We start from the raw sequence: 121896 nt of genomic DNA on the forward strand, positions 1-121896 counted from the left end.
AAGGTCCGATTATCGAATGTCTCTCAAACTCAACTCAACTCCACTCAATTTTATTTCAAGAGACTTTCAAAAAGAACCAGAGGTGTCGTACATGAATACAAATTCAAACATAAAACAAAAGACAATTGAATTCACAAAACAAAACAGTCACGAAGTTCAAAACAATACAAACAAACAAGACCCTGGCTGTGTTGAATGCCAAGGAATACAAATGGCTTTTAAGGTGGGTTTGAAAAATGTACAGCAAAAGGGAGAGGACCACCGATTGTCCTGAGCGGTTATCCTGTGGTGTTCGATGTGTTAAGAGGGATTTTCAGTTGGCTAAGAGGTTAAAAACGTGTCACGTCTATTACGCGTTACACAACAATTGGTATGTGCTCGGAACACCAAATCCCTCCTCAAAGAATTCATTTGAGGCTTTTAAGTGTGGCTTTTGCCAACAGATTTGTGTTTTCATATGAGACGGTAAATTAAGGGTCTGGAAAAAAACAAGCGCATATGTTGAACAATAGCTGATCTTTTCCAATAGCAAAGAACGCAAATAGCAAATCTACTCCCATACGTGCCGATAAATTGCACCAAAGGACCATCAGAAAACGACTGAGTTCTTTTCAACAGCAAGGATGATCGTACCCTGGTATCCAGGTGTTCAAGCAGGAAGAAAAATAAACGCGCAGAGTTCATTGCTGATATGTTCCTAATGTGCCCCCTCCCCCTGACCTCAAACGCCTCCTCTGCGCCTCCCGCTGATAGGCCACCCGTGATGGCTGTCACACATGGCGTTGAAGATGCTGCGGGTGTATTTTATCTGCTCAGGGCCACCGGGGGGGCTATTCGTCTTCCTGGAGAGCGGCGTCGGGAGGTCAGGGACGGTCCCTCTGTTTCGCCCCCACGTCAGTCAACGCGCTGCACATCCTCGGAACATCTCCCACGTGAAAGTGAAGCGCACGCATTTGCACTGTGGGGACGTAATGTTAAAGCAGGTTGCTGAGATGTTGGACATGAAGAAGTCATTATGCTCTAATCCTTTTTAGCGTACCAATGACAGCCATGTTTCAATGCAATTTGAGCATGCAGAAGAGTGTAGACTTCCACCAAAACATCTGTGGCCTGTAGGTGGTGCTAATATCCAGTCTCAGGTGGATCTGAGATGTCACAAATAGAAAATGATGTCACACCAGAAATGAGCATTCGGCAACATTTCCTGATACACTTTGAGAATTGATCCTTCAAAAACGTCTTCGTCAACGGGGCTCAGGTGATGATCCTTCATTCCAAAAATGATTCGTCAATGAGGGGATGAACGGGGCCCCTTGCCGGACATCCAAGGGCCCACCCACCAAATCCTCAGGTCCCCTTTTTCCCTTTTTCACGCTCGCATCTTCACCGAAGTCAGACGAGCGAACCGCTACACCGTCAGCAACTCAGACAGCGAACGAGTTGAGATTGAATCGAGAGCCTCCATCGCTTCTTGCCATTAAAGATAACATCGTCGTGACAACAAAGCTCAGCACACAATTTTATTACGTTTCACCAACTAAATGCAGAGAGGATGTATTGGCACCGTGTCACGTCGATTTGAATGCGTCAAAGAAGTCAATGTTGCTTGTTTCTCGCCCATAGACAGCGCTCTGATTTGCATGTTGGTTACACCACTAAATAGATGAAATGTAGTCTTCATGGGCAAAAGTCAAATCTGAAAATGAACAAAGACATTCAGCGTTGCTTATTGTTTGAATAATAATAACTGGTGACACTGTTCAACACTTTTGAAGTGGACTGTAGTCCCCTTTTAAGTGTTGTTTTCAGTGGACAATGTGTGTGAATCTTTACGTGCGACGCCACTGCTGTACGACTTTTGAATGTAATCGCTGCTAACTTTGGCTTCACTGGGCATTGTTGAGATGGGGAGTGTGTGCAGTGGCCAGTCAGAGCTGTGTTTACCTACTCGGAATTGCACTACTGCTTCTGCCTGCACACGTGTGTCTGGGATTGTGAGATGGCTCCCCTGGGCCGCTGGACCACACATGTGGATAAGTTGGAGCAGTTTTTTGGTTTTCTTTTTAATGTCAATAATGGGGGAGAACATACTTGCCTGAAACATAGATTTAAATGATTGTTTTGGACGAGCAATGCCGCATAAAGAACCCTGTGACGTTGACGTTCTCCTGTATCATTAATATTGAACCGAAATTGCACAGAGGTGAAGTCACATCTTGCTTCATCTGTACATCTTCACTTAATACTCTCCCACAGAACAGCCAAAGAAATAAATCCATCAATTACTGGCTTTAATTGATTATAGCGTGGTGTAGAAAATAATCAAAGAGTAAAAAGTCTCAAAAGAAGGCAGGCTGGGCAGGAAAGGCGTAAAGGAGAAAAACGGGGCGGGGAGGACCGTGGGCGAGCGTCGAAGTTGAAATCTGACTCACAAGCTTGCACTCTTGTCGCTCTCTCTGGGACTCTTCTACTTGGCTTCGACTTAATTGCGTCCCACATATAAACAAGGGGGTTAGTGTGAGAGCAGACCAGCAGCTGAGGGGCTCAAGCACAGGGCCAGACCGGGGATTGAGTTCAGAGGGGAAGGACTTAACGCAGAAACTGATAGAAAACATAGAAGAAGGAGAATCCGCACCGACAGGAGAAACGAGATGACGATACGGCAGCGATGGTACAAACAGCAACCACGGGTGGGATGTCCAAGTGTAAAATGTTTCACGTGTCACCATCGTTCCGCATCAAAGCCATCTCGGGCGCTGTATCGGGTGGTAATGCTGCGCTGCGGTACCAGAACGGGGCCATCAGACAGTAGCCCCGCTGGCTCCAGCCTCCCTGAACATTTCTTTCACAGATGCTCCCCTCTCATCGATTAGTTCCAGACCCCTCAAACAGACAGCTCGGAGTTGGATTCCACTTGAACTGATCCCAGCTCAGTGTCTTAAGCCCACCGGTTCCAGGGCAGACGCTACTAAGGTGCGCCTCGGGATTAAACTCCTAAACTAACTAAATAACTAAGGTAAGGGCCGCATATTATGTACTTTACAGTAGCTGATCCATCAACCTGAGGCTGATATCGTGAAATCACACACTACATACATGCTGTCGGAACCGGCATAGGGAAATGGCCTAACAATACAGATGCACTCAAGTTCGATACTATTTGGTGACAGCTCTAATGCTTCCTCTCAAGCGGAAAAGACGCCTTTTTCTCTGGCTGGCGTTCGAAAGTCACTCAGGATTCCTTTACCTCAGTCGGCGTGTATTAGTCCATTCCATTCTGGCCTGTGTTGCTGTTCAAGTCCCACGTTCTAGCATGATCTGCCGTCATGAGGCATCATTGGAAATATTAAGATTACTCATTACTACAGTTTACATGCTGAAGGTAAAATAGGGTCCGGTGAAAACAAGTTTTTTTCAGGGATGAATGTGAATAAAGATCATTTAACTTGTGATTGGATCAAATAGAAGTGGACTATTGCAAAGCACAGCAGGCGACCATCCACGTATAACAGTGAAATCAATGTCTTACCGTTTAAGGGCGTGCCATGAACTAATTTGTTTTTGTTTTTTTTTTAAGAATATGCGGTTATGCGGCTCAAAAAGGTATACTCTCTCTTTCTGCCGTATTTCCTTTTTCCTTTGATTGTTTTATGTATATGGACTAGAACTGAAGTGGTTTTCATCCAATCATTATGACTTCACTACTGTTTTAGAAGAGGTAAACAATGTGTTCAGACTCACAAAGTCGGGTTACGTAGTTGCCATGAGAACAGAACGACACCATTAACCAAGGGACCCGATGTGTTACTATAATAAACAGTGGGGGGAAAACGGAGTTGTCTTTCTCGTTTATTTCGAGCAAGAAAGAACAGAGTGTTTGATAATGAGCCACATGCTGCTTCACCATGTCGAAATACAAAGTCAGCGCTATATATCGCAACCCGTTCTTGTAAATATCCATTATACCCTCGACGAGCCAACACTAAATCAAGATATAGCGTGAGCCTTTTCTCGTGTGGCTGCAAATCAGTTTCCAGTATGTTCAGGCTTGCACGAAGAATGGTGCTATATGCTAGGAGACAACGCAAGGTATTACATGGCCAAACATACCACATGCCATCGTTGCTGCAGTGCAGCTAGCAAATTTAAAACACATTCTACAAATAGTCGCATACTTTGCTTTCAATACGAACTGTGTATCGTGAGGGCAGCCTGACTGCTTAATCATTCAGAACTTCCACTGCTGATCCAAAGCGAATTTTGACAAATACTGCACTGTACTGCGCTCAAGGTCCTATGTAAAAGGGGATTGGAGAGAGCCCAGGAAATTGCTATTTGACGTGGCATGCTACTCCAGCCATGCTGTCCTCCATACTGGGACAAATTGCGTCTTGGGCAGCCGCCAGGGTGTAAAATGCCCAATTTCAGTCTCGGCTATTTAGGAGGCAATCATGCACAAGGTCAGGCCGGTCCCAACACTTCATTCCTCATCTATTTTGTTTCCACCTCTGACAGCTAAATGATGGTGGACGTCCACTCTGCTGATTGGAACGCCGGTCTGCAAAACACGTGCGTTACTGTGTGTGCGCATGTACAACGTTCACGTGTGGTTGACCTGCTCGTGTTCTGTCAAGGAGAACAAATGTGTGACATCATTCTGAAACCACGGTTGTCGTACTGACCACCCTGTTGGTTCTCACTTGGAGCGATAATGGAAACTTGCCAATGTATATCTTGGATTATAATTACATTTCCCATAAATCGTTCTGTCTTGAGTTGTATGGCTGGACGCCATACAATCTAAAATGATATCTTAACGTACATGGAATGAAATCCCACGTAACTTCCCATTAAATAAGTCATTTTGGTGGCGTGCCTGCCCACTCATCAAAAGTGTGGAAGTAAACAACCAAGTCATTTTTGAAGCAAGCCGATCAGATTTTTGATCGATCGTTTATGTGACTGCGCACGTAATTCAGCGGCTTGGTGATGAAGTGCTGCCTCCGTGAGCGAAAATGCAATTGATCCTTGTGTCTACACATCACACTCAAATTCTAATATGACGCTCCAAACATCTTGAGCCTAAATAGTAAACACCTCCTACCGCTGTCCCGGTTGCCGTGGTAACGCAAACATTGGAGCGTCGTGGTCATTAGCATGAGACAGGAGAGCCCTCCAAAACCACCTGATCTCCAGAGAGGGGGCGGAGAGTGCTCTAATTCTTGTTCTTGGGGATATTTTGATGAAAGAATGTCACATGCATTTTATGAAATTCAGAAACCACTTTAGATTAGAGGGGGATCATTGCATAATATGTCGCTTTTAAAGTGGTGGCAAGTTGCAATGGGTGCTCTTGATGTGCGTAGTCTCAGTAGTACATACTGTAAGTGAAAAAAAGAAAATAATAATAACTGTTTTCCTCTACATATCTCCAGCAGCAATTTCCAATGGGAGGCAATTTTTGCGACGTTAACATTGTGACATTGCAGTCATTTCCATATCTGCTCCTTCTGACCACTTTGCTGGGAAACTCTATATGATTTCGTCACTGCCCCGATGGGAAATGACAGTGCTATTAAAGGTGACAGGCATCTTTTTTTCCACAAACCCCCGTCCCTCCTCCCGAATTCTTCTTGGGTGGGTCTGCAGGGGCCACAAAAAACAGCAAAGGGGCTCGCCTTTGGTGCCGGAAGGGGCTCCAATTTGGCGGGGTCAGAGGTATAGCCAGTGCACTTGCTATTGTTTTATTGCTAGTTTAGGACATTTGTTTCATAAAAGTCATAAAACAATCCGCTTATTGACTCATAAAGTAGGTGCAGGTGTTCATTTACTCACCTGCAGATGGGAGATTTGGTTTAAGAACTGTTTGAACCAACACAAAACATGGTTGCATACAACACTGTGAACGCGCTATAATTCAACGTACTTATTACTGAAATATATATTTGAAAAAAATAAATTGTGGATGACACACTCATTGAGAAATAGTGTAAGTGTAATCTGGTAAGTGGCCTTCGGGGGCAGTGTTCCCCATATTCTGTCACGGTCCCTTAATTCTCACACACGTGTGTATGCTATATTAGTTACTGTTCCCTTTAACTCTGTTCCTGTTGTCTGTTCCCTTTTAACAATTGATTCCACTGTGCTCTGAACCAACTTCTACAGTTCATCCAAAACATGCCACTGTTTCAGGAAATAGTAAAAACGCCTCTTCCTGTGCTTCAGGGCACTTTTTCAGACACATTTGCAGTCCAGAGCACAAGTGTGCTTCCATGTTTTAGACACATGCAAACTGTATAGTATAATTGGACTCTTTCAAGAAATTTCATGCAGATACACCGTGTTCTGCCTTCACATACAAGTCACACACACATTGTGCGTGTGCGTGTGCGTGTCTGGTCTTCATTAGTGGACACGGGTTAAAATGAGGTCACTCTCTAAAAACATAAAACCTGTGTGGAGCCAGCGAGGGACTCACCTGCCTGCTTGTCTCACTTTCGGCGAGCACAGCTTATTAGCGAGTCGTACTCGACAAAAGGACATTTCAAAGCATTCGCGGCTTTTATAAACTGCGATTTCAGTTGGAAAGTGCAACGGTGATAGAAGAAATCCCACACCGTTGCTGGAGATGGAGATGTTGAATGACAGCTCTTACAATTGACATAGTGCCGCCTACCCGTCTAGGATTCCTGCTTCCGATTCGGGCTCATTTGGACGAATTCCTTCATAGGTGTAATATGCGAATAAAATACGAGTCGAAAATGGCTTTTTGTCACGTGTCATGTTATGATAGACATGTCCACCCAACTAGCGATTTGTTTGCTAACCCTAAAAGAAATACATTTTCACCAGGATATGTGGGCTTTTGTATTTGTCCGAATAGCACATGTAATCGAGCGGCTGTGGCTCAGTTGCTCGAGCGGGTCGTCCAGTGATCGAAGTCTCAACGGTGTGAATCCCAGCTCCGACATTTTGCTGTCGAAGTGTCTTTGGGCAAGACAGTGAAGCCTAACTTGCATGGCAGCAACCGCCCATTGCTGTATGGATGTGTGCGGATGAGTGAACGTGAGCCTTTGTACAGCACTGACGGTACAGATAAATGTGTTATATATGTTGACCATTTTTCTTTACCATGCCGGGCAGTACTGCAAGGGATGCATCATCATTAAGAGCAAGAAGAAGAGACGAAGAAGGTCCCCAACTAAACTTTAGTCACAGTTTTTGCCACAGCGCAAAGGGAATACTTGCATTGTTTGCATGTTTGTATGTGTTCCTGCTCTATGTGTGTTGTTTGAAACAGTTGTTTGACGGTTTATAATTACCGTGACATCTGTGCTTATTTCCGTTAGCTCGTCAACAGTGTTTCACAATATACCGTGTGTTAGCATTAAGCAAGCAGATTATAAAAGGGGGTTTACTGAAGTGTGAAAGGAAAGTCATTGTTTGTGATATTTAGAAAGCATCTTCCTTTCTTTATGTCCGGCTGCAATATTTGACTGAGAGCTATTCCCGGGTATATTTAACAGTGTGACACTGAGCAAGTAGCTACTCATTGGCCATCACGGTCAGACAGTAGCATAAAATGACCCCATTAAAAGAAAGCTAAATATTGACAGAGGGTTTAGGTTTGGCTGACTGGAAGTCAAAATATAACATGTCTGAGCTGCTTTTTTTTTTTTTCTATTTTGGAGTTTGTTTTTTCAAAGCAAAACTAAAAGAAGTGATTTGTAATTTGACTATTTTGTAAAAGTAACAAAATGTTCTCCTTTCTTCGGCCTCTTTAGCACCACAGATGACTTGGAAAGAGTTGACCCCCGTCTCAGGTTGATTATTTAGCTATGCCTTCACTCAACACCCCCTCGCTGACCACCTCCGAAGCCCACACCCCCCCCCCCCGACCCAAAAGACCACTCAGATTTACTGCAAAATGCGTGTGTGTGTTCCCCCATATTTGTGCACATTCCCCAAGCGTCAACCTCCCGCTCGCCTACGCCGCCCTTTGAACGTGCGCACTAAGCCGGCGAGCGAACATAAATCCAACACGCCCAACGCTGGGGGAGTCGACCATTTTTACGCAGCAGCCTAATTGCTGAACTTTGCCACGGCCCGCATTGGCGAGCTGAATGATTTGTCACAATTCCCGCCTTTGTGTAATCAATTACCAGGGCCAGCACAGACAGCCGGTTAATATTTTAAATAAAAATGGCTCCCTTTTGGATTCTTTTTTTTTTTTTTTTTTTTTTTTCATTTTTCAAAAGGTTTAACAAGGTTAAGGCCGCATGACAAGTGAGGAATGTTTTGGCCTTTTCAACCCGCCCTATTAATATCATAATGAACTGGCGGGCGCAGGGGCTGTCATGTCGCGCATAACATCACTCTAAATCTATCATTGTCGCTTGGCGCAAACACATAACATGCACGGCTTGCGATGGCAGGCGGAGGGAATATTTCAGGAAAATTCGATGACACATGAAACATTTTGTTGTGATGAGCTTCGTGGCCACCTAGTACATCTATCAATTCCGCCTTCGGAGGGGATCGCGGGAAAGCGTGAGAGCGGCGGCCCATCGGAAGCCAAAGAGAGCGACCGTTTTGACTGCGAGGTCTCGCTGCACTCGGCCTGACCTGCCGCCGTCGCTCGCCGTCGCTCGGTAACAAGGAACTGGCACGGACCGGCGTTTCTTTTTTTTGCTCCATTTCAATTTGCACATCTGCGATTGTGGCTTTGATTATGGCATTGCACATTGTTTCTTTGGAGGAGGGCATTTTACTCATGATGCAAATTTCATCAAAATATTAAAACGCCAACTGACATATCATTATTAGTACAAATAAATAGGGTCATGAAAATATTAGAAGCAAGTTTTACAATGATGCAATGCTGTTTCATGCCACTACAAACATTAATCACAGTAATACAAGCAATGTTAAATTAAGGGGGGAAAAAATGACTTTGTCAATCACAAAAATAGCACTATTATTATTAATTTGTAAAGGCAGATTAGACGGTATGAAGAGACCTCTATCAATTAGAAATATGTTTGAGTAATACAATGATGAGGGTTGTGTATTTTAAAAACAAAAAAAACCTTAATAAACTATCAAGGAAATAGGCATTTTGATAAGCTACTGAAATGAATTACAACACTGTACTACACACACTGAAAATACAAATCTAAAAATCTGTTTTTCGAGGGCATCGTTGAGCGTTCCGAATCAATATCATAATGTCGATTGTTTTGCCGAAAGCGGTGTACAGGAATTTGGGCATATAGTTCCAAATCGCTTCCTTTCAGCACGAGTCTTGAGTACTCGCCAAGAACCAGTAGTAGCAATACCACTAGATACTTCAATTTCAATCAACACAACGACAGACGATTGTGAGCAAAAACCGCCGCAGTCTAGCGCCAACTACTGGCGAGTTGGACTCACTCGATGTCCGATTTATTTTGCCTTAAGCATCAGCGGATGGTATCATGTGTACCCAATACCTTGAAATGAGGGCTTGCTATCGGTACTTGCCTATCTCCAGTAGTATTGAGTCATTCATATTGTATTACATTTTGTAAGGGACTGAATAGAAATTGTTTGAAACTAATCTTCTGGAATAACACGGTACCTTCTTACCGAGCATGTCGAATCCGCCCAGTGCGAAGTGTACAAAAGAATGCCCTGGAAGCATGAACAACACGTCAAAAGCAATAGAATGATTTGCATCGCTTTTAGATTGAAATGTGAGGTGTATCGATGGCAATAATGCGCCAGTCACAACCGGGGCCACACATCTCTGTTCCACTTGGCCCGTGTTTGTGTTCCACGCTCGCATGCCGCTGCGTATTTGCACACCCCGCATGCCTAATCCACGCGACTTCGGCCTTTTCCAGCCACATGCAGCTCGGAGCCAAGATTATTCGCTCCGGGATCCATATGAGTGAGCCACTTTGTGCTCAGCGCCGAAAATAGCACGGGGCTCTCAATTATTGGGAACGGAGCAAACACAGGTGCGGAATCCCCAGCACACCGCCCGCCCCCGGTGCCCCCCGCCCCACGCGTACACACCCTGCCCGCAGAATAAAGCCACTCTTGTCCCGGGGAGGCCGAGCAGGAAGGCCAGATCCCCTCGGCGGCCTTTGAAGCGCACCCACTCCGCGGCGTGCTGGGTGCCGCCGCTAAAAGGGACCTTTTAGAGGTGTGGAAATGAAACGTCCCGCATCAATCATCCATTTCCACATGTGAAGTATTGAGCGGTAATTGCTGACTGCTAACTCATCACCTTCTCCTGAATGTGTTTGCACAGTTTTGGATAAGCTACTGCTATGGCTCAAAAAGCATTTAATCCAACTACTCTTGCACCAGGCGGGAATCAATTCGTGGACAATGTATGCTCACCTCTGCAACTCTGGGTGGCGCTCTAATCCGTTTTAACGTTTTTAACGTACAGGGGTTATCGGTCTTCCGTGGAGTTCTGTTCCGACAGCGGTGGCATAACGAATTTGCACCCAAGTCGGAAGGCGGCGTAGTCTGTTACTAACCTACGCTAGCGCAGTAGTAAAGTCATATTTACAGCACATATTTGTATGAAAAACACTTCAATAAATAAATAAATGTAAAATCTTAAATCGTCCTAAATCGTAGTCTCTGATTAAAAGACATTTGCAGGAGAAACGTTTTTACGCCATATATCTAAAACATTCAAATGAAAAATTGTATGGTGGCAACTGAGCACGTATTCTTGCGCTGCGTGACGACATAGTCTTCTGCCGCTGCGCAAACTAGTTCTATGTGTGCCGTTCGTGACCTTGAAATGTTTGCGTTGTACACGCCGGCGGAATCTGAATTTAGACATCCGTCAGAATGCAACATCGTCTTTTACGAACCTAAGTTAGCCCAGTGGGAAAGTCAGAATTACAGTAGAGTAAACAAACATTTGAAATACTTCTAGGTCATATATATATATAAAACGATCCAATGAAATTAAGTAAGTATAGCAGTACGTGAGCGTGCTATCTTGTGCCATTTAACCACGTTTTCGTACGCTGCGGTACAAACTCGTACATTGCTGGCCATTCATCAACTCCAAACTTCTTTTTCAGGACCATTCTAAACCCAGGACCCCCTACAATTACAAATGTGACAACGTCAGAGTGACAATTGGTTTCTGCACAAAGAAGGATGTTTCACTCGCTATCTCACACACGGGACAGGTACACGTTAAAAAGATGGGGGGGGGGGGGGGGGGGGGAAGGGCTTTTCCTCAGAGACTGCAATACAGGGGGTTGTCGGAACGCCACTGCACAAACCGGTTCAATGTATGTTGGTCGGGCTTTGGTACAACGGTGACTGGCCATGTAGTGCTCGCTATATGAGGAGGAGGAGGATTTCAATTCTAAATTTTACAGCAAGCTAATGCTGAGATGCTAGTAGTCGAAATATGATCTCTTCTCCTGTTTCTGGTTAGGAGTCGCGCAGCGCCGTTTTGGACCGGCTACAGATTTGCTTGGGCAGCCTGTTAGCAAAGACTTGCAATCATCCGACCTTGAGCTCACAAAAGCAAAACTAGTTTTTCGGTATCAGCAAGCAGCAGGAAATTGTTTGGTTTTTTTTAATATTTGTTTTATTATGTAAGCGAAGAAACACTGGCAGTTAAGGGACAGATAGCGATCGACTTCAGTTTAATTTCAGTGAAATATTGCATCCCTATTAAACTCTACTAAAGCGTTTCCAACTTGGAAGTTGCTCCTGCGCTGTAGGACGGTCGGCGCGTGGACGGGGGCGACAAAGAGCAGAGCTGCAGACGACACAATGAGCGCTCTGTTCGGCCGGCCGTTCTTCTGCGGCAGCGGATTGGGTGTTGGGGGGGGGGGGGGCGGTGGGGGGGTGTCACGCTTCGATTCCCGCTTCTCTGCGTTCGTCGGGCCAAACTCCGGCAATTGTTAACTGTGTGAAACCAATTGCAGGACTCACAAACGGTGTGTGCTGTGGCGATGAGATGACTTGGGGAATTCTGGATATTATCACTCAGCTGTGGAGCTTGTGGGTTACTTTGATTTACACAAGTATAAAATGAAATGCTATATTCTGATATTTTTCCATGTTTGGATAGATGATGCTGTATATACTGAGAGTCCCCGGATGTATATAATATTCATAAATAATTCCCCATCCACAGTATGACTGATGTTTTATTTTATTCTCAAATCCTTTCTACTGATACATGTTTTGATTTGTTGCTCCATACAATACTGACTATTATTATTTATATGTAGTATATATTTACTGATAAAAAAAATCAATGATAATGTATCATTGTTTTTTACAATGTGTTTTTACTATGTATAAATATATCAATATTTTTCATGCTACAAAACCAAAATTTCACCATCGTGAGATGAATAAAAGCTTATTGTAGTCTGTTTTATTCCATTACACTTATTTGTTTGTTTTTTTTTGTAAAACATTTCTGCTCGCCTCTCTGAAATTTGTGCATAAAAGCATAATCATGCAAAGAAACTGCTGAACAAGAATTCCACTTACACTTGTAATTATTTTCTTGAGTCTGAGACAAAACCCTCTACTGTCATCTATTTCTACAGTACTAAACTAAAAATAACGACAGCAGAATCTCTGTCTTAGGTTCAGTGCAGCCTTTAGTCCCCCCCCAAAAAAAAAACCCCTCTCAGAAGTAGTGTGTGGCCCGCACAGGAAATTAAGAAACCTCTGCAGCTTTAAGCATATTTACGTCTGAATTATCTGCGAGCACCGGATTGAAACGCAAAGTTCAGCGTGTGCTCATGCGCAGCATGTGTGGTCACTATTTCGAGAGAAAAAGGATTAGCCTAGTTCAGAGTTCCCATCAGGATGATTTTTTTCTTTTCTTTTCTTTTTTCCAATTGGAGATCACTGATATTGCTTAGTTTCACATTGAACGAAATAGTCTTCAAATATGAAAACGTTTTTTAACCTTAAAATGCCAACAGTGTACTGACAAAGCAGCATACTGAGTATAATTTGTTGTTGTATGCTTGTGTCTATTAGAGTGGGAACCGCAGAGTAACTCGATACCGTATTATTCGAATGTTACAATACAGCGATTGCGTGATATTCGATTCATGAGAAGAAAATTCACCTTCAATACCAAATGATATGGGCAACCAAAAAGTAGCAGATACGCATGTGGAAAATTATCAAACAAAAACAAAATATTTAAAAAACATCTTATAAACTTACTATTACATCATGTTGGATGAAAAACTGTTATGTCCAAATATATATATATATATTTCAATTTAAAATGTACAATACCAATGCACCTCAGTAAATAAATCCCCTTGAGCATTTGTATATGGAAAGTAATCCAAAACAAAAAATGCATTTTTTTTTATACCAAAAAGCATGAATTAAAAAATATATATATTTTATAATTAACATTTTTTATTCATCCAGAAGCAACCCAAAAAAAAACCTTTCACAGGCAAATAATAACAATAATAATCCACATAAAACATAATATCACTATTACCAGTCGTACTGAAACTAATACAATCCATCATGATATTGATATTTTGTCCCACCCGTAGTTTATATGTTCCTATGTACAAGACACCAGAAAATAATGTGGTTGTGTACGTGCATGTGTGTGTGTGTGTGTGTGTGTGTGTGCGTGTGTGCGAGTGCGCGTGTTGGCGGCCCGGGACCCAACAGAAACAAGAGCTATTTATTTTAGCGAGAAGTAGAAGACAGCAGAGACTAGAGATGAGATGGATCCTCTTGTGAACACCTCAGGCTAACGGCTCACGCATAACTTGATCTCACACACGCACGCACGCACGCACGCATGCACACACACCACACACGCACACGCGCACACACACACACACACACACACACAGAGAGAGAGAGAGAGAGCAGATACAGTAGAGTGCAGCCAGCCAGTGACCAGCAAGCCTCCGTGGGCACACACATTTACACAGATGGTTCTTATACGAGTGGATTAGAGAGCATATTTCCTCAATAAGTGGGAACAACAAAGGCTAGCGCTGAATTTATTATGTCTTAATTGAGGAGACCTACGTGGATGTATATTTGTGTGCGAACAAGCCTCTGGTGTTTCGGGGTTATATAATCTCTGTCAGGATTCGGAGATTACATGCTGCTGGACAAAGCTACACTTGTGGACCACCTCTGCCTCTGAAAGACAGGGAGTAGATTTGGATTTAAATAAAAATCTGGTGCTTTTTTTTCTGCTACTTTTTTTTTTTTCATCGGGAGGGAGTTTTGTGTTTTTGTGGTTTTGCTTTATTGGGCGAACAGTCAGATTTGTTCCTGTTTAAAATGGATCCCATATGAATCACTATGACGTAATTAAAAAAAAAAAAGCTGTTAAAGTTGCCTATCAAACCATCAGTGGGGGATGAAAATAAAACAAACAAATAAAAATCACTTTCAAATAGTGCCTTTCAAGGGACTTGAAAATGGTGAACAGAATACCAAGGGATAATTAAAGTGTGTGTGCATGTGTGTGTAGTTGTGTGTGTGTGCGTGTTTATTGAATGTGACTGTTCCTATTGTTCCAATAATCAACCAAATATTACCCTATTTTACAAAGGTAACTTTTTGAAGAATATGTAGTATAGGTGTGATAATAAAAAATATTTTTTTTTTTTTGTAGAGCTTGGTAAAGTAATTTGTTTCGGGTTCAAATCTGGAATTGTGGCCCACAAATGGTTAATAATTCATTTTTGTCATTATGTTTTTCATATTATTGATTGACACGTTGTTGAACTATTATCTGAATCTATTTGAACAGTCTATTATTATTATTATTATTATTATTATTATTCACTAGTTAGCTATAAAACAGGCCTCAATGAAATGTGCTTATTTTCAATTGATTGAATTTTGATATAATTCCATCACATTGACTTTCAAAACAGTACGTGTCACCCTCAAGACAACAGTCAAGACAATTACAAATCACATAGCACTAAATAAATATGAATATAGAATACATTGATCGTCAAGATTTTTCTCTAACTGAAAATAATATATTTCTATGAGAATATCAAGAGAAAAAAAAAATCACACTCTCGTTGTTGTTAACATCTATTCTTGCCCAATTTATAATGTCAAAATGTGAATAAGTCAATTATTACAACAGTGCTATGCTATGGCTTCAGACATTCGCACTGTACTGTAACTGTCTGCCAATACAACTCGAAATGCGTACGAGTGCTCGGTGGTGTCGACGCACCGCGGGGGACGGCGGTTGCCCTCCGAGGTGAGCCGCGTCCGGGCCGCGCGAGGACGAGCATGGGAAAGCTCTGGCCTCGATTAATCACGGCTAATGAGCTGGAACGGTGTGGCCCGAGCTGCCTTCCACGTCCGTCGACCCGCACACATGCACGCTAACGTGTGAACGGCAGAATAACAAGCACATTTTTCACTCGCCGTGTTGTTCGGCCACTACATCTGAGATCGTTTCACACGTCTTTAGATGACCTTATAGGTTAGTATTATCTCCACACTTGGACCCAATTCTTGTTTGTAAGAATTGGGTCCAAGTGTGGAGATAACAGTACTAGCAAGTGTGGAAACAGTACTAGCAAAACTAAATGCTCTCATAGTTGTGCTCACGTTGTGAAATGAAAACATCAAATAATTCTCTTAAATAAGGTTCATGGTTGGGGAATATTTTTCTTCTTCGAATCTGTTGTCGTTCTTGTCACGCTCCCCGGTTCATGCCGCCCCATGTCACTGCTGTCTGTTTTTCCCCCTACCTTTTAAGTCCCCAAGATCTCAATCAATTAGTGAAGATCTCAACTGCTGTTGACCTCACTTCACTCAATTTACGTCTTTTGTACGTCGCGCTATCATCCGCGGAGGTTGAAAAAAGTAACAAGCCTATTTCGACATAGTAATGAGTAGAAAGTATATGGTTCCAATGTAGGGAGGACAAGTACAACCCCAATTCCAATGAAGTTGGGACGTTCTGTTAAACAAATAAAAACAGAATACAATGATTTGCAAATCGTGTTGAACTTATATTTAATTGAGTACACTACAAAGACAAGATATTTACTGTTCAAACTGATCAACTTGATTGTTTTTAGCAAATAATCATGAACTCGGAATTTTATGGCTGCAACATGTTCCAACAAAGCTGGGACGGGGTCATGTTGACCACTGTGTTACATCTCCTTTTCTTTTAACAACATTCAATAAATGTTTGGGAACTGAGGACACAAATTGTTGAAGCGTTGTAGGTGGAATTCTTTCCCATTCTTGCTTGATGTACAGCTTCAGCTGTTCAACAGTCCGGGGTCTCCGTTGTCGTATTTTACGCTTCCTAATGCGGCACACATTTTCAACGGGAGACAGGTCTGGACTGCAGGCAGGCCAGTCTATAACCCGCACTCATTTTCGACCGAAGCCACGCTGTTGTAACACGTGCAGAATGTGGTTTGGCATTGTCTTGCTGAAATAAGCAGGGGCGTCCATGAAAAAGACGTTGCTTGGATGGCAGCATATGTTTCTCCAAAACCTGTATATACCTTTCAGCCTTAATGGTGCCTTCACAGATGTGTAAGTTACCCATGCCATTGGCACTAGCACAGCCCCATACCATCACAGATGCTGGCTTTTGAACTTTGCGTCCATAACAGTCCGGATGGTTCTTTTCCTCTTTGGCCCGGAGGACACGACGTCCTTAATTTCTAAAAACAATTTGAAATGTGGACTCGTCGGACCACAGAACACTTTTCCACTTTGCCGTCCATCGGGCCCAGAGAAGCGGGCGGTGTTTCTGGGTGTTGTTGATAAATGGCTTTTACTTTGCATAGTAGAGTTTCAAGTTGCACTTCCGGATGTAGCGCCGAACTGTATTTACTGACATTGGTTGTCTGAAGTGTTCCTGAGCCCATGTGGTGATATCCTTTACACATCGATGTCGGTTTCTGATGCAGTGCCGCCTGAGGGATCGAAGGTCACGGGCATTCAACGTTGGTTTTCGGCCTTGCCGATTACATGCAGTGATTTCTCCAGATTCTCGGAACCTTTTGATGATATTATGGACCGTAGATGATGAAATCCCTCAATTTCTTGCAATGGTACGTTGAGGAACATTGTCCTTAAACTGTTGAACTATTTTCTCACGCACTTGTTCACAAAGAGGTGAACCTCGCCCCATCTTTGCTTGTGAATGACTGAGCAATTCAGGGCAGCTCCTTTTCTACCCAATCGTGGCGCCCACCTGTTCCCAATGAGCCTGTTCACCTGTGGGATGTCTGATGAGCATTCCTCAACTTTCTCAGTCTTTTTTGCCACCTGTCCCAGCTTTTTTGGAATGTCTTGCATCCATAAAATTCTAAGTTCATGATTATTTGCTAAAAACAATCAAGTTGATCAGTTTGAACATGAAATATCTTGTCTTTGTAGTGTATTCAATTAAATATAGGTGGAACATGATTTGCAAATCATTGCATTCTTTTTTTGATTTGTGTTTAACACAAGGTCGCAACTTCACTGGAATTGGGGTTGTAAAAGTCATCAGAAAAATAGTCAAGTACAGAATACAGGTACCTGGAAAGTAAGTACTAACGAAGTATTTGTACTTCATAACTTTCCACCGCTGCTTACTAAATCCTTTGATTGTCTTGCAAGTGTGTAATGATGTAATAATTCTCACAGCAATGCAAACTCACCATTGTGTATTCACAGTTTCTTGGCATCAACCGGCACCGGCCGCTTGTAATGAACAGAGTTTAAACAATCAAGAATGCGGAGCGATGAATGAGAGGAGGAGGAAAACAGAAATAACAGATGTCACACAAAATGACTAATGACGGACTTGTGCTTGATAAATGCGCCGTGCCAGAGTGTTTTTTGTTCTTGTTCTTGTTTTTTTCAGCACTCGATGCATTTGGAGCTGCTCAAATTCTCCTTAATACCTACTTACAACATAACAAATTAAGTGAGGCAAAGCGGTACAAGCGCAAAGGAGTAGTATCCTTATTTTAAGATCCGACATGATGCAGCTGTTATTATTCGGCGTTACAAATGGCCGACTGCACATATAGTGCGGTTTCTCAGCTCGTCGCTGGCTACTGTGCGAGCTCCAGCTGCGCGCCTCTTTACTGTAACACTAATCCTCGTGGCACATACATCATGCGAGCAAACGTTTCAGTTATCATTCCTGGGGTGGAGGGTGGGGGTCACGCTCAAGATCTCCTGTGTCACTTGGTGCCCCCCGGCCTTGGACCCCTAGCAGCTGATTGCGGGCAGCGATGCGGCGCAAGAGAATTGTCAGAAAATATACACCCGCGTTTGTTGTGTTAAACAAGTTGGGGTATTTCTCGGGGGGAAACCGTGGCCTGTAAATGATCGCGGCTAATCTATTTTACAATGCTTGAGCTCTGAATGTGACCGGTGACGACTTTATGCCACATAATCACATTATTATGAAATACTATAATGTCTGGGCTGGCGTGTTTGCTTAGTAGCCTGATGCCCACGCATGAAATGTGGTGTCTGAAGGACTGTGGATACCTGCACAGTGTCATATTAAATCCCCATACACACACACACACACACACACACACACACACACGCACACACACACACACGTACACACTCCTTTGCAGATACAAAACCTATCCAAAGTCTGGTGGGCGAGTGACGAATGGGGAACTGAGAGTTGAAATGTCTGCTATTGCTGTTCATGCATTTGTCATGAACAGAACAAATGAGGAAAGTTCAGCCAAAACTACTTGTGGCACACATCCCACTGTGGAATTTTTTAACATTCTGCATAGTGATGAGACAAACCTCTCATTCAAATAATTCAAATCTTCAATCTTGGCCTTGCCAGTACATTTTGTGGGAACGTTCTGAGGAAAACCCTTTTGTGTTCCTACTGCACGAAGCAAGGTCCATAAAGGCGTGCTGGGATGAGTGTTGACGAGAATGAAATTGGCCCACATGGATGACTGAGTGAAAATTCCCACGGACACTCTTCAAATCTCTTGTTGGGGTTTGCTTTATGTCAACATTTTAGTCTCATTTACGAAAAACTCATCATAGATTTTAAAACGGAATGCTTTGCTTTGTGGTACTCAAACTTGGGGGGGGGGGGGGGGTCTACAAAATCATTTACAATAAATTGTGTCATGCCAAGTGCAAACAACCACACACACACTGTGCTTTTGTAAACTAGCTCCTCTCTGTTTTCGGCCATGTTGTTGGTTAAATATTTAATTTCATTCAACTGAAATTGGTTAAAAGTTCCTTTTGATCAAACATCATGAATATTCGGGTTGAAATTCCTATGTTGACTTTAGGGGATTACGAGAGGGTCCTTGGAAATCCGCTTCGCCTGTAAGGGGTTCCTGGAACCAAAATGTTTGCGAACCTATGCTTTAGATTTCTGTATTGCAGTATCGTAAATGTATCGTAGCGTGGTCAGTGTATCAAGGTGAGTTGAGGTGAGTTTGTGCGTTGATCGATGGCAAAGATTCAAAGAAAGAAAAATAAAGAATCACCTACTGCTAATTCCCACCATCCATGTGTTTTCTATTGCATTTTCCTTATTAGGGTCACGAGCATTGCAGGCGATCTCAGCCGACTTTGTTTTTTTGGCGGGGAACACCCTGGACTTGTCGCCGGCCGATCGCGGGGCACATCACATTTACACCTATGGGCAATTTAGAGTCTCCGCCAAGAAGCGTGTTTTTGCAATGTGGAGGGAAACTAGACTACCTGGAAAAAGGATGAGGAGATCATGCAAACTCTAAACCGAGATTTCATGCGAGATCTTCTGACATTGAGGCAGACCGTTCTTCAACACGTTTGACTGATGCGTGTCTCGAAGCCGCCTTCCAGGTTCCACAGCGGACACCTCGCAACCAAGTCCTTCGAGACGGAGCTGAAAGAGGTACTTACGACTTCCTCTCGAGCGGTAATTTGATTGATGGATGTACAACAACTAGTCATGCGCACACCTTGTACGCGCACTAACTTTAAAAGGCTAACTACAGCCCATCACCCAAGGCCATTCGTGTACACACTGCCAAAGTTTTAGGCTGATGCGCATCTTGAAAACACCTTCCTGGTCCAACAGTGGAACATTTTCCGCCAAGTCCTTAGAGACCGAAATGTCCACACAGTGGTCTTTTTGGAATTGACCTCCAACGCTAATTTGAGAGCTGGATGTACAAGAATTTGTCACGCACATACCTTCTATAGGCAATAGCTTTCATAGGCCAACTACATCTCTGATAAGGCTATATTTTGTACTAGGTTCTAAAATCAGCTCGCTCCATTGGTCCCGTCGCTGTGGGAAGGGAAGAGGGCGTGGTGACCTCACTGGTGTGTTTCTAATATCTTCCCAGAAATCCCTGCGGGCAGGATCATCTTGGGTGTTCTAGGGCGGACTCTGGTGTTGTTACATTTAACAGGTTCCCAGCACAGAGCGCAGGCAGGCAGGGAGGAGGAAGACGAAAGGGGGGGAAAGGGCTACGCAGTGGCGAGCCGACTGCCGAGAAGCCAGCTTGACCTGGAGGAAAAAGCACCGTCTGTGCATTGGCTTGAGGCGACGTTGGGGGGGGGGTTGAGCTCAACACTGCCCTCTCCCTTTTCTCCCTCTAGGTGGGGAGGAGGCATGGAGGTAATGAAGCTTAAGTGAGCCCAGTGTCTGGTAATGTAATATACACAAAGCCCTTGTCAGGTCTGGATCCAATAATGTGTCATTTACCACGTCTGGAACAGATTGGCCCAGATGATCGGCGTGAACCTTTGCCCGGGTGAAGAGTGCTCCGTACTTAGCATCCCTCGGCCTGCGGGCCTACTAAACAGGCGGGCCCTGGCCTCGCCTCGCTCCAACGCTAGCACCTCTCCGCCCATCCCCTGTCGAGGCTGATGCGTGCTTTGGATGAAACACTTCATCGTTGTTTTGTGACCACACTGGAAAGTTTGTCTCAGGTGGATCGTATGGGTCTCCACAGAGAGACTTTTGGCGAGAGCAGAGGAGAGGATACTCAACTGCGGGTGTTAGCACCACAGAACCAACACATTTTTGCTTACAATCCACCCAAAGAACTTAATACTCTTAATTTCCCAAAGGGGAATGAACAAGTGTACTTTAGAGACAGAAAGATCATCAAAAGGTTTCGGACATAACTTTCCCACAATAGAAACTAAACAGCAACCCTTTTTGGCTTGGAATTTCTTTTATATCAATTTGGTAAACTTGCACAGCAGCCTCACAGTTCCGAGGTTTGGGGTTCGAATCCCACCCTATGCGTGGTTTGCATGTTCTCCCGATGCTTGCGTAGGTTTCCTCCCACGTTCCAAAATATGCATGTTAGGTTCATTGATGACTCTGAATTGCCCATAGGTGTGAATGCATCTGTCTCTGTGTGCCCTTTGACCGGATGGTGACCTGTCCAGGGTGCACCCCGCCTCGTACCCAAAGTCAGCTGAGAGAGCTGCTCGAGCTGACCTGTGAACAAGAGCTATTGAAAAGAAATGGATGGATGCTAATCCTCTCCTGATTGTCCTGGAGACAAAATCCGTCATCATTATCATTGCTCAAAGAATAAACTCAATGAAGCACCAGCATTATTTCAGAAGAAAGTGGAATTAAAAGACACTATAAATTGATCAATTCTCTTTGTAGTAGTAGTTTTAGCGGAACTGGACATTTCATTCATCCTTCAAATCTCATTTTTTGTGACTTCCATGACAATTCAAAAAGTATTATTTCCTCAGAGATTTCCCCCCCACCCCGTAATTACAAGTCAACCAGCGCCACAGAACGGATTGCGTTTAACTCGGTTGAACCATTACGTAGGTGACGGACAGAATATTGATCCAAAGCATTCCGGCCCGTTTCCGAACTGTTTCTATTATTTCCCCAAATCCGTCTGGCGTGTCTTTTTAACAATTTAGTGGCACACAGAACATATGTAGCAGAAATAAAAAGTCATTGTATCATCTTGATGATCAATTCACTTTCCGTTATAGCAAATATCAAACAACATAACTTGTGTTTTAAAGGCTTTGTGTGTCTTCTCCAAATGATGCCGTGGTCAGAGTTCGGAGGGCAAGCTTGTTAAGTGTATGTGATGCAACTTTGTCAGCCCGTTGACATGCCGCAACATGTTTTTTGTTCAAAAGACTGACTCGGTTGCAGATCATGTTTCTCCTCGCAGGACTGCAGGTAGGTGTACTGCTCGCTTCTGCTCTCTTCGGCAGAATTTAGGCACATTACACTTACATTTTCAAGATCGTGCGTCATATTTTGGGGATTTTTTTTTTTGGGTTTTGTTCTTTTCCGTGTTGTAGCGCGCGTGAACCTGGCTCGCAACCTACCGGAATACTTTGATGTGGAGTGCAGAGGCCACCTTAAGAAGCAAGTATCACAGAGTGAGATCCAAAGATGATTACATTTCAAGGATTTCAAGGATTATGCTTTTGAGCAAATCCTGAAAACGAATATGGCAACATGCAAGGTTTGCAAATTCCTTATTCATTATGGTAATATGGTTTACTCTTGAGCTAACCCGATGGATGGTCAAACGTGAACTAAGCTTCATGCCGGTTATACATTTCATTGATAAGATAATATTGAGACCGGTTTTGGACCCACTAAAACTAAAGCATGTGATTGTTAGTACGGCTGTCGTGCGAATATATGTCGTGCCTGAGCAAGATTGTATGACTTGACTTGTGCCTTGTTTAACTCAGACAATGACTTGACTCAACTTGCTTGAAATTTACTGGGGACTCCGCTCGAAATGCTTCATATTTACCACAGTAATTTGCGAAGTCCTTTTAACTTCCGCATATCGTTGGTCCTCCTATCTCCAAAACTACTTTTCAGGAAACCAAAAATATGCCATGTTTGTCGAGCCGTTAACATTGCATTAGGAAAGAGAGCAAGCCATTTTCAACACGTTACATTGGTCGATACTTTGAACTACCCATGTAGGGACTGACTAATAGTATAGATTTGTGAAAAAATATGAAATTGACCACACTTTCGCCCCGACGCCAGCGATAGGTATGTGACTTACTCCCAATTCTGAACAAACGCCCCTTTCACACTGGCCATCCAAGCTGGCTTTTTCGCAGTTCGCTGTCCTTTGTGTAAGGAATCAGGGGTCGAGGCTTAATGGAAGTGAAACGAAACCTGCGCGTCAGCAACTGCGACCAAAGTGTGAAGACTGCCCGAGTTGTCGTGTACCTAATCATCTGAACGCACCAAGGCACAAAGGCTTTGTGACACGATCGTGTTGTTTCCAAAGCGGACTACGACTATGCCTCTTCTGCACCAATTTACAGAGAAGTTCCTGTGGATGGGGCTAAGAAAAACAACACAGACGTGATTTTGTGTCTTTTAAAATGAAATTAGAGATGAGATAAAGTAACGTTGCAGAAGAGGCGCTTAATGTAGTATCGGAGGCTGAGCCGATGGCGGAACCAAAAAAGTGTGACGTTTAACAACCGTGATTCACGGCCCACTTTCCTGCTTACATCACCACGCATCTCATTATCTGAATGTACAAAGCCGCGAAGGCTGTATAACATGGCGACGTCGTGCTTGAGTGAGTTGTATCTGAAAGTGGTGATTCAAAACAACAGGAATGTTTGCGTTTTATGTCTTTTAAAATGAAAATAGGGTTGAGGTTCGGTCCCAACGTGGGGGGGGGGGGGGGGGGGGAATAAGTCAGTCGACTTACAGTCTTTGACGCATGGATGGAAGCGGAAGTGGAGACGATTTGAAACAGACTCCATAAATCGTGATGTCATCTGATTTCCTCATTTGTGGACAAGCAAACATCGACTTCCTTTCAAACGGAGCTGACGATGCTCTTGGTAGCTATTATCGGATTACTGAAGATACATTTGGATTAAATTCAGCATTTTCTCAAAAGTGCAGTTGAGCTGGATAAAGAAATCACAGATTGTATGTCATTTAGATTGTTATTATTAAATAGCTATTAGTTGCACACTGCTAATGATTGTTTGTATTTTTATTTAAATCAGCTTATCAGCAATTTGTAAGTGAGGGAGAGAGTGTGTGCGATAAGAGTGGTTATCAGAAACGCAGGAGCACAGGAAGCTCCAGGCTGGAGGTGAACGTGTAAGAATTGACCGCTTCTTCTTCCTCAGGCTCGGGGGCCCCGGGCCCCGAGCCTGAGGCCCACACAGGGCGTGGGGGGGCGTGGGAGAGAGGAGTGGGGGGCTTTGGAGAGGAGAGAACGGACAGCAACGGTACTGGGGCAGTAATACAAATCAAGCAGGAAGACAGTTGGGAGGAGGTACATTTCAACTGTTTTTGTCCCCTGAAATGTATGTTTTTTTTAAGAGAGAGAAAACGTAAACGAGGGAATAGTGCAAGCATTGCATCCTTTCCCCACGTGAGCGTTGCGGCTCCCTTTTGGCCACAATAACTCTGATTTAGTGCGCTTAATAAACATGACGTAGCGCTTCCAATGATTGCTCGGACAGGCGTAATGTCACATAGACTCCTTCGCGTTTGCGTGTAGCGCTGAGAACGAAGCAGGAAACATGCGTGTTTCATTTCAGAGGGCTTCAATTACTTAAGCAGAGGACACATTTGATTGATTTAGATAAACCCCAAGAATATTACTCGCTCAGATTCTGTCCCATGAAGTTCTGCCTTGAACTTAATTAGAACATTTGATAAATCATAGTGATAAATAAGAATGATGTTTTGAGTAGGGCCAGGACTTTAAACCATAATTAATTACATGAATAAATATGTATTAAAGAATGCATTTAATCAGATTTTCCCTCATTTCTGGTACACCGCTATTACTGATGCACAAGCTTTTGACTCTGGTCGGCGGTTTCTCAGTGGAGCCAACTTGTTTTGACGCAATGCGCAAACACAGCTACATACACTTCCGTCAAACGTAGCACGACACTCACTCACCCCTACAAGGGGCAGCACACATGCCCGCTGTACAAAACAAGGGACTGCATTTTTTTTTTTTTACTTCAGAAAGTAGAAATGGCGCTTATTAAACTGTTGGTCTGTTTACGTTTGACCAAGAATATATGTGGGTTACTAGCAAATATGATTTCAAGGCAGTTTGTAAATAGTCCTTTCAAATTTTGTATATATTAGGAACTTGAATGTATATATGTAAATTAGAGCCCCGTGAAGCTAAAGGCTAAAAATGCACCCTGAAATCATATTCCTATAATTGCACTTTGTTTAAAAAAAGAGAATCATTGCTTATCTCATATATATTTTCATGCTATTAAACTGTGATTAATTAATTAATTACAAACTGTCAAATGATTTTGGTTTTTATTTTATTTATTTATTTTTTTAAATCAAGCCCCACCATTTATTTTATTTTTTTAGTGAAGTCAGGTGGAGTGTAGACTAACCTTCCCACATGACGTACATGCTTGCGGATGGAAGTGTCACCAGTTAAAATACAATTTATTTACTTGGACAATCCACAGAAAAGGCAACCCGGCACAACTCGATGGATTTATGACGCGTCTGTCAGCTATTCCCTGGCCTGAAATCGTCTAGCAACAGCACACTGCCGGCTGCAGAGAGGCCTGCACGCGGCCGTCCACAGCTGGCTCTTATTACGCGTCCATACAGTAGCCATTCTTTTTCACTTACCCCCTTTCTGTTTTGTGATGCTTATTAGAAATGTAACATACTGACCCAGGAGTTTGTTACAGATTTATGTGACACAGGTGCTCTGTTAAAAAAAAAAAAAAGTGCGGTAGTGTTGCTGATGCACAAATGACAATGCATCTGTGTGCAATATTATGATAACACAAAAACGACATATTCTTACATTTTTGATGCAGATCCGGGCAGAGGTCTTTTTATTTGTTTTGGTTTTTTTGCTTGCAAGATTATTATTTATTTTATTTCATTTTTAAATAGAATGGCTTTGAATGACAGATTTCCGATATGTGCAGAAAGTTTAATGACCACTTTTGGCAACAGTGATGAACCCTTGGGTGTGGATCCAAATAAGGTCTGGCTTTTGTCAACAATGGCAAATTGCCAGCATTTTCTTCTAATTTGTTAATAAACAATGAATGAATCTTAGTGGGGAAAACTAGCATATATAGAAGTGAATTCTCTTTGAAAGTGTTTGGTGCCTGATCCCAGGATTGTTTAGCTTAGGTGGAGCTCAGTCTTGTTAATAGTTTAGTTGAGTTCATTTAGTTGTATTGTATTACATGTAAGTAGTTGTACTGACTGAGCCTTCAAAATAACCTCAGAAATGTTGTAAAACCTTTTTAGTTCATCTGCATCTGGGCTTCCCAAATGCGCGATCTAAAATGTCATGGTAGTCTGGTATAATAATGAAATATTATGCCAGACTCCTCATATCAAATTCGATTTTGATGTCTTTATTGGTCTGCAAACAGGTTTTGTTTTGACTTCTTTGAGGGTGTATGTGTGGTGTGGTGGAGAGGCGGTGCGCCAACTCTGTGGGACTGTTGAAGGAGCGTGTCAATAGAAGGTTTGGAAAAAGCTGATCATGATCTGCTGTATCCCCCTTCTGTGGTGATTCCAAGGGGTATTTCGATACGGAATGCAGATTTTACGAAATCAAAAAACATCAAATTGTAGCCAGTGTAACAACAAAGACTTCCTCTATAACATGAGTCCCCAAACGAGTGAACAGGCGAGAGTTGCGGAGTTGTAATTTGGAGTAGCGTGCCATGCAAGTGCATACCAGCACCTTTGAAAGGATTGTCTGTAGCTGAGTGGATTTCCACAACTGGCTCTTTGATGGACTCTGACTTTCGACTGGTACCTGGGGAGTCTGCCGCTCGTCTGCCGGCAGCAGACGAGCGTGAGCCTGCGGGCTGCCGACATGCCGGAGGTGGCTCACGCTGACCGAGGGCATGACGGGGATCCTGAAATGGCTCCGGCCCGATTTCCCGGCTCACGCGGAAAAGAAATGGAAAGGATTCTTGCGACCGAAGGTGATGGGTTCACGGGCTGGGCTTTGAGTCGTATTCTTCTCTCCGTCTTCAGGTTTCATGGACCGCTCGCTGTCGTGAGATCCCTCTCCCGTGCTCGTCTCCGCGTTCTCCGGTTACATGGTAGCGCACCTCCTGGTTGTTATGCCCTCAGCCTCGCATGCTGAGGAGGGGACACCCAATGCCTTTCATGTGGCCTCGGCCCCGTGTTCCTCCCGCAGCTCGGGATGATCCGCGCGCGGCGGCCTCAACTCTCGGCCCGAGTGATTGATGGCGAGGTCGCCCTCGCCTCTCGCCCTACGCTACCAATCCCCGGCTCGGCGGACAGCATAGCGTTTCATGAGCTCATCCGCGTGGCGCCCGGGAGCTGCACCTCCAACACAAGGCACCGCTCATCTCATCCCGCACGACTCCCTGGGGTCCGCAAAGCACGCGTGACCTCCCTTTAACCAGCCATCTGCACGTCCATCTCATTGTCTCCAAAACATTCTATAACTTAAACTGCACCCGGTTGTTATGTGTTTCCAATCTCACACAAACTATAGTTGGGCCTTTTACGTTTGTACGTAAGTCACAACCATTTCAAGCCCAGCGCAGAGTGTGAATGCAACTTAACGTCTCATTGCTTCCATCATGTCGTACTCAAAGAGCAAAACGATTGAAAGTGAATCAACAGCATCTTTGCGAGTTGTGCTCACCATTTGACCTCCCTCAACTGCTTCAATTGCACACAATTGAGAAAATTCTTCTCACGTTAGTCAGCCCATCTTTAATGGGAACACAGTTGAAACTTGGCATTGTGTCGGCCTATGGAAGTCGTGACAGACTAGGACGGAGCCATGCGTGACAACAATTTTCTAAAGGCAGTTTTTCATGTAAATAACACCCAAATCCATCATTCCATTGTTGGCATGATGACGTACCAAAACCAGAACTTTGGAAGCTCGGCTTTAACGTGACTCGTTGCTCAGTATTGATTATTTCGGACGGGGCCCAGTGGCTTCCTGCCTGCATCAGAACATTATGAAGGATGGCGCTTTCTTGCCTCAATGAGAAAAAGTCAAAGGCTCTACTTTCATAGAGGGGCAGCGAGGTTAGACCAGGTGTTTGTAATTTCGTAGACGAGTGCGCCAACGCGGCATAATCAAAACAGGGAGGTTTGCGCCGTGTGGGCGTGGCACAGACGACTCCGATCGTGTCCAATCAAAGTGTACTATTTCTTTCCCTTTAAATGATAACCAAAAGAAAGACAACCAAACTGAGGAAGAAACTCATTTGCTCTTGTCCGGGAGATCGAAGCGTGCAAAGTACGTTTATAAGGGAGGAGATCACAGATCTGCACCTTGAAGTGGGCACTCTTTTTTCATCAAATATATCCCAATGTTTAGTAGACCTTGACCTACTGTACATTGTGCTGATTTTAATGTCTAATAAGCAGAACATCAAAAGCTGTCAGTTTTTGCATGGAAAACGTTTGAACACCACTGATTTAGGACCTTGTATTGAAAATCAACCCTAATTTATTATTCTTATTGACTGCACGTTTGCAGTGCTGGGTGATTTATGACATGAGACTACTTCCTTCTGATTACAGCTTGACCTCTTTCCAGAGTAGATTGGGAAGCTCAGTTTGTCAGGTCAGGTCAGGTCCTTTCTCTCTAGCAGATAAAACACTTCACACGGATGACACAAGTGCAATCCTTTTGTGAAATCCTCTCAAAGATAACGAAAACACAGCATGCGAGCAGTTCATACCCTCTGAGTGACCCCCGTGCCCTCTCGTTCCGCCGCCTACCTCACCTCAGGACGCAAAGAGAGCGCCGTCCCGCGCCGCATGTGAGACATTCCAAGTGGCAAAGGAATCTGGCGGGGCAAGCCACGATCACCTAATCTCTCCGAGGAGGGCAGCACCTGTCAGGGCAAAAAAAAAATAATAATTACAAAAAATCCACATCAGTGGCAGCCCTGTGTGGACTTGTAACATGGTCTTCTGTATCAGATGATGCCGACTTAACACAGCGTGAAGGATGGTTGTCCATAAAACTTAACAGACACACTGTCATAGCTGTGCTCTGAATTGGAAATGCAGTGGAAGCTCTCAAGTCAAACGGCTACAAGGTAGAGTTATGTTTTTTGGTTTTTTTTAAAAAGGGGTTCACTTTTTTATTCTTGTGTCACAAGTGACAATGTCGTAAATTGAGTGTGTCTGAAGTGCACCTGTTTTGAGTATACAAACGATGCAAATTGAACGAGAACTATAGTCTCTGGAGCTCAAAAACAAAAATAATTAGATATATATACAAACACGCAAGAATTCAAGCAGTAGACTAACTTGTACTGCATGCATCCCCTTCCACGAAAACCCAGGAGTCTTCTTCACATCCATACATTGCATGGAAGTGAACTGTTGTGGCCAAAAACACCAGTTCTGGCCTTGACCAGTACTGAAGATTACTCAGCCCATTCTGCCCCCAAGCAAGGCAAAGACCCAGCGAACAGAAGTCGAGGACCTCCTGAGACCCCAAGCACCAAGGACCTGCTTGAACCCAGAAACCAACGGCGCCGGATACGACTTATGTTTTAATATGGACAGTTTTTGGTGACAGTTTGATTGTGGAAGAGCTCATTTCAGTTTTGTTGATTTTCCTGTTTTAGAGAGGTCAACTTCCTTTCACACTTTTGTGACAGAAGAATGTTAAAATATGACTTAAAACATTGCCTGTACATGTAACAAAGGTTTTCTAATGGTGACAGAACATATTTCGATTTCGATTTGATTGTCGCAAAATCCAAACAAACCACAACAGATTGTGTTCAAGCTTAGAGGTTCAACTGTGCTAAAACACATCTTACAATTACACAAATGTTTTATAGTTGGGTGGATGATGTCTTGTCCGTTGTCCATTCTCACGCTTGAGAAATACCAGCGTTTCCTGGAAACACTGGCGAAAATGACCCAACTGCTGTGAGAGCACTGCAGAGCGAGCCATCTGACCCAGATGAAACTCGATCGTTCGTGTAAGAATAGAGCGCCAATGAAAAGACATGCAGTCCATGATTCCTGCCTGACAACCAATCAAATATCTCACTCAGCTGTTCATGAGGAGGCCATGTGTGCACGGGGAGGGCCGAGGAGAGGGCCATAAATCAGCCGGGAGGACGCTACAGTTGCCGCCCGTGTCTGCGCGTGTCCAAGACGTCGGGATGTTTGCCATAGCGGATTTTGAGATCTCGTCGTTAGACGTGTTTCTGTTATTATTGAGTTTGCGACGTTTCTCGTCGCTCGCTTCCCACTAAACTATAGTACGTCTCAAAATGTCATCCATCAGACTCTTGTCTGTTGAAATGGATGTCTTCTAAACACCGCAGCAAGCCTCAGCAACTGGACAAGCAGAGAAGGTGAAAAAGCAAATGTGATTTTTTTTTTGTTTTGCATTGTGACAAAAGTGGACTGGATTTCTCTGGGATTGTGGCCAAAGGAGGTCCAGTTTTTCCTCTTGCGCAAGGTCGTTTAAACTAAACCAACCATTCCTTTTAAATCTCGTATGGCATGGGCCGCAGCTTAATGTCTGACAGAAGGAACTTTGCTTTGCATGTTAGCCTGATTATTATCTACTACACAAATTGCAAGCAGCTGGCTTGTTCACGGCTGACGGTCCCATAGTTTACGTCTTGAAACTTGGAATGTGGACAATTACCACTTTTACTTTCTCACAAAGATCCCTAATGCAGTTTACATAAACGAGTCGCCTGACTTCGCCTTACTTCAGAGGCCGTCCGGAGCCTCCAGCGTTCAGCTCGAGACAATCAAGAATTCGCTTTTAGTGGTCCCGTTACACCCAAAGCGAGAGGTGAGACAATCCATCAAGGATGGTACCGGCGTTGTTTTACCGTGACTCTTCAGCTGCCTGACTGTTCTCTCTGCCTCTGTTGTGATTTAGAGGTCACCGAAAGAGGAAACCGCAGAGAGGTTAGCCAGCAAACACAGTTGGACTCCCAAAAAATTTAGGGAGTTTTTGCTGCCCATCATAATCTGATTTGTCACAGTATAAGTTATGTTCCGCGTGAGTTATGCTGTGTCTCGGCGAAACAAGACCAAATGTGGTAGTGGAGTCGGATAATTCACTATGCAGCTTGTGTTTTGTCTATAAGGAAAATTCATCAATTAATCAACCAATTGTTTTTCTCAGGGCACACTTGTACTACATCCTATTGCAATACAGGGGCTCATTGGTTTACTAACCTATGCTAACAGAGCAAATATTTGGAGAAAAAAAATAATAATTTTGAGGCCCATAAAAACAACAACCCATGTGTATATATAAAATCATAACTAAGGCCTTCACCGAGTGTGCCTTCCCATATGGCATATTCGCACAAAGTAGTTCATTGCGCGTCGTTTGTAACCTTGAAATGTTGTGATCGTCGTAAACTGAGGGTCCCCTGTATTCATTTAGATGACAGAAAATAGTATGGCAATCCCGATTTTCTGTTTGTTGTTGTTACATACTGTACCTAAATAGTTGAGCTTGATGCCCTATACTAAATCTCTAAATTGAACAAGAGACTACCTACAGCCTACTGGTTTTTGGTTTGCAAAATATGAGCATGTCACGAGAGTCAGTAAACACAGTTGAATTGAAAAAAATCGATAAGCTTACTTCCGCAGCTCAGGGAAACTACTTTCCATCCATTTGTAGGGTTGGGTGAATCACCTTCTGAATGTTCTGAACTGAAAGTGCTGACGATACAGAAGTTGAAGGAAATCGGGAATTATAGGAGTTATCTGCATATTGCATAACTTGATCACATCCAAGACGTTTGGGCAAGTCTTGACCTTGTAGAGTTTGGGGATTAAACTTCACCACAATACTCCAACCTCACACACTGACAAAAAGTCACATTTTTAACAATTTGGTGTCAGCCATTTGTTTAGTGTACATACAGAAAGTTCAGACACCTGGAAATGGACAAATGTAAGATGGTTGGCATGGGCAGATATTCATACCAAATGTCATGTCACTGAGTAAAATTAGTCATTGCTGCGGAATTTAAATAAAACAATGAAATTCTGGAGGGTGATAACTATACAGTTTTGGCAGGGGGTCACGCCCACCACCCCTACCAAACCAAAAATTTCACTAGGATGAATACACCAGCCTAATTTGGTGAGTTATTGAGTGTGGCAACTTGGTATTGATTACACTTAATGATTTCAGATCATATTGAACATGTTTAACATTCATGATTATTGCCCCTGACTGTTTTCTGAGCATATCGCGAAGAAGAAAAAAAATCCTTAACACACCCCACACTACAGGATAATCACTCAGCATTATCTCTTCGATACATTCGATAATCGGGCCTTTGCTGACTTTGATCCGAGGGTGTAAATTGGGCACAAATGAGGCCCTATTATGTGTATTACCTCACATCATGTGAAGATTGAATCAACAGCACCTCTGCTGGTTGCCGCCAGTGCATGCAGTAGTGCATGCTATTTTGTTTCCTTTATTTCAAGACAGGATTAATCAATAATTTCCAAATAAATAATCAACTAATGGGTTATACAGACTTGTAATCCTACTATCTGCTAACTATTTATGATGCACATGGGGTAGAGTGGGGGGGGTTCTCTAATGAAAGGTGAAGAAAACTATTTGACAAGAGGCGAATGGGCCGAAAGGAGTCAAGTTGTCTTCTTGTCAAAAGCCGGTCAGCACCTCGCAAGTGGTCGAACAGTTTAACCTATAATTGCCACAATTAAAATAATACTCATATTAACAAAGCAAAAATTGCTTCCACATGCGAGAGGAAAGAAAAACAAAAACACATGGCACGGTTTGGCCCGCATAAGTTTGGTACCAGAGCTCTGGCACGTCACACGTCAACGAAGCAATCGTATAAATGAGCAACGACGGCTGAATTTTAGGATGCCGCGCTTTGGAGGGGCTGCCTACAAAAAATAAAAAATCTGCTCTTATAGTGTGCGGTGTGCTCCAGATGATCAAACACAGCACATATCACACACATAACCATATCGGAAGTAGTCTGGCGTAGTAACCAGATTGACCTGTGAGAGGCAGCTCGGTGCCATAGGACAGCTTTACCGTACTGCTGGAAAATACAAAGTAGAAGGAACAAATGTATAGTAGAAGAAGCCATCGAAGGAGCTCGGCGAAATCACAATCATGGAGTCCGTGCCTATGCTCGGAATCACTCACTCTATAGTTCTGATGGCTCAAATAGTTTTCAAACACTTCTCGGGCGCGCCGTTAATCACGCCATCGCTGTAGCATAATTACAATAATTAATTGTATTCAGAATAAACGCATAAATTGTACTACATATTGTTATAAGCTGAGCGTATTCTACATCATTAATAGAAACAAATAACTTTATGATCTATGTTGTGATGTGTTGATCTTATATTAGAAATTGTTTCCACGAATTTGTCTCATGCTGAAAAATCAAACAATACCCCGAAACGAGAAACAAAAACATTTTCTACACCAGTGCAATGCATCATGGGATATATTGCGTTTGTAGAGACCATTGGTTGTTCACTACTTTTCAAAATGCATTGTGGGATACATTGAGCGCAATATATTAACCCATAACCCATACTCACGACACACTCCAACACCACCACTAACTAGTGAACTCATTCGCCCAACTCGGTGTTGAACACGCACAAAGATTTGCCATCATAAATATTGAACATTAACATTTACAATGGTCGGCCCGACCATTGTCAGTACCATGTGATAATCAGATCTTTACTGACTTTGATTGGAAGAAGAAGAGAATCTACCTGATTATTGGTATGGTATGCGTGCCCGGCTTTTCGCCTACAGAAGGTGAAAGTAGAAATATGGAGTCGGGCAGGGGTGGGTCAGCATGTACAGTATAGGCTGACTTTGATCTGTAGGGGGGGGGGGGGGGGGGGGAATGCTCAAATTGGACCTGATTGTTGGTATGTGTGTACTCCGCTTAAGAGGATTCAGTTCATAGCTAAAAGGTCACGAGAGGGAGCAGAAGATGAGACGTTAATACAATACAGTGCGTTCGATCGCAGACGTGGACACAAGTGCTCTCTCCGGACACGGTGTGATGTTGCAGATGGGGGAACTACAGTAAATATTGTACATACCGCCCCGACACGCCGTGACCGCTTTTGTTTTTTTGCGTGGAAAATTGCAGGGGTTGACATCAAAGTCAGAAGTACACAGTCGAAATCAAACTGTCAAAGCGTGCGCCCAATAAAAATCACTGGAGCCCTCACTCCTGTGATGAGGAGAAACACGGGAGACTCCAAAGTCAACACAATTTTCTCCCTTTCTTCGAGACCACTCGCAGGTTTTGCCCTTTTGCCACTCCGAGTCTGAGGAGCGCTGTTAAACGAGACCTCCAGCAGTATTACTGCATGCAGTTCTTTTTTTTTTTTTTTGGCAATAGCAACCTCATGTCCAGTAAGTGCCCTCCCAGTGTCGTATTGATGTAGACGCCTGCTTCAGCTCGGGTGGGGGGGTTGGGGGGGGTGCAGGGGAGTGATCAGAGGAGTCCTGTGGACATAATTGCACCACTGACCCTGTACATCAGTGATTGATTTCGAGTGTGACCATGAAACACAACAGGAGTTCTTGTACTTTTGATTTTATTGGCCACCGTGTCAGTCTGTCTGCACACTGCGGTGGAAGAGGAAAAAAAGAGAGAAAAAAGCCCTCTATTGCTACACTATAAGTCTTTGTACATGCACACTGCAGGGACTGGACAGCGGTATAATGATACATCAGGGTTGGGTAATTGAATTCTTCTACTATTTGGAGAGACAACAGTATACAGTGACTCTCAGTCGACCACAGTGATATGGAATATTATACCTAAATGAGGGTCATGATAAAAGTCAGAGTTGCAGGGATTGTACGGAACATTACTCAACTTGATATTTAGTTGTTTTTACATAAAGATACCTCCTCTTAAATCTTCCTCCTGTTCCTAAGGTCCCCTTAGACTAGAGCAAGGGTGGGTAAACTATGCGCCGCTGGTTTTAACAGCCCACATTCGCTCGGGCCCACCATCCAAATAATGCTTCAGAGGAACTATTATTTAAAGGGGGGGGGGGGGGAAGGCACGTGAGTTTTTAGTAACTAATGGCGGATAGGGTATGAAAAAAAATGTGCAAATGGGTGACTCCATGAATATGTGGGGGAACATTGTATAGCACTTGAACTAAAATGTTCACCACCTGGAGATAGAATGTTCAACTATATGGACAAAAGAATTGGGACACATTTAACAATTTTGAACATCTCAATCTTTAAAATATGAGAGGCCCCACATGAGGACAAAACTGGAACTTGTGCTTACTGCAATGTGTGGTGCACGCCAGATGACCGTCACAAATGACCATATCTGCACTGACAATCGCAAAGCTTCTCCCCCAAACCAGATTTCTGTCACAGTACCAAAACTGACCTGTCAGAGGCGCAAGCTTCCAGTCGCTTCCTGATTGGTTATCATTACGTTCCACGACATTCACAGAGTCCGCGGCTTGGCCGAAATCTGTGTTGACCACACACATAGGGATCTTATATATTGAACACGTTTAACATTTACATTTTGAGTGTCGGCACCGACTGTTTTCCGAGTAGATCGGGGAGGCAAAATCATTCTTAACACACCTCGCACCGCAGGATAATTGCTCAAGACCAATAATCGGACTTTGGCTGACTTTGATTAGGCTCAAATTCAGCCTGATTAGGGTATTTATGTGTTGGGGTAACTAACAACCACTTGTGTTTTATGGCGCTCTCTCTTCCACACTCTTCCACACCAAACTCCTCCGAGTATGCTTTACCGAACCTTGCTTTGTGCAGTGGGAGAGCAAAAGCCCTTCACCAAGCTGCGAAAACGTCTCAATCAAATGATGAACGAAGCTCCATGAAGCAACCCCACTCATTAATTAATACATGTGCCTGACTCTGTTGTGTGCTTTTGGCATACAAATTACGTACGTTCAGTAACTTACCCTTAAATAAAAAATTTTTTTTAAATAAATCAAAAAAAGAATGTAGTCATACCATAAAACTGTGTATGGCTACTTTTCCACCCACCCTTACGCAGAAGCATCATCTTTCCCTCCCAAACGTGATCATTTCGGTAGAGTAAATACAATAAGTTATAGGCCGTGGCCCTCAGCTGTGCTTGGTGAGGCCGAGCATTCAACATTCCTCTTCCCCATCGCTCTGCTTGGTTAGGTTTTAAACATACAATATACACGTTTGTGCATATGAGCTGTCCCGAACACAGCTATATCGGATATGTGTCACTGGTAAAGTATGTGGAAATAGGCAGTCCAAACAATATGATATTCAGCGTTAAATTTGAACTGGGCACTTGAACCTGCAGTGTAAATCCAAACTAAGATTCCTTAAGGGTTAAGGATGGTGTGGATCTAATGCTGCATTCCCAAACACTTATTTTCTGTTGGAAATTAGCTCCAATATGAAATAAGAAAGACGAGCATTGGTAAGCAATGTACAAATGGCTCTCCAGCAAAACAAATGGCTGGAGAGGTCAACTATTGATTCTGTGATCTAAAGTTTCTAACGTGAGTTCACACAGTTCCCGAGCCGCCGCCAGCAGGTCATCCCGTCCGTCCGTCCGAGACATATGATCAAACAGCAGCCAGTGAGTGATTTGGACAAAGGGACCACCACCAGCGTGGCTGTCAATCAATCCACTGGGTTCTCAACATGCTACTCCTTTGGACTGAAAATATAACACTTACACGTCAGCATCCATCAAACCTTTAGCTTGGATGAAACTCTCCAGCCATACATTAAGCACAACTGCATATTCTAATGTCATACAATTTTGTGGGTGAGCCCAGTGGTAAAGCAACGGGTGCCCAAGTGGCTCTCACAGCATTGGTCGCTTCCACCAGTGCATTCTTTTTATACTTTTGTCTCAGTTCTTGCAGGGTTCAGCAGTTTGGAAGTGAATCAAAACCATCTTGACAGTCTTTAACAAGTCACATCACATTTGTCGGGCGCACTTCTGATTCCAGTAAGTACTATTTGAAATTTCCCGCAATCCTGGGGTGCAATCTTTTGTACCATTCTCCCTTCACAACCATTCTAATCAACAACACATTTAGAACATCGGATATGTCAATGTTAAGAAAGGGTATGAATCATTTGGTACATGGAACGCTTTGTAAAATAAGATTTTTTTTATTCATTTATTTTTCATACCTCAACATGAAGTTAGTGAAAGTCGAGTTCATTTCAATGAAAATCTTTTCATTTTGTCAAGATTTTTCCACATTTGCCTCAATGACTAATCGTACTGATGTAATTCCGGCATACCGTACGTTTACAGTATGGAAGGTGTACAATGATGTGCTTAACTTCTTTATTTACCATCTTTCATCCAAGCTGTTATTTGGTGCACAGATCAACATTATTCAAAACCTGGACACATTTTGAGTTATTATTATTATTATTATTTTGAATGACAGCGGGTGTCTTTTAGCTGGAAATCTTCAACCAAAGCAAAGCAAACCAAACCAATCATCCCTCCCATCAAGGAGGTGTTTTAGGTTTTGTTTTAGACACAACTTCCTGAAGGGTTAGTGCATCTGTCAAGAAAGAATCCAAAAGAATCCAAAAAAAACACCACCTTTTCAACATTCTCCTCCTTTTTTTCAGAGCCTAATGCATGAAATTCAGGCATGTGCAGGCGATGTCTTTCAACTGAGAATGGAGTGCGTTTGGTCTCCAAAGATGTTTGGCTCAGCTCTCGTACTGAATGTTAGGAAGTTGTACGTGTGTACGTAATGGGGTGTCCGGTCAACAGGACATCTTTCAGACATTCAATATTTGTCGCACAAATTGGCGCAATTAGACATTTATGTGTGCGGGATTACAACAGAGGTTTAACACCCGCACCCCCCGCCCCCGCCCCCGCCCCCGCCCCCGCCCGCGCCTTACGTCCGCAGTGTGCACACAGTGCAACAAGGAAAATGTAAAACACTGGCAGCATTTTTCTCCACATTAATGCATACTAGGAGAGGAGAAAAACAGCACCGTGGTTTATAATTCCCCCGATTTCTCTGGAACGTGCAAGCAAAATGTCAACGAGCAACATAAATTCCCATTTAACGGCCTTCCCGGGAGTTGGCCACATCGTCTGGACTTTAGGAACTCTCCGACTTTCATTAAAAGCCACATTATTCCCGGTTCAAGTCGAACAATGTCCATCTGACCGCGTACGTGCGCTGAAACGGGGTGACATCTGTGAGACCTTCAGCTTTAAAACACGTGTAATGAATGCGACCGGGGTTTTCGCCGCTATCTCTTCACACCTTCCTAAATTGTTCCTCTTGTGCAAGCAGTGTTCATCAGCTGTTGTTGTTTTTTGTGTGTTTTATGTGGTGTCGGAGCTTGGTTACTAAGGCCATGTCCACACATACTGTATATTACAGGGGTTAGGAAAAATATATATACTACTGCAGGGTTAGTGCACAAGAAAATCATCAGTTGTGGAGCACACAGCAAAGAGAAAGTTGGAAAACCACATAAAGAAACACAACATCCTCATCATGGCTCAAATCTTTTACAATGAAGTGACCTTGTGGGAAAATGGTCTCCCCTTCAAATTGATTTGGGATTTAAAGACTGCAGCGATGTGTGGAGGAGTCAAATGAGGCATGGGAATTTGCCAGGAATTTACATACAACATCAATTCATTCGAATGTATTTATTTGAAGTAAAATTGGGAAACAAGTTTGCTTTTATACAGTTTCCACAATAGTCTAAAGTGAGGACAATATCAATGCAAATGAATCATTGAAAATATATGAAATCTGTAAGAATGTATAGCCTCAGAGATGAGAGCAAAACATTTCAACTGCAATGGCCTAAACTGAAGGGCAGACATCCACCAATGCCAAACTATCAACAACAGCGGCGTGCCAATTTTGCGCTTGTCCATTTGTCAACAAACAGGCAACTTGGATCGGAAATGGACAACGGGCTGCGACATTTGGATTGTACGGATGGCCTGTCCCATTTCCATACCTGGACTTAAACAACCAAAAGGGAAATAACAGTGACTTGAATGAGAGTGCATCCTAATTCCAGAAGAAGATGATGATGATGTATGAGAGACTAAGGACGAGTAGAAGACGATATCAAGTTTTGATGATTTGCCACGGTAAATATTGAACAGGTTGAAGACGTATCATTGCTAATCGCAGACCGGGGGAAAGAAATTCACTTGGGACACATCCCCCACCACAGATAATTGCTCCGTATCTTTGAGAAACAACTGATAACCGGGCCTTTGCTGATTTGGATCGTAAGCGGTAAAAAAAATACAATGAAATAAAAAATACTCAAATTTGCCCCGATTATCAGCAAGTACCCTTGAAACGCACACTCAATACATAAGCTGCTGTCTCGTGCTTTGCACCTGGCAGAGGTAAGACGGATGTTTAAATATGTATTCCGAGAAAGAGGAGAGGAGTGTAGGAATCCTTCAGGGAGCGGAAACGGAAGGATGTGTCACTCTCGGTCCAAAACCTCAAACTTCAAAAACATTGCACCCTTTTTCAAAAAAAAAAAAAATATATATATATATATATATATATATCAGGAGGGAGATATGAAGAAGCTCCTGGTATTTGCAAGAAAAACAACAAGGAGGCTTGATGTGACAGTATAAAAAAAGAAAAATGTTAGCAAGCAGGAGCGTTCAGCGACGTGAAGGGAAAGTTGGGAGGCGCTGGGGGCGTAATTGAAACAGGCGACGGCTGTTGCGCAGACAGGAAACGAGAGCGAGGCTAGTTCCTGAGACGGGACCGAATTGGAGGTTTGGGAGCCGGGCCGGTATCAGAAAGGGGAGGCTTGTGTGGCGTTGTTGAGCAGGTAACAGTAAGGTCATTGAGAGCGGCATCATTTGGGCTTTCGGCATCTCACTTCCCACATCCTTGTGCGATTATTCCAACGGGTTGGATTCAAAGTGCGCCACTGAGGCCGGAGCTGCACTCCACCTCCTGCTGCGTCTGCTCGCATTAGAGCCGCTGACTGCTTGGATTTCAAACTTCATCCGATGGAAGGAAGTCAAGCAAGCCATTTTCTTTCTCCAATATTCCATCAAAAACAGGATCAAAAATATGCTTACTGCAGGTCTAAGACGGCCCGATGGCACTCGATCTTTTTTCGATTTGATTTAAAACAGACACGCAGTCCATAAGTCAGAGCAGCACTCATGTTAAGCGTTCGCCCGAGGAGCACGCGAGCCTGCTCTGGACTGTGTACCGAGCGTCCATCTCGGAGGAGGAGGCGTGCCAGCCCGCCAGATTACACCAGCTAATCAGTGTGATTATGTCTGAGAGGGCAGACACCTCAGCTCACACGCGGCCTCCTCGTGTTTATTCGCGCTCGGTGACGTTGGTGGCGGCGGGCGAGTTAGTGTGCAGATGTGCTGCCAAACAGCGCTGATAAATGAAGCATGTTCATAGCACTTCACTCACTGGCCGGACGTCTCTCCAGCTTACAACTGGAAGGTTTTAGCGTGTGGGAATCTGGTATTGAACATACAGTCGTCCCACAATGGTGGTGAACCAACGACTAAGGAAGGCTACATAGCAGAAAAAAACTGCAGTACAGTCATAGGTTGTCGAAGGATATGCAAGGTGATACGTCGAATTATATCTGTTTTTTGTTTTTTGATTGGCTAATCTCTTAAAGTAAAGAAAAATCATTGGTTTAGTATGTTTGGTTTCTATCATTGGTTTCTGGCATGTTCGCTATATGGGCGGCAACCTGTTGCATAAAGGAAATGACCTTTGCCGAGATGCCTGCTCACGAAGCGTCTCAGTGGATACACGTTACGGAGTGCGTGAACATTTCAGCGATGAAGGCGGGTCTCGTGCGAGCCAGGTCAAGTTAGGGCTTGTAGACCCCCGGGATTCGGGGGAACCTCGTTTGAGAAGCCCTAAATAAAACACCATTTGAAATTTGAAAGCTTATCCTCTCAATAATATTACATTAATCGAGGCTTATGATGGGGACAGTTTGACGCTAGAACAGAATATTTATATTTCAATTATTTCCTATGCAGAAAGTAGAACAGATGATGCTTGAAGGTACATTTGGACAGTATAAAATCCTGCTGCAACATATGTAACCCCCAATCTACGTGTTGGAGCGAATTCATTTCTCCTGTATAAACAGCGTGGTTCTCCCGAAAGTCATTGAAGCGGCGCTGTATTGGCGCTGAAGTACACAAGGCCACATGTAGCAGCCCACCCCGCCGCTCCCTCGGCGCACAGGCAAGAAAAACAGCCACATAAGTCCTTCCAGGCCTCCTATTATAAACAGGTGTCACTTGGGTGATAAAATATGACACGTTAATTGGCCGGCGAGATGCTTTGTCGCAGCAGATTAACACATCATCGCGCTTGATTTATTTTTATTGTGCCGGCATCGTTTGGGGCGGAGGTCGCGAACGTCAGTAAAGTGGTTGCATCGGACCCTTTCCCGGGAAAGGTGGGGGGGCAGCTGGACCTTGATGTCTCACTCTGCTGGATGGTCTCTTGACATCTGCAGCCTCTAATAGCTCATGATGGATTTTGTGGTTGTTGTTGTTCTTTAAGAATGAAGTTATGTTGCACAAGTACCACAGTGTTGTGAGAGCTAGTGAGTTACTATGTTGATGAAATTGCATTTTTCAGCATTTTTTAATATGAATTTGTATATTTATATATGATGACCCTAACACTCAGTCAACAATACAAAAAAATGAATAGGTCGAAACCTTTATTAGGGCAACCTTACCCATTTGAATCAACCTCTGCTTTTACAAAACTCAATGCTCTATTTTGATTGACATTTACAGTATTTATTAATATGAAGTAATTGTGAGCAGCACTGGAACAGCGGCTGGCATGTTTGCCTCGTTGTTTGATTGTTGACTGATCCTAAAATGAAACTACAACTCTTTTTTCACCAGGAGCAATTTCATGACTATTGTGATACATTACGGGCAGTACAGTGTCCTAGATGATTAGCACATCTTCCTCGCTTCGCAGTTCTGGGGTTCGGGGTTAGAATCTCATGTTCTCCCCACGTTTGCATGGGTTTTCTCCGCCTATTCCGGATTCCCCTCACATTCCAGAAACATGCTTAAGTCTCAAAATTGTCCATAAGTGCGAATGCTTGTTTGTCGAACTGTCCCGTGCGATTGGCGAGGGACCAGTCCAGGGTGTGCCAAGCCTAGCCTACCAAAGTCAGCGACGAATGGCTACAGGCTAGGAGCCGAATATAAGTCTCCGTTCAATGTCAGGGGCATTTTTATAACCATTCCTTTCATGTTTCACATGTTTTTAGAATTAGATGCCGGATCATGCCGTCTCTATATTAGGTTTCGCTGTAACTGTTCAATAAACAATTACAGGGCATTCTAGGTCAACGATATCGGTAAAAGGAATATTTGTTGCATGTTTAGTCATATGACAATGGCAGCAGATTCCAAAAAGGTGTTTTAAATGATTATTGTGTACCGCGCAGCTGCAGATCACTCAACGCGACGCCGTGCTAGAGACTAAAAGCGCGGAGACCCTTCATGGTGCACCACAGAGCGGGGGAGCTGACATGTAGTGGTCTCCACAGGCCCGTGCTGGCTGTGTTTATGGACACACCCGGCACTTAGCGTCTGTTTCTTATAAAGGCTATCAAACGGGGGGAGCACCTGTTTCCGACACTTCCACTCCACTCCACACACACACACACGTGTTTTGCTGCTGTGTTCAAAGAGTCCTCGCAGGACAGCGAACACAAACGGGACCACTTTTGGAGCCACGGGAGCAAAGTGGATATAGCTATTTGGAATAATCAGGTTTGTCATTTATACAGTTGGGGACTTTTTTTTGGGTTTGTTTTCAAATTTCTTATGATAAGGATTCACGCTTTCTGTTCGAACAAAAACACATTCACTTTGTTATCAATGACAATGTCAGCGATGGGCTGTCAATATTGTGCTTGTGACAAGGGGATGAGGCCGAAGTGATAAGAATGAGGGGGGAAATATTTTCAGGAAGGCATTCATTTATCATTTTTTTTGTGTTTGACAAATATGACTGCGTGAAAAGATATGAGCAATGAAAACATACACGTGAACATGTGATAAAAGTCAAAGCCCGCAGGAAGTGGAGAGAGCAATGTTATCTGCAGCGATGTTGGTAACAGAAGAGCAACACAAACATTCACGCTGTGTTTTTTTTTTTAAATGTGAGGTTGTTCATGATAAATTCAAGTACTGTGGAACCTTTAAGATTTAACACAATTTGTTCCAGAAGTTTCAGGTCAGTAAGAAATATGTTTGTTTGTTTTTTTTGTTTTTTAAAGAACATTTTCGTTCATGGATTCCGTGACTGTGACGTGAACTAGCACAATAGGCAATTAAGAATTGAACTGAAGCTTGTGCTGATCCCGGACACAAATAGAGGAGCAAATAATTGTGTTGATTTTATAACGTGTCTCTCGAGTCGGACACCGCAATGTAGTTACCAGATAAGCTAACAGTTAGCCTAGCTTGTTCGATTTGCGCTTCAACTCTTCTTCTTTTTATTTTCCATAAGTCGGAATGCCCTGTGGCACCAGGCTGCCTCTTAAAGGTCAGTCTTGGTGCTACAACAGAAAACCTGTTCCGGGGAGGAGACTCGCAAATTGTTGATGGAGATAATGGTCGTGTTTGTGACGTGCTGTGCCGGTCATCTCAAGATGATGAAAGCAAAAAGACCAGAAAGAGATTGTTTTGGTTTTTTTTCCTCATCACCTGTGGGGTCTGTCGCATTTGAAAAATTGGTTACGATTTTCAAAATCGGTAAGCATGTTCTCAGACTTTTGTTCATGTACTGGAGTGGAACATGAATTTTCAATTAGATGGGTGGGGAATCTTTTTACTATCAGGTACTTTTCCAGTTCAAGTCCTCCACTAAATATTGGAGTTACTTAACGTGCGTACCCTTTTTCTATGTTTTTTTTGCCTGCCGGGCTTTCCACAGAGGTTTCGCAGTATGCGACGCCATGTCGTCTCCAAACGTAATAATCTTTCACGCTGCGAGTTCGTAGAACTTTCCAGCAGTTCTCGTGTGTTCTGTCCATCCCCCCCAACCCACCAGGAGGAGTCAGTGGCCGGTTAGTCTCCCATAAAACTGACTTGCGAGAAACCCCCACCACCCCAAATAAATGTACAGTACATTCGCCATACCGCAAGCGGACTTAATTAAAGATTGCTCAGCAGTTTTGTCGTGACGGCGGGAAGGTCGCCCCAAGGTCAGGCGGTGCCTGCGTGCGTACGTCTCTTCCCCCTTTGTGTCGGTCGAGCTCGCTATACGTCACAGTCTGAGCGCGACACGCCGCGCCGCAACAGAACAGAACCTTGTGACGCCGGGAGCAAAATGGGCGCTTAGCGATGTCATGTCAGCAGACCGCATTGTTTTCCCGTGTCATCTGGATGTCATCAGCTCTCGACTCGCTTTTCTCGCTCGGCACCGCACAGGGTTAACGGCATGAGTCGCCCTGTGGACAATTACATGCACCGTGCGCGCACACACACATGCACTCAGAAACATTCAGCCAAACACACATTAAGGCTGCTACCTCCACACCCCCCCCAGCCCGAGTAATGAAAACAAGATGTTTCACGCTCCTACCATGGTAGGAGTGCAGTCAGCTCCCTCCTCCACCTCCTGACCGCAGATTCTCTACAAATACTCTTCGGACTTTCTTAAATATGTGACAAAAATACATTTACGGAGAGTTTATGGGCACACATGCGGTATTGACCGAGGCGCACAAGTGACAATGAGCTCCGAGGTCGAACGTGGTGGCGTCTGAGGCGGGCATGCCATTTGTGTACTGAAGGTAATCCAAGTGCGTCAATAAAATCAAATTGAAATTATTATTATTTATTTTATTTTTTATTTTTTTTAAAGACATCTGCCCCACATACGCTGCACCTGATCTTCATGTTTCAATTTGTAACGAATCTCCTCACAATTGGCCACCAAATTACTGTATAAACACACCAGATAGTGATCTTGTTTACAGCCCACCCCCCCCCCAAAAAAAAAAGCACCCTATCCCTGGTGGAAGCCTCAGTCCGCAGCTTCCTATTTGCCAGTTAGCAGCTTCTATTTGGATTGGCAGCATTTGAAGTCAACTTTCCGTGTGTGGTGGATCTGCGTGTGCGTCCACTTTGCGTCAATCTACTTCAAATCAATTGAAGCCCACCATAAACCCGATAAATTAGGTTCAACATCATTCAGTGTAGACAACAACAACAAACAGCAAATAGTGGCCAGGAGGCATTTATCTATTCAACGGAATTAATGATTCGCCGTACTTTGTACATGTGTCCTAATTCAATCTTTTCTTACCTAGTATGTTTTCTGCTGTAGTACTACAGTGACTCCAGCTACTGTAGACAAATTCCTTGTCTGTTCTAACATAATAAAGATGATTATGGTCCTGAACTGCAGATAGGCATCGATTGGTGGTAGCTTTATTTTTACTTTATTTTTGAAAGAATGTTAAACAATATTACGTCTACTACAATTCATGTCAAGTGAAACTGGATGTTAAAACGTAATAAAAACTAAATGCTCAGAGACAGCAGGAAGCGAGGGAGACTGGACAAAACAAAGATGTTGCGTAGCTGCCAAGAAAATAAACATCGCAAGCGTCTACAGGAGCGCTAATTGTCGTTACAGACGGCATCACCACAGAAAGTAAGATCATCTTTAAGTGTTGAATTGAACACAAAGCTGATATACTCAAAGGTTTCTTCTGCCTTCTGCCATCTAATGGGAGAGCATGTAATTGTTCGGTCACTATACGCCAACTGGCATAGAACAAAGATATGATATTATTTGAAATGAATAAATAACTGTTTGGATCACTTCCACCAGCCTCTCTGATAATCTCTCACAACACCTTGGTTGGAAATCATCGAATTTTAGACACACTTGTAGTATGCGGTGCACTCCAGGTGACAACAGCACACTCAACCAAATCTCTAGACTGACCTGCGAGAGGCAGCATGGTGCCACAGGGCATGCAGGTTGTCGGAAAAAAAACAAACAAAACAAGTGTTGCAGTCGTAGTCGTAGTCGTAGTCGTAGCCGTAGTAGCAGCTGTTGTAGTTGGAGTAGAAGAAGAAGAAATAGAAGAAGCTAAGCTAATTGTTCAAAAGGTTTAGTAGCTAATTGGCTACTGTTCCGTTTCACTTTCGGTTGACATACAAGGATTTTCGATAACAAATATCGAACAGGTTTAACATTTCCGATTGTCAACCCTGACCGTAATCAATGCTGATCTGGGGGGAACAAAATATAGATTTTAACACACCCACACCACGGGATAAAACACGATAACCTTTATAAGTCCTTTAATGGGGAAATTGGCAATAAGCAATCAGTATAATCTTGACCTCAGACATTTGGGAATTTGCCCAAATTGGATCAAATTCAGCTCAATTATCGGTACGTGTACCCCACTTCAGTCTTAAATGTTGCCGGTTCAAGTCATCCAACTGGCATTAACACGTGGTTACATACTATATAGCACACCTGGACTCACTCATAAAGTCCCCTTGTGTTTATGACTGCAGCGCGTTAAACGCAGAGGTGGAATCTCGTGCTTGTAAAACACAACATGACATTGATAGAGTAAAGCGTTGCACAGGTGTACCCAAAGAGAGTCTGCAGCCGAGAGTACAATCCAAACAAACGTGACTACCGGGTAACACGTTTCAGCGCGTAGCCTTACACAAGCCCAGGCGGCCGTGTCGCCTTTTATTGCGATTATCGAGCCGAGATTGCGCCACCCCGGGAGAACGCTCCGTACCTGTCGCAGTAATTAAAGCAGACACGTTGTTTCACTCGTGCAACTCACACATCCACGCATGATGCGGAAAACAGACTCCAAGGAGGCACCTCCAGATTTGGCGAATACTAAACTATGTCGACTGCAATATAGTAGCTTTGACATGAAAACTCTTGCTAAACAGTCATCTCTTCGGGACATACGATGGCAAATTGACTTTTTATTGCCATTATTGTTGAGTTTCTCTGCCAGCTAGGATCACCAAGGCTGGGTGAAAATCCAGATCCACTTGCAAGCCACGACCACTACACCGTCTGAAACACGATCATGCAGAGGCACTGTACTGAAGAAACACGCACGTCCCCCACCGGTAGCTCAAAGCCAAAAGGTAAGCAGAGCTGCATTGACCTTTGTTGGATGCACGGATTAGCATTAGCAAACAGTGTAAACTCCTGACAAGTGGCACATACTTGATTTCCCGGTGAATTTGTCAACACGGCGGTGTACGAAGTTCTGCCTTCACCAGTGAAAATACTTTTCTTTTTCTTTACCGGGTCTTACTCCCCATTGGCTCAGCAGTATATGGGGCGGGCTATACAGTCGCTTTTCCTTCATGAAACACGGGCCCCTAAAAACAGGCTAATTTCAGAAAGACAAGAAATAGAATGTGAAGTATCGTATATATTAATCCTCAGGATATTTTGACAAAAGCATGCCACAGATATGTTTTAAATTGTGAAAAAAAAAATGTCAGGCAAGATCCTGTTAGTATTGACCGCAGGGTGTAGACGGACTACAATATATACTGTTAATAAGTTGTTACTGTTTAATATACTTGAAATACGATTTCATTTATATATATTTGTCTCAACTGTGCAAAAGAACGCATGTTTTACTGTACAATGAGCAGAGATTCGACCACAGGTGTGTGCAGGAATCATGAGTGTGCATGTGGGTGCATGCCCGGCTGTCCCTTTGTGAGCGCTCATGTGTGACACGCCCGTGCGTGTGCGTGTGCGTGTGCGTGTGCGCTCGCTCGGCTGTGATTGACAGTGCTGTTTTGAAAGCTGTTTCTACACACTTTAGGTCAAGCGAGCATCTCCATTAGCTCAGTGTGACCATTGTTCAGCGCTTCTTGACATGTTACAGCCCCCAAGCCGACTTGTGTTTTAAGTCATCGGTCTCCGTCGGCGCTTCGCAATGTGTAACAGGCAATTATCCACATTGTCACGTTTGCATTCACACCTGTGACACGGAGGTCACGGAGGTCTGGTGTAACGCAACGTTTTGCAGGATAAAGGCATCCCCAATGGGCCTCTATGCGCATTGAATATGCACATCACAATATCGCCGTTGGTTTTAGTTCTTCATCCGTTATTGTAAAACACAATTTTGGAATATTTGCCGACTCGATAGTCCATTAAGATCAAATGATCTGATTTCTTTTTTTTTTTGTAATGAGTCTGAAAGACTCCTCATGTGCTTTTGGTGCCTCTGTTTCGGTTAGCAACGAAGTCCAATTAGACTGAATGATTTAATGTCTGTGAGCGAGAGATACTGCTGGGGATAGGGAGGAAGTTGTTTTTCTTTCGCGGGTGACGCACCCATGTCTAATGACCTAAATACTGCAGGCTCACCCAACTGGCATAAGCACTACTGTACCTCACACCTGCATTCATTGTGAAGGTGCCCTTGGGTCAAATGCAGAAATGCATGAAAAACAAACGTGTCATTGATTGAGAGTAGAGGGTCACCATATCGACTTTCACAACAGCTCAGTGCAACGTGCCCCCAACCCCCACAAGTGACAATAAACAAGGGGAAACTTCCCCAATACCACCCTACCGTGGTGGGAAAATAAGCAATAAAATGCTCTAGATTGTTGCCAGAGGTTAACTTAACTTTGCCATTGTTTAAATTACACGTATCCCAATGAAATCAAGCAGGCCTGGAAGGGAACACGTGAAGGTGTCCTTTGAATGGAGAATATGAAAGGCGCTGAATGATGCCTACAAGGGTGGATGTCAAGGCTGAACATTCTCCGCCAATCACCATGGCAATATTTCATAACAAAAAGGAATGTTCGTAAAGGAAGGCCATGCAGTATGAATGGTTGAGTTTAAACACCTTAATGGCTCTCAAAGCAGCAAATTGGCAAGGTCGGGACTTATGAGTAATGCCCATCGCCAGGCCGCTGGTTCATTTAAGAGACGGGCAATAAACGGCTCAAGCAAGGGAAACTTTTTGGATTCAAACAAGGTAGGAATTCCATTTCCGTTGTTTTTGCTGGTCCCAAAATGCAAATAATAAATAATGAAAGTAGGCAGGGTTTTTTGTGGCTTTGCATTTAATGTGGCACAAATGGACCAAGGCCAGAGCAATGGTGGCCAAGTCCAGATTTTAGGTTAGGCGTTCTTAGATTTCACTTGAATTTGAAGCGCCGCATTCCAGTAACGCCGATCTTGCCTGCAGCTATCTAAAAGTCACAACCTGCGTGCTGTACCTTTTTCTTCAAAACATGCCACTTGTTGGCTATGAATTTAAAACAGTCCAATGCGAAAGAGTACGACGGTAAATGAACATTGCCATCTTGCGCTACGTGACGACGTATTCTTAAGCCGCTGCCCAAACGTGTTCATTGCGCATCGTTCATAACCTCGGAAACGTCTTCTGATGGAACTGTCATAAACCGGAGAAAAACATTGGAGTCGCTAAAAACAACCAGATGTTACTGAATGATTACTTGTGAGCTTTGTCACCCTGGGTTTAGTTTCGTATGTTAGCATGTTGTTAAAGCTCAGAAGGCTTTATCTGGCTGTGATGGCTGTTCTAGTCTTTAGACTGGTAATAACTCAAGCGAGGGAAAAATTGGGGATTCAAACATGGTAGGAACTCGAGTTCCTTTTGTAATTTGAGGTCCCACAATGGCAACAAAAATAAAAAGGTTTTGTGTTTTTGCATCTAATGTGGCACAAATGGACTGAGGCTAGCAAAAGGGTAGCACAATTTAAGAGAATCCAGATTTTGGGTTAGAAGTTCATGGAGGTTTCTTTGATTTCAAGTGGCGCATTCAAACCTTTGACCTTCCAATAACTCCGACTTCGCCTGCAGCTATCTAAAAGTCACAACCTGTGTGCTAAACATTTTCTCTGAAGTGACACATTTAAAAAAAAAATAAAAATTCCCCAATAATCTCCATGTTTCCTCCGCTAAGCCAATCCTCCTGTTTACTCCCCTTGCCTCAACCCCGCTCATCTTTTTTTTTTTCCCCACACGGTTCTAAGTTCTCCCACTGAGGGGACAAAGTGTGTCTCTAAGTTCACGTAGCACCTCGGGCGATGCGAGGGGAACAAGAGGTGGGTGACCAGTGACGCGGCAGCGCTGTGGACGGCGTGTGGGAGAAAATTGCAGGGTTGCTGACCTCACAGGGAAATAAGAAAAGGCTTGAGAAAATACACAACAAACAGGAGGCCGGTCCCAGGAGGCCGATCGCAGTCACTTTCAGCTCGAGCTCCTCGTAGAGTTTCGAGTGTGAGAAATAACCTGAAGGTCACAGGACGGATCACACGGGCAGCTTGGAGACCGGCGGCCGTATTTCATTTAAACAACTGGCAATAAAATCCATTTGGAAACGAGACCAAACAAACATGTTGATCGCCAACCACTGTGGATATTTGTCATTTCCAAGCATCATTTGTGTAGCTGGCTAACGCTAGTTATCGTAATGCATTTCAAGTCATGACAAATGTATTGTTTAATATCTGCAAAATCGGCTTGGTTTTATAGCTAGGGAGTGTGTTACCACATTTCTTGGGAAAAGTAGGCTATTAAAAATGACTCGGGCCAAAATATTATCCACTCCATATGACATATTTGCTAGCTATCAGGTGGCAATATAACCCATTAATGTAAAACTGGAGAAAGTCATTTCTGGAAAAGTTACAACAACAAAAATGGCAACAAGAAGAATGTTTATTCTTTCCGGGATCAAAATGCAAATTTCACAAAACAGTACATTTAGCTTTGCTACCCCTCGAGCTGGTAAACATGTCAACAGGCTGTATAGTATTATGTACATATTCTATTCGTAAAATTCCATCCTAACGCGTACGAGAGCGTTTTGATTTCTTTTGTCAGTAGCCCATTTTTCGGTGGGAAAAGCAAATACAGATTCTTCCAAAATCAACCTGGCAATTTCCCGGATTCGCAGGTACGTAGCATTGCGATTGGCACCTTACCAAAGGGGCACTGAAAGGTGGGATGGTTTCAGGTCAGATCAAATCAGGGTTGACTGTCAGTTTTATGGTGGTTGTTTCAATGAGCCTGGCTCTTCTGTAAAAATCACCTGAACAACTCACAGAAGATTGACTTGCTTGTTCAATTTCAAACTTGATGTTACCCAACTATTGAATGTATGCAAGCAATTCAAAAGTCACTTTTCCATAATATGTCCCCTAGCCACAAATATTATTGTAGCTGATTGGTCAAACTAAATAATGGTAGCATTGTAGCACTGACCGGCAGACGTGCGGGGGCGTTAGGGCCCGCAAAGGGGGTAAAGGACAAGTCATCCGTCTGGGTGCAGTCTGAGGACGTCACTGGGTCGAAAGACACATTTTTGCCACGGGCAAAAATGAGACAGTAGCATGATGGATGTTCTCCGGCCTCTAATGAAGTTCCTGTCTCATATTAGGCTGCAGTGAGAGGAAACAAAAAGGAAGGGAAGTTAGAGAGGCTTCATTGGGGGGCGGGGGGGATAAGAGATGGTGGGAGCGTTGAGTTATCTCATGCTAACTTAGTTAGCTGATCGGCTCCAGCGATACAGGAGAGGGGTCAAGACCCCTACCAACGTCCCCCAAGGGACGGAGGCACCGAGAAGTCAACATTCCTGAGAAACTCAGGAGACCCTCCTCCCCTGGAGAGGTGGCAGAGGGTGAGAGAGTGACTGAGGAGAGGAAACGGGGGAGAGAAAGATTCATGTCCTTTCCATTTAGCTTCCTCGCAGAACAATGAATGCACAAACGCGCTCTTCCACATTTTCCGAGCCGTCAAATTCAAGACATCATCGGTGACTCATAAACTCACACTGACCTATGCACCACTCATTCCTGCCGTTATTTATGAAATATCTTTTGGGCAGTCTTTCTAAAATAGCCTCTCTCTTTCTCTTTTTCTCACTCTCTCGCTCCACTACTCCCCTTGGCGAAGTCATTTCCAGTACAGCGGCGGCTGGCGCCTGCGGAAGTCTGACGAGAAGGAGGAATTCTTACAAGTTGTTTGGCGGACGGCCATCGTAATAGCGATGCGAGCGAGTCGGGTTTATCGCTTACATGTGCACGCAAAGAAACATTTGCATAACATGTAGCTGTGCTTGCTCCAGATCCAGCCTATGGAGAACTTTATGAAGCTGTGCTCGATCTTGTGACGGTGATAATCCTATTTTTCATCCATCTTACCCAAAACCTTCTGCAGACCGATAGCAGCGCTGGGCCGCGAGCCTACGGCTGCCTCAGCTTGTGATTTGTATCCCGAATATGAGCATGTCAAAAGTTGCCTTACTCCCACATTGTCAAAAGTTGGCTTTATTTCTGTGACTCTTTATAAGTCTCTGGAAATTCCTCAAGGATTTGTTGTTTGGACACGTTTCCAGAAAAGATCAGACGTGATGATGTGTTCCTATACAGGACAACGTTTGGGAACGCCAGCAACGACAGATGGATTTCATTTTGAAAGGTGACATTACTGGGACAAAAAGGGTAACTCACAGTGTCATATTTCCACGTAAAGATTCTCAGGTTTCGGGAAGTTAGGGCTCAAATGTTTTACAGATATTTATTGCCTTATAACTTTCTGTCTCTGTCTTTTTGGATATAGAGTGTCGACATACATTTTTTTTTGTTTTTTTTTTTTTTTAGGGAGGATAAGTATTCTTCACTGTTCATCTTAGGTTGGAATCGTATGATAGGTATACGTTATAAATTGTGTGAGCGAAATGAAGTAACGAGCCACCCATTTCCTTTTGTGATTGTCCTCATCCGGGTCGTCAGTAAACTGGAGACTATCCCAGCTGACTTTTCCAGAGGCGGGGTACACCCCGGACTGGCCACCAGCCAATCACCGGGCACGTAAAGTACAGACAAGCGACAATTCATATTCACACCTATGGACAATTTAGTGTCTTCAATAAAACTGACGTGCGTCGTTTTTGGGAGTAGGAGTAAATGCAAACTCGACACAGAAGCTGAGACCTCCAAACTGTGAGGCACTGTGCTAACCACTAGCGTACTGTGCTGCAAATGAGCTAACTACAGTGCCAACGAATGTCATCTTTTAAGATAGGCAAGCCTTCTGTTTCCCTACATTGGATCCAATCACATTTGAATTGTACTCGCTGTGTCGGCAGTGTCAAATACTCAGCATGAAAGCGTCTTTGATGACTTCGATCAAATGCTCAAATGTGCTCCGATAGTCAGTATCTGTGTAACCTGCTTAACCCGTCCTCCTGTAGGCGATGAAGATCCAAAGATCCAAGATCCTTTTCACAATTTGCAGCTGATGCAAGTGCATATGGCGGATGAATCATTCATTGATCTTGTTTTGATTCCTGACAAAAGTTGTCATTTTTGGAGCCTGCTATTCTTAGCTATTTTATTGCGATGCCACTTTGTCTGACCCCACAACCAAATCCCTGGGACTCCACCCACTGCATAGGAAGCCCAAGAAGATCAGAGGATTTAAAACGAGAGCTTCCAGCGCGTTTACTGCCAAATGTAAAGCACCAAGATCCCGGATTATATTGTTGTTCGCAAAAAAATGTATTTCGCATACCGTGCGTGTAAGGCATCATTTGTTTTCACGACGCCGAGCCACTCGTAAGTAGAAAAGCAGAAGATGAGTGCACAATCGCACCGTTTCGCTTCGCTTCCCATGTCTGTCGCGGTTCAACGCCAGCTCAAGCGGCGACGATTCCTGACGTAGGACGTTCTTTTATCTGGTCTCTAGTTTAAGACGCTGCCGTTCTTCAGTTTGACAGCCCTCATTCTGCTGGAGAACCTCCTCCTTCACCATGTAGGAATGTATGGGAAATGGACTCGCTTCTTGGAATGCCACGTGCAATCACTGCCAGCCAAGAAGGAGCGGGGGGGGAAACAATGGTGCATGATTCTCAATCACTCATCAATTGTGAATTCCGCAGGTGGGGTTACAGCCAGTGAGGGTAAGTAAACGTGCCACTGGCAGTAATGACACAGTGCTGTTTCCAGCCCCCCTCGACTGGAAGCCTGCAATATCTGGCAGCGGTGGTGGGTGGAAGGACATTCAAACTTTCACCATGGTTTAAAAATAGCCCGCCTCCTTCTCCGAGACAAAAAAGAGAGCCCTGCTAATAATCACGGCTCTGTGCTGGCCGTCTGAAGCATCTGGTCTGCGAATGTGTCATTTTTTTTTAGGAGGGGCCTGGGAAACTGTAGACACCACGCTGCTCGCTGCCCAGAATAAGAACCATGGGAATAATTGTATGGACCTTTCCAAGCCCCCCCCCTCTATTCGTGTGGGTCACTAAACCAGCTTGTGACCAGGATTGTCTCGACCTCCCTGCCAGTATAAGTCACTCGGTGGCTCGTTTTGGCAGAAACCGATGATTTTTATGGTAAGAGGGACACAATCATCATGGAGACGAAGATTGGGGGGGAGCCAGAGAATACAAGTGAAGTTCATGACATGACTGTCCAATAAAGTCATATTGACAGCAGAATTTTTTCAATCAAAATCATTGACCTTGAGTTTTGCGACAAGGTTCACTTTGTAGCTAAACAACCAATGAAAACATCTTTTACTATATAACGCCATGTTTTGAACAAATATCTCCGTAGGCAAAACACATTCTTCCGCTTCATAATTACAGTCAATATTTTGTATGAGCATAAATATAAAACAATGAAATGAAAAACAGTAAGGTGGCAACAGAGAGTGGCTTCTTGTTCACTGGACGCTGCTCTCAACCTCAAAATGTCGTATGTAATTTCGCAAACCGAGGAGCCTCTGTCAAAATATCTTATCGCTCCGCTGAGTGGGATCGATGCATTCGTGTCATGAATTCATGTCTACTTGGACATTTCAAAACATTCAACATACATAGAGTGAAAAAGATAGATTGATGTTTCTCGTGCTAAAGCCAATAAACGTCATTTGGGGAGCAGAAAACTTGAAGTAGAAGAGCATGGCTGTTAATAAAAGTGCTAAACTACTTTTCCTTATATTAACATCGTCAGTATATATTTGTCTCTTATCCATGTTTCCAGTCTGTTAATTTGTACTATAAAAGTGTTAAATCAACTGGCTTGCTCCTTTTAACTATTATGTTAACCATACGACTGATTTATTGTGCAGAAGATTTATTTATTCGGATTTGTAAATCCTCAGCGGAGCCTGACTTTACGACAGCACGAGGAATCAAACAGGTACTCTGTTCTAATTCTAATTGTGCGATTGGCTGGCGACCAGTTCGGGGTGTACACCGCCTCTTGCCCGTTGATAGCCGAGATGGGCTCCAGCGCTCCCGCGACCCTTGTGAGGCTAAGCGGCTCAGAAAATGGACGGATGGATGATTCTAATTGTCCGGCTGTTAACTTGGCTAACAATTAGCCTTGAGAACAGAATGAGACACATTGGTTAATGAATGCTGTCAAACAAGCATGTGGCATGGGAAGCAGAGTTCAATGGAACTGGAGCTAAACTGTTTGCCAATGAGGATAGTGAGTGCTAATATTGTCCCTCGTTTGTTTGGTATTGTTAGAACAGAAAGAAAGCAATGCGTAGTTGGCATGGAGACAAAAGATGAACCTCATCACAGTATTTGAATAAAACCAAATGTCACCGTGTGTCTTAGCCTTCTGTGTAGGATAGCACTAATCTTTGCCACATTGATTTTTTTTTTTTTGCACCTGACTACAAACTGACTGATGCTAAACGATGAGTTGGGCATACAAAGCGGGGTTTCGCAGTTTGCTGACATCACTGTGCGCTAAGCGCCACAGCGAGGGAGTGACAGACTGCGAACGAGGCGCTTGATTGCTCTCTGGAGCGCAAACCCACAGGAGCACCGGCGAGAAAAGCCACAGCATAAAATGGCTTGAACACAAATGTATTACTAGCTGCAGATATATATATAGAGATAGATGTTGTATATAAAAACAAAAATGAGGGAATCATTAAGAGAATACATTCTGCTCATTCAAATAATAAGTTATAAGTGTGTTGGTGGTGGTGGTTTTTTTTTTGGGTTGTTTTGTTTTGTTTTGTTTTGCTTGAATTAAAATATTTTTGCAGTTGACGGCAAGTCATGTCTGTTTGTGTAAAGACTGGACAACTGTTTTGGGGGGATAAAATATTCGATTAATACAAAAAGTAAAACGCTTTTATATACTATTTTCTAATTGCTCTCTTTTGTGGAAGGCAGCTGTTTTTGCTTAACAGTTAGCCTAGCTTCTGTTTCTTCTTCTGCTACTTTTCTGTGTTGATATTTTCCAGCAGTCTGGATGCCCTGTGGCACCATGCTGCCTCTCACAGGTCAGTCTTGGTACTGTGACAGTCTGGTTTGGCGAAAGGAAAGAGATTCACAACTGTCAATGGATATATATTAATATGTGTGGTCTACTTAAAAACAAGTATTGTAATGTACTAGAATCATTTTCTGGAGTTAAATGAGTGGCATATAAAGCATTTAAGGTGTCACTGCTGGGTTAGCGTATAACAGACGGCGCCGCAGCAGTGAGTCACCTACATCTCGTCATTTGCAAATTGTCATGAAATGTTGTATGAACTGGGTGTTAATAATTGTAAGGTCCTGACAGAATTCCTCATCCTTCCTCTTGGATGAACCCGTTGGGAGGACAGCAGCAGCGTGAGTTCCGTGTTTGTAATGGTGTATCCACTTACGAGCAATCAAAGCTCCATTACTACTGCATTTTAAGGCATTAGAGATGTCAACATTGTTAAGGCGTGTGTATTGTTTGCTCAGTCAAGGAAAATTAGAAAATGAATTCCTCTGGGCAGGAGTGGAGTGTGTTCACGAGGGGGGTGGTTGGGGTGGTAAAGTGAGGGCGGTGCACATGTGCGGGGTCAGAGGGTGGGTGTCTGTGTGCTCAGGGAGGGTGGTGGCAGCGGTGTGTGTGTGTGTGTGTGTGTGTGTGTGTGTTGCGTGGGGGCTGGGATGCCAAATTGTGCTCAGTCACCAGCGGATCATTTTCACTGAGACAGCTGAATTGTGGGAAAAGAGGAAGCGTGGTGGCTCTGCCATTTGTTTTGCTTGTCACAACCTCCCACCCAGACGCGGCTGAACGTGTACTGATTAAAAAAGTCAAACATGCGCTTGTACGCACCGACGTCCTGGAAAATGTAGCCTCTGAAAACACATCTTGCGGTACAGGTACAACGGGGAAATCCTTTAATACCTGTACAAGCAAACCATGATAGTTTCATTCTTTTTTGTTCTCATTTAGTGGATGACCCTTGAGACCCTCGAGATGTCCAACACAGCACACCACACACACATAAGCGTATCGCCACAGACAGTCATGGCGGACTCATGACTGACACCCCCCCCCCCCCCCCCCCCCCCCACCCCCCGCACCAGACGGCTGTTGTACTACCAAGACTGACCTGTGAGAGGCAGCATGGAACCAAAGGCCATCCAGACTGACGGAAAATCCAAAGAAAAAAAGACTAGTCGTCGTAGAAGAATACAAACCAATCTATGTACTGAAGGATTTGCCATCATAAATATTTACCATGTTTAACATTTACGATTATCGGCCCCAATGAGTTTGGGGAGGGGGGAAAAAAAATAAATCACTCCTAAAACACAACAGTTTCATTTTTCAGGACAATCTTTCAGACACATCTGATAATTGGGGCTCTATATCTTCAGTTTAAGCAGACTTTGTGTTTAAAATAAATAATACCTGTATATAAATATCGCAGTTGTAACAGCCAATCAAAAATTCATGTTGCATCACTCACGAGCTTTCACAAGCAAAATACACATTTCCGGGTATAAGCGAGATTCCGCTAGCTGCTGCCATTGCCAAGCTTTTTTTTTTGCAATTGCCCAGTTGTGGCCTCAAGACTTTTCCTATAACCATGAACAGGATCAGCGGATTTTACTGTTAAAATTGTGGTGGGTTCTTCTCCAAAAGATTACTACTTTTTCCCTGAAAAAAAAAAATAAAAAATCCCATTTGTTGTTTTTGGTTTACATTTTTTTTTCTCCAAATATAACTATTTTATCAAAATAATATTTTTTTTTTCCCCCGCTCAACTTTCTAAATTTGTGCAGGCAAACTATGCCAAGTCACAGGAGTAATATGTGCAAATTGAGTGAATGCAATGAGTGTATGCTTTATAGGTCCAAAACCTAGAGCATTGTCACTGGTGCTCCTGAGCTTCTAATATATTAGCAATGCCGTATATTACCACATCATAGCAAAAGGTTACTGCAATTGTGTTACTTTTGCAGCAGGTTACTGGCGGCGCTGCACTGAAATCTCAGGGCAGCGGCGGCATGAGGACAACAGAGGTGTCAGTAAAGGGAGCCATTCAAATGCCAGCACACGGGAGGCGGCCCCCGAGGGGCGGCTCAGCGGGGTCAAGCCGCCCTCCCTGCCATGCGAGCCGGCAAGGTGTGTGAACTTTTGCCTCGTCCCGCTCGGTCCGTCATCCGGCAAATGGAGCACATCAGCCACACTGTTTGGGGCGGAGGGGGCGCGGGGGGCTCGCACGGGGGGAGGCGGGCGAACACCTCACACAGGCTTCCTTTGTGCTCGGGGCCGGGGCTTGCCTTACTCAGGCTGGGGTGAGCTGAATTAAGGAGATGGGTGGAGTGCATTGGTGAAGTGAAGAACAGTGTTGGAGTAATTACCACGTGTGCTCATTATCATGCTCGCACGTTGATGAGCAGCTCACTTCTCACCCGAGGTGTCACCTGGTCTGCATTACACTGACAATGACCTCTAATAGCGCCCGGGCCTCCCTGGCGGGATTTACACTGCATGGTTCAAGTGACTGCTCTCAAGTAGCACAATTGGAATATGCGTCATAACAGAATAAGGAGGGGGAAATAATATATATTAAAAAAATTTTAAAAAAAAGACACACACACACACACACACACACAGCGAAAGCAGAGACAATTAATAAAATAACTGTATTGTTGCTCGAGGAGTTATGTGCATTTTTTGTGTGTTCCATCAGCCAGCCATGTGTCACTTAAAATGGACATGGAAACAGACAAAAACCAAAGTCAGATGCAGTACAGTGAGCCACCGCTACATTGCACTTCATCATTGGCAACCCCACTATTCAATGATTTTCAAGCATTTCTTTTTTGAATGCCTTTTTACAGTATACAGAGTTGTGCACCTGTGGTGTAGTACCGCATTTAGTGGAAGACATGTAGCATGTAATTCATAGCGAGAAGAAAGGGCAGAGAAGGTCCCCAAACTAATCTCCAATAATCAGAATTGTTCCCACAGAGCAGAGAAAATACTGGATATATACTGTATCTGTATGCCTGTGAGTATTGCTGTAATTTTGCTCCATGTGGGTTAAAGTAGCAGTTGTTTGATGGTTTAGAATGACCACTCCATCTATGCTAACTTCCAGTAGCGCTTCTACAACATTTCACATTACGTGGAGACATTAGGCTAGCAGGCTTTGGTTAGATGAAGTTACAAAGGATTGGTTGAAACGTTAGGTGTTTAAATATACAAGGTTTATTTCTCTTTTGCTTTATGTCAGTTGGACAATAAATTTCAACAGTGAGTTACAAACAGCTTGAAGCGAGCATGCTGCGCCTCTTCCTTCGGAGAACTGTGCGCGGGGGAGAGTGAGAACAGGCATTAAGGAACACTTTAACGAGTGTGTTAGAATATGTTTTGTTTGGTTTACATGCATTTAAAGCATGCGAGTGTTTATAAATGTTGTTTGGTATGGTCTCCCTATGTCACACGCACGATAAACACAGGTTCATTGTGTTTCATTGCAAACACGAACAATTTGGAGCGGGGTTCACTCACGTAATAAAGCTAATGTATGTAGAATTTTGCATCTGTGTGTGTTGTGTGTCTTTGTGCTTTTTAGAAAAGAAATGTTTTTGTGATTTGGTGATTAAAGATGTGCAAATGAACCTCAGGAAGGTGCTACCTGTATCATTATTTCTGCCCCCACACGATTGACCGTTTGCCCTTCATCCTGATGCATGTGCAAAGTTTGACACAAAAGTGTTTTAACAACAGGAACGTTTCTCTTTGCTCAACTTGAGTTTGCATTTGTAAGGCCTTTATCAGCGGCGGGACATCACAGTATGGAAGGCAACGGTGGGCAGATATGCAACGTAAACAACTACACTAAGGCTTTTATGCATTTGCGGCCGACTTGTCCCCTCCTATGGTGACGTTTGGGTAAATATAGCACACTGGGCCGCTCCACTTCCTTGTAACGAGAGTGAAATAAGCGGGAGAGCTCGATTTCAAAGTGGACGTTCACAGATGCGTTTGTCTTTCAAGAACAACTATGGTATATTTCTGTTAGAGTGTTACAATATAGTAATCCTCCTCTCGAAAAAAGAAGAAATTCAATCAGTCATGTGACCACACATGAAGCGCTTTCCTATGAAGTACTGTATAGTCGTTATATCGTTGAATGCAGTTTGCGCTATCAGCATAATTCTCAAAGTCAAACATTTCGAAATAAGGTGCTTTTCTATAAAGGAGTTTTAGGGCCACAATGGAAATTAAAAATATATATCATCATACAGAAAGAACAAAGTGGTATACTCCAAGTTCAAGTTACACTCCTTTATGGTGAGGAGAATAATGAAATACATCAACGTCACTATCATGGCTTTGAAGCTATTATGTATGGTGAGAGAAATATACATAGTAGTATTCTTTAAGATAATGCTTTTTTTCTCAGAAATATAGGTTTTCCTAAAAAAGAACCATTTTAAAAATAGGATTTTATTCTCAGAAATGAAATGCTTTTGTATTCATTCTGACTTTCTGAAGAAAAACTCTTTTTCGGAATTTTATGACTTTTACTCTGCAAATTTTCCAATTTATTTCTCGAAAAAAAAGAAAACGTTTGTCGAAATAATGTAACTTTTAAGATTGAGACTTTTTTGCCTCAGAAAGAAAACCTTTTTCTCAAAATATGACTTTTTTTAAAGATTTTATTCCCTTAAGATTATGATTGTGTCCACATACAAATATGAGTATTCTTGTAAGATTGGCACCTATATTATTTCTAAAAATATATTTCATTTTTTTTCCCAAATGTGGTCTTAATACTCCTTTGTGTCATATGCCCTCCGAATGAAAATAATAAAGGATCTGGGGCACTGCGTATAATCTAATTAAGTGACCAAAAAGAGAGAGAAAAGGCACAGATTTTGTCAATCTCCACGATTGATTTAATTAACTGCAAATCTCACGCTGTGACCCCTGTAATCCTGTTTTTTTGCCTTTTTTCACCCACTAAAAATTAAAGTTTAACTATAAATAGAGGTGGATAATGCAGTTGACCCAAGGGGTTAATTCTCTGGCTCTTGGATGCTCGCGGCCCCCCGGAGGCCCTCGCTGCGCGCTCTCCTCGGGTTACATTACCGTGAACTCGAGAAGCGGCGCAAGGAAATGAGTTCATATGGAGAAATGAAGCGAGGATTTGGTGCACTCGGGCACCTTCGCAGGCACTCCAAAGATGAGAGGCCGGGAACTGGCTGAGCCTAAGTCTCCGTTAAGACCCCTCGCTTTCACGCGTTCACGTCATGAGATGGCTGAGAGATGTCAAATAAAGGGAGAAAGATGATGTTTTCCACTTTCCACAGCGAAATAGCCCACATTCTTGGAGCACGAGTGAGGTGAAATGTTTCAATTAATAGCAGAGGAAAGGACTTGTTGAGAGCAGTGTCCCCGCATGCCACGCCGCCCTGCTGAATAATTGCGTCTTCACCAAAATCTTCCACTGTTTTGCACAATCGCAAATAGCGTTTGAACATGAAAAGCAGGGGGATTAGCGTTATATAGTTCCGCGGGGTGCCAGAACAAATATACACCTTATTTTACGGGCCTAGCAGCTTCGGCATTAATCTTTCGACATTTGCTCAGCTAATCAAAATAGAGTTGGATAAATAGAGAAATGTGGCCTAAATACACATCCAGAAGTCAAACAGAGGATGACGCGTTGGGGCTATTTCATTACGGTGACAATCAGGAAGTCCCGGCAGCACACTGAAAGATCACACACTCCACGCCAGCTCGCACAAACAAACACACGTATCCGCAAAGTCAAACTTCACCGTAAATTTACACACACACACACACACACACACACAAAAAGGAGCAGTGATTGCCTGAGCAGCTGAGCTAAGCTGTGGTCTGGAAAGTCCATTCAAAGAGCTACTGTGGTGTGGTGGAGCTTGAGGGGTAAAGTGCATCCTCGGGGTGGGGAGTTCTGGGAAAAAGGCCGCTGGAGGTTTGTTACTGCGGGCATCGAGTAACAAGCCACTCAGTCCTTGGCAAAACAATTAATGAGAGCAATGCTCGTATTGAACATGTTTAGTCCACACCCCAATTGAGCACTTCCCGCATCGCTTTGGCTAACAAAACATGCGGGTCCTCGTGCGGTATCTTCTCCTGCGGTCAATTTGGACGCGGGTCAAATTATTCCACACAATGAAAGAGTGTAACGTTTCATATCGACATTATCGCCATATTTTGCCAATACAGCGATTATGTGATCAGACGTTGATTGGCAGGACAAAAGCATCCTCATTGAGACACAAGGTATAAGAAGGCTAGCTCACTTAGCGGCCAATCATTTGATTGTTCTATATTCATGGTCTACAAGTGTTGTTAATAAAAAACATTGACCATAATTATGAGACTTTGAGGTTACAAACAGCGTGCAATGAACTAGCTGTAGGGATGTTTTTTCTGTTTCCAAAACCCCAAATGAACCCAGATCAATGAAGGCTTTGGAAAAGGATATGCGGTCGTTCAAATAGTCAATCGAATGCCACAAAGATCTTTGTCTGCTCCACGGGAAGCAATGAACAGGGCACCGACGTGGGCGGTTTCAAGTTTACGACAGCGCTGTAGATTCAAAAACGTCTTATTGCTTCGAGCTGTTGATTGACACTTTATAGTAAAACACAAAATAAAGACCATTACACAATGTATATTTAATTGAAACAAAGAGTCGCCATCTCATTCCAACCGCTTTTGTTTGCCTCACGATCTTAGCTTGCCGTGCCACATTCTCCAACATTTATCAAAAGTTCATTTATGCGCTTCAAGTTCCAGGTAAGCCAATTTTGTGTTTTGTCTTTAAATACATTAAAAAAAGACTGAGAACAATCTTCTTTTCCTTTGGGCTTGTCCCGTTAGGGGTCGCCAGAGCGTGTTATTCTATCTCCTGCATCTTCCTCTCCAACACCGACTGCCCTCACGACATCCATCAACCTTCTCTTTGGTCTTCCTCTCGCTCTCTTGCCTGGCAGCTCCATCCTCATCATGCTTCTACCAACATACTCACGATTTCTCCTGTGGACGTGTCCAAACCATCCAAGTCTGCTCTCTCTAACTTCGTCTCCAAAACATCGAACCTCGGCCGTCCCTCTGATGAGCTCGTTTCTAATTTCATCCAACCTGGTCGAACCTCAACATCTTCATTTCCGCCACCTCCAGCTCTGCTTCCTGTTGTCTCTTCAGTGCCACTGTCTCGAATCCGTACATCACGGCCGGCCTCACCACTGTTTTATAAACTTTGCCCTTCATCCTAGCAGAGACTCTTCTGTCACATAACACACCGGACACCTTCCTCCACCCGTTCCAACCTGCTTGGACCCATTTCTTCACTTCCTGACCACACTCCCCATTGCTCTGGACGGTTGACCCCAAGTGTTTCAAGTCCTCCACCCTTGCTATCTCTTCTCCCTGTAGCCTCACTCTTCTCCCACCACCCCTCTCATTCATGCACGTATATTCTGTCTTACTTCGGCTAATCTTCATTCCTCTGCTTTCCAGTGCGTGCCTCCATCTTTCTAACTGTTCCTCCACCTGCTCCCTGCTTTCACTGCAGATCACAATGTCATCTGCAAACATCACGGTCCACGGGGATTCCAGTCTAACCTCATCTGTCAGCCTATCCATCACCGCTGCAAACAGGAAGGGGCTCAGGGCTGATCCCTGATGTAGTCCCACCTCCACCTTCAATTCATCTGTGACACCTCACCGCTGTTCTGCCGCCCTCGTACATGTCCTGTATTATTCTAACATACTTCTCTGCCGCTCCAGACTTCCGCATGCAGTTCCACAGTTCCTCTCTGGGTACTCTGTCATCGGCTTTCTCTAGATCTACAAAGACACAATGTAGCTCCTTCTGACCTTCTCTGTACTTTTCCATCAACATCCTCAAGGTTTAATAATGCATCTGTGGTACTCTTTCGAGGCATGAAACCATACTGTTGCTCGCAAATACTCACTCGTGTCCTGAGTCTCGCCTCCACTACTCTTTCCCATAACTTTATTGTGTGGTTCATCAACTTTTTTCCTCTATAGTTCCCACAGCTCTGCACATCACCGTTGTTCTTAAAAATGGGCACCAGCACACTTTTCCTCCATTCCTCAAGCATCTTCTCACCCGCTAGAATTCTATTGAACAAGCTGGTCAAAAACTCCACAGCCACCTCTCCTAGATGCTTCCATCCCTCCACAGGAATGTCATGAGGACCCACTGCCTTTCCATTTTTCAGCCTCTTTAATACCTTTCTAACCTCCGCCTTACTAATCATTGCCACTTCCTGGTCCACCACACTTGCGTCTTCTACTCTCCATTCTCTCTTATTTTCCCCATTCATCAACTCCTCGAAGTATTCTTTCCATCTTTCTAGCACACTACTGGCACCAGTCAACATATTTCCATGTCTAGCCTTAATCACCCTAACCTGCTGCACATCCTTCCCATCTCTATCCCTGTGTCTAGCCAACCTGTAGAGATTGTTTTTCTCCTTCTTTAGTGTACAACCTGGCATACATGTGATCAAATGGCTCTTGTTTTGCCTTTGCCACCTCAACCTTTGCCCTATGTCGCATCTCAATGTATTCCTTTCGCCTCGCCTCTTTCCTCTTAGTGTTCCACGACTTCTTAGGTAACCTTTTTCCTTGTATGATTTCCTGCACTGTGAGGTTCCACCACCAAGTCTCCTTCTCTCCTTTCCTGCCAGAAGACACACCAAGTACTCTCCTGCCTGTCTCTCTGATCACGTTGACGGCAGTAATCCAGTCTTCTGGAAGCTCTTCCTGTCTCTCGAAAAAGCCGCACAACACTCGTCCTGTCTCAGCTTCCGCCACATGGTCCTCTGCTCTGCCTTTGTCTTTGTAATCTTCCTCCCCACTACCAGAGTCATCTTACACACCACCATCCTATGCTGTCTCGCCACACTCTCCCCTACCACTACCTTACAGTCAGTAACCTCCTTCAGATTCCGCACAAGATGTAATCCACCTGCGTGCTTCTACCTCCACTTTTGTAGGTCACCCTATGTTTCTGCCTCTTCTGGAAGAAAGTGTTCGCTAAAGCCATTTCCATACTTTTTGCAACGTCTACCGCCATCTGTCCCTCCAGCTTCCTTTGCTGGATGCTGAACTTACCCATCATTTCTTCATCACCCGTTTCCTTCACCAACATGTTCATTACAATCTGCAACCGTCACGACGCTCTCTCTGTTGGGGATGCTCAGAACTATTTCATCTGGCTCCTTCACCTCTAGGTCACATCCTACCTGTGGGGCATAGCCACTAATCTTATACAAAAAACCCTCAATGTCAAATCCATGCAGTGGCCATTCGGCGTAATTGCCACTTCCTTATTTATTATAACTTGACCCATTACTACCAGTGTAAAATGGAATTGGCCATCATAGTCTTCCTACAACAACAACAACAACAACAAAAACATCTTTGACTAATGTTTTTTGTCTTATTTGGGCTGCAGCGTCTCTGCCGTTTCTAATAATAAAGTTAGTACACGGGTGCAGGCGTAACCCAAATTTGTACGAAGGTTGGAAGATGTTGTCGTCTACCTTGATAAGCATTTGTAACCTCAAAAGTCAGTACCGTCGTAAATCGAGGACTCCTTGTAATCAGAATAGAGAAGCTAAAAGGCAAGCAGACGTTCTGTCGTTCAACTGATTCTCCTCCAGTGTTTGTACAATGGGACAATTCAAGTACCTCTTTTCCAATTAAATGACTTAGTTGAGCTAAAGCGGTAGCTCCGCTAAACCGCGCATGTAAATGTACTAACAGATGCTGCTCAACTTAAGCTCTCCCTCGACGCATGCCGTGCACCGATGCATTGGTGCGTGTGCGCAGGCGTGTCTTTATTGGATTAAAATAAGCGAGAGTACATGAACTGAATATCCCCCAAGGAGATCAATGGTCCACTATTTGGACGCATGATTTTCTGTGGCCTCCCTGACACAACTTGGGACTCAAACCTAAGCCAGACGCAGGAAAGGCAACAATGTGTAACATTACAATAGCAATACGCTGCCAATGGAATTCAACAAGGATGCACTAACAAATGATGACCACTAGGCTTTCAATAAAACACTGGTTTATGAATCAAACTGTAAATTGTTCTGTGATGGACTACTCTTTTTTTTCCAAAAAGCGACGAGACTTTTTATCTTATTGGAGACTTTTGATGTCATCATAGCGTGGGATGTTCGCCCCTTCCATGTCAAGACTGCATGTGAATCGCGCTTGCGCCAAGCCGCCGCCGCCGCCGACTGCTTTGACTCGCGACTTATCCTAGAGTGTAACTACACTATACGTGTACGCGTTGCACGGAAACAATAAAGAGGGTAGATCCGTGGATGAAAGAACCGGCTCAGACTGGAGCATCGAGCCGCAATGGCCAAGCTAAAGCTTGAATCAAATGCTTGAGATGACAGAAATGTCCTAGAAATGCTTGAATAGAATCAACTTCAAACATGCTTTAGTTCCTTGTGAATATTGACAGCCTGAAAGATGCTACTCATCCATTTGTGTATGAAGTTGTCTGATTTTTGTTTGTTTGTTTGTTTACATATACAGTGTCTATTCGTTGATCATCTATTTCATTTGAAAAACATTGTTTATTGTGTCAAATATTTGATTGGATGAAATAGGGATCATTTCATTAAAAAGTCTCTTATTCGTGTAGAGGCCCGCCAGTATAAAATGCATCACATACATGAAAATTCGCTTCGGTGGTTGCCGCTTACAATTTCAATTTCAATTTCTATTTCCACCATAGGAGGGGACACAAAGCACATAGTTATATATTTTTGCATTTCAAATAAAGACATTTTGCGCTGCAATTTTTTGGGCTTTCGGTGTGAATCTTTTATTTATTTCTTTATTTTCAAATACCGTTTTAGTTCTAGTTCATACCGGACCCTGCGTTCCTTTCAGGCCTCCGCGACGTGGCTGTCGCTTCACGACGGTCGCAAACAAACTAAACGCCGGTGTGCACTTCTTCCTCAGAGGAAAATAACGAGCAGGAAAAAGAGAATTTCGCTCTCTCCCTTCTTTGAGCGTTTGCTGTCTGTGTGGCCTCGGAGGGAGCGGCGCACACATCCTGCCTCTCAGTGTGATGCAAGGTCAGATGGTCAAAGCAAAGGAGCCAGCAGGAAGACTACAGTGCGTCCATCTGCTGACTTGTCCCATTGAGAGATGTGCTGCATTAGTGCTGTTGTCTTGCACGAACTGAATATACCCGGAATGTTCCCTGGAGTTGCTACAACCCCCCCCCCCCCCCCCCCCCCCCAAAAAAATGCATTCATACCACCAGAGATCTAAGACTTGAGCACCACAACTGCTCTCAATATCCTGTCGACAACTGTTCACATAGTATTTCTACGTAAAGTTGTCACCGAGAGTTAATAGTGCCAGTATGTGAACGTGTAGTATTGTTTGTCCGTGTATCGTCATCCCATACAATGTTGCTCACTATCCTTGCTGCTGTCCACATTCACACTATGTATAAATGGATCCATTCATGTACACTTTGGCGTTCACATCTGTATATTGTGTAACGTATGCTCAGTGGAGCATTCTGTTTACTATAGCCATGTATACAGTCTATATGTTGATTCTTGTTTTCCAAAAGCTGTGAAACTTGAATTGCCGAAATGCGGTACTAATAAAGCTTTATTCTATTCTGCAAAAATTCAGCAATGCAGTCGCACCCATATGCAGTCTTAAAATATAATAGAGTACAAATACTTCAAAACTGTACGTAAGTAGAACTTCCATGTATGTGAATTCCTATATTTGACTTTTACACCCCTACAATTCCAAACTAAATTGCGCACGTCAATGCATTTCCCCTGATCATCTTAGATACTTGTTACTGCATCGCAAGTTGTGTCGCTTCAACAGCCAACATGAATGTGTGCAAATGTCAGAGAGCAATGTAGAGCTGGACTCAAATAATATTCTCCAAGGTGACTTCTACAAAAGTGACTTTCTGTGAATGATACTTGTATGTAGGTATCACTTTCAGGTAGTTGATACGGAAAGCCTGCCAATATGCCCATATGGGTTCCTCAGCACTTATCCTCTGGGGAGCTCAGCTGCACAGGAAGAGGAAGCGAGGAAGACGTTGCAGTGTGAAGCGACACCTCGCCTTGTCCGACAACTCGGTCTGCAAGCTGTGACGCGGGAGGACAGGGGAGGCCCAGCGCTGTCCCCCCGTGAGCCCTCGCTGTCTCTGGAGACAGGGAACATTTCATTAAAGGCGTCAAGATTGGTACCAGACATTTCTAACTGTTGCCCCTGCCTGACCCCTCTCACCCTGGAAGAGGTCAACGCAGCTTCTATCAATCCTGTTTGTGTTGAAAGACACATGCTTTTGCAGGTGTGTCTGTGGAGGAATTCAATCAAACGTGGGCCCTGGTCGAATTGCATGCCATGAAATTCCGTCCATTGAGCATAAAGTCGCACACGCTAAATGTGTAAAAAAAAAAAAAATAATAATGAAACAAACCACCTCAACTGCACACATTACAGATGCCGTTGGCAGCAGTGTGACACGCGCATCTAGATTTGGTCGGTGATGTCAAGAAGTCAGCAAACTAAACTGAAGCTAAACTCCAGCAGTTCGAATTGTTTCAGGAGATTAGAGAGAATATGCAAGCCTGTGAGTACTGCCGTCTCTTCTGTTTCGATGTATCGATGTATTCCATTCACTAAAGTCATACTTTGTTTATGGATTAAGAGCACCGCAATAGCTATGATAATTTCCCATTGTATGTTAGGCTATAGTTACTGGCTGTGTTGCGAGTACTTTGAATGCAAATTCATGATAAATAAACACTTCGAAACAAAGAAACAAAACCAAAAAAGCGGTGGGGGGGGGGGGGGGGGTAAAACAGAGGCTAGAGTACATTTATTTGATTTAAAAACCAACAGTTAACACATTTGATTGGAAAATGAATGAACAGAAAACACGGTTTTGGAAAGCGAAGCGAATAATGGACGAGAATGTGACGTGATATTGGGAGAATCCGCAGATAAACTGCATCATTGTTTCAAGCCGGGAGGACAAGTTGTGGCTTCTCGTCAGAACTTTACTTGAATTGACATCAAATTATCGTCCCGACTTGCTGTCTCCTTTGCTTTGGTGAGGTTATACTTTTAGTTCTGCATGAGCGCGTGTTCCCTGCACCCACGTGTTGAAAGGATGCCTTCTTTGTCTGGCTCTTAAGTGAGATACACGTGGTCATAAATGGCAGCTCCTGTCAGCGGCGTGAACTCTCCCGCCAGCCTCGCGAGCGCACTGAAACGTAAAACTCGGGAGTCGAGGCGCGGCGAACATTAGCATGCAGCATTCCACAATACTGGACGCCGACCAAGAACAAGCTTATCGAGCGTATTAAGTCACGCGTTGTCGAATGGAGAGTTTTTTGGGTTTTCCCACGCACTCGCCAACCCCATATTTAATTCGATCTCAATCGGCAAGTCCATATGTTGCAACTTTTTTTGGGTTCTTTCCGAAGCATGGGACTTATCAAGCTGTTCCATTAATCATTCTTGTCGCCAGCTCTCCCACCAGTGTCCAACAGACTCATTAGCTAACGCTGAAATGTGGTAGTCATAAATCCTGTCAGGGTGGAGGGCGTGGGGGGCGTGGGGGGTTTTGGGGTCCGCGTTGGTATGCGACAAGCATGGGAGAAATGACGGGATACAAGGAGGTGATACAACGTAGGAAGAAACGGGAGGAGGAGGTGAGGTGTCAACAAGCCGCAGCATCCAATCTTCAGCGCAGGTCGGTGGGCAATGGGACACTGACAGTGGGAGATGAATGGGAGGGAATTATCTACTCACTCGGCCAGATAATTGCTCCATTTGGCCCTGAGTTAGAGAATGGTTTCTAATTAGCTCCCTGCAGTCCCCTGGACCTTCACTCCTCCTTCTCCTCTTCCTCCCTCCCCAAAAAGAAAACACCCTCACACATGTTGGGAGGTTGAAGCAACTGGGCCGCTTTTGATGACACCTTGAAAAAGTAGCAAACTCCTGCGCCAGTTGGCAACACGTGATTTCAAATCTCTCTTAAAAAGAAAAAAGTGAAACCAGTTTGGCAGATTTGCATAAATCCTCCTAGCATTAGCTGTTTGTGCTATGTAAATCATGAGAGGAATTTAGGCAGCATAGTGACGCTCAGAAAATTATTCACCACATTGAGGGAATGCATTCAAATCTGTTGTTTTTAATGATTGTATGTGAGCGAGAGAGAGAGTTTTAAAAATATAATTGTATTTTTTATCATTAATGACCTATGTATCATCATTTGGATCCTCAGGACAATGTCACTTTTCAGTCTGATTTCAAAAACATTTTTTTTTAAGAATTATTAGTTATTAATCCTTTTTTAAGCAAACCCAGATCATTTTTGATTGACTCGTCAGAATAAAAGAAAAACAATTTCATTCAGTATTTATTTCTTCAATTGGCAAAATAATAATCAGATTTTTTGTAATGATGACAATAATAATAATAAATGTATTTATGGAAATACACTATATACACGATGGGGTATAACTTTCAAAGTTTGGGAGAAGCTATTGAACTGTTGTTCTCACCTGAAGTGCTAACGTCTCAAAAACAGAATAACCTTTTGGGTCATCGTCACGTGACCCGCCACCGCAAATGTGGGGACAGACGCGTCGCTTTCAGCATCAGCAGGAGGCCGTTTGCAAATGAACTTCCGAAATTAGCATTGGCTTTATTTGCTCTCACCGTTTGGCAAAGCTCGCCTGCTTCCTCCCATCTCATTTTCAAGCATTTGCTCGCTGGGCTGCGGGTTAATCTGTACGAATCGACGCGTTGCCGTGCTCATCGAGGTTTAACCTTTGGAAAGACGGCTGATCTTGACCTCTGGTCATGCGGTTACCTTGGATGACCTCGAAGGAGCAATGAAAATAAAGTTGCGCCCGTATCAAAGCTCAAATAAGTCGCAGCGGGGCAGATAACAGCAGTGGGAGCAGTGAAAGGCGGTGACAGCTTGAGTGCCAGGGCCCTGAATGGGGACCCCTGACATTTGGAAGCCCACGAGAGTGGCCCGAGTGTGGGCGAGCCGTTGGGGTTGAGTGGGGTTAAAGTGGGTGATGATGGCTGGCCACATCGGAGAGGGTGGAACATATTGCGATAACCACCGATCCCGAACTGTGGGCCGCACCAGTAAAAACGCCACGGCGGTCTGGGGATCATAAAAAAAAGTTCACGTTTCAAGATGCTTTATTGTATTAAGTGCACAATAGAAATTACTTTGAAATTAATCACAGAGCACAGAAAAAAAATGAGTTTGAAAAATAGCGGCATGGTTAGAGCGTCTGCCTCACAGTTTTGAGGACCGGGGTTCAAATCCCGGCCCTGCCCGTGTGGAGTGCCTGCGTAGCTTTTCTCCGGGCACTCCGGTTGCCTCCCACATTCCCAAAACACGCATTGTAGGTTAATTGAAGAGTCTAAATTGCCCGTAGGTGTGATTGTGAGTGCGAATGATTGTTTGTTTGTATGTGCCCTGCGATTGGCTGGCAACCCGTTCAGGGTGTACCCCGCCTCCCGCCCGATGATAGCTGGGATGGGCTCTAGCACTCCCGCGACCCGCGTGAGGATGAGCGGCTCAGAAAATGGATGGATGGAGTTAGAAAAATATCCAAATATATGCAAGTCTGTTTTAGAGTGGCTTGTGCGGCGCGATGACAGTAAAATACTGTAAAGGGACTGATGTAAATGACTTGTTGTTGTTGTTGTTGTTTTAAACATGTGATAATATACTTTCGTCTATACATTTTTTCTTTTTTACCCCAAAAGAGGAAAAAGTGCACTGACCAATTAGGTCACTTCGTGGATGCTTTTGTTACACGTTACAAGAAAAAATGAACAGATGAGCATTTTGAGCCCATTTGTAACGGTTACTAACCAAAACAGCAGCTCCTAAACACTATTGTTGTCAACACATCTCATGACATTAAAAGGGTTCAATGCTGACCAAAATGGCAGCACCTAGCGAACCAGGTAAACAGTCTCTTAGAGGAATTCAAGTGTGGCGTTTGACCAGCTGCCACTGGGATGTCGTTGGGCATGAGTTTCCTGGGTGATTATAAAATGTGTTTGAAAAAAATAAACGCCTCACCCCTGCAATGTCTTGCCCCTTTTAGATGCTTGGTCCTCTTTTTCAGTTGGGTAAAGAAATACCCGAGGTCACTCCTACATGAGGATATTAATACACTTCAGATACTCCCAATTGGCGCATCTTCAAAGACGTCAAGCTCCGCTACAGGGGTCCTTGGTTTACAAGCATCCCGTCATACGACTTTTCATGGTTGCGAACATCACGGAACGAAGAAGAATACGCGGTCACCCGACAAGAAGTGACAGTTACCGCCGTACGTACTGTTTTTCATTCGATTGTTAGGGGCCAGAAGTGTTTTTCAGTCAAATATTTAACCGAGAGCTCCCAGTACTTTTTGGGCGTTTGAGTGAGTGGCTTAAACATTTTGGGAGCTAGATAACCGTTAGCCTCAGACACACCTTAGGAGTTCAAACAATCACGGCAGCTTCACCTCCTTGAGGATTTGACCACGCCGGACAGGATTTCAGATTGGTATTTTCAGATGTGTGGAATTCCATCTCATCTGTCAAGTGTTTGTTTGAAGTGATTAGAGATATCCCTCTATGCGACCGCAGGCACACAGAGCCTAAGAGACTGCGCTGGCAATAATGGGAAAGGCGCCCTGGGAAAATAAACGGCGAGCAACGATCCCTGAATGCAACAGAATCCTTTGTACAAACCTCCAAAGTGTGACATAGTTCACATGCAGCCTGACCTCGGCAATAATGTTGAATGTAGTACGTCGACTACTTGCAATTTTGCAGTTTTTTTTATATCGAAGCTCAATATTGATGCCCTACTATAGCACATAGTTTGAAGCGGTTGTTTATGTGCTTAAACACTCCACAACCAAGTCTGAATTGACACGCCATCAGCGAAGTAACACACTGTGCCGCAAATTGCCGGGCAGCATCGAGGTCTACTGCAATAAATGCAGCGTAATGAAGAACTTTCGTGTACTACAGCGCCACGTTTTGCTGTTCTAATATTCGTTCATATTCATATATGCTCTGTGCATATATGTTATGTGTGCTCTGTGTGTGTTAAAGTTGCAGTTGTTTGGCGGTTTCAAATTAGCGTAACTTCTATGCTCATTTTCACGAGCTCGCCCTATGGCGTCATACTATACTGCATGCTAGCATGAAGCTTGCAGACTTTGGTTTGGTTAAACATTTTGTTGGTTGAAATATGCAACGCTTAATTCTCTTTTGTTTTATGTTTGAGTTTTTCCAGCAAACGTCAACTGGGATTGACAAACAGCTTGAAGCAGTTGGAGAACTGTGCTAGCGAGAGATTGAGTAAAAGTATGAAATTATTAAAGTCTTTTAATGTGTTGAAAGTGTTTCAAAACATGGTCTCTTTGTTGCGGATTTTATATGACGAAAAAAGCAAGCAGTACGAAAGTATGTGACACGATAAATGGGGCTTCACTGTACACGTACATACACATCGGAGTTGTGGCTACATGACACCAAGACATTAGTCATTAGCTTTATTTGACAGGCAGGGATTTAGCGCTCTGCGTTAAATCACAATAGAGCATAAACGTTCACCCGTGACATGTGTCTTGTTAGCTAACATTTGCGTGTGCTCTCATGTGGACGTTTCCAATCCGGCCGACGACAATATAACACGGGTGCGGCGGCATAAATCAGGCGGTAACGGCGGCGTTGGCGAGTTGAGAATGTGTCACGCGTCACCTCTGGGAGAAACGAGTATAGCAGAGCTCAGCAAAGTGCACGCCGCTGATAAAGCTGGATTGTCTGGCCGTAATCAGAGCCAGATGTGGTCAGGCCCTCACCACGGTGGTCCTACCACATCTGCTCCGTCGGAGGGAGGGCGGGGGTGGGGGGGGGACGGAGAGGGGGGCGGGGCTACAGCTGGATGACCTCTGACCCCGAGGAGGGAACCACGAGCCAAGGCTGACAGCTGCCATGGACGAGGCAGGCAGGCGACCCGCTATCGTCTCCTTCGCTCGTGTGCTTTACGACGCAGACGTTCTGCTCAACTCATCCACTTTCCTTCTTTCCTTCTTTTCTCTTTTTTTTTTTTTTTTTTCTCTTTTCACTTCGTACCGCGTGTATTTTGTTCCAGCGCTCGCAGGTCGCCTTTTTTGCTGAAAGGAGGAAAAACGCAAACATCTGTTGCTCACTGGAATTTTCATATTGCGGAGATTCAACGATAAAAGCGCACAGTCAGCATGTTTATCCACACCATTTCCATTTTTGTTCGCGCTGCCTTTTTGGTTTTTACCAGGTTTGGTCTTTTATTTAAAAGCAAAAAAAAAGAAAAAGCGCTCCAAAGGCCATGACCACAGCAGGTAAAGCGGACTATAGCGTTATTTAAACGTTCACTATTAACCCAGAGGCTCACAGCCTGGTGATGGACAGCCTTGTGGTTGAGGCTGGCCCCGGGCTATTAGTAGATCATTGGAGGAGTTACTTTTCCCGTCACGTCCTCCACTTTCCTTTGGAGGACGGGGGCGGGGAGTGGGGGGGAGAAAAAAAAAAAAGGATATTGATGCGATTCAGCTGTTAAACTGGGAAAAGAAGCTCTCTGCTGAGGTTAGACATTTACTCGGATTTCGGTCAGCGGGTGTACTGATTAAAAGACTTAAGTTTGAAGACTTTACCCATCTCGTGTGTTATTTCTTATTAAAAGATTACAGCAACAATAAAGAACATTTTGTTTGTTACTGCCATGGTTTCACCATGTTACATACCAAAATATACACCGTCCCCCAACGATGGCAAATATACAAGAAGTGGGACTTTTGTATAACTAAAACGGATCAAACAGACGCTGTGTCTCAATTCATCACGGATTACGTCGGATTACGTCCTGTCCTTAAAATGACACCCCATTGTGGCATCCTTCCGTTCTCGAAAGCGCTCGATCTCAGAGTCGTGGGTGGCACCAAGCAACCATTCACACACACATTCACACCGATGGACAATTTAGACCAGAGGTTTCAAATTCATGTTTGCCTCAGAGGGCCGTTATGACTGTGAAACCGTATAAATGTTCATCGCCTCGTCATAGGAATACATATGCACAACAATTTGATGGATAAGTAGTTTTGAAATCAGAAATCAAAGGACAGCAGTTTGTTCAACTACTGTTCAGGTTACTGTAAAAGGGGTTTGGATCCCCCCAAAAAATGCTTGTGATAGCTCAACATCGTTATTTATTACATACAACGCTTTTAGCAGGACTCATGGAAGTTGACAAATGATTTGCTTTCGTGGGCTACATAAAATGATGTCGCGGGCCGGATGTGGCATCCGGGCCGTGAGTTTGACACCTGCGATTTAGCGACTTCAATGAACCGAACATGTTTTGGGAATTCGGGATGATGATTCCGGAGCGCCTGGAGAAAATCTAGGCCAGCGCGGGGAAAAACACGCAAAGTCCACACAGGAAGGCCCGCGCCGGGATTCAAGCCCAGAATTTCTCGACCGTGCTGACCAGTACCCCATCTTGCTGCCCACTTCCTTTTTCTGCCCCCTGACGAAAAAAATGTGTGGTAACTAATTACCTTAGTTCGCCATCGTTCACATAGGACACGACATTAAAAGTTAACTGTTGATCTCATTGAACTCTGTTGTCAACCAAAACAGCAGCACCCACCCAGGCATATACGCAGCTCGGATGAAGCGTGGAGTTGTCCTGGCTTCCGTTCAGATGTTTTCTGGGAAGTCTTTTAGTTTGTTGACATTATTATTAAACAGTGAGCCCATTGGAACTCGGTCGCTAACCAAAACAGCGGCACTTACTGAGGCATATAAGGCTTTTCAGATGTATAACATTATAGATTCTTACTGGGTGCCAGATGTTGTGTAAACATTTTCTAGGCAGTGTATCAGGTGTCTCATACACAAACAAATTAAGTGTTGAGCCCATTTGAACTCTGTTGCTAACCAGAACAGCAGCAATTACCGAGGCATGTAAATAGCCTGTAACTGAAGTATGCTTCAGCTCGGCTGTTTTAGCACTTTAAATTCCACAGGCTGCATTCTGTGTGTTTTACATGCTTCACGTGCACACTCGTTCGGCAGCGTCATCGCATATCTGTGGTTGTGATGGATACAGGAGGAGGAGTGGAGCCACACTTCCCTCCCCGGCCGTCAGACGGGGGTGAACGGCGCACCTTCTGCACTCGACGACGGAACCGCCATGAAAAAAAAAAAAGACATTCATCTGTCCTCACGAGCGCAAAGACGAATGAGGCGCTGCGTGAGCTACGCTTCAGGTCCCTCATATTTTCTCCTCGGCGCCCCCTCCTTTTACTACAGCGGAGGCATTCATTTATCAAGAGGGAAGGGACTTAAATCATTGCTTTGCAGCCAAGCTCGGAGGTTGGAATGCCAAGGCTGATATGGCCGAATACACTTTGTGCTTTGTGTGAGCAGGACTCTTGTTTCTCATTGTCTCATTTGAAATTTGGGCAGATTTAATAAGTACTGTCTCAGGCTGTTCTTGGCAATTTTGGTGTATTTCTGTAGATTTATTCAGCGGAACCTAAGCGGGTGAACACCCGGTCGTTCGTCCTGTATTTAGAAACAATTGGAAAATGATTTGTTATGCATTCCAGAGGCAAAGTATCAACATTTTCAAAATGTTTCAGATTGAGATTTGTCTCCGATTTAGAGGTGCTGATTCGCATCCCAGCCACGTCACACTCGGCTGCGAACTGCTTGGAGATCACGGCCTGATGAAACCACCAGAACCACATCATCTGCAGTAAGCAGAGATGCAATACCGAGGCCACCAAACCGGACCCCCTCTAGGACTCGGCTGCGCCAAGAAATTCTGTCCATAAAAGTCATCCACAGAATCGGTGACAAAGGGTAGCCTTGGCAGAGTCCTACCCTCACTGGAAACGAGTACGAATGACTGCCGGCAATGCGTACAAAACTCTGACACCGGGCGTACAGGGACCGAACAGCCCGTATCAGGGGGTTCGGTAACCCATACTCCCCCCACAGGACTCCACAAGGCACAGGGTTGAACGCAAGGCATGTCCGCAAAACACATGTAGACTGGTCGGGGGAACTCCCATGCACCCTCGAGGACCCTGCCGAGGGTGTAGAACTGGTCCGCTGTTCCACGGCCAGGACGAAAACCACACTGCTCTCCTCAATCTGAGATTAGACTTCCCGACGGACCCTCCTCTCCAGCACCCCTGAGAAGACCTTACCGGGGAGGCTGAGGAGCGTGATCCCCCTGTAGTTGGAACGCCACCCCAGCCACTAGCTTACGGCCGCAGCTCCGGTCGGCTGCCTCGGCCATAGAGGCGCGGAACACGGTCCGCTCGGACTCAATATTTCCCCCGCCTCTCCGAGGACGTGGGTGAAGTTCTGCCGGAGGTGGGAGTTGAAACTCCTTCTGACAGGGGATTCTGCCAGACGTTCCCAGCAGCCATCAAATTCCAAGTTCAGGATTGTTTGCTAAAAACAATCAAGTTGATCAGTTTGAACATGAAATATCTTGTCTTTGTAGCGTATTCAATTCAATATAGGTCGAACATGATTTGCAAATCATTGTATTCTGTTTTGATTTATGTTTAACACGACGTCCAAACTTCACTGGAATCCAAAACGGTGCTCCATAAATATTTACCTTTGGACGCCACTTCTAAAAAGGAGGGAAGTATGATGCGTGCAAAGCCCCTTACAACACCCTGGACCACGGTAAAAGAAACAGGGGCCGCAGATAGGGAGTGCAGAGGCCCCTCCTTCCCAGCTCAGGCATTTCCTTCTGGGATATTCCCCTCTTGTGACCTCAGAAGAGAAGCAGGAGGGACGGAGGAGAGGAAAAAGTGAGCGTGTCGAGCTGGCAGGGTCCGTCGTGAGGGAGAGTAAGCGAGCCGGGGTGACCTTTGACGGACGTGAGCGACAGGCCGTCGGTTTGGGATCGGTCGAAGAGGAGCGGCTGGAAAGAGGCCCTTTTTCTATTGTTCTGCACGTGACGTGGCCTGCCACGCTTCAGCGAGGGCAGGTGCTTGAGGGTGTCAAAAAAGGAAGACGGGCGGACAGGCTTGGCTGCCGTCCGTGCTCCTTTGACACATGACAAAAAGACACCGCTCTCACGTCGCTCGCTACACAAAAGAATACCACAAGTGCGATCGGGGTCGGGCGCCATGGCTCAAGTCACTGGACTACAACACATTTTCCAACATGAGTTTTTTTAAAACAAGGTTGAACCTTTGGACCGTAATGCCAAAAGCTATGTTTAGCGCAAACACAACGCCGCTCATTGCCACAAGAACACCAAAGCTACAGTGGAGCTCGGTGCTGGTCTTCGCCTTTAGCTGGAACTGGGGCCTTAGACGAGGCGGAGGGAATTATGAACAGTTCCGAACAGCAGTCGGTGTTAGCGCGAGAAAAGAAGTGTCAGGAAAAGCCTACTTGAACATCTGAAAGTTTATTCGGGGTTAATCGGAGGCACTTTGTGTGTGCTGACACCCATTTAACATGAGTTTGAATGTGATCGGTTAAATCACATGACAAAAATGTTTTGAAATCAATGGACTTGTACAGGTTATAGATCATATCAAAGGTTTTGAAATGATATCACTCTTTTTTCTCACACACCAAAAAAAAAAGCTGGCATTACAACAGGGGTGTGGAGACTTTTTTTTGTCAACTGTATGTCCATATGTAACCAACGTTATCGAAATTGTGATTGTATTAAATACAGATAAAGCTAAAGGTGCCAATATTTTTGTCCTGGCCCTTTTCAATGACAAAACAAAACAAAACATAAACACAACACACACGACATTCGAGAAACAAGAAATAATGTTAAAATGCGTGAGAGACGATGGAGGAAAGCAATGCAATAATCCGTCGCTTCCTTCCGCGCCGACAAACACATTGTCGTCGTCAGCAGGTGCAGCACAGGAGGCTCCGCCCACCCACATTCACCAAGGAGACCGGAGAAACAAAATCCACCCTAACGAGGTCACGCGCTATAGCTAACGGACGGATGGAGATCGGGTCACTTTGCAAAGATTTGCCGGAGAAAACATTCTCGGGAAAGAGCCCAGCTAACCTCTGGACTCGTGTAAGACGATTCTGGAAAGATTTGCTCATTTCCTCATCCTCTGTTTTCTTGTTTTGTTTTGCTTTTTTTCCTCTTCCAGCATCGGAGATGATGCATGATCCTCATCACGTAACGCTCAACAATCAACCCGATGCTCCCAGTCGAAGATAATCCAGTCAGTGGATTGTGGCCGCAGGTTTGATGCCGTGATACGTGAAAATAAGCCCGTTTTACACGGCGGGAACGTCGGCGTGGACTTGACAGGAGCGCCTCCGAAAATAAAGTTTGGGGTCGGAAATGACACGTCTTTTGTCTCATTTCTAAAAATACTTGATGGGATGACATTTAATGGCCGTTCATGTGTTTAGGTAAGGTTAATCAGGACTGTAGTCTCACAAATCGCAATATTTTATTTACGCATAAGGACAAATGATGTCATTATTTGTAACTTAATACAGCGGGTTCCCAATCAAATCTTTTAAAGCTATGTAAAACCCAAGTTTGTTGAATTGAAGTTCAATGTTAGCTTAATGTTTTCCCTTTTTTTGTCATAGTGAAGAACGGCATTCGATAGCAATGACAAAGGTTTATTCTTTATTCTGAATATGCTCCTAACACAGTTAAACAGGAGTGCGCAGCGAGCATTTTTGAGGAAATTCAATCAAAATACACCAACTGGAAAGCACATTTGGACAGGACACAAAAACGTCCAAAAAAAGGAAGGAATAAAAGGAAAACGTTTCATGCCAGAGGCGCTGCGCATACCAAACGTTCGTGAACCTTTGTGAAATCAGTTGGAAAATCTACATGCATCCATTTTTCTGTCGCGCTTCTCCTCACCAGGGTCGCGGGCGTGCTGGAGCCTATCCCAGCTGTCTTCGGGCGATAAGTGGGCTACACCCCCAGCCAATCACAGGGCACACAGAAACAAACAACCCTTCGCACTCACCTTCACATCTACGGGCAATTTAGAGTCTTCAATTCCGTTTCTTTTGTGTTTCAACATAAGCCGAGTTCATTTTCTTCTTCTAGGACATGTTAGTCAGATATGTATTGCTTTTGGGAACACTCTATGTTATCTGCCTCGTTGTTTGAATGTATTGTATTTGGTCTGGTCTTTATTGTTGTGGTGCAATGCAGTTTCCATCAACGTTCCGCGCACCTCGCCTGCTGTGCCAGCACAATACAACAATGGGCAACAGGAACTTTTTGGCTTCGGAACTAATAATGATCAGTAAGTTCCTGGTAATCTCGGTGCGAAAGGGCCGAAAGAGAACGACGACTATCATCGAGCACTCTCCATGCAAAAAAAAAAAAACCCAGCCAAGTTGTTATCGAAGCCCCGAGGTGATTATTTTCCACAAGATTTTCCTGTCAGGATGTTATGAATGTCTCCGTGTTCGCTGGTGGCTGATAAATGGCATCGCTTTTCTGCGCTGATGTCATCCAGCAGCCTCCGCTTCCTCTCCGAGCAAAGAGCGCGAATGCCCTCGGCGTGCCCCGACGCACGCGGCGACACCGTCCCTCGCCGTCTTCCTAACGCGGACCACATTTCTGCACAGGAGCAATAGGATCCATCGCCACGACGCTGGCCACGAGGGTCGTTATTGGAGCAATATTGATCATTCTTCATCCTCAGTATGTGCAGCATGAGGACGGAATGTATTTGTACTGGCAACGGAGAAGGTTTGCACCGCGGTGCTGTAGGCCGCAGCATTATATTAGCCGTTCTGTCCACGCTTTGTTTGTTTTCACGGCGTGTTCGGCCATCGCTCAGCAAATATACGATCGGGGTACGACTTCCTGCAGCGCCGAGTAAGCCGTGGAATGCTTGCTCCGTCGCGGCTGCGCGCGTGGCGGTGAATGAAGATGCGTCACGTCCCTCGCCGTAGCCCGGGTCTGACGGGTTTTCGGGGTCTCCGCGCGTGCCGCGGGAGAGTTTACGGGACTGGAAGAGAAGTCTTCTGAAGTCAGAGGGTCGTCGCTTCGCCCAAGCGCTAACGTGACAACAAACCCGTACGGGCGGATGCAATGAAACGCCGCACCCACTCCCACGCAACGTAGCAAATGACTGAGTTGTTTTGTCCGTGCTGGTTTCTGGTTCATATCCGAGGCCTTTCGAACGGAGGAACTTTGTAATGACAGCCGTCATCCAGGTTGCGCTCATTTTTCAAATACAAATTGAACTCTTCCCGGCTCCATCCCAAAATAATAAGAAGAAGAACTGAACGGGTGATCTCGCAAACCCTATTTGAACATCGTTAAGTGTGATTGGCATAACGGGACGTAAGCCACTGAGAGAGCCTCGCTTCATGGCGTACTTCTCTTCCTGTTCGTAGGCTGGCTAATGCAGGAGTTATAATTGCAGTCAATATTTGCATGAGGCTGCAAATATAAGACAAATGAAACATTCAACAAATGTGGACGTAACAGAGTGGGCCTCCATGTGGCGCGTGAGCACATATTCTTTGCTGCTGCAAAAATGGGTTTATTGCACGCCCTTCGTAACCTCCAAACATGTTATGTCGGGGGGCCCGTAAACCAAAGAACTCGTGTAGTTTGGCGACTTTGTCAGTAGGATTCCATGAGCGGAATCCATTGCGAAGGATCCCATTCAGTTTTGCTGCGGATCCTCACACGCATCACTTCCCGTCCGTTTGGGAAGTGGATTACTTCAAGAAAACTCAAGAAGCAATATTGTCCCATTCCCACCTTAACTGCGTGCATCGTAACGTGTTTTCGCGTCAGTCACACCGAAGGCCGACCCGCAGGAGAGCCCGCGGGTCATTGTTCCCGGGCCGCACCGTTGACGGACGACGCTTGCGCTTCCTGTCGAGACCCAGACGGCCCGCTTCTCTCCGCTCTTATCACGCCTCACCGAGCCAGGGGGCGAAGGAAAAGAAGGGGAAGTCGGGGGAGTATTAAGAGCAAGAAGAGGGGTTTTCCTTTCCGCTCTTTGCCTTGGCACGGAGCCAACGTGCGGTCTGAGCTGATGAGTGAAGAAGCTGCACGTTCGTTGAAGTAAGTGCCTTATTTGCAGCAGTGATTGGAAGCTAAAATGGCTTTTTTTTGTATTACGATTGTGTTTCTCCCTGTTAGGGCACGACGGGAGATGGTTGTGGCTGATAAGATAAGAATGTAGCAGCGGTCTGCTCTGGTCGCTGGTGCGGGAGGAGGAAATGGCATTTTCAAATTGGATTTTGAATGCTCAGACGGGGAAGGAGAAAAACAGCGACACGTTCCACATCTCCAGCCGCGCCACTTGGGTTGCCTTTTGTGTGAGAAACAACCCATGATGACACAGCTTCTGCGCAGATGAGGTCACTTTTGTGTTGCCATACGCCCAAAATATTCAGCGCATTTCGTAGCCAATTCGCGCTCACACGATTTCAAATTTTGCAAAGACAAGTTCACTCGACGGCGGGTTGAAGAATGACATTGGCACAATAAATTCAAAGAGAAATGCAAAAAGCAAAACGGGTCACAGTCGCTACGCAAATTCAAATGAAATTGGTTGTAAAAATCTATATCTCTTTGAATAGTTAATATTTCATGAAGCCCATTTATTTTCTTTTGCCTCAGACATGTAGTCACTCTTATATGTATGCTGGAAATCTTGGTTATCTTATACTGATCTAAATTGCGCTGTAGTAAATAAGCCATTGAGTCCAACTAAAACGATCAAGTTATACACCTGAGATGAAACTTTTCCCATCAGCCCAGAACTAAATCAAATGTGACCCTTGTGGGATTTTCCTAAAAGGGCTGCTTGTCATGAGCAAGTTTACCTCATGTCATGAAGTCAGCCGTCTGCGGTAGTCAGCTCAAAAGAGGCCAGCGAGGCCAGCGAGGCCAGCGAGGCCAGGTCAACAGCAGATTTGGGGCTTTTTTTTTGTCTTTTTTTCCAAAAGATTTACATTCATTTGGTATGAAACAGTCCGACAAAACCAGCAGAATGAAGGCAAGGCATGAAACAGGATGAGCTGCTTTGAAATGAGAGCGGCGGGTCCGTCACCCTTTGCCCTGCGCCCGTATTGGCGAGGTTAGCGCTGTGTAAACCTTCCCGACCGGCTGAGATAAAGGCAGCGCTGGCCCCCGGCTACTTCCTGGTGCTCCCTTACTTTCGGCCAACACGTACCACTCAAACATTTCTTCTTATATTTGTACTTTTTGCACGGGTGCCTTTTCTTAGAATCACCACCGAAATGTATTATTAACACGAAAAAACATTTGTTTGTTGTCAAAGTGGCCTGCCCCAAGTGTCAAGTAGCAATTGAACCCAAAATGTTTAGTCTCCGCGTTTACTCCGAGTGGAAGAGTTCAGTTCAGTTCATTCCAGCATTAGTTGGAATAGGAACCTGATTTGACTCAATAAACGGATATGTAAATTCATTTTTTGTCCTTTTGTCTCAACAAAATGAAGTATGTCTAGCGCCACCTTACAACTTACGGTACCATAGCAGAAGGTTACCCAAAAAGTGATATGCTACAGATAAATCAAATCAAGAAAAACTTTTGACATCTGAATCCAACCAATAATATCAACGCGCATCGCATGCGTGATTCTGTTTTCGTAAACACCAGTCGTTTTTCCCGTGCCTGCAAATGATGTCTTCCCCCCCCCCCCCCCCCCCCCCCACGTCGCTATTAAGGTGGAAGACAAAATGCCAGGATCAGGATGTAAACTTTAACATCCGACACTCACTTGTCCGATCCCTTTTTATGTTGACAGCAATTGTCGCTATCTGGGATGCATTTTATTGTGTACCTGGCACCGGAATCTGATGCATAATTATCCGTTTGCGGGAAGTCACATACGTTGCAACGTCCTGCTTCGTTAGGCTCGTTGCAAAAGGGACAGGCCAATAAGTCTCGAAAAAGTCAAAAAGTATAGAATAACTTCTTAGTCCTAATCATTTTGGTTGAAGGAGCTCCTGAATATATACGGAAGGGATTGTGACTCGCAGCAGGAATAATCGACCAGCAGCATTCTACGCAGCAAGTAACATATCAAACATATGTCAATCGATAAAAAGTATTTATACAAGCAGTTGCGAAATAAAGAAACAGCGATATGAACTAGCCGTAAAGAATTGACAGTTACAGGGTCTGTTATTATTGACCATCTCCACCACAGCAAGAATAGTCAGCGAACTTTTATGAGACGACTGCAACACAAATTGGGAATTCAACTGGCAATCTTATTGACGGTTTGAGTATAGCGATCGACGACGGCGCCTCCGACCTGTTTCGCGACCGGTACCTCGATCAAATCGGTTGGCTATTTTGGGACCCTTGATAACGGAATTGCGTGAAAATGCCACGTGCAAATGTCAAGAGGCAAAGCCTCACTTTGGAAGGGGTGCCGCTGGCTATTTATTTGGATTCAACCGCTGGGGCGAGCCCGCGAGTCGTTCCGCGGCGCTTTAATGTCCGACCGCGCGGCCCGCCTGACGCAGTCGGCCCCTGTGTTATGAGCGCGGCGTAAACAAAGCATTAAGTCATCGTAAATCACGGCCCGACGGACGAGGGGAGCGGAGATGGCAGCTCCTCCGCTCCTCCTTCGGTCCCAATGTGTAAGATGATTATTAAAATTGCAGCCCAATTAAGATAATGCTAAATGACTTTCCCCGTCTCCCACTTTGATGTGCGGGGGGATTTTTCTGCACACTCCAGTGGAAGGAGCCCGGGGGGACGGGGGGGACGGGGGGGGGGGAGACAATTGCTCCGAGCTCTCAGAGCTTTGATGTCGAGAGCGTTGCGTGTAGTTTGATTGGAAACGCGCCTGATTGCTTCTGTGAGATTCATTTTCGACAAAGCCTCATTTCCAAAAGTGAACGCTACATCTCATTTGGTGCACGCCGCAGACGACGTGAACTTTTGGCAGAATGAGCGGAGGTTGTGCGTGCTTGCGTTGCACTCTCGGTGAACTCGTCTCGGTGGCCACGGGCCCCCCGAATGCTGAAAAATGGCTTCTTTTTTCCCCCCCTCCTCCTTCTTCTTCTTCTTCTTCTTCTGGTCCATCTTGTTTCCATGTTCAATGTGTGGAACTGGACATGTTTCCCAACCTCCACAGCACCCATTGAGATTTGTTTCATCCACCTGAAAGCCACTTTCCTAATTAGCTGGGATGTGTTCATTATCTGGTCGGTGGGTTGGTTAACGGCGACTTGCCCCAAATGGATACGCAAACCAGCAATTGCTGATTCCTCCTGTCTCAAGGCGACCGAGTCCCAATGGAGTGCACTACTTGGCTGCAACCAGCAGAGGCGCTGTTGATTTAGTCCTAACTCGTCCATCATGGTGTCAGCGAAGGCGTGCACGTCCAAGTTCTCGGCCGTGGCACGGAACAAAGAGTTCAGAACATTCGGCGGCAGATCCTCCTATCCGAATCAAGAAATATGTTTTTTTTAAAGAATTGATTTAAAATTCATCTTGGGGCATTTACGGTAAAATGCCAAAAGACAATTCTAAAAAGAAAAGACAGCTTAAGTTGGCATGTCAAAATATCGTGTTTTCAGTCACGTGCATTTGTTATATTTGTGGAAATGGACTTGCAGACGCACGGTGAATTTTTGAACAATTTCCCAAGGAATTTCTGTGAGAACACTTGAGGGAATTACATTAAAGACAAGACAACGCAGACAGAAATAGAGCGACATGAATGTTTGGCAGCACACCAACAGGCTTATACGAGTCTACAGCTTTTCTTCAAGAGGTCAATCTCATAAAGAAAAGAAAAAATATCCTCTTTCCACGCAGGATTTTTGTCTTTGGTAAAATGTTAGCGTTCGGCCGTGCATCGTCGCTCCCTTTGTCTCGGTGTTCGCATTCGCCCGACCGGTCGCTGTAAACACAATGGCAAAGAAACATCAGAGGGCCCTCGCGCTGGGGATGTTTACATGGAGACGGAACACAGATACCGGCGGCGGAGAAAAAGAATAATCGTCATCTGCAAACACCATCTGGCCAGCTCACACCTGCACGCCTCACGAGAAGTTCACGTTCGTCTCTTAAAGGTCGGCTACACGCATACCCATTTGTCAAATCTTAACACATCCCACGGGTTAGTCCGTTTGACACTTTAACTCTCACGACTGTCGAGCCCAGACTATTTTCTTAGGCGATCGCAGAGGAAAAATCACTTTGAACACATCCCTCATCACAAGGAAAATCTTTCATTGACTTCCGAAAATCGGGTCTTTGCTGACTTTTGATTTGAACAATACATCAGCCCGATTATTGGCATGTCATGTGTACTCACACCGAGATTGGGGAGGGGAAAAAATATCATAATGACTCAAGGATAATCACTCGGGATAATCTTTTAGGAACATCCAATAGTCAGGCATTTGCTGAATTCGATCAAATTTGCCCCGATTATCGGTAGACATGCACCCCGCTTAAGTCGGACCACAATGTCTCTCGTCATTTCTTTTGTGTTCTCCCTGCTCATGTTTGTTATTGTACAAATGTTCTTCACAATGCAATCAAGCATGCGCACGGAGCAAAAAAAATGCACGAACTGTCCAGGGAGCACACAATGGCTCACTGAAAGAGGCCGTCGGGAGGAAGGGCTTTCATCTGCGGGGGTCAAAGGTAACGTTGTCCAATGACACAAGCTGACAGCTGACATTTGAGAATGGACCGCTGTTGTCCTAACGCCAGAACGTACGTGTTTTAGTTGAGCACGAATAAAGAACTTGCAGTTCATGGACTTGATCCTTTTTTGCAGGCGATACAATCCGCGTTTGAGTGAGTGAGAGAGATGTCGTACACGTTGAACGCTTGAACGCGCGCACGCGCACACACGTGAATGTCAAGGGGACACATAGTTCAGAAGCATTTTCGGATTTGAATGGTAAGCGTCACCGTCGATCCGCTGTCCGATAGATAAAGGACAGCTGACACGTTATAATGCCTGCTCGGCTTTCCGGATTAAAACGATATCGGTTCGATTGTCAGACGTTATCAGATGGGAATGCGGGATAGGAATTCCAATATGCGGCACTGCTTCAATTTCATAGCTGGGACAAACCGAGTGGGTTTTCCCCCACCTAGCACCTTGAATGCAGTTTCTAATACAGTTATGTGAAGCGTTCAATAATATTAGTAATCATAATCTACTTGATCTTGATTTGCCATCAAGATCAAGCCTGACCCTACACAACGAAACCATGAGATCAGATGAGATAAAATACTATAGACAGATTACAACACAAATAAATACGACATAGATATGATATGAATACAATGCAGAGATCGTGATGCTATGTCGGTAAATAGGATACAACAGGTGCAGAGTAGGTACCGGTTGAGAAGACACACGGATAGAGGACATGCGATGCGATGCGATGCGATGCGATGCGATGCGATGGATATACAGACAGATATGATACGTACGATACTGAGCCATAATGTACAGACAGATGTGATGCCATACACATAGATCAAATATGATACAGATACGATGTGCTATGCTAGAGATAAGATGCGATACGGACAATAGGAAAGAAAATGATTCGCTACAGATAGCGAGGCAGATAGAGAGCTAGCGAGCTAGCGAGTCGCTAGAGCAAGAATACGGATAGATAAGATAAAAGCAGGCTACATTTGATTGGATTAGTGTGCAATTGGGTACCAGCGAGCATTTTCGGTTGATTTTTTTTTGGGGGGGGGGGCTCCAGTAGTGTTGTCATTCAAACCAACACATTTTTGAGCGTACGTACTGAATGGAATCACGTGATTAAACTGTCTGATTCGCTCCTTTCTCCGCTGCGCACCAGAAAGTTCCTCGCAAACGGCGACGGCGGCGTGACGTCGGCCGAGGTACACGCGGGGGGCCGCCGACGCTCGACGGCGCCCACCCGACAAAGCCGCCCCCGTCCTCTTCCCCCTGACAGCGTGGCCTGCCTGGTTCAACCACGGTCGTCCCCCTTTTGCCATGAAACTTTTCTCACAGCATTATAAAAGAAGTAGTTCAGGTATATACGGAAAGCAAGCTATGAAAAAATATACGTCCAGGCTGTGTACGAAGACTAACGAAGGCGAGTCAGGCAGCTTCTGTAGATTAAAGCTACAATCATTTGGTTTGTATTTTTGCGTTTACTTGACACGTTGCAATTGTTCTTCACAGTCTGCTAAGTGAAAAAGAAACTCGAAACTATATAGGAACTATTTTGAATACATCCATCCCTTTTCCTTACACAAACACAGGGCGTCTTTCCGAATTCAAAGAGGAGCGGGCAATAATGGAGGAGTTGGCCTGTTGTCGACATCGCACGCTCGAAGGACAAAAGAGAAGATTTTGCAGTCGGCCGCTTCTTGCTGGCACTGACGCTCGGCGAGGCATTTCGATGACTTTGCCTGTGTCCACACGCACAAATACAGTTTCATCCCCGCATTGTCTCGTTTCTATTTCGGAGCAAAAGCAACATTCTGGCCCGCCGTCCGATCCGTCGCTGTCAAACGGGTCACTTCCATGCACCTTGCCCACCTCTTTCCAGCGGGCGCCAAAGGCTTCCGAACGGACTCGCTCAAAAATGCGGTAGTAAAAGTGGATATCTCGTCCTTGACCGCTGCATCTCTCCAAGTTGATTTGCTTTCAAAGTGGAAGCCGCATATGATGCGAGCTCTTTAAAACACACACGGAGGAAAATATTTCATATTCAAATGAATTGGGACTTTTTTGGGGGGGGGGGGGAGATTATGCATTTTGCGGTTTCATTAGCTGTAAAATATCAAAATTATACAACATTAAACAATACAATTGTTCACTCTGGTGAATCTACACAATATATCGCTTCCACTTTTTTTTTTTAATTCAACTATGAAATCAATTCAGTTTTACACAGTATTCTCATTTATTAAGATGCACCTGTGTACAATATTTGTCCTTTACTTATTGCAAATTGCATAATCGTGGAAAATGCTAATGAATAAGCCCGCAACTGTTTTTGAGTTATTTTATTTTATTTTATTTTATTTTATTTTAAGTCTGCATGCACAAAACTAAAGGCCGTTTTTATCCAGATAGAAAGCATTTGTGGACTCTTTTTTTTTTGACTGGCACTCATTGCGCTCTTCTTTGTAATGATTTCATGTGAATGTTTTCAAATGTTTCTGTCAATGTTTTCCCAGCCTTCAAACAAGAGGAGCCCCCCCCGCGCCCCCCGCGCCCCCCCCAACTGCAGCTGGGTCTCAAATGGCCGCTGGGCTCTGAAAGTGTCACGCACGCACTTGACGTTTGCAGCCGATGAGGACGCGCGTGCACGTGAGCTGCTCTATTCGTATGCTGACACAACAATTTAGTCTTTCCTTAAGTTCTGGCTTCCATTTCAGATGGCATTAAGAACACCAACAACAACAATAAAAATAAATAAAAGACTGAATTTCATTTCATTTTACTGCATTTAAGTTATGTCATTTGGTTTATGTTCCTTTTGTTTTTTTTTTCATTTAGTTGCATTTCATTTCAATATAGTTGAGTGAATCAAGGTTGAGCTCGACCATCACTTTTGGAGATGTTCTTTTTATTTTGTATGTATTTGTATGTGCGTGAAATTCCTCACATATGTGCGTTGCATTTTTGGATTTTTTTTTTATTTTAAACTAAAAGCCACACGTAACTACATATGACGCCTCCACCATTTGGCATAATTATACTTCAGCTGTGCCATGAAAACTTTGAAATTGCAGCTCGAGATGGTGAATTTAGATTTTCGTCGGCTGCAGCCTGCAATCATCAAAAAGATATCGAAATAAAAATGATCAACTCTTTCCTTTCACTGCATCTCAATATGAGAGTTGTACTCTTTGAATGGAACTGCTGACATAAATCATCTTTTGCGCGATATTGGAATATATATCACGGTGTAATAAATGATTAGTGGGTGAGGCTGAAGAGACAACTTGTCTTGGGCGTGCGCGCGCGCGCGTCCGAACCTTCGACCGGTTTGGGCCTCAGCGCGTCGTCGGCCTCCGTTTTGGAATTGGAAGCAGATGCGGAGAGATGCAGCACGCTGACCCGCAACTAAAAACATTTCGCACGGGGCCGAGTGGGTCACGCAGGTGCAACGCCCCCCCCCCCCCCCCCCCCCCCCACCAGATTGCAAAAGTGACGCATCGTGCACGCGACAAACCCTCCAACGAGATGACAAGTACACGCGAGAGTCTGCATCGCCTTCTTCAGCCCTTCAATTGTGCTTCATTCATCATCAAAATGTAAATAAAGTCAATCATAATTCACAGCGCGTGGGGGGGGGGGGGGGGCTAATCTTTATTCATCCATATTTCTGGCATGCGAAATTAGACTTTGTGTCTTTTCTTTTTCTTTGTGCATTTTGCACGTTTAAGCCATGGAAATCCCATTTTCCAAACTGAAATGCTCAAATTGCCGCAATTCGAATATGAGTGCCAGCGTGCATAATATTGCTTTGAGGATTTAGGATTTGATCAAAGAAGATCAGATATTCTTGTTGCTTTGTGTGCAAGGATGCCGAATTCCTTAAAACGTTTGAATTCATTCTTTTTGAATTCCTGATAACATTGCAATTAAATGTATTTCATTTCCTCTTTTTTTTTAAATCCATTTATTATTGCGCATAACATTTTATTTTGATTTCATATTTTGCCCAATTTCATATATATGTACATGCAACATTTTGTTATTTCTAATGCCTTCCACCACAAAACTTTTTTTTTTCCCCCCATTTTAATTCCTGTATTGGATTCTTCTTTTTTCTTATGATTATACTGGACCACATAACGTATTCTAACATTTTATTTCATCGTTTTTAATGCCTTTTGCAACATATGTAATTCCTAACGCCACCAAACACGTTTATATATATATATATATATATATATATATATATATATATTTGTAAGCAGGACACGAGATATGAAGGTGGAGTCATTGTTTCAAGTGAAACGAGGCGTTTTTGTCTTCTCTATCCAGTTTGGGCCTTTTTCAGGAATGTCGCAGAACATTCCAGGTTAAGGAGGGGGGGGGATGGGGATGGGGATGGGGATGGGGTCCCCAGACGCTTCGGACCGCCTAAAATAGAAATACTGTTTAAATGTCAGTGATGCCCCAAAATGTGTTGATATTGAAGAAAGTATTGTCGATAAGTTTTCCTTTTGGGTGTAAAGTTTGGGGGTCCTGGTGTATTGTTGGGGCCCGTCACGCTCCACTTTGACCCCCAAGCATGAAAAAAAAAGATTCCAGCGCGCTGATTGGATTCTGATTCCTTCCTGACCTGGAACTGTTCCGTGAACGCGCCATCAATCTTTGGACTAACACGACGCTTGTTTGTTATTCGGGCAAAAAAGACAGAAAAGGACACGTGACGACTTTGTGGGAGGCTGAGTTCCGATTGTTCATTTGGCACCATTTTGCTGCCATTAAGTCCGTTCAACGAGAATATACAGAATTCGCAACCTTTTTTCTTGTGACGTCAACGTCACGACGACACGAGTTTGGTTTCAGGATCACGCCAAATTTGCCTACAAGGGCGCCGCGCGCGCGCGCACACACACCAAATACTCAAGAATAGCACATTTCAAATGAGTTATAATCAACGTGTACAAAAAAAAAAAAATCAACTGTGACAATAGGTGTACTGTTTTTTTAGTATTAAAATTAAAAAAAATGCATTACCCAAAATAAAAATGATTATTAATTATTATTATTATTATTATTATTATTATTATTATTGCTCCGATTGACCAAAATAATATCAATGCGCATTTTCATGCACTGGGTATAAATGTCAACCCTGCCCTATAAATATATATATATATTTAGTTAGTTATTTTTTCTAAATTGTATTTAGTATGATTCCATTATTACCGCGAAATGATTATATTGCGTTAGAAAATAAAATCACTCCAGAAAAAACGTTGATTGTGATGAATTATTATTATTTTTATTTTATTTTTTACTATATTTCCGTATTTCTTTCCCACCAATTTTGTTGTTTATTGTCACAATAAAGCTGTCTCATATTTGAACGCAACCAATAAATCATTTGATGACTTTTCTGAAGCAAAACTTTTGCGGCTTTTTTTTTCTTTTTTATTTAATTTTTGTGTGACAGTCAAATGTGACATTTTGCGCTTGCTGTTGCAGCCATGAGCAGCATTCAACAAGAGCGGACTATATATATATTTAGCATGTATGTTATAATATTTGTTATATTAGCAGATGCATCCAAAACTACTTTTATCCATTAATATTCATGCGTAAAAGATCCAAATTGCGGACAGTTAAATGTAAACTATAGGAATTTGCCTACCAGTGACTTCTAAATGTTGAAGATGACGTTGCGATATTGACGCATCGTTCATTTCATCTTTTCAAATGTAAGAATTATTCATCGATTTGAGGCTGCAGAGTGACGAATTTGCCTCGAAAGCCTACAAGAAAACAGTCTTTTAGAACGCCTGAAGCTCACATAAAATGACCATTTATTAAACAAACAAGCAAAAATCCTTCAAAAAAAAAATATAATAATAATAATAAAATAAAAATACTTCTCAACATATGATGAATCTTTCAAATAGTATACGGCGATATACACGTTCCTTCAGTCACTTTTATAATGGAACACTTTTTTTTTGTTGTTGTTTTTTTTTGTTTTTTTAGTAATTCAGTTTAGGAAACACTGTTGCGTGTGTGTGTGTGTGTGTGTGTGTGTGTGTGTGTGTGTGTGTGTGCGTGTGTTTGGTCCATAATATCCTGGCTACAGTTTGGAAATAAATTACTATATGCAAGTTACACGTCCATGAAAAATGAAAAAAAAAAAGAGACATTTTTTTTTTTTTTTGTACATATTAAGCAAAAAAAAAGAGAGAGAGAGACTTACGTGTTATTTGCGGTAACACTGTTTAGAAACATGGTGGTTTTTTTGTTTGTTTGTTTGTTTGTTTGCGTTCTGTCCATTTTGGTGAGGATGGTGAAGGATTGATTTGGCGGGGGGGGGCGCTGAATGGGACTTCGGGACTTCACGATCAGGTTGTTGTTGTTGTTGTTGTTGTTGTTGTTGTTGTGTTTGCTTGTTGGAATCAGAACTTGCTGCAGTCATAGACAAAAGCTCCCGAAGTGCGATAGATGGACTGGCCCGGCGGGAAGGACATCTGGCAGCTGTTATTCCCGTTGACCGGCGAGTTGTTCAAGCCGATTCTCTGGGACTCGAACATCTCTCGCACCGCGTGGAAGTTCTGCTGCTGCGCCGCCGGGTAGGCCGCGCCCAGGTGGCCCAGGTCCCCGGCCTGGTTGAGGTACCACGAGGTCAGCCTGCCCTGGTGGGCGTGCGCGTGGCCCTCCTGGCCCGAGTTGAGGCCGCCGTGGCCCTGCAGGGAGGACGCGGCGGCGGTGACCGCGTAGTCGGGCAGGGTCTCGTCCTGCACGGCGGCGCCGGGTGCGGCCAGGTGGCCCGCCCGCTCGCCGGCGTACAAGCTCATGGCCTGCATGTTGCAATGGTAGGTGGCGTTGGAGGTAGCGGAGATGGAGTTCTGGTTGCAGGCGGAGCTGTACGCGGACGTCTGACTCGGCGAGTAGCTGAGCGTCAACGACGGGGCGATGCCTGTCCTCGCGGGGGGCGGCTCGGGAGCCCCTTGCGGGGACCCCCGCAGGGAGGTCATGATATTGTCTACGCTGAAGCCCTGCGCCGAGGCCTGGCCGTGGTGGTGCTGCTGCTGCTGCTGCTGCTGCTGCTGCTGCTGGCGGTGGTGCTGCTGCTGCTGCTGCTGCTCCGGGGCCTCCATGGCCACCATGGAGCGGTTGGACGGGATGCTGCCGTGCGGGCTCCCGCTGGACATGCTGCTGCTGTCCGGGCTCTCGATCTTGGGCACGGCGCTCAAGGACGGCGAGTCGGCCTGCGGGGGCGTCACGGTGCCGTTCTCCGTCTTAATATCCTGGATGCGGACGGGTTGCGAGCCGGCCTGCTCCTGCTGCGGCTGCTGCTGCTGCTGCTGCTGCTGCTGGCGGGCCGGCGCGTCCTTCTGCAGCCGGTCCTCTTTCTCCTTCAGCACGTCCTTCTTCTTGAAGCGCCGCCGCCTGCGCAGGAAGCTGCCGTTCTCGAACATGTTGTACGAGTCCGGGTCCAGGGTCCAGTAGCTGCCCTTGCCGGGTTTCTTGTCGTCGCGCGGCACTTTGACGAAGCACTCGTTGAGAGACAAGTTGTGGCGGATGCTGTTCTGCCAGCCTTGCTTGTTGTCCCGGTAGAAAGGGAAGCGCTCCATGATGAACTGGTAAATCCCGTTGAGGGTCACCTTCTTGTCGGGCGAGTTCTGGATGGCCATGGTGATGAGCGCGATGTAGCTGTACGGCGGCTTGACCATATCCTTGGGCTGCGGCTGAGGGGCGTACGGTCCGTAGGCGCGCGCCATCCCGGCCGGGTACTGCTCGTGCGCGGCGTGGCCGTACATGTTCATGGGCGCGGGCATGCCCGCGTATCCCCCGCCGGCCGCGGCTCGGTAGTAGCCCGGGTCGCCGCCGATGTACGGCACGACGCCGAGGGAGTTCGGGCTGGAGACGGAGTAGCGCGCCTGCATGGCTTCGGCTTCTCCCCCTGAGAAAAAAAAAAGGTCGGTTCCTGACCGCCAAAAAACTAATCACAGCTCCCTTTTTAATAACTTTAAAAAAAAAAAAAAAAAAAAAAAAAAAAAAAAAAAAAAAAAAAAAAAAAAAAAAGAAGAAGCTTTGCGTGTTTTTAAGCCGTCCCCATCGCAGAGCGTTTGGAAAACTTCTGCACTTTGGACATCCGTCACCACGCAGGACTTTTGCGCAGTTAAATTCTTTCCTCCTTTTTGCTGCCAGTGAGGCTCCTCCTCGCTCAGGGCCACCGGCGTCCAATAGCAAGTGTGGCAGGGGCCCCCGGGGGGGCGAAGAGGGCGGGCGCGGGGGGGGGGCAGCCCCCTTCAGGCCCACGTCGAGTCACAACAATCCGATGAGGAAAGAGCGACTTATCCACCAAATGCGTAAATATCAGCCAAATATGTCAAATTGTCACCACAACTCATTGTTTTTTTCTTTGGTTGTCTCCTTTTTTTTGTTATGATTATTCTTTTTTTAAATATCAATCTAGCAGATGGCTGCTGAGATCAAAGTCCGGTCTCGGCTCATTAAAAGGGAGGCCATTTAAAGGCAACCTTGGGCGGAGAATTGCGAAGATGTGTTCAGGGGTGGGCTTGAAAAAGTCAGGGAGCCAAACGGTGTTTTGTCATCAATGTTGAGCCGAATGATCTATTAGGGGGCTTCTTTCTCTTCTTGCAAGACTCACACTTCAGTGTGATACTTTTGTAGGAAAGAAAAAAAAAAAAAGTGTGGTGGGGGGGCGGGGGGGCCTCAATGCACACCGTGAAATCGTCCACAGTGACTGTGAGGCAAAGTTACACTCCTAATAAAAAGTGCGTAAGCCTTTGCACGTCGTCTTAATTAAAATGTCCGCGCGGTGCTCGGACGGTTTCTCCTTACATGGACCCGGGCATGAACCTTTTTCCACCGCCGCGGGGCTGTTTGCACACGCAAGCCCACCTTCCATTTCATACCGCGAGTTGCCCACCCTGCAGGCCCCCTGAACTCCTGCACAATTGAGGCTATTCAGCCTACTTTACCTTTTTGTTGTTGTTTGTAACGGGAAATAGGACGGATTTTAATTCATACGCGCATGGGTATTTGTAGACAGCCCATTAAAATTCAGCTCAGGACAATTTATTATACCGGACGTGAATATACACTTTAGAAACAAAATCTATATAAATATAGATTCGTTTCATAGGAATTCAATAGAGTGGGTTGGCAAATTCAGGGTGTGAGGAATACAATCTTAAAACTTGAAAAAGAAAAGACAAGGGGGAGGTCAAGTGACGAATGGGAATGTGGCTCCCTCTAGTGCACACAAAGGGAACGTCCGAACACACAAACAAACCAAATCAATAAATAGGGACGCATGCAATTGGTTGGTCTGAGCAAAAAATATTTGACAGCCAATTTCGACAAGCAACAAACGTCTGCAAACAGGAATACGTTCAATAAAATAGAATTAAAGTGTTGCATATTGATATTTTGGGGGTTTACAACCTCGTGAAATCATTGTGGATCGTTGCTGCGAGAAGCCGGTAACGCGATCGGCGTCTTACATAGATGGATATGATTCATTATTCACAACATATAATTCAAGTTAGTTTTGGGAAAACCTGTGTGTGTGTGGTGTGTGTGTGTCGTCGCCCGGCACCCGAGGAGTCGCTTTCACTTCCAAAAAGCCCGGTGACCCCAATTCCAGCGTTACGCCAAAGAACCGCTGAATTCAATCATTTAAAAAAAAATAACATTTGCGACATTTCAAACGTGAAATACAATCAGACATATTAGAGTGACACTTTTTTTTTCGTAATCCAGTACAGTACATTTTTCTACTTTTCAAGTGCAGTACATTTTTAAGAACAGTTCAGTTGTTTTTAACTTAAAATACAAAAGTAAAAGACATTTGCATTTACTACATACTTTTTTTCAACTCAGTTTCAGTGAACACTTAGGCCTACCACATTACTGTTTTGAATGTTGGTCATTATGTTGGTACTTGGAGAGCCAAGTTGTTTTTAGGTGATATTTGATGCAGCAACAACAACAACAACAATTATCATTATAACACAGCCAATATGTACAGCGTGTAGTGTATGCATGTGATGCACAATATCTATGCATAATATTTCTATTGCTCATTGAAGCGTGATAGGAATTAAAGAGATTTTTGGTTTGAAATGACATGTAAATGTGCGAATAATACCGTCACGTTTCATCAGTGGGTGCAAATCGAGAGGCATAACCAAGGATAATAATATCGGAAAATGTATTGATGACAGGTCACAGCCAAATTCAAGGGGTGGTGTTGAATCTGAAAGGGAGTGAGCTCTAGAGTGGAAATGTGATGTGGCCAGTTGAGCTCTTCGATTTTCCACTAAATCGACAAGCAGGCTTCTGTGCACTTGTTAGACGTTGCCGCCGGCTAGTGGTCAACCTGAGTACTACGACGGTTAGTGTCCCACATGTCATTGATAGATAGATAGATAGATAGCAAGGAGGCTTTCTGGAAGGTTCTTACCTGTTGACTGACTGCTCATGCTTCCAGTGTGTATTAGCTCGGAACGCACGCTTGAGAGAGCTTCGACGTCCTCCAAGCCTCCTGGAAGGGGCACATGGAATTTAGCATGAAGAAAAGACCTCCATTTTGCTTATACTGTACAGATGAGGTGCACATGTGGACAAAACTGTTGGGACCCTTCCATTAAACCACAACAACAAAAACGAGTTGAATTGTGGGAAAAATAAGAAACCATGGCCAAGCCGTCTGACACTGGGTAGCGCATTTTGCTTTGATAATCCTGCAGTTTCATTGTAGCCTGCGTAAAATGACGACGCTTTGCTACATCCGGCACATAGGGTAAGTCCAAAACATAACCGAGTCCCCGACATATTTCTCAGAATAGGTACAGTGGGAGGAAAAAGTAAGCGAACCCTTGGCTTGAATAACTGGTTGGTTGACCCTTGACCCTCCTTTGGCAGCAATGACCTCAAGCGAACGTTTCCTGTAGTTGCAGATCAGACGTGCACGATTATCACGATACATTGTTGACCATTTCTCTATCCAAAACTGTTGCAGTTCAAGATTTCGGAGATGTCTGCTGTGAATCTCTGTGCTCTTGGGCTCATGCCACAGCATCTCCATCAGGTTGAGGTCAGAACTTTGACCGGGCCCCTCCAGAACTCGTATTTTCTTCTTCTGAAGCCATTCTGTTTTTGGGTTGCTTCTGTGTTTTGGATCATTGTCCTGTTGCGGCAACCATCTTCTTTTGAGCTTCGGCTGTTGGACGGATGACCTCACATTCTTCTGCAAAATAGCTCCAGAAAGTTGTGCATTCATTTTACCCATTGATGATCACAAGCTGTCCAGGCCCTGTGGCAGGAAAGCCCACCCATACCACAATGCTCCCGCCACTATGCTTCACAGTTCAGATAAGGCTTGGATGTTGGTGTCCAGTGCCATTTTGCCTTCCCACATCGCGTTGTTTTCTTTCCAAACAATTCAACTTTGATTTCATCTGTCCACAGAATATTTTGCCAGTCGTGCTGTGGAACATCAAAGTTTGCTTTAGCAAACTTCAACTGTGCAGCAATGGTTTTTTTTAAAACAGCAACGGCTTCCTCATTGGTAATCTCCCATGAACCCCATTCTTGGTTAATGTTTGACATACGGGAAATTGTTCCACTGAGGTGTTGGCATGAGCCAATGACTTCTGTAAGTCTTCAGCTGACACTCTAGAGTTCTTTTTGACCTCATTGAGCATTCTTGCAGTCACCTTTACAGGAAGGCCACTCCTTGGAAGAGAAGCAACAGTGCTGAACTTTCTCCATTTATAGACAATTTGTTTCACTGCGGACTGATGTACATCAAGACTTTTAGATATACTTTGGAAACTTTTTCCAGCTTTATACAAGTAAACAATTCTTAATAGTAGGCCTTGCCTTCTAAGAGTTCTTTTGAACGAGGCACGGATAGGATCCAATTCAAACCTAGTGTGTTTTTTCAAGTGGCCAGAGCAGCTTTAAACCACACCTCCAAGCTTGATTCATTGATTGGACTCCGGGTTGGCTCACACCTGACTCTGATGAGTCTGATTAGGAGGTTCACTTACTTTTTCCTTCCTGTCCTGGCTGTTTAAAGGTTGTTTTCAATAAAAATATGAAAACACAATTGTTTTTGTGGTATTAGTTAAAGCAGACACTGTTTATTTTTTGCGTTTAGATGAAGATCAGACCACAATTCATGAGTAATTTATGCAGAAATGTCAACAAAAAAAAAGAAAATCCAAACGGTTCACATACTTTTTCATCACACTAATTACAATTAATTAGAGCAAAAATAAAAATAAAAAAAGAAACGAAGTTTCCAAGGTCAGACTTTTTTTGTATTGCCTACAGGTTTTAAAGAAAAGAAAATGCAAAAAAATAAATAAATAAAAAAATAAAATAAAATAAAAAACATGAATTAAAATTGTGTATTCATAAAAGTGCCTAATCGATAATTGGTCCCACAGTACAGTCCTGAACGAACAAAGCAAAACAAAAATGTCCTTTATACTTATTCGGCTGTGTGAAACTAAACAAGCAGAAAAATACATTCAATCTGATGAAAATATGAAAACAAATCAATGACGGTTTATGTTACGTAGTTTCGTTTGCGTTTATATTCCTTTTTTGACACACATATACCTCACTCTGCTGACCAGGTGTGCTCATTAAAGGTGCGTTTCAAGTCCAACAAGCGGCGCACATGCGTGCGAGCTCATTCGTGAGTCGAAGCCTGACAACACGAAATGTGCGCCGCTAAAGCGTTCCCCGATCAACACAGCTTCCGGCGGAAACAACCAAATTATACATAGGAATCGAAATCATCATAGACAAAAGGCGGAAGCAGTTAGTTGCCTGAAGAGAGTTAAAAACAGTTGTACATAATTTCCCGAATATTTATGACGATTACATTGATGTCTCATGTTTTTGGGTTCACCTGCACATTAAAACATGAATTTATGTATCCAATTGGACATCGCAAAAAATGGCACGTTTCTTCTGCTCGCGTCGCTTGCATTGGAGTACCTACCGCTAGAGGGCAGCAGAGTTACACAATTTAGAGGTGCTAAGGAACGTATGGCATACGTAATAGTATATTTGTTTCAAACTTTGACTTCAAACGCTACAAAATTTCACTGGTAGTCCTCTAAGTAGACTACTTGTAAGAACAAACGAAATTATAAAAGTTAGCATTTAAAAAATAAATAAATAAATTGTTCAATGACGTATTGTTAAAGTTCACTTTTAACAAGAATGAATAAGAGACTGCCATCAACCTCGCAAGCACAGTATTGTATAATAATAATAATAATAAAGAAAAAATGAAAATCTACGTTTACACGTTTTTGTATTTTGCCTCATAATAATAATGACATTCAACAGTTTAGATAAAAGACATTCCTTTAATGATCATTTTCTGCAATGTTAAGTGCAAGAAGTAACAAATGTACAAGTACATGTCAATAAATGAAGATGGTATCAAAGTTTCACGAGTTCCATTCAACAAAGTCAACCTCATACATGAAACGGATTAAGTTGAAAACTGGGAAAATACTTAATATTACATATTCTTACCTACAATTTCTCCATCAAAAATATTCTTGGATTGTAATACTTTAATTTCTGGAGACGATGGATTTGGGGATTTGGTTAGCTGGGCGAGATATAATCAGGAAAATGATGAAATATTCCATATTTCACGTGAGTTGCACGTCTGGAATTGAAGCAGTCAAATAAAATGACGTTATTGAGGATGACGCACTGCCATAATAGCTCACATTGCCCAAGAAAATGACATTTCGCCACTGAGGAGATTTTCAAATCCTTTTGTAGAGATCTTATTTACTTCACTTAAAAAATTAAATTAAAAAAAAAGTAGGCTAGTGTTACGCTAACAAATGTTTGTCTTTACATGACACAAGGCTTGACGTCCTGATAGGCGCTCTGCTGATGGTGCAGCTGAGGATGAGGATGAGGATGGTGATGATAATAAGGGGCTCCGGCGCCCGAATGCAGAGCGGACATCCCGTTGAGGCTGAAAACCAAATCCTTCCTCTCGCACACTGCAGCGGCGTGGCTGGCGTACCGAGGCAGGCCAGCTGAAAACAAACAGCAAAAAAACAAACAAACAACAACAACAACAACGTCAAATTGACTCAATGAAATTCATGTTGACACCATCAGCAAGATGATTTAAAATCTAATACTGGCAATTCATAATTCAACAATATAGTCCTCTGAGCATGCAGCGTGCATACTGATAGAAATAATGATTTTTATTTTTGTGCTTTGTTTTTTTGTTGTTGGTTATCAATCAATTCTTGAAGTTATTTGGAATTGAATTTTAAATCTTCGTATGAATATGCTTTGATCGATTTGTTTCCCCGCGTTTGCGACAGTATTACTTGTCCTGACTTTATTTAAAAAAAAAAAATGGACAGATACACGTGATGAAATTTGAAATTGTTTGTGTCGGGTTCAATGTCGTTGGAAATCTTCGGTTTTGAGAATACCGTTGCAAGGATCTGGCATCTCTTTCTGTATCGCTCTCTTTTTCGATCTCGATGTATCTCTTTTTACAATTTTAAATGAGCACAACATGTACGTACGTATGTATCATATTTATATAATAATTGCATCTTGTTTAAGTCTTTTATTTGGTGCATGCTAAAAACCGTGTACATTTACACTTAGTGCTTGACTCGAGTTGCTTTTTTAAAAGGGCAAAAGCCTGCAAAAAAAAAATAGCAATAAAGGAAATGAAATTTCAATAATAAGATGAAGGTTATTTAGGGGGGGGGGGGAACTGTTCATTAATTGATTTTTAAAATTGCAAACATAGGGAAAACGATATAAAAAAAATGTTTTGAAAATAAGCCAAGCTAGGTTTAATATATATATTTTTTAAATGTAGAAATGTGTTGTGCATTAATTGCTTGTTTAAAGTCGAAAGCCTGGACGAAGGAAAAAAAATCCAGCTTTTACATATTCATTTCTTTTGGAAAACGACACTGGGTAAAAGCGCCCATTTCAAGCCATCATTTGGGTTTCTTTTCAGTTTGGATTTGTTTCGATAGAATTGTGCAGCCCGGCTACTGAATGTCGCGTACCTGCGATGTCAGCAGGATCTCGTCCGTTATGATGCAGATAACTTTGATCCAGCGAGTAAGACGACATCCCGGTGCCGGTGCCGGTGCCGGTGCCGGTGCCGGACGCCAGAGTCTGCGGTTTCAGATACGGAGATACGGCGGATGAGCTCCAGTGGGGGGGCGCGTTGCCGTACGGGCTTTGACAGTCGAGGGAGCCCACCGCGGCCGGAGAGGGCTGCAGGCAGCCGCCGCCGCCGCCGCCGCCGCCGCCGCCGTCCGGGCCGCAGATATAGTCCGCGTTGGGGGTCGCGGCCGCGTACGACGAGCCGGACCCGGGGGACACGTGGTGGGCCCCGGGCACCCCCTCGAAGCCCCCGTGAGGCATCGCGTTGAAGTCTAAATTGTAGCCGTTGTGACACACGAACGGGCCCGCCGCGGCCTGGAAGTCAAAGCCGATGCCGTTCATCATCCGGTACACGGGCTTGAAGGTCTGGCATTTCCTCCGGAAGCCGCGAGGTCTGCGTCGGAAGGAGCCCTCCTCGAACATGAACTCGCTGCCCGGGTCGATGGTCCAGTAGTGGCCCTTGCCGGGTCTGCCGAGGCCCTTGGGCAGCTTGATGAAGCACTCGTTGAGCGACAGGTTGTGTCTGACCGAGTTCTTCCATCCCTGGTAGGAGCCCCGGAAGAAGGTGAAGCGCGCCTGCAGGAACTGGTAGATCTCGCTCAGGGTGAGCCGCTTGCTGGGCGAGCTCTGGATGGCCATGACGATCAGGGCGATGTACGAGTAGGGGGGCTTCTCCGGGCGCCGCAAGCCCGAGTTGCCGCGCCTGGTCGCGTCGTGGGGACCGGCCGCCGGGACGGGACGCGCCGCGCTCGGCTCCAAATGTCCGTGGGGGCCCTTGGTCGTCATGCTAAAACTAAATCCCCCACCTCCGCCCCCACCCCTTCATTAAAAACACCCATAAATGCCGTCTGGTGCACGAGAACCTCCAGCCTCGCCTCGGTCCATTGCGAAGACCAGCAAAGCTCAGTCGACCACCGATCGCTTCCCCAAATCTGCCTCTGCCCCCTCTCATGCGCCGAGAAATCCTCTGGAACTCAACTCCCTCCCATCTGGACAGGATCCAGACTAGAAGCCGGACGCAAGGCAGTGGAGTGGAAGGCAACCCTCTCGACACACACACACACACACACACACACACACTCCACCCTTCATTTGTGACCAACACACACACAGAAAAAATGTGTGAGATTTCTTTTGTTTTATGCAGACAGGAGAAAGTGAGCACCTCATCACATTTTTGTAAACATTTGGATTATGCTTTGCTGCAATGTAAATAGTCAGCTTGTATAACGTTGTAAATTTACTGCCGCCTCGCTAAAGCACGTCTCCAGACCTAAACCCTATTGAGCATCGTCCACCGTAAGCTAAAGGTCTCGAACATCTGCTAGCGCAGTGACGTGTGTGTGTGTGTGTGTATACATGTACATATAGAGTACGCATGCGACCCAAACTGTTGCTTCTGTTCTGTTCGTGAACGCAAAACCCCAAATGATCACGAATATTACTTGAAACTGACAAAAGTAATAAAGAAATAATCATCATAATAATCATAATAATAAATACCCCAAATTAATCAACTAATCACAATCAGGATTTGGAATTTTTTTTCAACGGAATGATGATTTAAAACAACCAGGACGAAGGAAAAGGCCTCGACAATCAGTACAATTCAAGGATTTCTGTAACTCTCAACGACGGTTATTTGTTGTTGTTGGAAAGGGGTGCTCGGCGCCTACCACGTGACCTCTTTCCTGCGCATGCCATTGGCCAGAATGCTCAACCTCGCATGCACCGAACAGTGGGCAGCGTTGCTCAAGTTCACTTCGGTTGACCGTTCCGAAAACGAACTAGTTCAGTTCGGAGTTCATCACTCCATTTTGTTGCTAACAATTTGAGCTTTCAAAAGCTTTCGGGCCTTAACATAACATCACAACAACAAAAAACCATACCTGTAGTAGTGCGAGAACCAATGATGCCCTGAAACTGGGACTTACTTAGCAATAAATCACTTGCAGTCCACACAAATAAGTTTGTTTGTTTTGTTTTTTTAATTTAAGAGACAACATGAAAAGGTTTGAAAATGTAACAACAAATGCTCAGGCAAAACAAGCAACTGTGACCAAACATCAAGTTTAAAAAAAAAATTAAAAAAATCCAGTTTCGCTTTTTCAAATGACCTTTTCCCAAACAGGAATGTATTTACAGCAAAGCGCGTACGTCGCTGACAGGCAGAACTCTTGGACGCTCTTCCGCTCGATGGCAGACGGCACAACGAAGCGTTTTCGTGGCCGCTCACGCCAACGGATGAATCGCGTCGTGTTCCACTCAAGTGGCCCACATCGCACACAGTTCGGCCCTGCTTTCTCTGGCACGAGTCGAGCGTCTTTGGTCTTTGTTTTCCCGTAAGTCTCACGTGACCGACGCTCGCTTCCGTTCGTCGGCGGCGCGCTCACCGAGTGTGCGAGCGAAGCCCACAGCTCTGCGCATGCGCAGCTCCCAGCTCCGCGAGGCCGCTCGGGCGGACGCGAAGCGAGGCGAGAGGCCAATCGGAATGCGGCGTCACGACGACGGCGTAGCGGCCGACGCCATCGGAGACCCGCGCGAAGGGCTTGCTGAGGAGGCTGTCTATCGTGAAGGAGCTCGTGAACTTGGCGGCGGCGGCGGCGGCCGGCGGCTCGTCTGCCGCTGCCGGGCTCCTTCTCGCCGCGCCGTCGCCCAACCCCCCACGCCGAACGCCGATGCGCTTCCGCCTTCGCCGGAACACGCCGTCGGCGAACGTGTACTCGCTGTGCGGGTTGAGCATCCAGAAGTTGTCCTTCCCCCACGGCCGCGACGGGTCCCGCAGCACCTTGCGGAAGCAGTCGTTGAGCGACAGGTTGTGGCGCACCGAGTTCCTCCAGCCCGTGTAGCTGCCGCGGAAGAAGGGGAACTTGTTCACGAGGTACTCGGTGATCTCGGCCAAGGTCAGGCGTCCGCACGGCGAGTCCCGGATGGCCATGGCGATGAGGGCGATGTAGGAGAACGGCGGCTTGGGTCTGCGCGTGTACGGCTTGGATTTGCCGGCGAGGGGGCTGTGCGCCGCGCAGTCGCCGTCCGAGCCCAGCTCCTCGCGGGCGGTCTCGTCGAGGTTCGCCATGTGATGGTTCCCGCACGCAACCTCGAGCTTCATGCTCCCTTTTGTTGTCCTCTCCGCGCGTAAAAGTGCCGGCACAGCCTGCGCGATGCGCCTTCTCACCTTCAACCTGTTTGAGCAGCACTTTATAGCTCACCTCGGGGGCGGGGCTTGTGATTCCCAACCTTATTCGAGCCAAGGTACATTTTTGCTACATTTGGAAAAAAGAAAAAAAGAAAATCTCACGACATACCGACAAACAAAACGTCACAAAAAGTGGATGCACGGGTTCATTATGTACCTTCAATCGTTAGTCATTTATTGTTCTGCCTGTCGCAAAGCGTCGCTGGCTGGTGAACAAAGATACATTCTTTGGAGTAAAAACGTCATTTTTAGACCAGCACACGAACGTGATGATTGTGAACGTGATATATTCGTGTCCAATATATGTTTGATCTGCAGACACACCGCAGTAGAACACATCTGCCGTTTCTAGGCAATGGATAGGCAAGGATATTTCTGAACTAAACATGAGATGACAGGAACGACAAATCACTTATTCACAAACGTGAAAATATTCCGAATGAGGAAAAAAAGCAACCAGGTAAATCAAAACTAAATAATGGGAAGTGAAAACTTCATTGACTTCATTTTGTTGTCAGTGTGCTTAACAACAACCTTGCTATTGGAGGGCCCCACAAGGGACATTCCCGACACCTGCAAACGGTCCTCCTGTACGTGCGAGATTCCCAGACGTGTTGTCTTTGCAGTTTTAAACGCAGCGCCACGATTTTGTCACTGATACGGGCCCAATGCCTCACATCACTTGAGTCCCCATTCGTCGCTTTCCCGCCCTGTCGTCGCATCTCTGAATATTTGACAGTGAGGAACTTCTCATTTTGCTGCCTCACCTGCGGAAATATGATGCGCTGTCAGGTGGCGTGTGCTCCCAAGCTGAGGAATCCTCTTGCCCACAGCACTCGGAAACCACTGTTGTGTTTTTCTCGTAGGTCTCGCGCCTCCCCGGGATACCATCGGGATTTTGGCGTCATCTTGTGGCATCTCGGTCATCCAAAAACAGCGAACAGGTGAGTTTGAGGGCAAATAACGGTGGACGGGTCGCAGTCCACCGTCCTCTATTTGTGTCCGGCAAATCAGGGAGCTTCCTAATTGGCTATCGCCACAAGCACACCGAGCTCATTATTGAGCAGGTACTTCGACGTTTACGATTGTCGGCCTTTGTTGACTGGCCACGTGATAATACACCATTATACTCGGATCCAATGCTCGTCGTTTGCGGCTTTGCAAAAATTGCAAATCGCGTCATAGTGAGAGCTCCTTTGAATATTTGGGCCTCTCAATGAGCTACATGGCAGTGGAAAGATTCAACCCTAGACAACTGCAATGGGATCATCTTTGTCCGTTTTGGGGGGATTCCGCAGGTGCAGCCGTCGGGTGTATGTTACTAACCATCCGAATGAAGAGTTAACATGCGTTATACCACAGGTTCTCAAACTGGGGTCCTCAAGCCGTAACTTGGGGGTCAGCAAAATGATTTGCAATAAGTTATTATGTTATTATTATCATTTTTAAAAAGTGCATATAAATAGGGAAACTGAATAAACTTCCCTAACTTCGCTTTCGCTGACATTCCTGCATGAATAAAGTCTTTTTTTTAAACAACAACAAAAAAAGAGTCCTTTATTTTTCAATAACAAGAGGTGCATTTTTTTTTTTTTTTTTTAGAGAATAAAGGTGTCTTTTCCGGAAGTGACGTGATGATATTATGAGATTGAAGTTGTCTTTTTGAGATTGACAAATGTGGCTTTTTTTCCCTGCTTCAACTTTCCCTTTCCAACTTTTTCTTGAAAAAGGGGAGAACCTTTAACTCCAATAGTCAACTTATGTTGAATTGTCGTGAGGATTATGAGAAAAAAATCTCCCCTGTCAAGACAAACTTCGCGAACCCGTGCGTTGTACTATATTTCAGTCTTTTTAAGTCATGCCACCTCTTCAACATCCTGACTGAGTTGGCGCGCCCAACGCTAGCCCATTTATCAACATAACAAACATGATCAAATGAAATAAAAAAAAATAAAAAAATGTGGGACTAAAAATAACACTTGAATGGCTTGCACACATTTGGCCCTGCTTTTTTGTTTTTGTTTGCTTGTTCAGGTCACAGTTCCCTGTCTGGATTTTGGGCAAGGTCCAAACGTCAGGCACATTAATAATTCACCTTTACAGCCAGCTAAAGGGCTGCAGACACTTGAAGCAAAACCACGTAATTACCATCACCCATTAAACTAATCACTCACTTAGATGTCTGCGCATTTGAAACCGGTATTCTTGTGTCATTTAATTGTGGATTACATCAACTACTTGGGCGTACATAAATTCTGGAAACGCCTGTACCTTGACTCTACAAACATTTGAAGCATCTACGAACATACATACATACAGTGCTACAAAATCAACTGCAGTTTTTGCAGCTCAGAATGTGCCCACTGAAGCCCAACGTTTTTGCACAGCACTCTAGACTTCAGTTAAACACCGTCATCCAGCTCGGAAGGTGACTGGTCTCACCCGTGACAATTTGTTAAAAATAAGCTCTCCCTGCGTGTACTACGGCTGTTTACGGACGGTGACACTGTAGTCCTGAATGCGGCTGGAAGGGCAGTTTTAAGTTGACATTTGCTCAATGATAAAAACGTAATCACCTTCTGATGGAGTTTTATAACCAATGGCATGGGTAACTTGGTCCATACAGGTTTTGGAGCAACATATGCTGCCATCCAAGCAACGTCTTTTTCAGGGACAACCCTGCTTATTCCAGCAAGACAATATCAAGCCCCATTCTGCACGTGCTACAACAACGCGCCTTGCTAGTAAAAGAGTGCGGGTACTCGACTGGCCTGCCTGCAGTCCAGACCCGTCTCCCATTGAAAACGTGTGCAGGCGCATTATGAAGTGCAAACTACCACAACGGAGACCCTGGACTGTTGAGCAACAGAAGTTCAACAACATCAAGCGAGAATGGGAAAGAAACTCCGACAAAGCTTCAACAATTAGCGTCCTCAGTTCCCCAAACGTTTATTGAGTGTTGTTCAAAGAAAAGGTGAGACGTAACACAGTGGTCAACATGCCACTGTGCCAGCTTGTTTCCAACGTCAAATTCAAAATGAGTCAAATGAGTCATTTGCAAAAACAAAAAACAAGGTTATCAGTTTGAACATTAACTATCTTGTCTTTGTAGTGTATTCAATAAAATCTAGGTTAAAGGATATTTGGTTTTTTTGATGCATTGCAATTCAGAGACAGTAATAGAGCTAATGCAATATAACTTCTTACTATCAAAAGATATATAACGCATTACATGTTGGAAGTAACTTGCCCAGCCAGGCCAGCACTGCCACTAATGTGGCAAAGCCCTGCCTATCCATTTAAATGCACTTATAGATAGATGAAGGCATGATACCAAAAAAAAACATTTCAACATCGCAAAGCATTTGAGTCATGCAAACCGTAGCAGCAGATTCCGGTCTACAAATAACCCTGTAACCACGTCTATCTACGTCCGCGTGCACCTTAGTTTGCATAATTGGCGCTGGAGGCTTCTCGTTGTCTCTGCAAACAAACAAACAAAAAAGCTCTGTGCGTGTGAGGCGGCCGTTCGTCGGAGGGGTCGAGATGATTTCCAGATGATTACGCCTCCGAAAGCATAAACAGTAGCCTAGACGTCCGGGATGCGTTCAAAGGAGCAAAATAAAAACACAACTTGATGGTAATTTGAAGTGCTGCTTGTTGCTATTTTTAAATCAGCCACTAATGGCTATTTTGCACAAACGTGTCATCTATAAGTCATCATGAGACAGTTTTAAAGTAGCCTGAAGTGTCTCGAGACGCGCGTTCTTGCTTGTTCAGTGTTTTCAGTTGCACTGCATTGCACGGAACGCTCACGATTCCGTTTGAGCAAACTTTGCAGGTTCAGCCGTCGCCCTTTTAACTACGGGCGAGCTATTTAAAGACGGCTGTTCCTTTATGTTGTGTGAGAAGCAGGAAGAAAGACGGCGGTAAGGAACAGGCCCGTGCCTGCTTCGGGTTTGGGGAGTTTTTATTTCGGTCTTTGAAAACAATTGAACTGCCGAACACATGAGAAGACAGAAATATTCAGAGTATAAATAAAGAAGCTTCCTTGGTGGGAGATCAGGCCGGTTTGTTATTTCACATACAACATTCAAGGGAAGAGACAAAGCGTACGATGCCGGCTCACTATTCCTGCTGCTTTTGCGCATCCGCAGCACAGCAGCTATAGTGTTGGGTTCATATATGATTATTCATGTAGAGTTGTCAACCAACTGCTGAAAAAAAAAAGACGTACTAAAGCTGAGCAGTTTTGCTATTGCACGCTCGGCTTTGAAATATTCACTTTTGCCACTTTTGTGTGGTTTCCGTAGACAAGGAATAGTCTATTTTCAAATCAGCTGCCCCAAAGCTGAATGCGCATCATCTCTTCCGATCGAAGTTCAGAGACCCAAAGAGAAACAGAAACTCGAGTATGCACAATAATACAATCCCCGCGGAGGTTCAATCATTGCATATTTGCAGAGTTGTACAGCTTCGCCATACACGCTGCAACCTTTGCACTGTGGCTCCGACGGCACCTTTTAGATTGCCACAACGGTTGGTTTGAAGGATTCATTTCGAGTGTCATACTTGGAGAATCGTCACACAAATGCATGTTTTCTTACAGTTGCGCCAGATACCGCGCAGTAACGTGCGGGCCATCTCTGCAAGGACAATGGTTGCGTGAGGCCGCGCTCGGCCGCCGCTTGCATGCACGAGTGCGGGCGACGTGAGGGTTCTTGAAGGCACCATCACTGATGAACTATCATCATTTCAAATCGCACCGCAAGCATTGAGATGCTTCTAACCATGTTTTTCTTTTTCTCCGAGTAGATTTAAAAAAAATCTAATAATGACAAATGTGTTGGCCTTTCATTTCCATGACAATGACATTTTGAAACAAGAAAATCCAAATATTTGAAAATTGATCTCAAAGAGGAAGTCTCTGAAAAATGAAACTTTTCCAGTCTAAATGCTAATATAATTGTTATTAAATAAACAAACTGGTCACGCAAGTTAGTGTCAACTTCAGAGTACATAAATAACCCAAAACACAGTGGCGTAACACAACACTGTTGTTGTTGCTGTTCCTGATACGACTTCTATAAAAAAAAAAAATAATAATTTTACTCTCGTCAAATTTGAAATACACACACACACACACACACACACACACACGCGCCCGCGCGCGCGCGCGCAGAGGGGAGAGGGGAGAGGGGAGAGGACAACAGTCGGTCTGATATCCGCATGCAAATTCACTGACCTTGTTCATTGATAATTTGAAGTCATTTTTGCAAGAGGATTGTTTGGACGTGAAAACAAGATTGTTTTCAAAACAACGCCCTCGTGTCGTCACGCAACCCATACACGAAGCCTTTTGTCGGCCACTGATGCCGTACGATTGTGGGCGTTCTATCATCTGCCGGGTGGACTTCTTCGAGCAAATTCAAACAATTGAACTCCTCTTCGTATTTGCATAGTCATGCGCCAATAATGAGTTTCGCTTGAAATATAAACTAATGTTAAAGCCAGCGCTTAACCATTCGCGCCAAAACGTCTTTTCCATGCCGTAATGTGTCCCCTGTGCACCAAGGGAAAATATAACAAGTATTGGTTACGGTGTCCCCGCGTCCGGTGTGATTTGCAGAGATAATGTTATGGTACTCCATTGCCAAGGTTTGTCAGGGTTATACTCAGCGAGGAAAAATGCGTATTGTACCAAACTGATGACAAAGGAGAAACACCCTTGGGGGGAATATTTGTGAAATGTTTGCTTAGCACTTGGGCCCCACGCAGGTTTTACAGCACACGCCATCTCCGGCTCCTTGGATCACCGTTAATCACAGGGCAAAGATTTCCTGCACGGCGGCTCTCTGGATTTTGAGATTTTGAGTGTCTGTTTGGTTGCCGTTCCCTGTCGCTGGAGTTACCAGGGATTTCTTTCCTGATGGAGTCGCCGTGTTTCTGTAAACACGATCAACGTGAACAAATGTGCGCTGCAAAGAGCTGAGCTACAGAGCAGCGACGCCTTTTCAAATATCTTTGTCTGCGATCACAGCATAGCATGGGCATCTGCGCTCTATGTCCGATGACCCAAAAAAAAAACGAATCATCATCATCATCATCATCATTTGGGCTTCAAACCTACAGTATGTGCCTACTCCAACCCTCTGTGCTTAAATAAAGGCAATGTCTGTTTCTTATTTCTTGGTCTCTGGCACATTCCATAAACACGTCTCCCAGGTGGTCTGCGAGTAAGCGAGTGCGTGCACGGGGGTGCGTTTGGAGGGTTGGGGGGAGAAAAGGGAGAAAGCCAAGCTAAGCCAAGCTGGCGGAATGCTCGGTACAGCCCGACTCAATCGAAATGATATTTACTTGCAAGCCGCATGCTGTTGCCCGTCCGAAAAACCGGCGGTGTTTACAAAAGGCGCTCCCGACCGTATGCGCGATTCAAGTGAGATGCGTGCCACTTCCTCGTACGTACGGCGCACGCTAAGAATGCACGGTTTTGGGGTAATCATCTGCTGTACCGCTGTTCAACCAATCACGCGGCAGTGCTCCGACCGAGTCTTCGCTCTTTGTTGTTGGTTCTTTGTAGTCAGACGGCAACGTCTAAATGCTGCAATGCTAACGCGTCAGAAGGATAACGTTTGCTACGTCACTCGAACGTGGCCTTTTTAAAAAAGAGGTGAGACTGCGTCATTTGTGAGTGATTTCAACGAGAATGACTTGCCCTCCATGTATAGTCCTGAATGTTAAACCATTGTGAAAGCAGAATTCACCATTTTCACCAATTGTATTTGGGGGCCTTGAAAGCGTTCTACCAATAAGTCGTGATTCTCTACCCTCCAATGGCCGTTGGAAAACCCACATTCTATGTGCTTTTGTGCTCACGCCAGAGCACGGCGTCTGGCTTTGGCGCCACCTCGTGGCATCTCTCCGCCAAGGACCTATGCTGAACTGAGGGGAGGAGCTTCATATAGTCAGGCCGTATCCCTGTCAAATACAAAAGTCCAAGTGCTTTGCAGCCATCTTGTAGCATCTTGCCATCACTCACTGGCTATTTGCGGCAGGGCTCCCTCCATCCCTATCGACGCAACTGCGGACCGCGGGATGCGTCTATTCGAGGGGAATCCCTTTTTTTGGGGAAGAATCCATCCAGTTTCTGCACCGCTTATCCCGTTCAGGGGGACTGGAACCGGACAACAATCCACAGCCACGTTTACACCTCATCTGAGAGACTGTTCACATGCTTCAGAAGGTGCTGCTGATTTGGTTAGCGGTGCATTAAAGAAAAAACTACTATCCGTTTTCTTATTCCTGGTGGGATAAGGGAAAGGTTTATTTGTCTTCAGCAAATGACACGCGTAGAAAATGTGCATAAGAGGATTATCATTCATTATCTGAGGATCTTTCCCCCCCCCCCCCCCCCCCCAATACATTTTAACGCCCATGTATAAGTTGCAAAAACAGTAATCTATTGACATGTTGGAAACCTTTGATCCGAGGTATGTGCCTCCGAGGCGCAAATATTTTCCAAAGGTCGCGTTGCCTCTCATGTACAAATCTGCGTGAGAAAAGACCGTGAGAGAAATGTTGTTGTTGTGGTGGTGGCGTTACATCACGGCAATCAGACCAGTCAAGCCGTGCAGTTTGACAGCTTCTTGCGTGATTTCAAAACTGTTAAAATGATCATTGATTCAGGATTTTTTACATAACAACATTTTGACAAAGGGGAGAGAAGAAAAAAAAAAAAAAAAAAAAACCCCGTATTTTCCCATTATTTTAAGGGGGGAAATCATTTCTATTATTGCTACAGAAATAATGCTGGGGGAAAATGTTTCAAAGCTCATTTCGTACCGCATCTGGAAAAATAAATCAAAACCGAATTGGAAAAATGCTATTTTCATATGCATTTTCCATAAACGGGGGCCGTTAATTCCAATTGATTTTACCGCACCAACAGCTTTTGAGAGCACCTCGCCATCCCATTGAACAGACTGTATGTAGCCCCTTGGTGAAAAAGAAATATTCGAAGGAGCTGTATTAGTTTGTGACAACTGCCAAATAGCAGTAGATGAAATTACATCCTCTGTCTGTTTGATAATCGCTGAAAATGTTTATCTGTCACGTCACACAGACTACACGTCCGTGTCGGCGCCATTTCATGGAATGCCACCGGTCCACATGTCTCACTGGAGCATTCATTTGTGTAATCGACCCTGACAGAAAAACAGACACGAGTCAGACGCAAACGTCATAACTCATCTTTGGAGCATGTGTCACAATCCCTGACACGCATTTCCCAGCACTCGAGTATACGCGTTAAGCCATCAACAAAGTCTACGTGTCACACGGCATGTTAATGAGCGTCTTGCTAGCTGGCGTTGACGGAAAGAAGATCTGAAGGCGGAGGATGGACGGCATCAATAACCCGAAGAAACTTCTCACGAGAGTTCTTTGTTCAAACAACGCGCTAAGCATGCGGCCATTCTCTTCACGCTGCTGCTGCTGCTGCTGCGAAGCGACGCCCGCATCGCGGTGTGTGGCGTGTCTACAACAGGCGGAATGTCAACTGCACTTGAAATTTGATCTGCGCCTCTTGTAAGATCTGAGGGAGATTAATGCAAGCCCGCGTTGGGTTCAAGGGCCGAGTTCAGCTGTAAAAGCCATTCTCAAATTCATATTTCTTTGGAGGCCTCTATACCTGGGGGCGTAGCAACGCCTCGGCCTGTTTTTTTGCGTCTCGTTGCCGTCGAGCCTTTGCACAATCGAGCCGCCGCAGTGTTAAGAGGGTTCAGAGGCTTGCGAGAACACATTCGCACAATCGGCCAGGCGGTCTGTGCCAGTTAAGGTGCGTGAGAGACTCCGCCCCACCCCATTTCGTGACTCATTCCTCATCTCGCCACTGACATCTGATAAAGGAGCATAAAACAGTCGTCTATATAAACATTCCTGACGAGGAGAGTCGAACGCGAGAGATCGTATGCGAGCCAACTCCACGTGCGATTCATACGGCTAAGGCGCCGCCGACGCGACGACGGAATCTAACGAGCCGACATCGGAGCGGTCCGCGAACAAGTCCGGCGGAAGCCCAAAACGATCCCTTCCGGGGCACTGGGCAATCTCTGAATTGTTCAGATTAAACGAAACGTTTTTTTTTTTGGGGGGGGGTCATTCTAAAATCTTTATGAACTGGACAGTCATGTAAGTCATGTAACATTCTTCACTGTCACGCGAGTGTAAAAACGTGTGAAAAAGAAAGAAAAAGACTCCAATTTCGAATCAACCGTTCATGTCGAATCCCCAAAACGTTGACACAAGGCTCCGCCCACATTCCGTGGCGAAGGCATTCAATGATTTCCAGTTAAGCACCTGTCAAGGATGCCCGCTGTTTGACCTGCCTCAAATGGGCTGCTTCGCATTGAAATGGCAGACGGGCACGGACGGTGTCTCCGTGACACATTTTCCTGAGTCCTGTTGTGATTGACATTCGTGTGTCAATTGGTATTTCTCACTCCCTTTTTGGATGGCAAACAAAAGAAATGACCATCCGGCGTCGGAGGACACCCGCATACGATTTGCCGTTCATTTGAGCGCTTTCCCCCGTAGGTGTTCAGCAAAATATGAAACCTGGAATGAAAGACCAGCGTAAAATTTGGAATTGGGCTTTAGCGGTTCCATTAGATTGGGACGCCGCATGGATCAGGCTGTCGATGGTGCAGAGCAGCTGAACAGATGGCTACGACTGCATCGAATCGTCCCACGTGTACTCGTAACGACGTGCGGGATTTCCGATCGACCGAAAAGGGAGGTCGCGGAGGGATCGTGTGATCTAGCGTCCAAATATTTGGTGAATTTGGAAACATTTCTGTGAGTAAAGCACAAACCAACCATATAGTGACATTTTACTTACGCACGATTAAATGTGTTCATTTAGCCTTTTTATGCTTTATTTGAATTTAGCTGAGGACTTTCAGTTTCAATGAAGCTATTCCAGCGTAAAACGTCTCGGCCGAGGCGGAATAAAGACATTGCTAAAGGGAGCAGCTCTGAAAAGCGGAGACCAAAGTTGTTCCTGTTGTATAATCTCGCGTGAGAATCTGAGGTCAACGCGATGACTCACCAGCGGCCTGTTGTCGCCCAACAGGGAAGTTCAGGTTCGACACTTTGCATGTGGCAGATACCTCTCTCGGGAAAATTGGGCGCGGGACAACTTGCGGAAGGATCTTTTCTTTTCTTTTCTTTTCTTTTCTTTTCTTTTCTTTTCTTTTCTTTTCTTTTCTTTTCTTTTCCTTTCTTTTCTTTTCTTTTCTTTTCTTTTCTTTTCTTTTCTTTTCTACACCCAATGTTCGGCCAATGTCGGTAGGTTAGGATGAGGTCGAAAGGCAGCTCACGGGGAGTCGAGATTTTTCTATTTTAGCCTCCCGAGAGCGGGGCTGGGATCTCAGGCCCTTTGAGGGTCTGCGGCTTGCCTCTTAGCTTTCGCGCAGGAGGTGACATGGGAAACCTCTGTCAGAAAGTCAGGTCACGTTATCATCCTGTATCTTTCGTTTGTTGCTGCATTTTTGACGGGCAAAAGACTTCCGCGACTAACTTGTGTTAATCTACAATTCTTCATTTTAGATCCGCGGAATTCCCCACTGTTCTGACTATCGGTCGATCGAATGGGTGTTGTCAAACTTTTCTTTTTTTGTTTTTTTTTATTCCAGGGGAAAAGAAACTATCAGATGCCGTTAATCGCAATTGTCATTGGGCTTGGTCCTTTCAGACATTTTAGAACCATCAGCACAAAGATTTTGCCACATGGACATACAGTATATATTCCAAACCGTAAAGACACTAAAGAGAATTTGACCCTTGTGTAGATTCGAGAAAATCCCGAAGGAATTCAATTTCGTGCAAACCAAAAAAGGGACCGCCAAATCTATAGATACCGTACACGCAGTACATAAATGCAGTATCAATGAACAAAGCTGTAGGAGCGGTTCATTATTATGAATAAAAAGATGCCTGCCTCGCATACAAACAGTGTACATTCCATTCTTCGAGTAGAATCGTTGACTTAATGTTGAATGAGCCGCATTGAAGGAGACACATGGCTACTTTTCATAAGAAACCAAGCAGAAGATGACAGATGACCTTCAGCTCATGTTGCACTTTTGGCTTTTCACATTCGCTTTTAGCAATATTGTACTGAGCAACCAGGACAAAGAGGCGCGACCACTTTCCCACGTTGCGCATCCACATTTGCACGTTCGTTTATGTGAACGCTGGCACCCAATTGAGATGCGGGAACGTCAAGAGCTTAAGTCGATAGACACAATGGACGGTCAAAGTCAAAGAGTCAGACAGCATGAAAGCATTTCCCGTCCATTGACCTATTGTCAGCGCGAGCCTGCCGCGATCAAAACAAGCCCTTTGTAATGGGATCCTCATCCGGCATCAAACAACCTCGACCAACACAAAAACAACAAGGCCGCAAAAATAGTCAGTCGCAGAGCAAACACAAAGCCCTTGCAACCGCACGGAGACACAAGTCGGAATGTCGCCGCGCCTACCGTTTGCAATGAATGTTACGATGACCTGCATCCGAAACCAAACCTAGACAAGCTCGCTAGTTCAAAAAAAGTCCTCCGACTGTCTTCCACCGTACAGATTTTGGGGGGGGGGGATTTCTGAAACAGTACATGAAAGAAAGCCCAATTCACACAGTCTCTCATGTTACAAGCGAGTCTGCGTGAAGCTGAGATTCCTCATAGGACAGGTGCAAACCGCCTCGCGTTAGCCAACTTACAGAGTTACCATGCGGCGCTTTGTTGTTGTCGTTTAAGACAAAAAGAGGTGACTGTAGCTCACGGCAGTCAATACAAAAAAAAAATACCAAATCATCATCAACATTATGTATGCTAAGCCCTCGATAACATAATGGGAAGGGAGGCGCACACACACACACACACACAAAAGGAGTACAAGACGAGCAGAACACGAAGTGCGCCGTACAGGCACAAAGTGGAATCGAAGTTTGGCGTTGTACTCTGCGACCTGTTACTAAAGCGGCATGGTCCGCAAACGTTGAGGGCATCGGACTGTCTTTTACAGCAAGACGGGGGGTGCCATTTTCTGAAAGCTGTGGAATCAGCATTACCCTGACCCAAGACTTTACTGCTGCATTGGCTTAGGTTAGCAATCGACTTTCCAACTCGAAATTGGAGTTACGTTGCTCTCGTAGGAACAGAACTCTGTTGCAAACTGAACAGCCCCTTACCGCTGTTTTTCTTTCTAGCAAAATGAAGTTTGAATTGTATATTGTCTTAGTTTCTCTGGAAACATGAATGACTACTACACCTGCGCTGCAAATGAGGTTGTATTACTGTCTTTCTAGAGATATCCACCAAACACACGCAGCTTAGCAACCAATTGCAATTTGAGGCGGAATTCATAATAAGTAATGGTCTGTGTGTGTGCGCGCGCATGTTTGTCTTGTCAAAATGTGACATAGGAGACAAAGTGCTCTTTCAGCTGCGTCGCTCTTAAACACAGGTCGCCAGCCGTAAGCGAACGAAAGCCGTCAGTCGCAAACATCGGAGGCAAAGCGCCGAGGTGCAAAAACACAGGATTCCGCTGTGATTATTTCTGAAAGCTTCATTCATAAGTTAAGTGTTGAGTAAGAGACAAACAGTAATGACTAATGTCTCAGCGTAGGACAATTCTCTAGCTTGGCGTTTGTGTTGACACGGATGACTGATGACTCCCGTCTGGCACAAGATGTGGGCGAAGCAACATCAACAGGCGTGCGTCTGGCTCCGCCCAACGCCGACATGCGTAAGCTTTCTGCTGCGAGAAGGTCCCGCAGCTTGGAGATAAAGTCGATGCGGTGTAGGCGTGACCCGACGGAAAAAGAAATCATGCATGAAATTGGACATTGGAAGCTCCAAATCCAAACGCGGATAATTGCCTGATTGCGCCCGGAGCAAAAAGGCCCACGTTGGATACGTCGGCGTCGATGTGACACCGTGGAAATACTGCACACTCCATTGGTGACACACCGTAAACAGCAATTCTACTCATTCAAAATCCCAATGAAAGATAAAGCACAGACAGTCAAATAAGGTCCAAATATGCTCCGTGAGCAGCATGTCCATCATTAAATACCTGCCGAATAGGGTCTTACCTTTATTTAGTCAACCCAGGCCAACTCAACAGGAAATCAAATGCGCTATTTGCATTATTGTTTATTTTTGTGTTGCGCCTTTTGTAGTTACTTGGGCAGTTCGCGACCAATTGGAAAAAACCTTTTGGATTTGGGTTTTCGTTTCGGAAACATTTTGGGGATTTGAATCGCAAATGACCATAGACTAACATACTGCTTACTTTACTCTGACGTGAGCTGCAACTGCCGCCACACCGCATTTACTTCAAAACATTTCACACTTTTTAGCCCTCTGAAAATGGCCGACACAAGGAGGCGTCCATTGGCCTTACCCCGAGGAGCCGCACAAATATTCACGGCGGCGCCTAATCAAAGCCGAAAAGGAGACATCGCCGAGGCGGACGGCGACCGCGGCGGAATGAACGGGAGAAAGTGGAGCCGAGGCAGCGTAGCGGACAGCCGCTAGAAAGGAGGCAGCTGGTACACGGTAACAAGGATTGGCCAAAAACCAACCCGCGCTCTACGTTTGGCCACCGTTGAAAAGGAAAACCGGCAGCCAAAACGCGGTGGCGTGCTCTCTTTCTGGTTCAACAGATCAAAATCCAAACATCAAATTTGACGTATCATCGTTATTATTTCCGAATAGTACAAGGAGTAACGATTCGATTCGGTGCATCTGCGCATGCGGGTCGTTTCCTGTGTCTCTGTCAGTGTAAACACAGCCTGACTAACACATGACATTCAATCGGAATTGAGAAGTTGGAGCTGCAGTGTAAATCCAGCCTTATACGGAATTTTGGGAAGGGGTGTTCTCAAATACGTCTCAACGCTGGCTTTGTTGACATGCTGAGATTTTTACATTTGAATGTGAAGAGGTTTAGCTCGGCGCCTCCAATATATTTTCTTCTGTTTGAATCATTTTTTAGGATTAGAATGTGTTCTGCCAACAATGATGTAATGTGGGGGGGAATGGCCTTTTGTGTTTTTGGTGGTCCGGCTCAACAGCCTCCAGACTTTGGTTGAAGGTCTCCGACTTGACTTCGAGGCTAAACTATAAACCCCTTTCAGTAAATGGGAGAAAAATACAATAGCGTGGAAAGAATCAAAGAAATCAAAGAGAAAGTTGAGCGGGAGCTGCTGCAACAGGCCGCTTGCTGACTCGAAGTGCTCGGAAGTCCTCATGATTGCCGGTATCAGCAGCGTCATTCGGGTAACTCAACGGCAAATGTCACCCATTGCAACTAGCTTACTGGGAAATTCCCCCCCCCCCCCCCCAATGACTGATTAAGGAAGTGTTTACAAATGCTTGTCTCGAACAGATAATGACGCCGTCATCATCTCAACAAGCAGAACGGAGCTTAGCTCAAGCAGCTGGACAGTGGCAGATGACTCTTAAACACAACGTTTGCAATAGTGGTGACCGTGCGACGCTGGCGTGAGTTCAATTGGCTCAAGAACAGGATCGGAATTGTTTGACATGTTCTCAGAGTTGATGGGCCATGTTGCGCTTGAAGCGAGTAAGGAGCTTTCAAATCATTTATCAGGCATATCTTAAAGTGTTTCTTTAGGCCACACCATTGAGATAACATTATGACGTCGTCTTATCAAACGGTGTCACCAGCTCAAACAGCACTATGGCCGTGAAATGACTTGTTTTTTTTTCCAAGTTCAGACTGGCTTCCGTGGACTTTTTAATCATTTTAATACGAATGATTAACTCAATATTCAGACGAAGACTACAAACCTATAAGAGGATTGGAGACATTTGACAATCGTTCTTTCTTTGCGCGGACTCGGTGTGGTTCTGGCGAACGTGCGCGTCTTGCGCGGCAGAGAGGGCAGCCGTCGTCAAGAGCTGCTTTGGAACAAGTCGCGCTATCGTAGGCCCTGGCCAGCTAAAGCCAGTACTTGCCGTCACCACAGCAACCGACACGCTACTTTCGACACAACGCCTTTCATCACGAGGTTAGCGGGGGGCAGTGTCCCCCCGTTTGTTTCTTTTTCCTAATCGGGGACGGACAGGCGGCATTCATCAATCTCGTGTGCATGTCGTTGATTTGATCACGACGGCAATGCCGAGCAAGGAAGAGAGGGACATGGGAGCAATAAGGGCTCGTTTATGAAAGGGTCTAACTTCAAATGAAAAAAAGACCCGAATCATACCCACCGCATTTTGTTCCATTACTGTTTGTGTGATTTACGAGACGTTTTACATACAGCGCGAAAATTCTAGGCCACTTCTGTAGCTTCGTTGTTTCATGTCATTTTGAACGCTACCAAATGATAGAAGACAGACCCTGTGTGCAAGAAATAAAAACATCACAGATTGCCACACAACTTTGTATGCTGAGGAGGGAGTTCTTTTTTGGGTAAATATATACGAAAGTGAAATACCTGTAATTTTCTTTTTTGTAAATGCACTCATTCAATATTTCCTTTGGACTACTTCACTCAGGTGTCAGTCGACCAGAGAATGTTTGCAAGCCACTTTTTCAGTTGAGAAACACTTTGGGGAGAGATGAAAAACAAAAAAAAAAAAACCAACAACAACAACAACCCTGTTAATAACGGTTGGAATATCACATCAAACATCATTTCTAAAATGACATGAATTCATAAACTACAACTCAAGTGTATATAATAAGAAAGAAAGTTGAACAAACAAACAAACAAAAAAAGTCCAATTGTCTCTGATCCTGCTTATTTTTTATTCAAGCGATTCCTTAACGGGTTTAGTACTGCTGATAGTATTCGCCTTTCTTACCATTTGCTGACTTATGTTTTAACAAAGCGGTGAAAAGTGCTGATTCACATCCATATAATCACACCAATTGTTTTCACGCAAACAAACAATGTAGTATTGTTGTAACTTTGCATAAATGTGTAAAGTTGATTTACATTCGAGTCAATGGCCTCTAAAAAGGGCTGATGTAAACTTGAGCCAGTTTGAATAGAACGTGTACTTTTCCAAATGAACGCCTAACTGCACTACGCCCCCTGCTGGACCAATGTTGAAAGGCATTTCTTTTTCCGTCCTGCCAGAGATGGAATCGTCATACTT

The 121896-nt window shown here is 44.5% G+C and overlaps 3 protein-coding genes and 1 long non-coding RNA gene across 5 annotated transcripts; 1 reads left to right on the plus strand and 3 right to left on the minus strand.

Moving 5' to 3' along the window:
- The first annotated feature begins 42815 nt into the window (after positions 1–42815).
- Positions 42816–80253, plus strand: LOC133489391 (uncharacterized). The gene is made up of 3 exons (XR_009791887.1): positions 42816–42903; positions 47152–47283; positions 79759–80253. It is a non-coding gene; the product is annotated as an uncharacterized LOC133489391 (long non-coding RNA).
- Positions 80254–93111: 12858 nt separating this feature from the next.
- Positions 93112–100069, minus strand: foxc1a (forkhead box C1a). 2 transcript variants are annotated; one of them, XM_061798416.1, is made up of 3 exons: positions 99934–100069; positions 97766–97846; positions 93112–95233 (listed from the first exon to the last, which is right to left on the minus strand). In XM_061798416.1, the coding sequence occupies exons 2-3, from the start codon at positions 97782–97784 to the stop codon at positions 93726–93728; spliced, it is 1527 nt and encodes a 508-aa protein (XP_061654400.1). In that variant the 5' UTR covers positions 97785–97846; positions 99934–100069; the 3' UTR covers positions 93112–93725. The 2 variants fall into 2 exon arrangements, with proteins under 2 accessions (XP_061654400.1, XP_061654399.1); XM_061798415.1 differs by lacking the exon at positions 99934–100069 and adding an exon at positions 98179–98488.
- Positions 100070–101155: 1086 nt separating this feature from the next.
- foxf2a (forkhead box F2a) lies at positions 101156–104330 on the minus strand. Its single transcript, XM_061797942.1, has 2 exons — positions 102402–104330; positions 101156–101390 (listed from the first exon to the last, which is right to left on the minus strand). The coding sequence occupies exons 1-2, from the start codon at positions 103288–103290 to the stop codon at positions 101200–101202; spliced, it is 1080 nt and encodes a 359-aa protein (XP_061653926.1). The 5' UTR covers positions 103291–104330; the 3' UTR covers positions 101156–101199.
- Positions 104331–104473: 143 nt separating this feature from the next.
- On the minus strand, positions 104474–105694 carry foxq1a (forkhead box Q1a). The gene has a single exon (XM_061797943.1). The coding sequence runs from the start codon at positions 105611–105613 to the stop codon at positions 104894–104896; it is 720 nt and encodes a 239-aa protein (XP_061653927.1). The 5' UTR covers positions 105614–105694; the 3' UTR covers positions 104474–104893.
- Positions 105695–121896: the final 16202 nt, after the last annotated feature.

The sequence above is a fragment of the Phyllopteryx taeniolatus genome, chromosome 14, assembly GCF_024500385.1.
Source record: "Phyllopteryx taeniolatus isolate TA_2022b chromosome 14, UOR_Ptae_1.2, whole genome shotgun sequence".
Taxonomy (NCBI): domain Eukaryota; kingdom Metazoa; phylum Chordata; class Actinopteri; order Syngnathiformes; family Syngnathidae; genus Phyllopteryx; species Phyllopteryx taeniolatus.

Bases quoted from the DNA above. Each gene is read 5' to 3' on its own strand.
- foxc1a (XM_061798415.1), bottom strand. From the start codon at position 98,389: ATGGAGATGCTGTGGCATGAGCCCAAGAGCACAGAGATTCACAGCAGA. The intron at 97,847-98,178 runs GTTCGCTTACTT...TGCCCCTTCCAG, and splicing joins ACCAGTTATTCAAGCCAAGG to GAGGCTTGGAGGACGTCGAA. The intron at 95,234-97,765 runs GTAAGAACCTTC...TTTTTTTCTCAG, and splicing joins CATGAGCAGTCAGTCAACAG to GGGGAGAAGCCGAAGCCATG.
- foxf2a (XM_061797942.1), bottom strand. From the start codon at position 103,290: ATGACGACCAAGGGCCCCCACGGACATTTGGAGCCGAGCGCGGCGCGT. The intron at 101,391-102,401 runs GTACGCGACATT...GTTTGTTTTCAG, and splicing joins AGATCCTGCTGACATCGCAG to CTGGCCTGCCTCGGTACGCC.
- foxq1a (XM_061797943.1), bottom strand. From the start codon at position 105,613: ATGAAGCTCGAGGTTGCGTGCGGGAACCATCACATGGCGAACCTCGAC.